Here is a 144,179-nt window from a genome sequence, read left to right on the forward strand (position 1 = left end):
AACAACCAAAACAGAAAGAATAAAACGACACTTGGTAACTAAAATAGCCAAATTCGGTGTGGGACAAGAGTCGAGAAGATGTCCCTTCATCCCTTGATTGCAGAGTTCGGAGATTTATGTGAGTGTGGCTAGAATGTTGGATATGCTGTCAGACCAGGTAGAGGAGTTGGTTGATTTTGTGGAACAATTTTTTTTCTTTTAAAGTCTTCATTGTAACAGCTTCCTGGCTAAGTGTGGGTGGTGGGAAAGGATGTATTCAGAAATAAATATCATGTAAAAACAAAATACATCAATAAAAGTAATAATAATAAAGAAATCCTGGCAGGTAATTCTCTCATAAATTAAAGAATCAACCAACAAATCAATGTCCTAAATTCTTTTGTAAAGAAAATAAATATTGCTTATCTTTCCCACCGTATACATTCTGGTTTTTGCATTTATGAGTTCTTCATTTTGTAAAATAGACGTGCTGCTGGTAAGTAAGCAGAATTTCTGCAAGTCAATTTTTTAAAAAATTAAATACTCTTTTAAATGCACTAGGGGGTGCTGCTGACTAAAAGAAACCTGAAGTTTTCTAAAATGAATAATCTTGAAAAATCCACAATAACACTGTTATATAAGTGAAAACCTAGATATGTCTCTATCAGTTTTGCAGAAATTGAGGTACACCATAATCAGGTTTGCCTCATTGGGGGGATAGAGAGAATCCACCTGGATACCAGTATGAACTGAGATCAGGAAGTATCCAGAGTGCCCCACAATACCAGAAGTGTTCCCCCACATTGTACCAATGACATTTCAGGGAAGACTACCACAGCCCCATTTAATCACTATATAGCCTGAAAATTACTCAGTTCAAGTGTCTCCTCTTCAGCAAATAATCAGTCCTGCTCCTGGAAGTAACAGAAGCCTCCTCTGACCATGCCTAGCCGTTTCTCTGCACCTCTCAAAGCCATTGGCCATATTCAAATAGGGCACATCAAGAAGAGTCCCTGGTACAACGTGGGGGAACATTTCTGGAATTGCTGGGCACTCTGAGGAAAACAAGGGTAACTAAAGTACTTGGTTGTTGTGGGGCTCAAATGAGAAAATAATTGTAGAACATTTAGCACAGTGCCTGACACGTCGTAGGTGCTTAGTACATAACCTGTTCCTTTCCCCTTCTGAGGTCGGAGCTTAACTAGCTGTCCTGCCGGCCGTGGGTACTATGGACAGGGCTCAGCATTTACAGGCAAAAGACCAGGGCTTCATAAATGTTGATTTGACTTAACATAGCCTAGGTTAAGGTGGGAATCCTCCTTTACTACTTCGTGGCTGTGGGATTTGGGGCAAGTTAGCACCCCTCTTTATACCTGTTTCCTTAATTGTAAAGGTGGTAGGACCAGATGACTTCTAAGGTGCCTTCCAGCTCTAAATCATACGACCTAGGGTTAAGATCTACAGCTTGCCCAAGGCAAAAGGAGAGTTAGGTGGAAAGACTCAAGACCATTGAAATCTTGGGGAACACCCGAAATATCTTCTAGTTCAGTCCCACAGGTGGCCGAGAGAAGGCAGCAAAGGCACATCTGGGTTAGCCACTGGACTAGTGCCTCCCTGGGGCTGGGACTGAAAGAACCCCCTCCACTCAGACCCTGTCCCTACGCTAGCATCCTTTCTCCTCTTGCTACGGGTCTGATTGCTAGGTGGAACTGGTTCTTTCTTCCTGTGTCTTCCCTGTTTTCCAAAACCTGAAATCTCTTCTACCGGCACCAGGAGGGCTGGGTGGGCCGCCTGGTTCTCGAAACCCCATTCCCCGACCTGACCCTTTTCCCAACAGGAGGTGAAGGAAGACACGGCAGCCAGGCTGGGGTAGTAAAAAAAACAAACAAACAACAATAACAAACTGTTTATCGATCGATGGATTGTTTGCTTGGTCTTGGCCATTCGAGTGCCTGAGTTCAAATTCCATGGGACTCTGCCACTAACGTGAGCTTGATCGAGTCACTTACTTCCCCTCCAGGCCTCAGTTTCTTCCTCTGTAAGGAAATGGAAGTAGACCTTCATATTCACTAAGGCTCCCCTGCCAACTCCCCAGGTCTATACCCTTTGATCATCGGTAGCGCCTTCCCTTCGCGGCTTTAGGGGGTCTTCGTCGTCTTTCCGCGGACTCCCACCGCTCCTATTTTTTGTACCTGGGGGACGGGGCCAAGTTTTTCTCTCTCGCCCTGTCCTACCTCTCCCCGCTCTTTTCTGACCTCCTCTAAGCTCTGTAATGCCAAACCCCGAGAGGGCCCGGTCAGAGTTCGGGGAGGCCCTGGGGATCGGGCCCCGGAGTGAGGAGGGGGCGGCGGGCTGGAGCTCGGGAATGGGTTTCACTTCCTTTTTTGCCTCTCCTCCCCTCCGAGTATGGGGCCCCGGGCCCCACCTGCCCCGCCTCTTCCACTCTCCTCCCGGTCCCCGACCCTGGGTCCCGGCCTTCCCCTTTAAGGGCTGACCGCGCGGGCCCCAAAGTTGGGATGACGCGTGGGGCGGGTCACGTGGGGGCCCCAGGCCAGTGCCTGTCGGCCGCCCTGGCCCGGGCTCCGAGTCCAGCTCCCGGCACAGCCCCTGGGTCCCCTCTACCGCCGTCGTCTCCGTCGCAGCCAGGTAGCCAGCCCCTCTCGGCCCCCTCCCGGCCTCTGCCCCACTTCGGAGCTTCCTGCCTCCGCCCCCGCACCTCACCTGGTCGGGACACACCTGGTGCGGTCCCGCGCACCTGCGCCCAGCCTCTGCCCTGCCCTCTGCACCCGCTCTGAGCGCGTACCCTCAGCCCCCTCCTGCTCTGCGCCCACCCCACCCCACTTCCTGTCTCAGCTTCAACTTTCTCCTCCTTCACCTGGCCCCGACAGACCTTGATCTCAACTCCGGCCCTCTCCTCCCCTCCTGCACGTGGATACTCCTCTCCCCTCCCCCCCTCCCAAGACGCAGGCCCATCTGTCCCTCACTCTACCTGTGTTCTCAGTTTCTTCTCTGCCTGCCCTCAGCCCCCTTCTCTTCTAATCCACTTAGCCCCTTCCCTTCCCTTCCCTTCCCTTCCATCTGGCTCTGTACACCTCTCTTCAGCCTCACTTGTACTTAGGACACACTTTGCCCCTCTCTGTGTTCTGCCCCACCACCTTGGGCCAGGCACACCCCCTCCCCCAATTCTTCAGCCTGAGCCCTCTTGTCCCTACCTCCTTTTCTTCCAGGCCCCTTCACACACACCCCAGCCTCACCCCTTCAATTGTCTTTCTTCTCTGCACTTTGTGGTCCTTATCTCACTTCTCAGGCAGTTGGCTATGTTCTCAGCACTGCCCTGACACCTTCTCCCTCTGCTCCTCAGGTGATGAGCCCTGCCACATACCACTGCATCCCCTAGCCTGGGGCTCTTGCTGAATGAGGGGCCTTCCCTGAGAAGCCCTGTTTGTGTTCATTATTTCCCACGGTCACCAGTCCTGCCATGGACCCTAGTGGTGAAGGGGAGGAGCAGATACCTGAAGAAGAAGCCTCAGGCCCTGGCCCTGGGGGAGCCATGGGAACCGGAATCCAAGAGAATGCTAAGAGTGGTCCTCGGAGTCTGGCCTATGGCAAGGTTGAACCCAAGAAATATGCAGTCACTGATGATTATAAGCTGTCCAAACAAGTGCTGGGCCTGGGTGTGAATGGAAAAGTCTTGGAATGCTTCCACAGGGTGACAGGCCAGAAGTGTGCACTGAAGGTGAGTGTGGCCACATTCCCCCAACATCTACACTGTCTGCCAGCGGATGATATGTTACTTTTGTAGCACACTTTGTATGCCGTCTGAGGATTAGTTTAAGAAACTAGGGCTGTTTAGGCTGAAGATGAGAGGATTTGGAGAGGATGTGACTGCCTGCCCTCATGTACTGGAGGGCTGTCTTGTGGAAGAACTTAGTTCCTGTTGGCCCCAGAAGGAAGTACTAGGAACATGGGTGAAAGTTGCAAAGAGACAGACCCCAATTCTATATAAGGGCAAACTTTCTAACAACTAGTGATGTCTAAAATCGGGATGGGTTGCCATAGTGGGGTTCCTATCACCGAGCATCTTCAAACAGGCTGGGTAGCCATTTGCCAAGAATACTATAGCTGGGATTTCTTGTTGAAATATGGGTGGATTACATGCCCTGAGAGGCTCTTTCCAACCCCGACATTCTCTGATTTGTTTTTCTTTCCATAATACCTGTCAGGTTCTCTCTTGATAGAGTATGGAGGGGGATGGTGGAGAGAGGGGATCCTAGATTGTCTGAGAAAAGTAAAAACTTAAGCCATTTCTGTGGTGCTTTATCAACCTTAGTTCTTGACATCCATCGCCTGATTGGATTGCCCTAATCCCTGTGAGGTAGGCAGTAGAATTACTACCATTCTCCATTTTATAGATGAGAAAAGTGATTTCCAAACGGTTTGTCCAAGATCATAGAGTCATTCAGTGGCAGAGCCTGGGACTGAAGCCCGTGTCTTCTAGACTCCCGATCCAATATCCTTTCAACCAGAATAGCTGGCATAGGGAATAGAGCATTCCACCTGGAGTCAGGAAGACATGAATTCAAATCCTGTTTTAGACCCTTGCTAGCCGTATGACCCTGTGCAACTCACTTAACCTCTATCTGCCTCAGTTGCCATCTCTGTAAAATGGGAAAATAATAGCACCTTCCTTCCAGAGTTGTCCTGAGGATAAAATGAGACAATATTTGTAAAGTGCTTTGCAAACACTACATAAATGCCAGCTATTATTGTAATGACAATGATGATGCCATTCTGTTTTTCCTAAGCATCTTTAGAGGGCTTCTGCCAGTGTCTGATGTTATCACCCTAGGGATTATCCCTTATCTACAGGAGGATTGCCTATTCCTGGACTTGGATGATGTTAGAGGGATCCTGATTTGGCTCATTTGTGTGATCAACAGGCCCCCACTATGTCATAGATCTACAGAGTGTCTGTGCTAGATGGGACACTAGAGGTCATTCAGTCCAACCTTCTCATTTTACAGAGAAGGACATGGCCCCAGACAAAGGCAATGGCTTCTACAAGGTCACCTGGCAAGTCAGTGATAGAATTGGAACTAGAACCCAGGCCCTCAGACTCCTGGTTGAGTGTTCTTTACAAGACATCAGGCTGGTTCCTTTTTTTAAATACTTCAATCTCCCCGTTGCCTGGGTTACCCTGCTACTGCATTGTAAACTCCCAGAGGGCGGGGACCACATCTTCTCTACCTCCTCCACATCCTGTCTGCCCACAGCATACTGTATAGGGACTGCTTATATATAGATACTTTCTTTATATGGTGGTAGCAGAATTGATTCCATCCCCCTTGAGGACATGCATTCTTTTAGGGCTACAGGCCCCATCAGCCAGGCTAGAGGCTGAGCACTCTGGGGGCCCCTGAGGACAATGAAGAACCATCTCTGTTAAGGCCTGTGGTAGCAGTGACCTGGAAGTTACAGGTGAGGGATGAGCAGGCCAGTGATGGGCAGACTTCTCACGGCACCTGGATAGTACACATTTTATGTCATGTGTATTATAGTTATCTGTATCTGTCATTCCCCTGACTGAGCTCTTTGAGGGCAAAGGCTTCCCTAAACTTTCTATCTTCCTCAGCACTCAGCGCAGAGTTCTGCTTACAGTAGGTGCTTAATAATTGTTTATTGACTTGAACAGTGAGAACCTGGCATGAGGCAGCTGATTCTGTGTGGAGCGTGAGTGCCCAAATCCTGAGGCTCTGGGGTCACTTGTGTGGGAGGGAGGAAGGATTCATTCTTTCTCCTAAGCTGGTACACTCACTGCTAGTCCTTCCTGAAAAGAGTGGAGCCAAACATTGGAGTGAGAGAGCTCTATTGCCCTCATTTTTAGTTAAGGAGACCCAGTAAGCCGGGACTAGCCAGAATTCCGTCTCCCTGCCTTCCAGGCAAGGGTTGTGTAGACACCATCCTGTCTCCATAAATGGTTCCCTGGCATCTTTTAACTTTCCAAAGCTTTTTCACCCCCTATTAAATTATTTGATTGTCACCATTACCAGGACCTTGTGAAACAGGAGACAGATGTAGAGCTTCCCAATTTATGGTGGAGGACACTCAGGTCACGAGAGGAGGAACTACTTCTGCCTTCTGCTTCCTGGACTGGAACCCAGGGTTCTTGACATATAAACTCTGTGGCCCCTGGCACAGCCTTGCAAGATTTAATGGATAGAATGCTGAATGTGGAGTCAGGAGCTTTGAATACTAGCTCTGACTTTTAACCAGCTATGTAACCTTGAGCAGGCACTTAGTTTCTCTACCTGTATAATCAGGCAGTTGGATCAAATGATTTTTTCTGGTCTCTTCCAACTCTCACATTTTGTGATTCTTTTCATTGAAGGGGCTCCAGTTTGTGGTTGTTGTTGGGGATCCTGAAAAGGTGGACATGGAAAGGGGGTGTGGATGCCCTGTGCCATCCTGAGTTTGCTGTGCTCTTGAGATACCATTCTTCTACCACCAAGCTGACAATGCCATAGTTTGGTGGCCATGGTGAAGGGCTGTTTTGGAGCCAGCTCCCGAAGGGGAGAGAGAGCTAATTGTTCAGTTTTCAGTGTGAGCATGTACATCTCTGCAATCAGCAAACATTACAAATCAGGGCTTGATTTATTGTTTTGTTGATGGTCTAGTCTTAAGAAAGTGTTGGGGAAATGTTAATAATGCCAATTACACTTAAAAGTGTATCATGCATAATTTTTTTTTAAATTAAAGAAAGCCAGTTGTTAAGCACTTACCAAACAAAACACTACTTTGTGGTGGGACCAAAGTTGAAGGGGTAGATATAAGAGGCTCACTGATACAAAGACCTGTGCAGTCTTTACAAAAGTTGTGTAGGGAGCCCTCCCTGTAGAGGAACTTCTTTTTCCCTTCGGTAGCAGTTTCCAAAGAGTATATCTTTCTGTCCCGGAAACCAGAGCTGATCTGATTCTCTCTTAAGCGTTTGGGTTTTTGGATTTTTTTTTTTTTTGGATCAAAGAAAAAAGGGTAAAGTACTCTGGGAGAACTTTAAAAATGAGTGAGTGTGTCCTCTTCAACCTTTCTCTCCCCTCACCTCCCCTTTTTTCATATCACCCATCCTAGCAGGAAGAGCCATCAATATAGGCAGGAATAGGGAAGTTGGTTGCCAGTATCAGAATCCTTGGTGAGTGTGAAGTCCTGTGCTAGGTACTGTTAGCACCTAGATTTAAAAAGCAAAATGGCCAAGCACCTTAGTGGTTGAGGTGGGCCAATCCATCAGAAAAACCATGGGGCTGGGAGACAGAAGATCTGAGTTTGAATCCTGGCTCCTGCCTTTGACCCAGTTGTGTGCCTTTGGCCAAGTTTGTCATTTAATTTTTCTGTGCTTCATCTGAAGATGATAGGAATGGTAATAAATGCTCTCTTTGCCTTTTAAGATCCAATGAAATGACGTATCTAGAAGCTTTGAGAACCTTAAAGCATTCTGTAATGTAGACCAGGGCTGTCCAAAATATGTCCCATGGGCCGTAGTGCAATTTTATGTGGCCCACCTGTGGGTTTTAATTTTCATGAGCGAAAAAATAAAATAATAATTTGCATGGAATGCGTATTAGATTTTTTAAATCCTTCACTAATAAATAATCTTGTTGATGTTAGTTTTCTTTGGTGTTTTTAAGCACTATTACGGACAGAACATATTGCGTGGAATTTTCAATCGATCTGTGGAATGTGTTCTATCTGTACAATGCAGACTAGTCAATATGCACCTACCTTTATACTGTTGTGTTGTTGCTTTGCTGTTTTGTGTTTGCTTTCGTGCTTCACGCCTTCACCTGTCATATTGATGATGCACGCTCCCCCGCTTTTTATTAATGTACTGTATTTTTTATTCTGGGTGTGGCCCTTGAATAATTATTTTATTTAATGGGGCCCTAAGATAACCTAAGGTTGGACAGCCCTGATGTAGACCATTCTTACTTGCTTCCACCAAAATCCTCCTCTGTTGCCTTTCTCTGGCTTCTCACAATTATATCGTTTGAGTACAAGTGTTGGCAGGTCCTACTCTAGCACAGTGTATAGGACACTGGACTGGCAATCTTGAATTCAAATCCCACGTCAGATGCTTACTAGCTGTGTGATTCTAAAGTTAAGTCATTTAACCTTCCTCAGTCTCAGTTTCCTTGTCTTTCAAATGAAGGGATTGAACTCAGTGACCTCTGAGGTCCTGTTTAGCTTTAAAAATCTATGATTCTGTGAGTTCTTACCCAAAAATGGGTTGTTGTCTTAGGGCCAGCCTAGCTAGGCTTAGACAACTCAGCCCCTTAGCAATGAATTTTTTTTTTGGCCACAACTCATAAAACCATCTTCTTGAGGCAAAAAGGCCTGTGGTCTGCAGTGATGGAGAAAGGATCCAAATGGATGAGATCATGAATCTTTCCAAGATACTGAAGGGCAAGTATAGGATGACATCGTGGAAAGAGCCCTGGATCTGGATTCAAGAGTCTCTCGTCCCTGGGCCAGTCTCTGTCTGTCTCTCTGTCTCCTCCGCTTTGTCTCTGTCTCTCTTTTTCTTTTCTCTAAACTGGACTTAGGAATGGAATAGTGGGGAGAAGATCAGCCTTGTAACCAGGAAGACAGTTCAAGGCCTGCCTCTGACATAGAACAGCTGCACGACCATGACAAGTTACTCATTCTTGTTGCGTCCACGGGCTGCTCTCTTAAGACAAAAAGAGTTGTAGATCTGTATTAGCAGAGGGATCTACAGTGTAGAGCTATGTTAGTGGAAGGAGATCTCCTCCACAGATCCTAACTCTTCCTCTATTCCTCCCAAAGTACACTACCTGTGTAACAGAATTGTTGTATGAAAACCCTTTGTAAGCTCCAAGGGGCTGTTTCAATGTAAGTACTTTTTACTGTTAATTCTTTAGCAGTAGTGGGACTTACTTTTTGACCCAGAAAGTTCACCCATTTTGCCATAAGGGTGTCAATATCTGGCAGTGCCAACCTTCTGAAAAATCCATTCTGGGAGCTGACCTGCCACAGGGCCTTTTCTGCTGTTGGGGCCTTACCCATAAAGTACCCTGGGGGAGACTTGGGAGTGTTTTGATAGGCTCTTGGGGGGGGGGTGGTAAAGCTCAGCATCTTCCAGAGCTCCCCAGGAGGATACCTCCTAGTGACTGGAAGAAGCTGGTCCCAGTGACAGCACTCTTTATCCTTTGTGCCCAGCCTTGGGACTGCAATGGCCGGAAGTGTTCATTGGGTCACAGCCTCTTTTCAGACAGAATTAGTATTTCCTTTTACCATCAGGCTACTGTGTCTGTAGCTATCGCCAGAAACCAGAAGGAAAGAGGTACCAGTTGCTTCCCTTTCCCTCTCCTTTCGTTCTTTCCTCTTCTTTTGCCCAGTCGCTAAGTCATTATTCATTAAGCCCCTACCATATACAAGCTCTGTTCTAAGTCCTTTGGGGTAGTGAGTGAGGGGAGAAGGTGGAGAATTGTTTGCCATGTGGTTGTAGCATTCAGGGAGCTCACTGTGTATGGGGAAGACAAGAATTAAACACAGAAAAAATGTACTAAACAGTACCAGGCTGTGGGTGCCCAGGGCTGGTTGGGCAAGGCAGATAGTTGAAGAGCTTAGAGGAAGGAAGGATTTCTGTGAGCCGATGTGGACAGAGAGGGCTCCCTGAAGGATGGGGTAAGAGAACTTGGGCTAGGCTTTGAAGGAGATTTAGAAATAAACTTCTCAATGAGGAAGTACTTAGGATATGAATTTTGTTGTTGTTTTTGTTCAGTCATTTTCCAGTAATGTCCAACTCTTTGTGACCTTATTTGGGGTTTTCTTGACAGAGATCCTGGAGTGTTTTGCTGTTTCCTTCTCCAGCTCATTTTATAGATGAGGAAACAGAGGCAAACAGGGTTAAGTGACTTGGCCAGGGTCACACAGCTGAGGTGGGATTTGAACTAAGATCTTCCTGACTCAAGGCTGGGTGCTGGGCCCCTAGCTACCCTGAAAGGATATGAATGTAAAGAATGAAATATGTCCCTGCTCTTAAAATTATAAGGCCTGAATTCTAGTCCTGGCTCTTCCACTTACTAACAATGTGACCTTGGGCAAGTCATTTAACTTCAGTGATCCTCAGTTTTCTCCTCTGTAAAATGGGAGAGGTATAGACTAGATATCCTTCCAGCTTTAAAATCCTATGATTGTTAGGGAGAAGGGGCTGAGAAGTGAAGAGAACTGGAATCGTATCCTTGTATGGCCCAACCCATGGGAAACCTGCCTCAAAGCTGAGTCCCAAGAGCTCTTTCGGTTTAAAAACATCTGATATTTAGTTGCCTGGGCTGAGGTAGGAGGAAGGGAGAAGGTGGGTGGGTGAATCATAAAATATCAGAGCTAAAAGGAATCCTAGAGATCAGCTTGTCCAACCCCCACATTTTAGAGATGAGGAAACCGAGAGTAGGTGAGGTCAAGTGATTTGCCCAAGGCAAGTAAGTAAAGCTGAGACCCGAGACCTGCCTTTCCCATTCCTGCCTCAGTTCTCTTTCCATGATTCCAGACCAGAGAGATTCCAAATGGCTCATCTGAGACCTCAGGTACTCTCAGTAACCTTGACCAGAGCTGCTCCCAAGGAGAAGACCTGCAGAGTCTGGTCATGCCTTACTTTGTGCCAGCCTGCTGGTGAGCCCCGGGGCTGGATGACCCATTACTTGAATAATCAACCTGGATCTTGAGGTTTGCCTGGAAAAGACTCTGGAGATCGAAGCTCGATCAGTCTCAATTAGTGTAAACAATGAATCCCATGAAGTGATCTCGAGTATTTCAATTCTCACTATTCAAAGTTATAATGATGTAAAATATGGCACTTGGTTCCAGCCCAATAGAAATAAGCAGCGCAAATTCGAATAATGTGAATTGGATGATTTCATAGGGTTCATTACTTATACTAATCAGGACTTAGATTATGAAACTGAGGCCCAAGGGAATGGTGACTTGCCCAAAATTATATAGATAGGAAATCTTGGAGCTGGAATTGAAACCAAAGTTCTTTGATTCCAAATCCAAATCTTCTAAGAGTTGCCTAGAAGCTCAATTGTGTTGTGATTCCAGATCATCTCAGAAAAGAAATTTCTTCTTTATTTAATTCCCTCTCCCCAACTTGACAGCCTTCAGTTTTAGTTAGAGATGGTTTAGGGCAGTGGTATCAGTCTCAAATAAAAATGGATCCCTGCAGACTGCATCCTGACTTAAAAATGACAAATTAACATTATCTGTGTTGTATTTTTATTTATTTTATTAAATATTTCTCAATTACATTTTAATCTGATTTGGGCCACACTAGAGTGTTTTGCAGAAGATTCTTAAGAAAATGACTATTTGTATTTCTTGTGGTTCTTGGAGATTCCCTATCTTCCCAAGTTGACCCTACAATTCTACAGGCTCAGGGAAGGAAAAAACATGTCTTCTTTCTCTTAGTATATAGAATATAGAGGGTTTGGTTTATTCAGACACATGGTAGACCTACTAGACTATAAAGTTGTATCGGTAAGACAAGATTCATGACCTCGAGGATAACTATGAACATGCCTGTATGGTTCGGAATCACAAAGTATGAAAAACTCTCTAGGTAGAAGGTACAGGAAGTATAGAATTTATTTAGACATCAGAGGATCAAATCCCAAGACCAACAACTCCAATTTGGTATAGCAGTAATTATATTCCAAAACCAGTAAGCCCACCTCAATGTAGCAACAAGAAAATTATAACACAGTATTATAGCAAGGAACCAAGTCATCCTGTAACCTTCCCCCCCCACCCCTGCTGGGGCCTCCCCTTAAACATTCACAAATCCTAACTGTCTGCCTGTATCCTCCCCCCCCCCCCCCCCCCCCCCCCCGTTCTCTACAGCTCCCTGGTTTCCACTCTCCACTCTTTCTGCAGCTCTGTTATCTCGGAGTTCTTACTTCTCCTCCTTGGGCTGGATTCAGAACTATCATTTCTCATTTCTGAATTCTCACTCCTCAGTGGCTATCTTCTGGGTATATATGCTCTTTTTAGGAACTGAGGGCTTCACACATCTTGTGACCTAATTAGCAAAAGGATGTGGGCCTGGGGCCTCAGCCTAGTTAGTGAAGGGTGTAGGCTTGCCTACAATCAAGCCTCTCCTAATCAAGCTTCCCTTAACTGGCTCCACCTGAGTAGCTTCCCTTAGCTAGCTCCACCTGAGGCCTCTTGAATGGGGAGGAAAGATCTTTAATCACATTATCACCACAAAAGTCTACTGTGGTGAGGACCTTTTCTTACCTAACCTTTCTGTCTCTCCTAATGCCTAGCCTGGCTCTGCCCAGAGTAGGTGCTTACAAAATGTTTGTTCAGTTAAATGCTCAGCTGTAGCTTAAAAGAAGAATCACGAGATTTCCTTCTTCTTCTTAAAAAGATACTAGGTAAAATGAGCTTGTTTATTTGTAGAAATTCTCCAACTTAGAAATGGATTGCCCCTGTAGATTGATTGTCTAAATTTCAAACATGTTTTCCTGAAATAATGTTATAATGTTTGGCTTTACAGGCCAGCCCACAAAAACCTATATGGCCCACTATATAATTGAACAGTTATATAAAATTGCCCTGAAAAAATATAGAAAATCATACAGGTGTAAAACTATCCAGTACACAAAATAGACACTCTTATTGTTCATTTATCCTTAATCCTAGTTCAGGTGAACAAAGGCAGTTTTGATCAGAACAGGATAAGGAGGCAGAGAGAGACTTTGTGGATATTCTGAAGGGAAGCACCAGAGGATAAAGAGCCTTAGATATTGCCTATTCTATCCCTTTTATTTTAGATGTCACCTATTGCAACCCCTTTATTTTACAAATTAGGAAATTAAGTCCCGGTTATTTAAAAAAAACTCACCAAGAAGAAAAGCCTGAAACAAAACGTAGGCCACTGTATTTCTCCTTTGTTGCTTCAGATCGGGTGGCCTAGGCGGGGGTCACTTTGGGAGAGACAAAGGCTACCTGATGGCTTCTTCACTAAATTTCAGCTCTGGTGTAATTAGTGTTATCTTGGGGAGGGAGGATCTGGAATGAGTGTTCCTTCTAACTGTTGTTAGGGAGGCCCTCATCACTAGAAGAAAAGGAGCAAGCATTTATTAAGCCCTTACTATATGCCAGGCACTATGCTAAACATTGTGGATACAAATACAAACAAAAAGAGTTCCCTGCCCTCCAAGAGCATATATTCTAATGAGAGATAAGAACACATAGAAAGGGGCTGAAAGGAAGGGGTCACAGTGACAAGGTCCCCAGAGTTAGAAGTGCAACAGAAAGGGGATGAAACATGGTCAGTCTGGGCCCATGCCCAAAATAGAGGCCCTAGAAGGAATTCATCAATGGAAGAAGGGGGTCAACACAGCAGAGAGATATTCTAGAGTGAGAAGGCCCCAGGCATTTAAGGAAGTTCCAAGGTAAGATAGAACAAGCACTCGAACGCACCAACCCAGCAGCCCCCACCCAGTATTCAGTGTCCTTGCTACTCTTTCAGCCCCACCCCTGTGGCAGAGCTAACTCCCCGTGCCCTTGAAGAGCTCATAGCTTAGTTGGGGAGATGAGGGCCCTTTAATACTTAAAAAATGCTTAAATTAAAGGACAGGTAAAGTGAGGACAACCAGTGTGCTAGTAGTTCAGAGAAAGGAGAGAGAGCTGTGGGTATTGTGGCCAGGGAAGGCTTCCTGTGCCTTGAGTTGGGTATTAGAAGGTGGGTAGGATTGTATTGGCATGACCATTGTGAAGTAGCTGTCTGATTATGTTAGCTTTTTACCTTTGCCAGTGAAATCTAAATGGCATTACTGTTCTTGAGTCATAGAGAATTCCAGAATATTTGAGCTCCTGAGGGGGGCTTTTGGAAATCATGGAAACCAATTGCCCCTTTTTACATGTGAGGGAGCCAAGGAAGCCCAGAGAGGGGGAAAAAAAGAATTGTCACAGCTCACACAGTGAATTAGTGGCAGACCTGGGGTAGAACCCCCTAATTCCAAACCCTTTGCTCTTTTCCCCTGTATCTCTCCTGAAGACAGTGGAAGAGTTTGGGTTGATTCAAGCATTCAGTCATACAGGAAGTACAGAGAGCAGGGCTGATGAGGATTGCCCATGGTGGGCAGTTAATAACTGTTTGCTTGAGTGGAATTAACAAACCCTGAGCCTTGCTGAGATATAATCCCTATTCCTAATTGCAGTCTTGGGGCCTGGTCTCCATTTCGTGATGGCAGACTTGCTGCAGACACAGGGTTTCTTGGCTATACAACTTCAAATGGTTCTTGCAAATGAAAGCTAATTAAAAGAACCTTACAATTGCATGCTACAGCTTAATGAGATTTTTTTTTTAAAAACTTGGACAAGATCCACAAAACCACCTGCCACAGGATTGGGTGTTAGGGGGAGGAAGGTGACCAAAATGAGTTCTCTTGGCTCCAGTTGTCAGCCTGGCAATTCCAAAGTATCACCCTGAAATAATCATAATAACAGCAACATCTCAGATGTATTTACTGCTTTTAAGTTTATAAAGTATTTCCTTCACAGCAACTCTGTGAGGTAGGTAGTGTACAAATATTAGCATTCCCATTTTTACAGAGTAGGAAACTGAGGTTTGGAGAAGATAAGCCTTTTCCAATGATCCATAGCCAAGCCTCAGGCTCAGGTTATTACCACTACACCCCGCTTTCTCTTTTTTGTTGATCTGACCTTGTCGGTCCTTTGGCAAGGGTTAGAATACCAGGTATGGCTTCCCTTCTGTTGTTGTTTCTTTCCCTGAGTGTGAACCAGAGGCCCCATCCCGTTTTCTGTTTCTACTTTTCTGCCCTCATGTTTGTCACTTCCAGGTAGAGAAGAATGCCTCATCTCTCCCAGATAGATTGCAAGGAAGGTAAGGGAAGCCAGATAGCTAGAAAAGAAAAGTCAGAGGCTGAGTAACCTTTCATTAGTGATGTGTAATAAAGAGGATGGCCCTAGAAATGAGACCTGCTGCTCAGTGGCTATTTAAAACTCTAAGTCCTAAATAGAACCCTGTCGTTGGAGTTATCCATCATCACCATACCGTCTCCTTGCCATGTACTATAGGGATACCAGGAGGAGCTGTAACCTGGCTCTCTCCTTTCTTCCCACACAGATCTCCCATTGCCTGAGCCCCCAGCATGGTAGGGATTATCTGGGCTCTAGTCCAGCCTATGTCTTTTCAGCTCCTCTCTATACTTGTCACTTTCTCCATCTTTCTCTTCCACCCCTCCTTTTAGCCTAAGGGAAACCTCCATTCTCAGAATTAGCTCCAGTCTGAGAGTCAGGTAGAGTATGCCAGTGGGTCCTGCTTCCCCATCTCTCCCCAACAGGAGTCAGGGTCCAGGAAATGATACAAGGGTACATGGCAGCCTACCGCGTCAGAGGTAGAAGTCGTCATGTCAATATCCAAAGCATGGCTGTCAATTGCTTTTTAAATGCTTGATAGGATCTCTTGTAAATAAATGGTCTGGATCAGGGAGCTTTCTCTTTGACAGTTTGTTATGGCTCTTTTGCCACAAGGACAGAAATAGGGGACCTGGTACAGTGGAAACAGAGCTGAAATTGGAATCAGAGGAACTAGATTCAAATTCTGCCCATGCTACTTATTAGCTCCCTGTCCTTGGGCAAGTTACTCCCTCGGGTCCAGGTGGACCAGATGGCCTTTCACCTCTAAATCTGTGTTCCCATGAAACAGCATAGTGGTGGAATTTCACTTGTGGCAGATCTGGGATTAGAAGCCAGGACTCCTGACTCCCAGTGCTATGTTCTTTTTAAATCACAGCTTTGCTACTTATCAGCAATATGACCTTGAGCAGATCACCTAATAATAGCTTACATTTCTATAGCAACTTTAGACTTTATTAAGGGCTTTCTTCATAACACCCCTTTGTAGTAGGTAGTGCAAGGTAATATCTCCATTTTGCAGATGAGGAAATCTCAGAGAGGATCATGTAACTTGCCTAATCTTACTTGCTTCCTGTCTCTTTTCTCTGCTTTCTTAAGAGCTTCTCTGGGTTCTCCTCCCGCACCCCCCATGCACACCTTTGAAGCAAATGGAGTCCTGCTTCACTGTGGAGGGAGAGTGAGACCATCTGATGGACACTTCACTTCCTTTCCTCAGTTTCTCAGAGTTGTTCAGGGGTTGAGAAGAAGCCTCCCTATTCTTCACTAAGGTTGAGTGAAATGACTTGCTTACAGAGTCACACAGTCCCCTACCTGAACTCCTGGACCTGTTGCCCTCCCTTCCTCCTTCTGGACCTCATTCCAATAGTCATCCTCTTCCTTGTGCACCTGCAATTTAGACTTCTTCTCTGCTTCCTCTACATTTGTCTGTAAGCATTTTTAAGACTTCCCCTATCCTAAGAAAAGCCTTCTCTTGATCCCTCTACCCCGTCCAGCTATGACCTCGTCTCTCTCTATCTATTAAGGGTCAAATTTCTTTAGAGATTCTGTACCTGATGCCTTTGTTTTTTCACCACCCTCTCCTCAACCACTTGTATTATTGGCTTTGTCCTTATTGCTCTATGGAAGCTGCTTTCTCAGAGGTCACCAGTAGACTTATTCATCACCAGATCCAGTGACCTGTTGTCATAGTCCTCATCCTCCAAGACCTCTCTGAGAAGCTGCCCATCCTTCCAAATACACTGCACTCACTCAGTTTCAGGGACACCACACTCTCCTCCCTCTTCTATCTGCCAAATGGATTTCATTGTTTCTTTCACTGCCTTTTCTTTCTAAGCCCTCAAGGTAACTGTTCCCCAGTATTCTGTCCTTGGCCCTCATCTCATTCTTTTGGCAGGGGCACTGATTGCACAGGTTCAGCAGTCACTTCTCTACATATGACTCTTGAATCTGTACCTCCATCCCTAACAGACTTTCTTAGCTTCCTATTCACATGGAGAGCCATAATGTTACAGCGGACAAGGCTCTGACTCCAGAATCAGAGGATCTTTGTTCAAATTCCACCTTTGACTCTTACAGCCTATGTGACTTCACCTCTCTGGGCCTCAGTTTCCACATCAGTCAGATGAGGAAATTGGATTAGATGACCTCTAAGATCTATTGTACGTCCCGACCTGTGAGCCCATGATTTCTAAGACCTCCATTCTAGGCCTTTATGTCCCTCCAGTGCCTTAAAGTTTACATGACCCAAGCAGTCTCTCCCCTACAACCTTCTCCTCCCTCTGACTTCATTACTTTTGTTAATGACATTGCCAAGTTAGAAATGCAAGGGTTTGCTGGTTCGCTTTGGTTAGCGATGTTCCCTGTTCCTGAAATACCTTTCTCCCCCTCTTTTTTCCTCTTGAATCTCATCTTATTTTTCTAAAGACCCACTCAAATGCCATCTCCTCCAGGAAGCCTTACCAATCCCTGCCTTTCTCTCCTTCACCCATAGTCAGTAATGACCACTTCCCTTCTTAGCTATCTCCTAACACTTTGTACCCCCTTTCTATACTTCTGTATTAGATAGTAAACAAACACCTTTGTGCTCAGCACAGAGCTCCCTGCACACAGTGTGCTTAATGCAGGCTTTACTATTGTTGTTGTTGCAGTTAAATATTCTGAACAAGTTGTTCTTTCTATTAAGACAAAAATCTGCCTTCTGGAAACTTCTGCCCATTTGTTTCTAGTTCTCTCCTCCAAGCAGGACAAATCTAATCCCTTCACCCCATGATTGTCTTGCAGATATTTGAAGGCAAACAGTCTACTAATAATAACTGGCATTTATATTGGGCTTTCGGTTCTACAAAGTACTTTGCATACATTCTCATTTCATCTTTGCAATAATCCTGTGACAGTGGTATTATCAGTTTTATTACCCTCATCTTACCAGTGAGGAACCTCAGAATCAGGGAAGTTGTGATTGCCCTGGTTGCTGAGCTAATAAGTGTCAGAGTTGGGATTTGAACTCAGGTCATTCCCGAGTGCTCTTTCTACTGCACTGGCTTGTCGATGTCCAGTCCCATTGTAGAAATGCAAATTTATCTAGAAGGTGAGTAATGTGACAGACAGCAGAAAGGCAGATGGCACTAGGCTTGGAACACCTGACTTTGAATCCTGCCAGCTTGGTGACCTCAGGCTAGTCACTTACCCTCTCTGCAGCACTCACTTTCTCTTTCAAAGGAGGGGAATTATACCTTCCCATCTCTCAGGACATTGTGGGAAAAGTTCTTTGTGAACCTTAGAGAAATATTGAAATGGGAGTGTTAGACTTGGTCCTTGCCTTGGAGTGAGAATGGGATGAGTTCCCTTGGAGCCTGATCGGACAATTAGCTCTTGGTCTAGTGAGTTAGAATAGTCTGGGAAGGTTTCCCAGAAAAGAAGAGATTGGAACTGGAATTTGAATCACAGGCATATTTTGAATGAAGGGAAGAGAAAGCAGAGGACATTCCAGGGGAGAGGTAACTTCCTAACAATTAGAACTGTTCCAAGGTGGAAAGGCCACTTCAGGAGGTGCTGGGTTTCCCTTTCTTGGAGGTCTTCAAGTAGGGGGCTGGATGGTCTCTTGTTGGCACTTGGTAGTGGTATATAGGTTGGACTAGATGGCCAGCTGTGGAGGTCCCTTGAAACTCTCAAATTCTGTGTTTAGATGCAACTTTGAGCAAAAACTTGGAGGTGGGAATGGGTATAGTGTGTGTGAGACAGTGAGGAAGTTGGCTGGAGGGGGAAGATGAATTGTGTGGGGTACAGATTTTGGAAAATTGGCCATATGGAGGGCTAGGGGATATAAGACTTGGCTGCTTGAAGACTTCCAGCCCAAGGCATCTCAGATGCTACTGGCGAGAACCAGCAGCATATGGGGCAGCAGAAAGAACAATGGCCTCCCCTCATTCCTCTGTGCCAATAGATGCTTCTGTGCCCTATTGGCAGGGCAGAGATCAGGTCAGATAGACCAGTGAGAATGGAAGGAGGGGAGGAATGGAGATCAAGTTCTGTTATCTTCATCCATGTGTATCCCATGCTGCCAGTGCCCTGGGACCTTTCAGGTTTCATTCAGGCGGCTGCCGCTGAATAATGATGACTTGCTCCACTGGCCTAAATTGATTGTGCTTGGGGTATGTACTTAAAAGCCCAGTTTACATTCTGTGTGCTGTTTGAGCCTTCCTGGGTCTAGACCTTAAGGGCCCTACTGGGCTCCATTAGTTAAGGAAAGTGGACTCATTTGGAGGCAAATGGCCCCAGACCCACTTAGCTTTGCAAGGAGCTTATAGACTTTCTTCCTCTCTTGATTTTTCTCTCCATAAGGAAGAATGTCTCTGACATTAGTAGCGACTGCTGAGAAGCTAGCCAGATGGGGACTGCTCAGTTGTTTGTTTTTACAGGGCTTTACAGCTTCCAAAATGCTTTCAAATGCATTCTCATATCTAATCCTCATGGCAGCCACCTAGTGAGGCAGGTAAGACAAGATCAACCCAATTTACAGATGGAGAAATAGAGATAAGAGAGACTGTCACTTAGTTGGTAATTGGTGGAGCTAGCACCGGAACCCATGTCTTCTGACTCCAAGTCTGAGGCTCTTTTTACTGTTACTCTTTCTTTTTAGAAGCCAAAATCCATCTTCATTCAAGGGCTGTGCTGGTGGAATCAGCTGCAGCAAGACAGACTAGTATTCCTCTACCTAGCATTCCTGGTTGTTGGACTCGGTTTTCACATCTGAGATATGAGGAGAATATGGATGATATTAAGAAGTATCAAGAAGCTTTATTAACATGCAGTATATACAAGTGAGACAAAGGGGAGGCAACACGGATAGAAATCTTTGTATTGGGCACTTTTGTTATGGTATCATAATATTATAGATTTACAGGTAGAAGGGACCTTTGTTGTTGTGTGGTTGTGTCTGACTTCATAACCTTATTTGGGATTTTCTTGGGAAAGATACTGGAGTAGTTTGGCATTTCCTTCTCCAGCTCATTTTACAGATGAGGAAACTGAGGCAAAGAGGGTGAAGTGACTTGTCCACAGTCATACAGCTAGTATGGGTCTGAGGCGAGATTTGAACTCAAGTCTTCTGGACTCCAGGTCCGGTGCTCTATCTGCTGCACCGCCCAGCTGCCCCTAGAAGGGGCCTTTGAGATCATCTAGCCCAGTCCCTTCCTTACAGAGTAGGAAACTGAGAGCAGAAGGGACTTACTCGGGGTCTCATAGGTAGTGAATGGCCGAGCCAGTTTTGAAACCCAGGTCCCCCAGTGATGAAGCCAGCTCTCTTGCCACCACCCCATTGTCAAACTCAACATCACTTTGAAGTGAGTCATTAAAGGCCATTAAAGAAACAGGGATATTCCCTGTGCTGGTAGAAGTCATGAGTGGGTCCATGCCGGGAGTCAAACAAGCATTTAATTTCCCTTGCTTTGGGAGCCACCCAGCCTTCCTTAGTGCCTCAGGGGCTGGGCGTGGTGGCTACTGGCAAGTTATGGCTGGTCTACACTGCCAGCTAGATGAGAATATCTGAGTGCTTCTAGGGTGGGGTGTTACATCTGGGACTTTCTGGTTTTACAATATCCTCTTTTTCCTCCTCCCCCACTTTCCCCTCCCTACCCACACCCCCATTCACAAACCTCTTGATTCTAGCCTGCTACAAAAGCAAGTTGATTATTAAATCAACAAAAGCAGATGGGCCTGGAGATGGTAGTACCCTTGACAAGGGATTCTCCGGAGTTTCCATGCTCAGTGGCTGTGGTTCCCCACCCCCTAGATCTTCTGATAGACTCAATAATACAATGTAGATTGCTTTGTGATTTGAGTGTTTCATTTTTAAAGAGGAGCTTTGACTGGGCATTACTTAATGAGGAAGAATAGACTTCTGATGGGAGACTTTGGACAGTAGGTGAACATGATTCTTTGAGGACGAGGCAGAGAGTCCATGACTGAACACTCACTCCCCTTTTGGAGGAGGCAGCCCTGTCAGATGCTTCACACCGTATGGTTTCTCCCAATTGGTGGCATTTCCAAGTCAGCCACTCTTTTGGGTCTTCCACCCTCCCTTTGGCCCAGAAGCTTTGCTCCTCCCCTAGTGCTTAGCACCCAGTAAAGGGAACTATTGGCTTTTCCAGCTTACCTTTTGGGCGCTTCCCACCCAGGTGCCTTGATAGCATTGAAAAGATCTATTTGCTAACAGGTTCCTTGTCAGGTTCTTATCTCCGCTTCTAACTTGCTATAAGACCTTCACTAGGTCACTTTCCCCTTCTGAGCTTCCACTTCCTCATTGGCAAAACAGGGATAATAATATCTGCTTTGTTCTGTTGGTCAGACAGAGCCAGTGCACAGATTATAGGACAGTGCAGTGTTAGAGCTACAAGAAACCTGAGGGATTGTCATACTCCTCTCATTTTACAAGTAGGCAAACAGAGGCCCAGGAAAGAGTAGTAACTTCGTTAAGGCCAAGGATGGATTATTATTGGCCAAACTGGGACTGGAACCCAGGCTTTTTGGCTCCCTGGACAGTTTTCTTTCCACTACAGCCTTCTACCTCCTAGAAGAGATAATAGATGTGAGGGCATTTTAAACAGTAAAATGCCATATAGACATAAGAAATTATCTTTAAGGTGACTTAAGCCTCACCAAACCATGTCAGATACACCAAAGGACCTGAAAAGCTCAGGGTTCTGGGGAGGCTGGACCCAGAACTGTGATAAATGAAACTCCTTCTTGTGTGCATGTGTGTGTGTGTGTGTGTGTGTGTGTAGATAGGTAGATAGATAGATATTGATGCATGTGTATATATAGATACATTGATACATGTATGTACAGATTACATGTACATCTGTATCTCTTAACTTCTCTTTTGTTCCTTATAACCTTAGGAGTTACTAACTCTTGCAAGATGAATTAACTGGGCCTCAGAGAGCTTCAAGTGGTGTGCCTTTTGGGCAAAGGGCCAGGTTAGTGATCCAGCTAACAAACTTGCTAACTTCCTCAATACCAATACCTTATGGATCCTAGAATTTCAGAGGAGAGAAAGACTGTTTAACTGTTTTTCCAGATGGGGAAGTTGGGGCCTAGAAAGGGAATTTAAGGTTCAGTATTCTTTCTGCTCCGGCAAAGCTGTTTTCTAGAGTACCCCTTCCTGATTCCTGGGAAAAAAACATTCATTTATTTGTTCAATCAGTGTTTATTGAGTGTGTACCATGTATGTAGCTCTTTGTAGGATACAGAGAATATGCCATGGGACTTTACTGATAGGGAGCAAAGTCTGGGTTAGGAGACATGGCTCACACACATGGCCTCTGAAGTCCTTTTCAGCATTAAGATCCTATGGACTTGGTGTCCTTTTGAAAAAGTAAACAGCTCAAAAGCTCAGTCAAAGCAGTATGTATTAAGTGAGGAATATAGGCAGGGCTCTTTGAATTGATAGTAGGGAGGTGTTTCTGTGGTCTGGGGTGGTCAATGAAGTTATTTCCTTCTGGGAATCATTGACTGCCCCTGAAAAAAGGTGGAGGAAACAGTTGCCTTTATTGAGACCCACCGGTCCTGGACTGTACAGGCTTCTCTTCTTCTGTTTGTTTGTTTTATTTTGTTTTTTGAGGGGGAACTGTTCTTTTGTTTTTCCTAGGTTTTCATAGAACATAGAATGCCAGAGCCTAGAAGGACCATTAGATATAGTCAGAGCTAAAAGATAGGTCATAGCACGAAATGTAGAACAGGAAAGTTAGGACAGTGCTTAGAACACAGAATATTCTATGTGAGAGCTGGAGGAGACTTTGGAGACAATCTAGTCCAGCCCCCTCATCCAAGGAATGCTCAGCCATGATGCAGCAGCTAACGTGATTAGGAAGATCATGGCAGAAGACTTGGTAAAATCACAGGCTCTGTCCCGTCAGCTGGCCATGGCAATTGGGCCATGTTAACACATTATTTATAAGGTATACCATTCTCCAGGGTTTTATGATCTTGCAGAATTTAGGAGAGTTGACAAAAAAAGAGGAGTGTAGGAGTAGAAGGAAGAGGTAAAGCACTGATGTCATTGATTGCTATACCGATGAGTCTTTAGTGATTTCCATGTGAGTATTCACTCCAGTAGAGTGATGAATATTCCATGAACATTATGGAGGTGCCAAGGATGTACCAACAGATGGAGAGATTCTGTAACTTCATCTCTGTACATTCTCTCCTTCCCTGATCCCACCTTAGTTTCCCCATCTGTAAAATAAATGCCTAGCTGATTTTTAATATTACTTCCAGATGAAATACTTTGACTCAGTACCTTCTTCCTAATTTTTCCATGTGTAATCAAGTTAGAGAGCCACCAAGACCCCAGTTTTATCCTTCTTTCAAGGCTTAGTCTCAAGCCTTATCTGCTTCTCCCCACTCCCTACCTAGGTAAAGATGATCTCTACTTCTTCTGAACCTTACCTTCTCTCCCTGCTTAACTCATACAGAATTACAGACTCTGAGACTTAGAAGGAACCTTAGGGACCATCTAGTTAGTCATCAGCGACCATTTATTAAGTACCTACTATGTGCCAGGTGCTGTGATCTGAGGATACAAAGAAAGACAAAAGTCAGTCCCTGTTCTCAAGGAGCCCACAGTCTTATGGGGGAGACAACCCAATGAGATCTAGACAGGGTAAAGTAGGATGGGCTCAGAGGGAAAACACGGGGACTTAGGACTGGGAAAAGCTTCCTGAAGAAGGTTGGGTTTAACCTGATTTATGAAGGAAGCCAGGAGGCAGAGATGGAGTCAGAGAGAGTATCAGGCACAGGAGACTACTAGTGAAATACTCAGTCAGGAGATGGATGGTCATGTATGAGGAACATCCAGGAGGCCAGTATCATTAGACCTCAGAGTACACGGAGGAGAAAAAGGTGTAAGAAGACTGGAAAAGTAGGAAGAGGCCTGGTTAAAAAGGGCTTTAGTTCATCTGGGTCAACATATAACTGAATTAGAATCCTCTTTGCAATATACTAGCATAACCAACAATGTGTTCATTCTCTAGCCTTTTCTAGGAGACCTCCACTATGGGAGACCCACTGATATCAAAAGATCATGAAAAACAGGAGAGACAGAGAGAGAGAGACAGGGAAGGAGGGAGGGAGGGAGAGAGAGAGAGAGAGAGAGAGAGACAGAGAGAAATTGAAGGACAAATGTCCCAGTTTTCAAAGAAAGAAAGAGTTCAGAATCTGCAAACTATAGGCCAGTGTGAGCTTAACTTTGTCTTTTTTGCTAAATCTTCATCCTTGTCATGCCCGTTGACTGTGGGTGTCCCTCAAGGTTTTGTCCCATCCCCTTTTCTCTCTGTAGCAGTAGTTCTTAATCTTTTTTTGTTTTTTTCTGTTTCATGGATCCCTTTGGCAGTCAGGGAAAAAAGTCAGTTAGAAGTTACTGAAAATAAAGGTGTAATTTTTTTCCCCATCCCAGTTCATGGACTCCCTAAAATCTTACCCATGGATCTCAGGTTAAGAATCCTGCTCTGTGCCCTCTCACTTGAAGATCTCATTGGCTCCTTTGAAGATGATTCCCAGATCAATATATCCAGCCCAGCCTCTCTCCTGGGGCTCCAATACCATATCATCACTACCTGTTGGACATTCAGATTGGATGTCCTTCTAGCCATTTCAAACTCAACACATCCAAAACAACTCATTTTCTTTCCCCTCCAAATCTACCCTACTTCTGAACTTCCATATTACTGTCAAGGATATCACCATCCCTCCAGTTACTCACAGTTTCTCTCTAACTCAACGTGTCTATCTAATTAGTTGCCAAATCTTGGAATTTCTTTATAACATCTCTCCCATGTGTTCCCCTCTCTCCACTCAGAGCCACCAAACTCATTCATACCCTCATCACTTCTTGCCTGGACAATTGGAATAATTTCCTAATTGACCTCCCTGCCTCAAGTCTCTCCCCACTTCGATCTTTCCTGCACAGAGCTGTCAGCAGCCATGTCACCCAATAAACTCCAGTAGTTCGCTGTTATCCTCAGGACCATATATAAAGTCCTTTGGCATTTAAACTCTTAATAATCTGTTTGCTTCTATCTCTCCAGTCTTCTTACACTGCTGTCCTCCACACACTCTGCAATCCAGCCACACTCATGTATTTGCTATTCTTCACACACGATGTTCCATCTCCTGTCATCTTTGAACTGAATGTTTCCCATGCTTTCCTTTCCAACCACCAACTCTAGAATCCTTGGCTTTCTTTAAGACCCAGCTGAAGGGCCCCCTCCTCCAGGATGATTTTCCCCAGCTGCCAGTACCATAACTTCTCAGATTATTTTCCATCTACTCTGTATTTATCTTGTATCTTCTGATTCATATGTTTTATTTTCTCCATTAAAATGCAAACTCCTTAAGACCTAGAGGTAAAGGAATTGAAACATTAAAAAAAAAACTGTTTTCTTTGTGCTTTTCACAATGCCTAGTACATACAGCTTAATAAATGCTTGTTGATTGATTGATTCTTGGGAAAATTCTAGAATTGGTCATTACAAAGAGGGTTGGTAAGCATCTCAAAAAGGAAGGGGTGGTTACCAGGAGCCAGCAAAGCTTTTTCAAGAGTGAGTCATACCAGATTAACCTTATTTTTATTAGAGTCACTAAGCTGGCAGATCAGGGAAATACTATAGCTGTAGTTCATTTAGATTTTAGCAAACCTTTTAATAGATCATCTTGTGCTATTCTTATGGAGGAGATGCAGAGGGATATGGATGAGATGATTATACAATCAGATGGATTCAGAACTGGTGGCATGGCATAGAACTCAAAGAGTAATTGTAAATGGTTCAATGTCAGCATGGCAGGAGATCCCCAGTCTAGTATCCCTGGGATCTGCAGTTGGCCCTGTGACTTGAATAAAGGAATACATTGCATGCTAATGGAATTTGCAGATGACAAAGTTGGGAGGGATCTGCTTGACAGGACTCCAAAAGATCTTAACAGATTGAATCTAAATGATAAGGTGAAATTCAGTAGGGGTAAATGTAACATCTTACATGGTTACAAAAAAATCAACTTTTCAAGTATGGGTTAGGAGGTGGCATGGTTAGGCAGTGGCTTATGGAAAAAGATCTGGAGGTTTAAGTGGACTACATGCCCAAGTCATCTGTGTGATATGGCAGCCAAAAAAAAAAAAAAAAGAAAACCCTAATTCAACCTTGGGCCCATTAAAAGGGGCGTAGCTTCCTCAAATAAGAAAGTGATGGTCCCACTGTATTCTGACTTCATTAAACCTCATCTGGAATATTGTGTTTAATTCTGTGCACCACAATTTCAGGATAATAAGCTGTACAGCCCAGAATAGATCAACCAGGATTGTGTTAATAGCTGGCATGTACATAGAGTTTTTTTTTAATTAGATTTTTTATTTTTAGTTTACAACACTTAGTTTTTCATGTTCTTGAGTTTCAGATTTTCTTCCCTTCCCTCCCTTCCCCCCGTCCCCCAAGATGACATGCAGTCCGATATAGATTCTACATAAACCTTCGCATTAAACTTATTTACACAGTAGTCAAGTTGCAAAGAAGATTTATGACCAATGGAATGCATCATGAGAGAGAAGAAACAAAACCAAAAAATAAAAATAAAAATGAGGAAAAAAAAGAGAGAACAAATAGTTTGCATCAATCTGCATTCAGATTCTACAGTTCATTCTCTGGATGTAGCTTTTTCCATTATGAGTCCTTTGGAGCTGTCTTTGAGCCTTGTATTGCTGAGGAGAGCCAAGTCTATCAAAGTTAGTTATTACAGAATCAATATGTCTGTGGTTGTGTACAATGTTCTCTTGGTTCTGCTCCTCTCACTCAGCATCATATCACGTAGGTCTTTCCAGGTTATCATGAAGTCCATATCTTCCCCATTTCTTATAGCACAATAGTATTCCGTTACATTCATATACCACAACTTGTTCAGTGATTCCCTAACTGATGGGCATCCCCTTGATTTCCAATTCTTTGCCACCACAAAAAGAGCAGCTATAAATATTTTTGTACATACAGGTCCCTTTCCCACTTGCATGATCTCTTTGGGATATAGCCCTAGGAGTGGTATTGCTGGGTCAAAGGGTATGCACATTTTTATAGCCCTTTGGGCATAGTTCCAAATTGTTCTCCAAAATGGCTGGATCTGTTCACAACTCTACCAACAATGTAGTAATGTTCCAGTTTTCCAGCATTTATCATTTTCCTGTTTCGTCATGTTAGCCTGACAGGAGAGATGTGGTACCTAAGAGTTGTTTTGATTTGCATTTCTCTAATCAATATTGATTTAGAGCATTTTTTCATATGCCTATAAAGATCTTTAATTTCTTCCTCTGAAAACTGCCTGTTTATATCCTTTGACCATTTCTCAATTGGGGAATGGCTTGTATTCCTATAAAGCTGGCTCAGTTCCCTGCATATTTTAGAGATGAGGCCTTTAGCAGAGACACTGGTTGTTAAGATTTTCTCCCAGTTTTCTGTTTCCCTCTTAACCTTTGTTGCATTGGCTTTGTTTATACAAAAACTTTTAAGTTTTGCATAATCAGAATTATCCATTTTGCCTTTTGTAATGCTCTCTATCTCTTGTTGGGTCATGAATTCTTCCCTTTCCCATAAATCTGGCAGGTAAACTATTCCTTCCTCTTCCAAATTGCTTATACTATCAGCCTTTATTCCTAAATCATGAACCCATTTTGAATTTATTTTGGTTTATAAGATATGGGTCTATGCCCGGTCTCTGTACATAGAGTTTCAAGGTTTGCAAAGTGCTTTACGAATATTATCTCATTTTATCCTCACAACAACCCTGAGAGGTAGGTGCTCTCGTTATCCCCATTTTATAGATGAGGAAACTGAGGCTGACAGGTTGTGACTCCCCCAACTAGTAAGTCAGAGGTCGGATTTGAACTTGGGTCTTCCCATCTCCAGGTCCTGTGCTTTGTGCGCCTCTAAGACAGTGCCACTGGGCTAGTGAAGGGCCTGGAGTCCATGCCCTATGAGGATTGGCTGGATGAACCAAAGAAGTTTGGCTTGAAGAAGAGAAGACCCAGAGGGGTCATGGTCACTGTGATTTGAGGGACTGTCCTGCCGAGCTTAGCGTCAACTTGTTCTGTTTGGTCCCAAAGGGCAGGACTAGGTGTAAGGGGTGGAATTTGAAAAGGGATTGACTTAGCTTTGACATCCAGCCAGACTTTCTAACCATCAGAACTGTCTGTAAATCGAGATGGGCTGCTTTGCTCAGCCATCATACTTCGGGCTTCCCCTCCTTCGAGGTCTTTCAGTGGAGGCTCCATGACCGCTTGTTGGATATGTTGTGATGGTGATACCTTTCAGGCATGGGTGAACAAGATAGCTGCTGAGGGCCCTTCCCACTATCACACTCAGTGGTACCCATTCTTCTGAAGGCCTGCTCTCCAGAAATGTGGGTACCTATAGGCTGGAGCAAGATGCCTATTTGGCAGCTACAGAAGATGGGATATCTCTTCAGTTATAGGTTGGACTTCTGAGGTCCTCCCAAGCTCAGAGGGCAGGGACTGTGTTTTTGCATTTCTTTGTATCTCTAGCACTTAACACATAGCTTGGTTAGTCTGTATTTGCTGACTGAAATTCTGTGATTCTAAGTTTCTTGCTGTTGGTCCAATTTCTTTTCCTTTTTAGTGCCTTGGAGACTGTTCTTAGAATTTACTGCCTCCTGATAGCAAAAAAAAAAAAAAAATGCTTGTGCTAGAAATCAGAGACCTGGCTTCTGGTCTCAGATCTTCCATTGACTCTGTGTGACTTTGGGAAAATCCCCTCTTTAGGACAGTTTCCCTGTTGTGATACCTGTCTTGCCCACCACATAAGGTGGTTATGAGGCTCAAACAAGATAATAAATGTAAAAAATGCTCTATAAAAAACAAAGTGTTCTGTGAGTAGGTTGGACTTGTGGGGTCCATTCTAACTCAAGTTGTCTATAAATTTAAGATGGCATCTATTAATAGTAATATTTTACCAACTGCCTCTCTAGAGCAAGTATCATTTAATGTTGCATATTGTATGCATTTGTGTCTTATCTCCTTAGCAGGATATAAGGTCCACGAGGGTGATGATTTAGCTGGCACCTAGCACAATGTTCTGCACAGAGAGAACACACTTAATAAATATTTGTTAAATTGAATTAAATTACATTAACTCCCTTAATTGGGCCAGCCTTCTGCCACACATCACAGTTCTTAATCTTTGGAAGCCTCAGTTCTGGACTTTGTTTCCAGGCCATACACTCCTGTATATCATGAGATTACTTGGTGCCCATTTGGACCCTGGCAAGTTGGTTGCAAGAAGGTGTTTGGCCGTGATTGGATGGCAAGTGTATTGCTATATTTCCAATTGTGGAAGCACCTGCTTAGAGGGTACGGGCCTCTGTCCCAATACTGGGGTAATTCTTGTAGAGCCATTCTTCTAGAATGGTGGCCTATCTCAAGAGCTCCTTCCTGGCTACAGGGTCCTGGGATAATTCAGTTGAGATCCTTATTTTGTTTTTGAGGAAAAGAGTTCAGAAGCATTGTGAACACCCAAACAAATCGTTCCCTGTGGGGTAGAGGTTTTCACTCCCTAGAAGCAGTAGTAGCTCATGTGAAAGATCTGCTTCCTGATGCTTCAGCTTTGTGGGCTCCAGAATTGTTGCTCCCCAATCTGTCAAGTCCTAACTTACCTACGAGATTATTAGTCATGTGGATAGACATGTGTATGCTGACCATATTTTCCAAACAAAAAATTGAAATGACCAATCTGACCAAAAATACTGATTTCCGAAGTGCATATTATTTTTTGAAATCAAGGCCATCTGAGTAAATGAAGGCTAGAAGGTTACCATACATATTTCTGTAGGATGAAACTGAACAGGGATGCAGGCAGCAGCAGAATAGAGACAACAGCTGGCTTTGACATGTCCTTGCTTTGTCACCTTGGACAAGGTTCATCATTTTTCTTGAGTATCATTTGGTTTATCTTCATTACAAGATAATTAAGAGGAAGCTGCTATAAAAATAGGGGATTGCCATTGGCATAGAACAGGCATCTTAACCTGGGGTCTTGGGTTTTGGGGAAAAAAATGATAACTGTATTTCAATATAATTGATTTCCTTTGTAATCCTATTTTATTTTATGAATAAAAGGGTTTGTAACAACAATGTTGCTTGTAGCTGCTGTGGAGGTTTAAGACCAATAACACCAGTGCACAGGAGGGCTGCTAGCACAGATTTCTTTGATCTACTTTTCTAAAGGAAAGCAACTTTAAGGGTTAACAATCTTACTTTAATTAAACATGCATATACCATTCACTTAGCTCAGAGGAAAATGTCAGCACCCTAAACTTCAGAGCAAATACAAACAGAAATTACAAACGGAAAAAATAACACAAGTCAATAGACAGGCTTCTGTCTGACTATAGCAATACATACAGTTACCAGAAAGAGAAGCACCAACATCTGGGTTTTCAAAACAGGTTTGGAGGGTGCTCCTTAATGGCTACCCAGAGTTTCATCTGGCCAAATCACAGGAACACTCTTCCAATGAGTGAGCCCCAAAGCAAAGTGCTAACCTCAGAGTATGTATACTGTTTCTAATTAAGGATCCTTGATTTAATCAAAGACTCCTGATTTAAACAAAGGCAAGACTCAATCAAAGGCACCTGATTGCCTTAGTGCTGAGAAGCACTCCAAAAGAAAAAAACAACAAAAAGTCCCCCTTTGCTTGCCGTTACAGAGATCTATTTTGGCTTCGCCTGACTGTCAAAGGGGATTGTGCCACAAAAATCCCTATTATTAAACATTGGAGCTGGAAGGGAACCTGAGAGGTCATCTAGGGTAACATCCCTCCATTTCACAGGTGGGGAAACTGAGGCCCAGAGAAGGGAAAGGACTGGCACAAGTTCACTAGTGGCCTGCTCAAGAAGTCAGGTCTCCTGAATCCTAGGCCAGACTGAAAAGTTCATGTTTACCTGGTTTCCCTGTTTTAGGAGGTATATGTATCTACTAGGTTTGTTGGAGTGGGGGCAGTGAATGAGGGAGGCAGGTTTTCTTCTTTTCTGTTCCCAAACCAATCCTACTCCAGGAACTTTCCCAGGAGACTGTCTGAGCTTTTGGTGGCTTCCTGTGCCTGCCTAATTACATCTCTGAAGTAATTTATATTAACACTTAGAATGTGCTATATGATGTATGATAGTTTCTCAGCACATTGTCCCTCCATAATTGTATTTTTCTCAGGACAGAATTTAAATGAGTTTGCATTCCCCAAACACCTGTCGGGGAAGAGCATGATCAGGATTGTAGGAGGCAGAAATGGCAACTAGGGGCAGAGTGGACTAGGAGCCCAGCAGGGAACAGATTGAAGATATTGAAGATTTTGACAGCATGGGGTATCTGTCCTCAGAAAGGACTAAACCCTTTGGAAAGCCCCATTTCTTCACCGTTTCTGAGAGCCATTCCCAAGAAGCCTCCAAGGAGGTTTATTCATCCAGGCCTCAGTCACTGCTGTGATTGTTTCGACATGGGAAAGACAGCTAGCTCCCTTGCTGGAACGAGAGTGAATGGTATGAAAGGAGCCAGTTGTTACAATGGACTCATTTACTCCCTCCTCCAACCTCCCCAGATCAGATGCCGCGGGTGCCTGGAGGTGCGGTACTGTTTTCTCACTCTTAAGTAGATTAAACTTGGTCTAATTGTAGCAAAGTCCAGGCTGTAAGGGAACTTGCATTTTTTTTTTAACTTTTTAGCTTATAGCTAAAGTATAACAATGCCCTCTAGTCAGGCAAGGCTTCTCTTTTAAGAAGCCAGGAGACTTATCTCTTTAAGCCTCAAGCAGATGATAGAGAACCAGCAAGCAGCAGAGAAGACTTAAGAATAGCCTTACCTTCATCCTCTTATTTACTTATTTGGGCTTGTCACTGCTAACTGTTTTATCTTGGGGTTTTCCTCTTTGCTCTTCTCTGCGTTCCCTCTGCTGTTTGGGTGTGTTGGGAGATTGTCTTAGTGGCATTGCTGTCGTTGGTCCTTAGTTCTCCGAGAGGACCAATGACTTCAGGAGGGTGATGTCTTGACTTGCTAGTGAATTAGATTTAAGTGAGGCAGAGCTGTTCAAAGTTATCAGCCTCCTGCTCTCCCCCAGAGTGATCTGAGTCCACTGGCAAGACATAGGTCAAAACAACTAGAGATGACCCCAGATGCAGTGGGAGACCTCGGCCTTTTTGAGCAAAGGTCTTTCCTAGGTCTCAGTTTGTCTGAGGCAACACCTATTCAATAAGGCTGGGTAAGAAATGAGGCAAAAGATGGCTTAGTTTGCCTACTTGAAAAAAAAAATCAAACTGGCAGGGGAAGATGCTCAGGGTTTCTGGCCAGAACAGAAACAGTTGCTATTTACACTCTGAGGCATCAAAACCCCAAACAGTGACCTAGTGAGGCTTGGGTTGGGACTGATTTATTGATCAATCAGTGAGAATTACAGTGATTTGGGTTTAAGGCGTGATCTAGTAGCTCCATTTGAATTTCAATGAGCTTCATCGAAGTCTGATCTTCCAGAGCTCTATTTCCAGAAATTTTAAATGAAACTACATGGGACAAAAGAGTTAGTTGTCTTTTTTAAAAAATGATAGAATAATTAGATAAGAGAAAAAAATCTAGCCCCCAACCTCAAGATTCTTGTGAGGTTTCATGGATCAAAATTTATATTCCTTTGGGCAGAGTGCCCACATGTAAGTGTATGATTCCACACGTGGACAGAGGGAGAGGAGGGAGGGAGGAAGGAAGGAAGGGAAGGAGGGAGGGAGGAGCCAATCCAGTCCCCTGTGGAGGTATCAGGGAGGGAGAGCTTGCAATCTGCCTCTTCCTTCCCACTATTCAACTGAAGTTGCCCTCTCTGAGACTGCCTATGAGTTTTCTTGGTGCTCATCTTTCTTTCCCTCTCTGCACTGTTTGACGTGGGTAATTTCTTCTCCCTGGATTTTCTCATCCCTGCTCCATCTGTGGTTCTTTTCCTGTCTTACTGATTCTTCTCTGACTCCTTTGTAAGATCACCATTTTTGTCTCTTCCTTGGTGAGCCAGTGTACCCCAAGACCTTATCCTAGCTCTTCCTTCTTTGCTTTCCTTACAATTTCTTCCAGTGATCTCATCAGCTCCTTTGGGTTCACCTGTTATCTCAGTGCAGATGACTATAAAATCAACTTACCCAACTCTCATGTCTCACCTATTATCTCAATGCAGATGACTTCAAGCCCTACATATCTAGCTCATAGTTCTCTGTTGAACATCAGTACCCTCATCACCAAGTTCCTATTGAACAGCTCAACTCAAATGTTATCTTTCGCCCTAGACTCATTCTATCCTTCTAACCTCCATTTCTATTGAGGGCACCATGATTTTTTGAGTCAGCCCATTTTGAAACCTTGGAGTCAACCATGACTCCTCACTCTCACCTCAGTGTCAACTCTACTGCAACATCTCTGGCATCTCCCTTCTTCTCCTTGACCCTACCACACCCATCCTAGGAGACAGCTTCTATCTTCTCCTTCTTGGACTATTGGAACATCTTCTGTTTGGTTCTCCTACATCCCACCTCCCCTCCTCAATCTGTCTTCCACAAGGTGGACAGAATAATATTCTTAAAGCCCAGGTCTGACTGTGTCAGTAAACTCCACTGGCTCTCAGTTGTTACCTCTAGGGTCAAACATAAACTCTTCTTGGCATTTAAATCTCTTCACCATCTGGCTTTACTCTAACTTTCCAGGCTGATTACACATTAATCTCCTCTCCTCCCCCTCCATGAACTCTGCCCTTAAGCTCAGCTGGTCTACTTGCTGTTCCTCCTCAACAACATTCTGTATACTGTCCCTGTGTCTTTGTATAAGCTGTCTTCTTTACCAGGTATGCTCCCTCTCCTGGTGACCCTTGACCTAGGTATAGAGCACTAGCTCTATACCTAGATTTCTGGAAAGGCCAACCCCATCATCCTCAGATGGGAAGTCTGAGTCTAAGAGAGGTTGAGGTATTTTGCCCAGTGTCACATTTGAACTTGGGTCTTCCTGACCCCAAATCCAGCACTCTGGCTCAACTCAAGAAGCACTTCCTTCTAGAATTCTGTCTTGATTTTTCCACTTGATACACTCCCTCACCCTCCATATAACTTTGAATTTATTTTGTATTCATCTTGAATTTGCTTATCTGGGAACAGATATTCCTTCTAGGGGAATGAACGCTCCTTGAGGGCAGGGACTGTCTCTCTTCTCGTTTTGTATCCTCCATATCTAGTACCTTTCCTGGCCCCCTTAATTAATGTTGAAAACTAAGGTATTTGTCCTGACTTCTGACTCAATATATGACCTTGGGCACCACTGTTTCCCTCTTTGGGCTTCAGTTTCCCCATTTGAACAATAAGGAGTTTAGACTAAGATGATACAGTACCATAGATTTAAACCTGTAAGGGTCCTTGGAGGTCATGTAGTCTAAATCCCTGATTTGACCAGGGTGACACAGATCGTAAGTGGAAGAGCCTGAACCCTGACAGTTGGGCATAGAATAGGTTTCAGCTTTCCCCATCTCTCTCTAAGCTCTATTTACTGTCCACCCAAATGGGGAGAGTTTTATCTCTGAAAAGATCATATACATATGACTAATATGGAAATATTTTCATAACATATTGCATAATCATATGACTTGCCTTCTCAATGGGTGGGGGAGAGGTGAGAGAGAAAGAGAGAGAGAAAATTTAGAACTAAAAAAAAAAAGAATATTGAAAAAAAAGCCTATGTATTTTCTCTCTATGGTTTCCCCTACCAGCATAGAAAAATTCCTACATACCCAGGACACCAAAATGGATTCTAGGCTTCTTTTTGATCCTTGGCAGCAAATATTCTTCCTTCTTTCTAACAGTCTAGTAGAATAGAAAAAGCCCTGGACTGGGAATCTGAATCAAAGTTTGTCTCTCACTAGCTATGTAACCTTGAGGAGGTTGCTTCTCCTCTCTGGCCCTCAGTTTTCTCATCCGTAAAATGAGGGATCAAATTAGACAGTCTCTAAGGTTCTTCATAGCTCTGCTGGCCCCTGAATCTTTGTTCCCTAAGCTGCTTTCAAGGGCCTACTTTGTTAATACAGATTGTGTGTGTGTGTGTGTGTGTGTGTGTGTATGTGTGTGTGTATGTATGTTTACTATTACAGAATTAAATAGGTGAGGCTCAAACCTCTAGGGTTTTGCCTTTGTTGTGAAGCAAGATGTTGTCTTTCTAGACAAACCTGTTATGGAAGAATTAGATAGACTGGATCTACTATATTTGGAACCCAACCAAACAGCATCCTACTAGATTGCTCACAGCAGAGTGCAAGGGACATAAGAGAATGCCCTTTAGAGGAAAGTTTGTTGAGCAGTTTTCTAGGACATGATCAATAGCAATGAAAAGGAATCAATGGTGGTTGCCTAGTCCAGCGATGGGTGCCTAGTGCTAACAGAACAGTGGAGTCATAGAATTTATTTTCTTAAAAAAAGGTTTTTATTTTGAACTTAAACACTTAAAGAAAAACATCATTTGCAAATATACAACAAAACAACAAAGAGGATTGTATAAGAAATGAAACCATGAATCTGCATTTGATACCACTTGGTTTAAAAAATATGTATGCTAAATTTCATGTTATTTTCAAACCTGTCCTACTTTTCTGTACTCTGTGCTTCCTCCTGAACACTCTTCTGTTCCTTAATGTGCATTTAAAAAATGTTTCTCTCTCTCATTCACTCATATTGCTTTGCTAGCCCCCTCTTCCCCCTTTCCCACCCCTCCAATGAAAAACTGAGAAAGAAAGAAAACCTTCTGTAACAAATAAGCATAATCAAGCAAAAGAAATGCAAACACTGGCCATATCCAGAAATGTATATCTTTTTGTACCTTGACTTCATCATCCCTTTGACAGGAAGTGGGTAACATGCTTCATCATAGGTCCTCTGGAGGCATAGTGAGGTGTTACATAGATCAGAATTCATAAGTCTTTCAAAGTTGTTTTTCTTTATAATATTTTGTTTTTATATAAATTGTTCTCCTGGTTCTGCTCACTTCATTCTGAATCAGTTCATACTACCCAGAACTCTCCAATATCTCTTTGGTCATTTCTTACAGTGCAACAACATTTCATTGTATTTATCACAATTCGTTCAGCCATTCCAGAAGTGAAAGGCACCTCCTTCAAGTCTAGTTTTTTGCTTTGTTTTTTCCCCCTTTAATTTCCTCTGTGAGATCAGGAAGTTTGAGTTACTTAGGATTATTCCCTTCCTCTTAGCCCTTCCCCTTCCCTATTCCTTTCCTTGTTGAGTTTGAAGTATTTCTACAGCAAACTCTGTGTGGGTTCAACTTTCCTTTGTCTGTATCAGATGAGAGTGATGCCCACTCCCTCCATCTCTTTCTTCATGTTGGTATGTTCTTCTCATGTATCCCATTTGTGAGAAATAACAAGTACTACCTTCTTCCTTCTTTCTACACTAGTATATTCCTCTTTCTCTCCCTTCTCTTTCACTTCATAAAACCCTCAGAACAGAACCAACACACCCCAATGCCCTCTGCTTTTCTTATTTAACTCTGTCAATACTCTTTAAAGACATTAAAAACATGTTTCTTTTCCTCTTTCAGAATGTTAGCTCTACATGATCATATAGCTCCTTCCAGTTATATATAATAATCCTTCTCTTAATTGTTGTGTTTGCATTTCAAAGTTCCTACTCAACTCTAATCTTTTTATCACAAGTATTTGAAAATCCTCTATTCCATATAGGATGTGCCCAGCTTTGCAAGGGAAGTTATTCTTAGCTGTAAGCCTATATCTTTTGCCTTTTGGAATATTGTATTCCAAGATCTTTTCTTGTTTATAGAGGAAGCTGCCAAGTTTTGTGTGATCCTGATTCTGGTTCCCTGGTACCGGAACTCTCTGTATACTAGCATTATTTTTCCTTTGGCACAGGAGCTCTGGATTTTGGCTATGGCATTCCTGAGACTTTTTCCTTTTGGAGTGTTTTTCAGCATGTGGTCAGTGGACTATTTCTACTTTTACTTGCTGTCTGATTCTAATGGATGTGAGCTAGGGGTGGGGAACCTGTGGCCTTGAGGCCAAAAGCGGCCCTCTAGGTCCTCAAGTGTGGCTCCCTGAATCCAAATTTCCCAGAATAAATACTTTAAGAGGATTATTTATTATTATTAGGGGATTATATATTATTATATTACATATAATATATAATCATATCATCATCATTATTACTACATGGGGATTATATATATATATATGTTAAGGATTCAGTCAAAGGGCCATACTTGAGTACCTAGAAGGCCACATGCGACCTCGAGGGCACAGGTTCCCCACCCCTGAATTTCTGGGCAGTGTTTTTATGATTTCTTGAAATATAGCATGCTTTTAAAAAGCAATGGTTTTCAGGGTATTCAGTGATTCATGAGTCATGTCTCCTCTGTTTTCCAAGTTGGTAGGTTCTGATTGAAGAAATCTTACATTTTGTCAATCTTCTGATGTCGTTCTAATATTTCCTGTTATCTCATGGAGTCATTGATTTCTGTTTAGTTTACATAGTTTTCAGGAAGCTTGCTCCTATCACTTCGTTTTATATAACTATTAGTCTTCCAACTCTTTCTTCCAGAGATTTTATTGAATTTTTTATTTCTTGCTTAATTTCTCTTAGGTATTCATGAAGTCCTTTTGGACAATCCATTTTAACTTTGTATCTCTGCTTGAACTCTTTACAGAGTTACTGTTTTCTTCAAGGCTAGATTTTGGAGCATCTCTAGATCTACAGGAGTTACTGGTCAGACTCCTCTTTGGTTTACCTATCTCTTCAGCTTTAGTTCCTGAATTGGGGCATTATGCCAGGACCAGGCTCTACCCCTTGCTTCACTTTTCAGTGAGGTAGCCAACCTTGTGTCATTTGGGTTCCTTCATTGACCTCCCCCTCTTTGGGTTAGGCCTTTGTGGATCTTTGAGGTTCAGAGCGATGGGTCTTTAGGGCCCGCTGTGGTATCTCTCAGGAGAGAGTGTTAGGAACCTGGGTACCTGGGCTGTCCCTTTCTGAGCACTGCTGTACAACAACCTGCCATTCCCTGTGGATTCCTGGCTACACTGAGGCTTTCTTGGGGGAGCCCTCTACTCTTGCTGCCTCCAGATATAGATCGGTGCTTGTGCTGGGAAGCTGTGGGCTTGTTTACCTGAACTGGCACTGACTTTGTTGGTGGCTGCCTTTACTATTGCCTATAAGCCTCTGGCTGATTTTTTTGCATTTCTGGGGTCAAAGTAGTCCATTTACCATTTGTCATTGAGTTTCTTGATCATCATTTGTTCCGGTGTGAATTTCAGGTTTTTACCACAATAGGTATGTAGGAGCTGGGTGGTCTCTCTCTGTTCATCCAACCACTTTGGCTAGAAGTCTCTGATCGTAGAATTTAGAACTAGCAGAGAACATAGGTATTCATGCAACTGCTATGAACAGGAGTCTGTCTACCTTGCTTCACTTTACAGAGGAAAAAATTGAATCCCAGAAAGGTCAAATAACTTGTCCATATTATAAAGGAAGTTCCCTAAGTACTATACAAATGTCAGTGGTTCTTATTGTTGTGCCAAGTTATATGGCTTTTAAGTAGGAGGTACAGGACTGTAATCTAGGTCTCCCAACTCCATATTTTTCACTGTACCACACCCTCTCTCTGATGAAATGGAGGTCATGAATTTGATCCCCATTTGGACCAATTAGCTTGACTCTGTTCAGGCTCACCCCAAACCTTGATTATCCCTCTCACAGATACAGGCTGTTGGCCTCAAGAGGAGTAGGAAAAAAGAGAGTCTGTCTCTCAGCCTCTTTCATATCTCTCGGATCTGTCTCCACAGCCACCACCCTGGTATAGAACTGCGTTGCTATCTGGCTGAGCTTTTAGCACAGTCTCCTAACTGGTGTTCTTCGCCCCTCTTTCTCCTTTCCATTCTTCTATCACAATCTCATATATCACTTGAGTGAGCTTCCCTATGCATAGCTCTGATAACCTCACCCCTCTGCCCAAAGCTGTTCATTTTGTAAACCGAAAAATGTTCTAGAAATGTCAGTGGTTCTTCACTTGAGTTTCCTACCCATCCTTAAAAGTCCAACACAAAAGCCGCCTCCTCCAGGAAGCTTTCCGTGTTTCCTTGGTCAGTAACGGCCTTTTATCCCCCAGATTGCATTTTGTTGGCATTTCTTGGATACCCTGATCATGTACTATTGCTGTTGGTGTGTACGTCCTTCTCTCTATTCCCTGCCCTCTCCCACCAGACTATGAGTGATGTGATTTAAAAAAAAAAAAGTCTTACCTTCCCTCAGTGGTCTTCACACATTAGGAGTGCTGCAGAGATAGAGTAGAAAGAACACTGGACTTGAATCCAAAAGTTCTGGGTTTGAATCCTTGTTCTTCTGCTTACTATTTGTCTGACCTTAGATAAATAGCTTCCCTTATCTGGGCCCCAGTTTGATAGAATCTAGATTTAAAGCTTGAAAGGGGGCAGCTAAGTGGCGAGGTAGATAGACTACCAGCCCTGGAGTCAGGAGGACCTGAATGCAAATCTGGCCTTAGACACTTGATACTTAATGGGCAAGTCACTTAACCCCAATTGCCTTGCAAAAAAAAAAGTGAAAGGGACTATAGAGGTCATTGAACCCAACCCTCTCATTTTATAGGTGAAGAAACTGAGACCTGGAGGTGGAGTGACTTGGCCAAGATCATACAGGTAGAAGTCACAGAACCATTTATCTCTAAAATGAGGAGGTTGGACAGATTTTTTCTAATTTTTCAATTATTTATTGTTAATATTCTTTTTTTTAAAAATTGAGTTCCACATTCTTTTCCTTCTGCTGACCTATTGAGAAGGCAAACAGTATATCAATTATACATGTGAAATCATGCAAAACATTTCCATACTAGCCATTTTGCAAAAAAAAAAAAAACCCAAAAAAGCAACAAAAATAAAATTAAAAAAAAAAGCATGCTTCAATCTGCACTCAAAGTTCATCAGTTTTCTTTATGGGTCCTTCGGAATTTTCTTGGATCATTATATTAATTAGAATGAAGTCTTTCACTGTTGATCATTATTACAGTATTGCTGTTACTGTGTACAATAGTTTCCTGTTTCTGTTCCTTTCACTTTGTATCAGTTCATATGTCTTCCAGGTTTTTCTGAATCCATCTGGCTCATCATTGCTTATGCAGCATTTTAGTATTCCATTGCGATCATAGACTACAACTTGTTCAGCCATCCCTCAATTGAAGGGCATCCCCTCAATTTCCAATTCTGTGCTACCACAAAAAGAGTTGCTATAATTTTTTTGTACAAATAGGTCATTTTCCCTTTTCTTTGATCACTTTGAGATACAGACTTTGTAGTGGCATTACTAAGGCAAAGGGTATGCACAGTTTTATAATCCTTTGGGTATAGTGGTTGGACAGATTTCTAAAGATGTGCTAGCTGTAAATCTCCTTTCCTAGGAGTTGATTACCTTCTGGTGGTAAGTCTAGGAGCATTATATCTGAAGGTGAAGGATGGCACACCGGGGGCACATTTCCCCTCTAATTTCCCATCTGTGCCAGTTTTTCCTTGGTCATAACATTGTGAGCAAAGTCTTTAAGGAGAAAGAGAAATTCACAGCCTTGGGAAGGGGGTGAGTGGTTTAGACACTGATTGTCAGGCCTTCTGACTCCATTAATCATCCCTGCCTAGGGGAAGAGGATGGAGCTCTGAACTTGATGTGAATGGGTTACAAGCTTGCTCTACCAAGGCTTACGGGGGTCCAGCTGGCCCTTCTTTCTGGCAATAAGGATGTTAACTTGGGCCCCTGGACATAATTCTTCTGCGTTACTCATCTAGGACACTGTTCACCTATATAGAGATTGAAAGTACTGGGGAGAGGTGCTTATGGCCATTTGCAGACTCTTCTATGGAGACTCTTGCTATGTTGGAGAGAAAAGGGTGTGGGTGTGGGTGGCTGTGGGGGGATGGGTACTGAAACCTGCTGGGATGACAGAGTAGCAGGAGTCTACAAATTGTGTGTTCAGTGAGACTTCCTCATCAACAGCTGTTGTGCAATGGAAACACTGTATCTTATTCAAGCCAACAGCTGGAGGTTTGGCTCCCACCCTCACACTCAGAGAAGGATGATTGCCCAGCCGCACGTTAGAATAGGGGCTTGACTTAAGGAAGTGAAGGGGAAGGTGGTGAGGGAGGACAGGATAGGGTGTGAGGACAACTCTCTGGGGCAGCACTTGGACTCGCTAATAACCCAGCCAGCCCTACCCTGCCTGTCTTGTACAGGAAACCTTGGGCAAGAAGGGTGAAAGGATTGTCTTGGGATCCCTATTTCCTTTCATCTTTAAAAAATATCTATTTATAAATATTCTTGTACATATGGGTCCTTTTCCCGCTTGCATGATTTCTTTGGGATACAACCCTAGAAGTGGTATTACTGGGTCAAAGGGTATGAACATTTCTATAGCCCTTTGGGCATAGTTCCACACCGCCCTCCAAAATGGCTGGATCAGCTCACAACTCCACCAGCAATGCAACAATGTTCCAATTTCCCCACATCCTTTCCAGCATTTATCATTCTCCTGATTTGTTATTTTAGCCAATCTGACAGGAGAGATGTGGTATCTAAGAGTTGTTTTAATTTGCATTTCTCTAATCAGCAGCGATCCAGAGCATTTTTTCATATGCCTGTAGATAGCTTTAATTTCTTCCTTTGAAAACTGCCTGTTCATATCCTTTGACCATTTCTCAATTGGGGAATGGCTTGTATTCCTATATATTTGGCTTAGCTCCCTGTATATTTTAGAGATGAGGCCTTTATCAGAGATACTAGTTGCAAAGATTTTCTCCCAATTTTCTGCTTCCCTCCTAATTCTTGTTGCATTGGCTTTTTCTGTACAAAAACATTTCAATTTGACATAATCAAAATTATCCATTTTGCATTTTGTAATGCTCTCTATCTCTTGTTGGGTCATGAATTCTTTACTTTTCCACAAATCTGATAAGTAAACTATTCCTTGCTTTCCCAAATTATTTAGAGTATCAACTTTTACTCCTAAATCATGAACCCATTTTGACTTTATTTTGGTATATGGTGTAAGATATTGGTCTATGCCCAGTTTTTTCCCTACCATTTTCCAATTTTCCCAACAGTTTTTGTGAAATAGTGAATTATTAGCCCAGAAACTGGCTTCTTTGGGTTTATCAAAGAGTAGATTGCTAAACTTGTAGCCAAGAATTGGAAAGCAAAGGGATGCCCATCAATTGGGGAATGGCTGAACAAGCTGTGGTATATGAAGGTGATAGAATACTATTGTGCCATAAGAAATGGGGATGATGCAGACTTCATAACAACCTGGAAAAACCTACACGACATAATGCTGAGTGAGCGGAGCAGAGCCAGGAGAACGTTGTGCACAGCCACAGATATGTGGATTCCGTGAGGACCAACCCTGACATACTGCGCTTCTTTCAGCAACCTAAAGGGGCAAGGACAACTCCAGGGGACTCACGATGGAGAATGCTATCTTCATTCAGAGAAAGAACTGCGAAGTTTGAATACAGACTGAGGCACACTACATGCTCGCCTTTTCTGCTTCTCTTTTGTTTTTGTTTTTGGGGTTTTTTTTTTGTTTGTTTTGTTTTTTTTTTTTTTTGGTTCTGTTTCTTCTTTCTCATGATTCATTCCATTGGTCAAAATTCTTCTCCACGACTTGACTAGAGCATAAATTAATTCAATGCGAAGTTATACATGACAGTTATATGAGACTTCATGCCGTCTTGGGGAGGGAGGGGGGAGGGAGGGGAGAAAAACTGGAACTCAAAACTATGTAGAACCGTGTGTGGTAAACTAAAAATAAATAAAACACCTTTAAAAAATATCTATTTAGGTAAATAGTATTTTATTTTTCCAATTACATGTAAAGATAGTTTTCAATATTCATTTTGAATAAAATTTTGAGTTCCAAATTTTTTTCTCCCTCCCTCCCATGCCCCTTGCCCAAGATGGTGAACAATCCTATATAGGTTATACACATACAATTATGGCAAACATATTCCCACATTAGTCATGTTGTGAAAGAAGAAACAAAACCAAAGGGAAAAGCCACAAAGAAAGCAAAAATAGCATGGTCCAATCTACGTTCAGACTCCATAGTTCTTTTTCTGGATGTGGGTAGTATTTTTCATCATGAGTCATTTGGAATTGTCTTGTATCATTGTATTGCTGAAAAGAGCTAAGTGTATCAAAGTTGATCATCAAACAATGTTGCTGTTATTGTGAACAGTGTTCTCCTGGTTCTGCTCACTTCTCGTAGCATCAGTTCACATAAGTCTTTCCAGGTTTGTCTGAAATGCACCTGCTCATCATTTCTTATAGCACCACAGTATTCCATCACATTCGTATGCCACAGCTTGTTCAGCCATTCCCCAGTTGGTGGGCATCCCCTCAATTTCCAATTCTCTGCCACCACAAAAAAAGCTGCTATAAATATTTTGTGTGTGTGGGTCCTTTCCCCTTTTTTATCTTTTTTTTTCTTTTTGGCCCACTAGGAGGATGAGTTTCGATGTGAGAAGGGGTCATTAGAATTTAGAGGCAGAAGGGACCTTAGAGGTAATCTAATCTAGGCCCTAAGCTGAGGCCCAGAGAGCCCAGACTGGCACAGGGTTATTGTTGCTGGCATGAATTCGTCTTCCTTCCTTTGACATCAAGGTCCACCTCCCCTCTCTCTCCTCCTCACCAAGGCTTTCCCCTTCCCTCTCGTTAATAATGATAATGATAACTAATATTTATGTAGTGCTTACAATGTGCCAGGCGTTGTGGTCAGCACTTTTACAGTTATGTGTGTTCCTCACAACAACTCCGGGAGTTAGGTGCTATCCTTACTGCCATTTTACAGGTGAGCAAACTGAGGCAAAACAGGTAAAGCAACTTGCCTAGGGTCACAGCTAATTGAGTATCAGAAGCTGGATTGGAATTCAGCTCCTCCTGACTCCAGGCTTGGTGCTCTGTCCACAAATAATCTTAATAATAGTAGTAATGATAAGAATAGTTAACATTTCTATAACACTATATGATAGGCACTGTGCTAAATGCTTTACAAATATTATCTGATGTGATCTTCACAACAACCCTGGGAATTAGGTGCTAATATTCTTCCCACTTTACAGACGAGGAAATTGAGGCAAACAGAAGTTTACCCAGGGACGGACTTGGACTCCAGATCCTGAGCTCCACTCTCCCTACTTTATGGCTCCTATTGGCTAAATGTCCCTCAGACATTTGAGGACCGGGCTTCATCATGGGTCAGGAGGCTGGCGTTCCTGGACCACAGGCTCAGCTTGTGCCATTCCCACACAACCAGGCCCGGGCTGGGGAGGAGCAGAGCACGGCGTCCTAGGGCCGGCCATCTTCTGGGGTGACTTGCTGGGCAGGCAGGGTTCTGTCAGGCTGGATGGTGGTTCTGTTTGGGGGTGGTTCTCCCCTCACTTTCACTGCCCTCTTAGGTGTCTGAGAGCCTAGGGGACTGGAGTCAAGCAGCAGAGAATCTGGGTTCTTGCTCCCTCACTGCCCACTTCCTTGCCCCCATTTGCTTTCCCATACAGAGATACAGAGAATTTGCTGTGTGACATTTAGAAGGTTCCTTCTCCTCTCAGTTCCTAATAAATTTAAATTTTCCTTTGGCTCCTAGTTTCTATCTATGAAATAATAAATTGGACTAAATTCTCTGAAAAGGCCTTTCCAGCTCTAAAATTCTTCCATTCCACTTTGCCTAGTAGGTGCTTAATCAATTTCATTGAATTGAGTGTTACAGTTTGATATAATTATTAGATTATTAGAATCAGTAGTCCAGATCAGAAGGACCTTTCTTGCTTTATTACTCTTTACTGCCCTCAGGAAGAGTGGAACAGAGTATGTGAGCTCAGATCATAGGACCCTCTCTCTTGTTCTGAGGACTTCCCCTGCCTATCCTTCCCCCATGTTTGAAGAGCAGCCTGGTCTGAGGCATCTCTCTCTACTGGCCCAGCTCCAGCACCAGAGAGGTAGAGGACGCTGCTTGAAGCCTTTTCTGGGGAAATCTGCCTGGGGATTCCCCCAGCTGCTAATGAGCTGCTGAAGTGGCCTTGCCAGAAGACTAGCCTCCCTGGGAGAGCTGCCGACTGTTCAAACAGGAGGCTTGAACTATGCCAGAAAGCTGTCCACACTGTAGACTCCATCAGACCATTAGCAAAGCCTTCCTGGATCATTCCAGGGGCCCTTCCAGGTCCAAATCCTCAATCTGATGGCTTTGCAGGAGGCCTAGCTCTCTCTTCTTGCCACAGAAAAATAGGAACTGATTCTAAAGACCCCCAGCTGCTAATCAGGGAAATTATCTTCCATTTCTTTCCCTCCATCCTTTTGAATGAGTCTAAACCCATATCTGTTTCCAACCTGTGCTATCTCTTTGAAGGATGAGTTCAATTCAGCTGAACACTTACTAAGTACCTACAATATTCGAGGCATTATATATACTGCTCCTGAGCTCAAGGAGTTAGTTCCCAGTTTAGTAGGAGACATACACATACATATGCATGTATGTAAGTATATACAATTATTTGTACATGTTTGCATCTATGTATATGTCCCTCACTAGACTGAGAACTCCTTGAGCTCAGGAGCTGTATCTTCACACACACACACACACACACACACACACACACAATTGTGATTCCAAGGAGAGATTGGGCATGAGAGATTTCGATAGAGGAGAAATCAAAACAAGAACAGAGAATGGAGAGTAGCGCACTCCAGCTGGAATCTTGTTTATTCATTTGTTAAGTTTTAGTTCTCAAGTTGGTCCTCTCTGCTCTATTTCCATTGCCACCCCCCTCATTTGATAGGAGCCCAACAGGTCTTTCAAATTCTACTCTCTCCCAAACATTCACACCACTGCTAGATTAATCTTCCTTATAGGGATATCTGGTCACATCATTTTTCTGCTCAAAAATTGCCAATAGTTCCATGTTTCCTTCAATGTTAAGTTTAGACTTCTTTCTTGGCATTCGAGACCCTCCATAACTAAGTGCCACCTTTCTTCTTTATATCATACTAATCCTTTCATGTACTCTATACTCTGACAGATTTAAACCACTCTCTGTCTTTTGAAAATGTACTGCATTTTCCAGCCTCTGTGCTTTTGTGTCCCCATTCCCTGCTTCACCTGCCGAATTGACTTCAACCCAATTTAAATGTCATCTCCTCTAGGAAGCCTTAACAGAGGATTTATAGTTAATCCTGATGGAAGTAGGGAGCTACTAGAGTTTATGGAATAGGGAAATGACATGTTCAGATTTGTACTTCAGGAAAATCACCTTGACCTTCACTTTGTGAAGGATGGACTGGAATGGGGGAGACCCTGGAAGCAGGGAGATCACTTAGAAGTGTTTGAGATAAATCTAGGCAAGAGGTGCTGAGGGCTTGCATTAGTGGGGTGGCTGTGTGAGTAGTAAAAAGTAGATGAACATGAGATTTTGTAGAGATAGAAACAGTAAGATTTGAAAACCAATTGGATCTATTGGAAGAGAGAGGAGTGAAGGTTGATGGAGAGGTTGCAAATGTGGGTGGATGGTGGTACAGAGAGAGCCAGGGAAGTTTGGAAGGGGTGGGTTTGGGGGGAAATAGAATGAGTTCTGTTTTAAGCATGTTGACTTTGAGATATCTATGGGGTAGTTTGGAACATCTAATAAGCAGTTGGTAATATGGGACTGGAGCTCAGGGCAAAGGAGGACTGAGTGTATAGATCTTGGAGTCATCAGCAGAGAGATGATAAGCCTATGGGAGCTGATGAGGTGTTCAGTGACAGTGCACATAAAAAAGAGAGAATCAGAGGGCGAAAGGTATAATAGAGTGTTTTGTTCAGTCATTTCAGTCGTGTCTGACTCTTCATGACCCCATTTGGGGTTTTCCTGGCAGAGATACAGGAGTGGTTTGCCATTTCCTTCTTCATCTGTTGTACAGATAAGGAAACTGAGGCAAACAGGGCTAAGTGACTTGCCCAGGATCACACAGCTATTAGGTGTCTGAGGCCAGATTTGAACTCAGGAAGATAAATCTTCCTGACTTCAGGAAAGATGCTCTATCCACTGCACCTAGCTATCCCTATAGAGTGTTAGGGTATGATAAATATGGTGAACCAGCAAAGGTGACTGAGGAGTGGTCAGAGAGGTAGGAAGAAAACTAAGAGGGAGTAGTATAACAAAAATTCATAGAAAAAATAATATTTAGGAGTCAGCAATATCTAGGAAGGTCAAGAATATCAAATGCTGTGAAGAGATCAAGAAGGATGAGGATTGAAAAATGACCATCAGTTTTTGGCAATTAAGAGACTTGAGAAAGACCATTAAATTTGTTAATTTTGGAGAGAGGATAATTTCTGTTGAATGGTTAGGCTGTAAGCCTTGCAAAGGGTTGAGCTGTGAGTGAGAGGAGAGTAAATGGAGGAAGAAGCCCACAATGAGCTTTTTCTAGGAGTTTGGCTGTGTAAAGGAGGAGATAAAAAGATGACTTGAGGTAGACTGTAGTGAAGGGTTTTTGGTTTGTTTTGTTTTTTAGGCTAGGGAGACTTGGGCATGTTTGAAGATAACAAGGAAGGAAACAGTAGACAGAGATAGATGGAAAATTAGAAAGAAAAGAGGAGATTGAGGGATGCATTCCATTGGAGAAAACAAGAAGGGATGGATCAAGGGCACATGTTGAAGGATCGGCCTTACTAAGAAGAGCCAGAGTCTGGAGTAAAGGAAGAAAGATCATGATATTAAAGAGTTTGGGGAAATAAAGATGGGAAGAAGAAGGAGCTCATGGTAAATAAGTAGGAGGTGGGGTCTTCTGCTGAGGAGGTTTTTAGCAAAGAGGCTAATAGTATCCTCTTTGCAAAGTGGGAAAGAGCATCAGTTAAGAGAGGAGTAGAAGGACTTCTTTGCTGAGGGTACAGTTGAAGTTAGATAAAAAAAAAATTGTAGTGGATCAGATTGGCTCAATTATGTGACTTCCTCCATTCCAGTAGGGTGAGGCAGCTAGAAGGAGTAATCTAGGGTTGGATTAGTTATTATAGTTCCCTGTTTTTGTGTCTTGCCTCAGTCTCCTCCTGCTGCCCCCTAGTTCCATGAGGGCAGGGTCCATATTTTCACTAAACTTTGTATCTCTTCTAACAAAAATCAAAGGGCTCTGCATGTGCTTAATGAATGTTTGTTGAATGAATGAACAAACATGGAAGTCTGAGAAGGGGAAAGTTCCCTAGGAAACAGGGGGTTTATCCATTCCCACTGACTTCTAGACCTCTCAGATTTCTCTGCATGGTGTCGCTCATTTCAATTGCCAACTCCTAATCTCACTTCAATGGAAATTCCCCATAGAGTAGAGTTTTAACTTGGGGTCTGTGTACTTTTGTTTTTTAATTTTTTGATAACCACATTTCAATATAATTGATTTCTCTTGTAATCCAATGTATTTTATTTTATACATTTAACACCATGATTCTGAGGAGTTCATGGGCTTCACCAGACACTGCTGAAGGGGTCCAGGACACAAAAATATGTTGAGAACCTCTGACCTATAGAGGAAGGAAAAGGGAGAAGGAAGGAAAGCAGAGAAGAGTAAAGGAGAGAGGGAGAGAAGATGGAAAGAAGGAAAAGAAAGAAGAGGGAAGAAGCTCTGGGGAATCAGGCCCAGCCCCAGCCTTTCCAACCGCAAACAGCTGGCCCCACGCTAAAGTCAGAGCAGCCCCCTCAGCATTCTGAGGTGAAGTTCACTGTGGGAGACTAAAGAAGCCTTCACCAGAGCATAGAGAATCAGTATCTCTTTAGAGCAGACAGGTCCGCAGTACTCTTTCTCCTCCTACTTGCCTTCCATCTCCTTCCATCTTTTGCTTCCCTTCTTCCCTTCATCTTTATTTCTTCCTCCTTTTTTCTCTTCCTGTTGTTTCTTCTTTCCCTTTCTCATCTTCTCTCTTTTTTCTTTTCCTCCCTCTCTTCCTGATTCTTTTCTCATTTCCCTCCTTGCCTTGCTCCTTCCCACTTCTCTTCTCACTCTTTCTCCTTCTTCCTTTTAATCTGCTCAGATATGCTCAAGACCTTTCCTGTCCTTTCCAAGGAGGGACATAACCAGAGGAAGCATATGGGGTCCTGCCTTTGTTTTCAGCAGAGTGAGTAGCGGAGATTTATCCAGATTGTGGGGATCACAATTTAAGCAAACTTTGAATATTTTTAGCAAAATTTGAAAATTCACAAGTATATGTGTGTGTTGCTTTTTTCTGTAAATAGAGTTTTATATAAAGATCTTTTTGGAGACTCACTCCCCCCACCCCTTTCAGAGTGACACCAGGGAAGTTTTAGAAAGTCTACTGAAGACAGATAACATTTCATGCCTATAGGCTGACTCCAGGGTTTCTCTGACACTCCCTCCTGCTTGTGTATGAGCCATCTGCAGAGCTGGTAATACCAGCAGAGAATATCTCCCTGCAGAGCTTCCTGGCAAGCAGGCAAAAGCAATGATCTCATCCTGTGATTGGGGAGGAGAGGGTAGTCAAGGAGAGGCAGAAATTGCTCTCTCCTTGTGTTTGGTTCCCATTTTTAAGTCATTTGACCACTCCATACTTCCTTGGAGCCTGAGACCTTTGGCTCTGAGTAGGAATGGGATTCTTTAGAGAATGAGCCTTGGAATCTGTCACTGTGTGAAGAATAAGGCCCAATGGCTGCATTAAGATGTCCCAGATCTCTTTCCTCTTCAGTGCCTTGTGGTCATGGGAATGCCCCTTTTCCTCTCTGGGCCTCAATTTCCCCCCTTGTAAAATGAGGTGGTTGAATTAGGTGATCTCCAAGCCCCTTTCTGGCTCTGACATTTTCTTTTCCCACCTTGAGCTGGGCTATCGACTTTAGAATTTGGCCTGTTTACCAGACCAAGGCAGAAGAGAGGGGGAGCTTGAGGAGATATGTAACCAAACAGAAAGAGAAGCTTGTTGGCTAAATGGAGAATTAGTAGATCATCTACCAATCTTTTATCTTGCTTTGTGATACCTTGTCTGACTTCCTTTTTTGAAGCTGATTCCTTAGTTCCCTTTTTCCACATTTATATAAATATACTACGTTCCTAGACTACCTCCTATCTGGTAATGGAAGAAGGAGCCTAGAATGTCTCTCTGGTAGAGAAAAGCACTAGATTTGAAGTAAGAAGAGCTACTTATTACTTGTGTGGCTTCTGGCAAACAATTCTCTCTGGGCTTTGTTTCCTTATGTGTAAAATAATATGGAGGCAGCTAGGTGGTGCTGAATCTGGACATAGGAAGACCTGAGTTCAAATTTAGCCTCAGCTATTGACTAGCTGTGTGATCCTGGGCGAGTCACTGTCACTCTGCCTCAGTTTCCTCATCTGTAAAATGAGCATAACAAAAGCAGCCACCTTCTAAGGTTGTTGTGAAGATAAATGGTTCGATATTTGTCAAAGGATTCGCAAACCTTAAAAGCACTAGATCTATGCTAGCCATTATTAAAATGAGGAGATTGGACTTGGATGGTTTCCAATGATCCTGCCTAGCTTTAAAACCTGTGACAAGCTTGAAGATCTAAGGTGGTTTGGAGTCTTATCCCACTTCTAAAATAGGAGCTTCACAAGGGAAGATAGTGTCTTAAACTTTGTATCTCTCTTCATTCAGGGAAAGCTAGCCTGGACTTCTAAAGTTGCCACTATTCAATAATAGGTAACATACATAAGCCAATGTTGGAAAACTGGAAATTGACCGACACTCTTGCCATTTACCAATCCAGGACTAGTGTGTTACTAAGGAGGAGAGACAAGTAGATTTGGAGAGACTGGGACGTGGTCAGAACTTAATGAAATGAGATTTGGCCTGGAAAGAGGCCAGCTCATCCGTATTTGCAAAATTGCTTCAATTATCTCCCCCTGAACAAGGATGGAAACTAAGAAAAATGAGTGTATGAGTGGATAACAGGGCAGAGCTGAGCCTGTAATTTGAGATGTGGCTGAAAAGCTAGATTTGATACCATCATACTATTTAACTCATCAGAGCTCTGGCTGGCTCTGGGGGAAGGATCAGTAGTGTCCAGTTTAATAAGCAGGAATGCTTCAAAAGAAAACAGTGGCTTCAAGGCCTTGGAATTCTGGTCAGTAATAGTATCATGACCATCTATGGCTTCTAAATGAGTGTCCACACTCCCTCCCGCTTCTGCTGTTCCTTGGACACCAGGTGTAGGAAAAATCTGACTGCAAATTAGTTCAGGGACTAGAGTGTCCAGAGAACTGTTAAATATGGTGTGGGGGTGGGAGGGGTTATGAAATTTAGAAAAAAGCATGATTCTTGGGGGGTGGGGTTTGAGCTTACAAACTAGTATAATACGTAAAGAAATCAGAAAAGTGAAAAATGTTGGGGATGGGGTAGGGTGGGGAGGGGAGGGAGGCAGTGATGTGAAGGATGGTTTGTGGAAGGAAATGTTGGAGGTAGGAAGGTCTGCTAAGAGGGTTATTGCAGTAGTCCAAGTGGGTGATTAAGGTGGGCTAGGCTGGTGGTAGTCAGACCTAAGAGGAAGGGAGTAGAATCTTGTTTCTAGTGGAAGTCAAATCAGTAGAACTTGGCAACCAATTGGGCATGAGAAGTGAAGTAGATGGAAGAATCAAAGGTCATACCGAAGATATTCAACCCAAGAGACCAGGAGAGATGACTGATGGAAATCATGAAGGTGGAAAGAGGATAAATAATAAGTTTGATTTTGGACATGTTGAGTTGGAGATCTTGGGACATCCAGAAGTTGGGGTGGGGCGGGGTACTGTGGGCAGTTAGAAATACAGCTGTGCTTTGTACAGTTAAGGATTTTCCCATAAAATGAACTATATCTACTTTACCATTGCTTCACCTTGTAAAACTAGACATGGGTTCCCTGATAAAAGAAGTCTCTCAAAGGTTGGAAAACTTTTCTCAAGGAAGAGGGTAAAGTGGTTACAGGCTTGTGGCTTTTGGAAGTTGTAGTACTGAGATGGTTTTTCAAGGACTTTCAGAATCTTGCAGCCCTTTCTAGCACAATGGGGCCTTTTCTTCTCAGCTATCCCTCCCTCTTCACTTTCACAGACCATCAGACTCTAGCTCCTGTTTGGAAATCCCATGACTCCACACCGAGTTTAAAACATAGCTTGCCCTCCTTTTCCTCTTGTGAGGGTTTTGGGTTTAGCTCCGTTCCATGAATATACTTCATCCTGAAGTGATTTTTAAGTTATTTCTTGGAAGCCATTTCCAGAAACCTGTATGCATGTAGGCCAGCTATGTCTTATTCCTCTTCGTGCTGAACTCCAGACTTTCTCTGCCTGGTCAGAAATCTCTTCACTCTGGAGGGTCACTTCAGCTCTGGAATTCACACATTGAAAGTACCTTCTGCTGGCATGTGTATCTCCAGTACTTAGTACAGTGCCTGGCACATAGTAAGTGCCTTAATAAATGCTTGTTGACTGACTGACATTTCCCTGTCCTGAAAATTCCTTAGCATCAAGGCAAAGTTCTGCATTGCTCTGGTTGTTTGGTTTCCGCTTGTAGCCAGAGTGGACTTTGTTTTCTTTGAATGACTCAGCTTGCCTCGTTGAGCTTCCCTGGACGCTGGGGCTTGCTCTTCCGGGGCAGGAGGCCCAGCGACCATGGCAGGGATCGGAGAGCTTCCTGTGTGATGAGTCGTGGGGCTGGCTGAGGGGAGGTGTGTTGACGTGGTCTACGCTAGGGGGAGGGGCCAAGTCAAGAACCAATCGGCCCTGGTCGTTCAGGCGGCGCTTGATGATGTCAAAAACTCTATAACAGGGGAGAGGACAGCTTGAAGATCCTCCTTTCCTTTTCCGGTTGGAGCCAGAGACGCCTACAGCCGAAGCTGAGCTGCCGGTAGCAGAGCTGACTAGAGGCTAGTGGGTAATCTTCTTACTGTAGAGGGGAAGCATGTATACGATTTTGCCTTATACCATGTCGCTTCTCTGTGGCCTCCTGGTTACCCTTGTAAGGCGGACTTATTGGGCCTGGAAGCTTTTGATGAAAATATCAAAATGGGGATGCTGGTTTGTGGGCTTGTTATTGTGGAGTATAAATACATGCTTTAGTTCTCCTGCCTTCTGCCTAGAGAATTCCTTATATCCTGCGGTTCCGGACCTTTTAGGCACATATGAGATTCTCTTTGAAATCATAAATTCTGCCTTCCTAATATACCACTTTAGATTGTAAGCTCCTTGAGGGCAGGGACTATCTATTGCTTCTTTTTGTATCTCCAGTGCTTAGCACAGTGCCTGGCACATAGTAGGTGCTTAATAAATGCTTATTGGGGCAGCTAGGTGGCGCAGTGAGTAGAGCACCAGCCCTGGAGTCAGGAGGACTTGAGTTCAAATCCAGCCTCAGACACTTGACACATTTACTAGCTGTGTGACCTTGGGCAAGTCACTTAACCCCAATTGCCCTGCCTTCCCGCCTCTAAAAAAAAAAAAAAAGGCAAAAATAAATAAATAAATGCTTATTGATTCAGTGACTGACAGCATAGGGTTGTTTCCTGGACATGATCCGTGGATTTTTTGCATTGACATTTTGTTTCCTATAATCAGAAGCTCTGGGCAGTTTTTCTTATATTAATTCTTTTATTACAGTGTTCAGGGTTTTTGGTTTGTCCTGTTCTGGGAGATGTATAATCCTTTAAATTGTCTTTACAAATCCTATGTTGGAGATCAATATCTTTTGCTTGCATAGTGATCATGTTTAACATTGCTTTTGAATTCTCAATCATTTGATTTCTCTTTGGATTCTTTGGTGAGGCTTGCTACTGTGGACCCAAGTTTTTCTATTCTGCCAATTATTTCTGCTTTGGAGGCCATAAATTCTGATGTCACAATTCTTATTTCTCTTTTAAACCATCCAGGAACTTCCTCTTGTGAATCCACAGGTTCCTTTGCCTCATCAGGTGTTGTTTCATTTTCCTTTGTCTTGCAATATTTGTTCATGGATGTCTGGACTCATTTAGCTGATCTACAGGCCATATCCCCTTCTGTTATTAATATCTTCCTAGTTGGGAAGCATTTTATGCTCATGTTCCAAGGTCTTTAACTGAGTTTTGTTGCTCTGGGATCTTTGGCAATTTTAGTCTTTTTTCTTTATATTCCTCTACTGCTAACTTTCTGACTTCTTTGATGGTGGTTACCTGGTGGCTGGACTTCAAAGCTGTCTCAGCTTCTTCCCTCGCTGGGGAATTCACATTTCACTGGCTTTGGTTTGTACTTCAGGGGGTTTCTGGCCACACCTTGGGCTTAGTGGAGCACCTCACATGTAGACATCCTTTCCAGTTCCCTCTGTGCCTCAGTTTCCTGGCTGAGCTCTGTTACAGCGCAGAGCGCTTGCTACATTGCCATCCCAATCAGAGTAAATTTCTGCCATTTAGTTTTCCAGGGCACTGCCCAGAAGGGAAGTGGCTGAGGCAGAGTTAAATTTTGTGGTGAGCGTTTGGGCCAGCATGTGCAGCCTTGTAAATCCGTGGTAGCTGGTGGAGGAGAGGTGCAGAGTGAGCATGTTAGGGGTGAGGGATTAGCCTTCTTCTTAGTTCTTTAGGTTTTTACTTCATTAGTGTTCTTGGTGTCTATGTGGGCAGGTAAAATTGCTTTATCTCATGCATAATTCCTATTTTGGAGAAGTTTGAGAGGTTCTGAGGATCAGAGAAAATGTCTCCTCCTCTGTCTTGTTCATCATGGATCCTAGTTCAGTGCTCTGTAAATTCCTATTTCTGATGTGCTTTGTAGACCTTAATGTGCTATATTATGAGTATTGCTAAAATAAGAGTTACTTCAAATGAAAGGTCCTTCTTGATGGATCTAATCCAGCCCCTTTACTGTATGGAGGACTGCCTACGGAGGGAAGAAGATGACCTGTCCAAGCCCCACAGGTAGTAAGCAAAAACTGGACTTGACCACAGGCCTTCTGGCTCCATATAGTAGAATGCCTTTCCTTCTCAGGGAGTTTATATTACTGTCTTCAATCCTCATTTATTTTCACAGCACCCTGAAAAGAAAAAAACTCAGGATGGGTTGAGGGAAAGTGAGTTTGCAGGCCATCGCCTGAGTGGGGTTGGTATAGAATTCAGGCGCTTCCTAGAGTTATGCCTTCCAGGCAGCGAGGCGACTGAATAGAACTCTGGGCCTGGAGTCAGGAAGATCTGAGTTCAAATCCAGCCTCAGTTTCCCCATCTGTAAAATGCAGATAACAATAGCACCTACTCCCAGGGTTGTTATGGGGTTTAAATGATAAAATATTTGTAGAGGCTTTAGTACGATGCCTAGCACATAATAGGCGCTTACTAAACATTTCTTCCTTTCCTTTTCTTACTTCCTCCTTTTCCATCCTGCAACAGCAGACACACAGAAAGTTAATTCCTCTTGGGTGATCTTGAGCCCTGAGATTTGAAGAATCACCAAGGTTAAAGGAGGGCCCATCCTTGGTTGCTTTGCCAAGAAAGCCCTCCAGTGGGAAGGAAGCCAGAACAAATGCAATTAACAAATGCTTGTGTAGAAAATAAGTAATGGCAGCCAAGTGGGGTGAAGAGAGAGAGAGCTATGGGTCTGGGAGAGGCTAAGAGGGTTGATCTCTTTGTAAGAAAGGCCGAGACCCCCTGCTCCCCAGTCCTTCTGCCATGACTTCCTCTGTGGGTTCAGCTGGTCTTCATGGAGCAGTCCTTGCGTGCCCAGGTGGGTGCTGGCTGCCACGAGGGAGGGAGACTAGGGAGAAGATCCAGGCCCAGCCCTCTGGGAGTTTAGGAGCTGGTTTTATTCCAGGTTTTTGCAAAAACCAGAGTCCCCAATTCTTTAATGTGACATCACCTCTCCATTTGGAGAGGGAATTTCAGAACAGCCCACTTTCCCCGGAAGAAGTAGGTGTTTCTTCTAAAACCCAAATGAAACTTGGCCAGAGGCTCTGATTTAATTGAGGGAGAGGTGAGCTTAGCTGAGAAGATATGAAAGGATAGAAGGAGTGGGGGTGGTGGAGGAAGACTGCTAGTCTGGCCAGCAGATGAGGATCTTGTGGACACTTTTAATTAAAAGGCAACCAAGCAACCTTGGGGAGAGGGAGGCAGAGGGGAAGTCCTTGAAAACCTGGGTGCCAGGGGCTAGAGGGGGATGGGATGACCACAAGCTCTATCTGAGAGCTGTGAGGGTGCCTTTGGGAGTCTCGGAGGTGTGTTGTTTTTAGACATGGAATCATAAGGTGTTTAGAACTGGGAGCAACATTAGAGATCAAATCCCAGCCTACACAGACAGAACTTAGGACTAGGACACAGATCTCCTAATTCTATTTATTCATTCAGCAGACATGAATTAAGGGCCTCCTGTCTTCAAAATGCTATATAAGGTGCTGGAGGGGGATAGAAAGTTTAGATAAAGTTACTCCCCTCGGAGCATATAATCTTAGAGGCAGTAAAACCCAATAGACAATTGTACACGATCAGGGCATTAGAAAGGAGCAAATAAATGTGAAATCTAAAGGTAACCTTTCTTACATAACCAGGGAGATCAATGAATGCTTCATGGAGGAGGTGGCATTTGAGTTGGACTTTAAAGGATGGGTAAGAATTCAACAGGTCAATTGGAAGGGGAAGAATGTCCTCTGCCTAGGAGTGAGGGCAGGGAGGTAGGAGAGCTCCTTCAGGGAACAGATAGTGGTTCAGTCTGAGGGGAGCACAGAGGAGAACAATGTGAGATGAAGACTGGAGAGGGGGGTTCTGTCAGGCTTAGGAGGGGCTTGAATGCACTGCCTTCTCCTTCACAGTGTCATGGAATTCTGAAATAAGAAGCAACCACAGAGGTTGTCTAATCCAGCCTCCTCCACTCTGCTGAGGAGGGAATTGAGGCCTGGGGTGGGAGGGGGGCAGTGATGGCCCAAGGTCAGAAAAGGAGGGGAAGGCAGAGTCGAGACTGGTGCTCAGGTCTTCCGCATCCTGACCATTATCCCTTCTGCTATTCCCATACCACTTTTTATTCAATTTTTAGGATCGACTAATAATGCTGATTACAAATGCCAATTTCCAAAGAAAGTAAGAGTGATTTGCATATGCATCCTTGTCTGATTCTTGGGAAGACATGGCAGTCACCTATGAGAAGAGGCAGGGGACACAGTCTTAGAACCAGAAGACCTTTCAGACCATTTAGTCCAATGCTCTCATTTTGTATATGGGAAAGCCAAGATCCAAACAGGGGAAGGGATTCGCCCACATCAATCACTTTTCTGATTGGACTTGGCTTTGATCTAAGTTTAATTTTAAATTTCAAGTTTCTTAGCTGGGATGGCATCCTACAGGACCAAGGTAATTGCTGTATGAAGCTTTATGGGATAGAGGGGTCTTTGTTCTACTTATTTCTGGAAGACTGAACCTAGAGATGGCCTCTATGAGTGAAGAGGAAGGAAGTCCCAAGAAAGAGCTCTCTGGTCATGTGGGTCAGGGGAAAAGAAGATACAGAGCCTGCGGTAGGAGAACATAAAGCTAGAGGAAAGAGAGTGACCAGAAGAGCAGAGAATGAATGAATGAAGTCATTTAGCTATCATTGATTAAGCCCCTACTATACTATGTACACACAGAGCTTGGTGCTGGGCATACCAAGACAGAAATGAAAGCCTTCCTTTAAGGAACTTATATTAGATAGGAGATGTTCAGGGAGGACTAGCACCTCAAATGTGAGGGCAGGGCTCCTCATCCACCTTTGGCATCTACCTGCCACCCAGCTCTCACCTGTGACTCCAAGAGGCTGTAGCATGGGCAGCCGCCATGCCCTGGTAAAACTATTTCAGCAGATAGGCTAAACCAGGTTGAGGATAACTGGCAGGCTTCAAACCCATCGGTGAGTTAGGGGGTGTCTACCCCAACCATGTGAAGACTCCCCCCAGGGGAATGGGCAGATGAGAACCGTGAAACGGTGGCTGAAGCAGGTGCTATGGAACACTTAGAGTTTGGTCAGACATAGAAAAGGCCGAGGTCATCCTCGGTGGCCACTGTTGGTCATCCTGACTCATCTTGCCAGTGGACTGTGATGACTCTGAAAGGGGGAGTGTGGCTGATGACTGTGCAACTGCCTCACTTTAAGTACAGTTCACTCACAAGCGAAGACATCGCCCTTGATGTCATTGTTCCTCTTCAGAAATGAAGAATGAACAACAAACAATCAGATCGGAGAATATGATGCGTCCCAATAGACAGAGATCTGGGACTAGAGTTAGGAAGGTCTGAGTTCCAATCTGGCCTCAGACACTCACTAGCTGTGTGAACCTAGGAAAGTCACTTAACCTCTATTTACCTTAATCCACTATAGAAGGATATGGCAAACCACTCTACTATCTTTGCCAAGAAAACCCCATGGACAGTATTGGCATCTTATGGTCCACGGGGTCACAAAGAGTCAGACATAACTGAACAGCAGCAACACCCATACACAAACATATGGATAAATATATACATAAATTAGTTTTAAACTAGAGCTGTTATTTCATTGGAGTAGTGAGTCCAAGTGAGAAAAATTTCCCCCTCTCAATGCATGTTGATGTTTGCTCTTTGTGTCTCAGGTGAGATTTGAAATAAGACTTCTTCTGCTTCTTCACATACATATTGTGTGTGTGTGTGTGTGTGTGTGTGTGTGTGTGTGAGAGAGAGTTCAGGGTTCAAGCTGGACCCAGGTTCAAAATCCACCTCAGACACTTATTAGCTCTGTAACCTGGGGCAGGTCTTAGCCTTTTCTGGCCTTAGTTTCTTCATCTGTAATTTGGAGAGAGTAGTACCACCTATCTCATAGAGATCGATATTGAAGATCAAATGCAGCAACATGTAAAGCACTTTACAATCTGTGAAATGCTGTATAAATGCCTCATTGTTGCTATTACTTATTATTATTTCACTATGATGTTTTCATTGTCCCACACTAGACATAACTAGACATAGTGGTTGGAGGGGAGGGGATACACATAGGAGAAAAGAGCAGTGTCACAAACTCATGTGGCAGAAGGTTGATCAAGAGTAAAGCTCTCTGCTCTAGGGCCCTGGGAGGCAGCCGGAGAAAACTGGGGCGGGGAGGGGCAGGAATAAAGAGATAGTGAAGGGAGTAGGGGAATAGGGAGTGGCTGCTCAGAAGCGTCCTCTCAAAATAATTCTTTCTGCCAAACCTTGGAAAAGAGTGGGGCGCATAAAGAAATGCCATCTCAAATTAGACTTCTCGCTACTCTGCTGATGCACAAACTCAGCTTTGCCTAGAATCCCTCACCCATCCTCTGAGGGGGGCTGCCACCTGACCTCAAGGGGATGGGAACTTGTGTGTCTCCAGGAGGCTAACGTGACCCTCCTGGAAGTCCACTGACCTCTTCAGGAACACCCAGGCTGAGCACACCAAGGATGGCTGGAGCAGATCATTGAAGGCTTTTTGTTCAGTCATTTTTCAGTCATGTCCAACTCTCTGTGACTCCATTTGTGATTTTCTTGGCAGAGATACTTGTAGTGCTTTGCCATTTCCTTCTCCAGCTCATTTTACAGATGAGGAAACCAAGGCAAACAGGGTTAAGTGACTAGCCCAGGGTCGCACAGCTAGTAAGTGTAACTCGGGCCTCCCTGATTCCAGGGTTGGCACTCTATCCACTGCACTGCCTAGGTGTCCCTCATTGAAGCCTAGGGCTGGCCTTTTTTAGCCAACCTGATTGTTGAGGACTTCCCTCCCTCTTTTCTTCTACTCCCTATAATTTGATCAGAATGACAGTGGCAGCTTCCCTATTTCCAGTTTCTGGTTGAAAGGAACGACCGAAGATACCTGACATTTATAGCTTTAAATTACAAAGTACTCTATAGACGTTATCTCATACCCCAGGAGGTCATAAGTGCAAGTAAACTCTTCTTACTCTTCAGCAGAGGAGGAGACCAAGGCCCAGGGAGATGGAAAGAGTCGGCCAAGGTAAATAAGAGGAGCCAGAGCAGCTAGATGGAGCCGTAGTGCACAGAGCTCCAGGCCTGTAGTCATCTTCCTGAGTTCAAAGGCCGCTGAAGACATTTACTAGCTGCATGACCCTGGGCAAGTCACTTAACCCCGTTTGCCTCAGTTTCCTCATCTGTAAAATGAGCTGGAGAAGGAAATGGCAAATCATTCCAATATCTTTGCCAAGGAAACCCCAAAAAAGGGGTTCTGAAGAGTCAGGCACAACTGAAAATGACCAAACACTTGAACAGGTTGGGGAGCCAGGTTAAGTCTTCTGACTTTAGAATGTAGTGCTCCTTCCATGACATCAAACATGACATCAAACTGTCTCACTAATGCACTGATAATCAAAATTCGCTGGGTATAGTTTTCTACCAGAGATGTAGTTTCAATATCCAGGCCCTCCAAAGTAAAACTTGGTATAAACAGTTTTCCCCTCTTCCAGTCTGTTTCACTTCACTTCACTCCACCTTTCTGGGCTTCTTCACACTTAAGGTTTGGGGTAGTGATGTACATCTGAGACCTTTAATTAGCCTCCTGTACACCTAGCTGACTTGTGGAGGTCAAGACCCACACACATAAAACAAGTGGAGAATAATTCAAGACCAGAGAGATGTTGTAGTGATTATAGGGCAAAGAGGAGTAGGAGTTTAGATAAGGGGGCTTCCCAGTTGTGTGCTAGGTAGTCCTGAAAGATTTCTTAAAGAAAGCGGGACTTGAAGGAAATAGAATTTGGACGGACAGAGAAAAATACAGAAGTCATTTTAGTTGGAGACAGCAGCATGTTCCTGGCATGGATCCTAGAGTGGAGCATGTTGGGGGGGGTGGCAGAGAGAGATAAGGATAGATTGATTAGATTGGGGCCAGATTTTTAGAGGGTCTTGAAGTCTAGGTTGAGGAGTAAGGATCTGATATGATCAATATTATGGAGTGATTACATTTTCTTGAGTTGAGGAGTGGCATCATTAAAAGTTATGTGGGGTTTTTTTTGGTGGCAGTCGGGGTTAAGTGACTTGCCCAGGGTCATATAGCTAGTAAGTATCTGAGGCCAGATTTGAACTTAGGTCCTCCTGACTCCAGGCCCCAGTGCTTTAACCACTGTATCACCTAGCTGCCCCTAAAATGATGTTTTGAAAAGATGAATCTGCTCTGGTGGGTTGGAGAAGAGAGAGTTTTAACTCCATCCCACCAATAAGGGACCACTTGCCTTTGGTGACATTGGTGCTGGAGAAACTGTGGAGCTGCTGAAAGGGAGCTGCCAGCCACCTGGAGTGTTGACAGCCCGAGGGCTTGACGGTAGGGAGAGAACCAGTTCTGTTCAGTTTGGCAATCAGGTCCTGCAAATGGCTCCCCCTGCAATGTGTTTGAACATGCAGAGGTTTGTGGCTGGGCTACAGTTTTGTAAGCATTTGGGCTCTCTGGTTTTCCAAGCAAAGAACTTAATCACTGTTATTTAATGTGGTGGGTTTTTTTTTTTTTGAGGCAGGGGGAACCAAAAATCCATAGTGACATTGTGAGCTGAAAGCCCTTTCCCCACCCCCTGCTCCTCTTATCCAGGCACTGGTAGCAAGGAGAAATGCCTATTTTAATCTGTGTGGGGAAATAGCTTTTCCTAAATATAGCCCTCTCTAGATGAGCGGCAGTGGGGAGGTAGCCTGGGAAGGAGATTCAGGAATTGGAATAATTCTGTTCTCACGGATGCAACACAGGACTTAGGCAAGACCCTTAATCAGGACGGGCATGTGGTCATCAATAGCATTTGTCTGTCTGTCCTGCATGGCCTCCTCTCATTCTTCCCCTATATCTCCCCCACCTCCCATCATGGTTTATCTTCCCACTGAAACGCCCAGAGCTCAGTCTTGGCTGTGCCGTTCTGACAAGTGCCCACTTCCAACAGTTTCCCCTTTCCTTTGCCATAGTACAGTCAGCCCCAAGAAAAGAGAAAGCTCTTCTCTTCTGGGTGACTGATTTTTTTTTTTCACAAAACCATTTGCTGAGGCTTCCAACAATTCCTCCAAAATTAAGCTTGTCTGGAAATAGTAGTATAGCTTTGGTGAGAGAGATGGGGTGGGGAGTGCTGACCTTAACCACTTTGTTACCTGTACCATCCTTGGTCAGCTGGCAGAATCTGTCTGACGTTGATAGAGGAAGTGGGGGGGGCTGCAGACAAGAGAGTATATGTGTGAAGGGAGGGAGGAGAGACAGAGAGAGAGAGAGAGAGAGAGAGAGAGAGAGAGAGAGAGAGAGAGCAGCAGTTTTTAAAGTGTTTATTATTTGCATGTGAATAAGAGGGGGTAGTTAGCTTTTCATAGTTGATACTGAAAGTCACTGTCCCAGCTCTATCTTTCTCACTTTAAGACAGGGGTCCTTTTCTTTCTCATCTCTGGTGTGGAAGGATCAGTGCTCCAGGAATAGCTCATGGGAGCCTGGGGCTTTGTGGAGTGTAAGGGAATCTCGTTAGGGACACTAAGAAGCCTTTCTCTCTGACTGCCAGACCCCCATCCTCCTTCACCTCATCCTGTCTCTCAATCTGGCCACATCCCTCTTATCTTACAGGGAGCAAGCCCGAAGCCAATGGATCAAGCCATTAGTGTCTCAATAATTGGATCAGGAACCTCGGTAACGGATAGAAAACAACTTTCTCCTTGCCTCCCTCCCCTGCATTTCCTGGCCACAGCTGAGAAGAAGCTTAGAGTAGCTATTTCTGGAGTGGGTTACCCAGCCTGAAGCTGGGAGTCACTGGAGGGGCAGCAACATTGGCTTCCTTCCATGCTTGACTGAAGCTCTTTGGAGGTGTGGGCAAGAGGGTACATGGATGAGGAGGGATAGGGTCAGTTTCTGACTGTATGATGAGTTACCCCCTATAGCCCTTAAGGATGCAGCATCAAATGGCCTGCTAAGTTAAATGTGGCTCTATATTGTTGCAGAAACTTCACTTAGGAAAGAATAAAGCAAGCATTTATTAAGAGTGTCCTATGTGCCAGGCACTCTTAAGTGCCTTACACATACCTCACAACAACCCTGAGAGGTAGGTGCTATTATTAACTCCATGTTATTATTTTTTAAAAATTATTTATTTGTTTTTAGTTTTCAACATTCACTTCCATAAAATTTTGAGTTTAAAATTTTCTCCCCCTTCATCTCCTCCCCCTGCCCCCAAGACAGTATGCAATCTGATATAGGCTCTACTTAACATATTCATATTAAACATATTTTCACATTAGTCATTTTGTAAAGAAGAGTTAGAACCAATGGGAGAAACCATGAGAAAGAAGAAACAAAACAACAAAAGAAAAGGAGAGCAAATAGTCTGCTTCCATCTGCATTCAGACTCCAAAGCTCTTTCTCTGGATGTGGACAGCATTTTCCATCGTGAATCTTTTGGGGTTGCCTTAATTCCTTGCATTGCTAAGAGCCGAGTCTATCAAAGACAATCATTGCACAATGTGGCTGTTGCTGTGTACAGTGTTCTGGTTCTGCTCACTTCACTCAGCATCAGTTCATGTAAATCTTTCCAGGTTTTTCTGAGGTCTACCTGCTCATTATTTCTTAGAGCACAATGGTATTCCATTACGTTCACATACCACAGCTTGTTCAGCCATTCCCCAGTTGATGAGCATCCCCTCAATTTCCAATTCTTGTCCTCTACAAAAAGAACTGCTATAAATATTTTTGTACATGTGGGTCCTTTTCCCATATTAACCCCATTTTAAAGCTGAGAAAACTGAGGCAAATGACTTGCCCAGGGTCACACAGCTGGTCCAGACCCAGTGTTCTGTCCATTGTACCAACTAGCTGCATCTAGACCAACAGCTTCCTTGAATGGGCAGGAGCTAGCACCAGGGACCACAACTTAATGTCTTGCCCTCTATGCACTGGGGTGAATAGAAGTGAAGCTAGAGTGAAATTGAGTCTGGATGATTTGGGTTCAAATCCCACCAAAGACACTCATTAGCTTTGTGACCCTGAGCAACTCACCTAACCTCTCTGGTTCTCAGTTTCCTTATCTGTAACATGGGGATGATAATAGCTACAGTACCCACCTCCAAGGGTACCGTATTGAAACTCCAATACAGTGATATATTCCAGGTGCTTTACAAACTGTCAGTCAGTCAACTAGCATTTATTAAATGTGTAATGCAGGTAGCTAGGACTGGAATCAGGAAGACCCAAGTTCAAATCTGGCCTCAGACACTTACTTGCAGTGTGACCCTGGGTAAGTCATTTAAGCCTATTTGCCTTAGTTTCCTGATCTATAAAATGAACTAGAGAAGAAATGGCAAACCACTGCAGGATCTTTGCCAAGAAAATCCCAAATGGGGGCACAGAGAGTAGGAACACGACTGTAAAACAACTAAAGAACAACAGGCATTGTGCTAAGCTTTGAGAATAAAATGAAAGTGAAAAAAACTCAACAGTCCCTCCCCTCCAGGAGCTCCCACTCTGATGGGGAAGTCCAGGAGCAAACAACTATGTACTGAGGAGATATGATATCCTTGGGAGATAGTCTCATGAAAGAGGACCAGGAAAGTCTTCTTGCATTAGGTGGGGCTTGAGCTGAGCCTTGAAGGAAGCTGGGGAATCCTGGAGGGAAGACCATCCCAGGCCTGGGGGGACAGACATCTCTCTTTCCCAGCATGCTTCAGATCAGGTCCTGATGGGAGAATGTCTATCCAAATATAGACCTGCTTGTGCAGAGTGAGGACGGCTTGATAGGGAGGGCTGGGCTGGGCCAGCCTGGGAGTCTGCAGTCCTAGGTCTGTGACCGGCTTCCTCCATGACCTTACGTAAGTCATTACCCATCTCAAACATGAGAATTATATGGAATATCTTGTCTCAATGGGGATGGGGTGAGGACAAAGAAGGAATGCTTCTTAATGATTCTGTAGGAAATGCATCCCTAAATCCCTGGGCCCTCTTCAGAGTTTTTAAAAAATGTTTATTGATAGATTTTGTTTTTACATTGTTTAAACTTCCAAATGACTCAGAAAGTCATTTCTTGTAACAAAGAATTTTTTTTTTAAAGAGTGGAGGGAAGGAAGGAGAATTAATTCAACAAAACTCACTGCCACATGAACTAAGTCTCACAATATGTGCAGTATTTCGTAACCATGCCCACCTCCCATCTCTGTCATGATAATTACACATCATTCACTGTCACTTTTTTGGTTGTTCTTTACGCTGTTGTCATTGTTTGTGTTGTTTTCCTGGTTCTGCGTACTTTGTTTTGCATCAGTTCCATAGTCTGACTGTGATTCTCTGTATTTTTCATGTTCATTGTTTAATGTGATATCTTAGTAGTCACATTCACATATTGAAATTAGTTTCTCCATTCCTTGATCAATGAGCATCTTTTTTGTTTTCAGTTCTTGCTACTACCAAAAAAATGCTGCTATAATATTTTGATGTATCTAAGACCTTTTTTTCCTTTCTTTGACCTCCCCTCCACTGTTCTGCACCATCACTCCCAACCAGGGAGAAGTTGTTTAGCTTGAAGGACACAAGGGCCAGAGTCTCTACCTGATGGCATGCCTATGGTTCTATACCTCTTTTAGCTAAAATAAGTAAGTGTTTATTTCATAACCTACAGACTCTCTTATAATGAAAATAACCACTCCATTCTTTCCACTGTCCAAAGCATGGAGTACCCCAATTGATGGGGTAGGGTGGAAGGGGAGGAAGAGGAGGACCCGGCTGCTTACTTGGGCCTTCTCTGTCGTTGAACTCACTCACAGCCTGTCTGCCACACACCTATTACTGCTACCCTGCCACCCTCCTCCTCCTCCTAACCCTTCTTGTCCTAATCCAGTCCAATATTTATTAAGCTCCTACTATGTGTAAGGCACTCCAGCTTAGCTGCCAGTATGCATTTCTGCACTGAGTTTGCTGCACTGATGAAACTCCAGTACAGACTGTCCCCCCTGTGCCTCCAGTCTCCTCTTCACCCGTTTCAAGGCGTTGTGCTAAGTTGAGGGCACAAAGACAAAGGGAACAGTTCGTGCTCTTGAATATGTTCTACCATATCGCATCTTCCTTCCACCACGTTCTACATGACTTCCTGGGTGGCAGTGTGCTCGTTTAATTAACTTGGTGTCCTGATGTACTAAAGGAAGTCTTATAGGACTTGTCAGGGCCCTCCCTCCAGTTAGTAGGCCACACACAGGCATTATAGCAAGTGCTTTTTGAAGACCCATGAATATTTATTATTCTATCTTTCTGTTGTATGCTATTAATTTGCATAAAAATAATAAAAATGTGCAAACTACCACACATAAAAATATGGACTAACATCAAAGGAAATTATATCTGTGTGTATAAGATACAATGTTGCTCTTCCTTTTTGTATTCTATCAATTATAACCTCGAAAAGCTTCCCTTTCCATCCATGTGGGCTAGCACTTGATCCTATGGGCAGAGGCAAAGGCAGTTTAGATCCTAAGCCCCCTCCCCACTTCCACTGCCTTAGGATGAGAAAGCTGCCACTTTAAGCTATGGGAGGTGGGGAAGGAGAGAGGAGCTGCAGAGAACTTGGGCACTAAGAGCTCTGTTCTGCTCCCAGACTCTCTTGTTCCTCCCTTGCCCCTTCCTTCAAGGGAGAGAGGAATGGTTCTCGGCTCCATCGGCCCTCGTTCCATCATTTCAGAAGGGCAGTTCTTTCCCTCAGATGAATGAGATTAAAAGTCCCCAGTCTCCCTGGTGTATCTGTGTTAACTCTCTGTAGGGAGACTTAATTCAATTCAACAAACATTTACATGAATCCTTTTAAGCTCTTGGCACTGAGAATCCAACCCCAAGCTGACAGCTGGCCCCTGCCAGTAGCTTTGCTGTATGACCTTCAGCAAGTCACTTTTTTGCCTCTGACTCTCAGTGTCCATCCCTCTACAAAGGGGGGATGGAGGGGAGAATTGCACTAAATGAACATAAAGGCTTCTTCTGGCTCATGGTACTATGATGCTAAGTAACACAGTTCATATTCTTCACTTCTTCTTTTAGGGGACATTATCTAACCGTGGGCATGGTGAGCTGGAGGAAGGAAAATAGATCTCGTGTGACCTTGGTTTAATCATTTAACATCTTTAGGTGTCTACTTAACCCAGCCATGAATTACGGCCAAGACCCAGAGGGATCATAGGATCCTAGAAAAGAATCTAGACCTGGAAGAGAACTCAGAGGCCATTTGGTCATTAGGATCAAAGGTCTAGAGCTGGTAGGGATTTCAGAAGCTAACTAGTCTGACATCCTCATTTTACAGATGAGGAAACTGTGGCTCAGGTTGGTTAGGTGACTTGCCCAAGGTCACACAGGTAGCATCAGAGGTAAAATTGTAATCCAGGTCCCCTGACTCCAGTCAATGCTTTTTTATTTAACTGAACTATATCTTTTGACAGATGAGGAAATTGAGATTCAGAATAGGGAAAGAGCTCTTTCTTTTATATTGTGATCTCTCTGTCGTCTCTCTGTTGCTCTGTGTCTCTCTCTCTGTCTCTGTCTCTCTCTCTGTCTCTCTCTTTCTGTGTCTCTCTCTCTTTCTCCCTCTCCCTCTCTCCCTCCCTCTCTCTCCCTGTCTCCTTCTCTCTCACCCCCCACCCCCACCTCGTCCCCTCTCATTTTCTCTCTTTTATATTGTGATCTCTCTTCTCTCCCTTTCTCTCTCTTTCTCTGTCTCTGTTTCTCATATAGCTGGCAAGATCATGTGTCTGAAGCATCTCTGGAAGCAAGGGGGCTATATCTTATTAGCAGTCATGACTAAGCAATTAATTTCATAAATACCTTTCCCAGCAAAGACAGTTTCATTTATAGCTTCTCCTCTCTGAGAGTTGGAAGGCTTCCTCTCCTTCCCCCCTCCCCCCCCACTCATGTGGTAGATCGAAAGCTTCCTTTCATTTGAGAAACCTGGCTGTCCACTCCTGCCAATAGTTCTTGCTGGCAGGACTGGAAAGTGATGACTAAAGCTGTGTTCCCAACCATGCCAAGACGAGAGGGGGAGGATGAAGAACCCAGCAGATGTGGGGTGGACAAAGCAAGGAGTCCATCCTGGCAGCCAGACTGCTGTCAGCAGGTCTGTGGGACAGATTTCTGTGATCATGCCACTCTGGCCAGAAGCCATTAAGAGCACAGTGATCTCCCCACGTATGTACCCTGTATGGATTCATTCTCTGGATGTGAGACCATGACAACTCTTTCATGGAATCCTAAAATCATAGACTCTTAGAGTGAGAAGGCATCTTAAAGTCAGTGAAGTCCCACTTTGATTGCCATTTCGTCAGTCAACAAGCATTTATTAAGCACCTGCTGTATGACAGGCACTGTATTAAGAGCTGAGTTTACAAGGACAGGCAATAAAACCAGTCCCTCACCTCAAGAAGCGTACATTCTAACGGATGAGATAACATGTAAATGACCAGTTACATACAAGACATATATATACAAAGTAGGCGTGAAGCAGACTGAAAGGAGAAGGCCAGAGAAAGAGGAAGGAGTGAGGGCCAGAACATTTCAGGACTTGAAGGGGGGAGGGGGCATCAGTACAAAGGCATGGGGTGTTATGTGCAGAGAACAAGTGGTCCAGTGTAGGTGGTATAGGGTGTATGGTATTATTGTTCAGTTGTGTTCAACTCTGTGACCCCATTTGGGGTTTCCTTGGCAAAGATACTAGAGCAATTTGCCATTTCCTTCTCCAGCTCATTTTACAGATGAGGAAACTGAGGCAAACAGGTTTAAGTGATTTGCCCAGGGTCACACAGCTAGTAAGTGTCTGAGGCCAAATTTTCACTCGGGAAGATGAGTCTTCCTGACTCCAAGCCCTGGGTTCTATCCACTGTACCACCCAGCTGTTTTTATAGGGTGTTTGGAGCATAGTAAAGTGTAAAAAGAATGAAAAATAAGAAGAGAGCTTTAAATATTAGAGAATTTTGTATTTGATCTTGAAGGTAAGAGGAAACCACTGAAGTTTATTGAGTATGAGGAATGGGGGAGGGAGGACAATGATACAGTCAGACCTAATAATTATTAATAAATGAATCCTGATCTCTAAAGTCCTTTACAGTTCCAAATCCTTTGATTCTGCGAACTAGAATGAATTGTTAATAGTGGAATTGCAGGCATTAGGACAAGTGGGAAGGGGTGGGGGTGGGGTAGGGATGGGAAGTCATTTTTTTTTTTTTCAGTGAAGATGGGAGGGATTCCTGAGGCACTTCAAATGGCACCACATAAACCAGTATATAAAGTAGTATGCCTACCTTTAAAAATGCGTGGATGAATTGTACTTCTGAGTCTTTAGATTAGCCCTCTTAGAACAGGTAGCATGCAGCCAGAGGAGGCACAGGAAGAAGTTTCTGAGTATTGGCCTGTATCACACATACAGCTCTTAATCGGTCCAGTTTGTCAGTACCAGCTGAAGTTCACCTGCTCTTCGTGGGCTGGGGGTGCTGGTGGCTCTAAGTAATCCTTTATAGCAAACAAATGTTTTCACCCCTGAAGCCACCCCTTGGGCGCTCCTCTGACTGTGTGTTTCTCACCTTTCCTTGACCCTCTGCTTGCAGTTTGATTGATGAACCTTATTTAATCTTCTTGGTAAGGTACTGCCCCCCAGGTTACTCCTCTCCTGTTGTTGTGATAGCCTAAGGCTCAGCAGAAGACTTCGGATGGCCTTGAGAATGCTCTGTGATACCTACTTGTTATTTCTCACTGTAATGAGGGATTCTTGTGCTTCAGGCAAATTCAAGGCTGTAGAGAAAGGGTTTGGAGAGCAGTGGCCTAGGATAGTCCAAACGTGTGTTTTGTTTGTGGGGAGAGGGCTGCCTATTTCCCAGAGCCTAGACTGTACCCACGTCGGGGCCCAGGTGTGAGGGGTGGGGGATGATTGTCCCTCCAAGAAGGAAATGTTCTTTCAGGATTGGATGAGGGCAATGGGGAGGGCCTGCCCGTCCCATGCCGTCTGCCTAAGACAAAGCCCTGGTCTCCTGTGCTAGTTACTGATCTGCCCCTACAATTTAAAGGAGTCTTCGGGCATGACTTATGTTGGCTGGTCTTTTGTTATGGTCTTCCTAGGGACTAGGGAAACCCATAGCTCACTCTTCCTCTCCTTTCTTTCTTATACCACCTAAGTCTTATCCCACACTGCACTTAGGGCTCCTCACCCCACCCCAAACTGATTGCTTTATTGTTCTGTGAACTCCCCAAGGGTATCTAAACTGTGGCTTTCCCTGGAGACCTACTACAATCATCTGGACACAGCATATTTGATAATTTAATTTAACATTTAAATATGGTATTTAATAAGTATTTCTGGAAAGGGTTTAACTGTCTGTGCCACACAATCACATACTGTTTACATGGTTCTGTAACTGTCTGCACTACATAGTTGTTAGCATTTGACTCTAGCAAATGCCAGAAGTCACCCCAGTCCATCCAATATGTGTGCAATGAATGAGCATGGTGAGCATCAGTTGTTTTTCTCCTAGGGCATCAGTGACTATCCCTCTCACTTCTCTGTTCAAGATGAGTGGCAGCCTTCCCTCTCCTCCACCTCTCCCAACTTGAGGAAATAAATAGAGGAAGATTTGGCAAGCCTCTTGAGAGATTCCAACCTATGGCAGACACTGGACTAGGAATTTCTTTGGTGTAGGAACTGCTGGTGAAGAACTTTCTCTGCCAGTATAGGAAGAGTTGCCAGGAACTTTGAGAGTTTAAACGACTTGCTCAGAGTCACACAGCCAATGTCCTTTTCTGATATTTTGTGTGTGGTTCTTGTCTCCCCAATTTGATTATGAGTTCCTTGAGAGCAAAGGTTATTTTTCTTGCTACCTCTGTATCCTCAGCAATGCCTGGCACAGGGCTGGGCACATAGTAAGGACTCAGGAAAGACTGATTGATTGATGAAATTTCACTTCTAGCGTAACCATTGGGGATAGATTGAGGCTCAGGTCATGGCAGGTAGTTAGCAGCATAGGTGAGAATAGAAAGGTCTCTTATTCTAATGGTGATAATCTCAGATTTTAAAGCCACTTGATGGGGCAGTGGTCTTCTGGTATTTGGAGTCACCCTGTCATGGTGGCTAAATTGCTAACCAGAGAATCTACAGATTATGGTGTCCCCATTCCACATACTCTCCCCCACCCTCGTGTCCCTTCTTTGTACCCTTCACTGCCACATTCCTTCTATTCTAGCATATCTGCCCAAATCACTCTGGCTCTCATTGATTGGCCAACAGTAGGTCCCAGCCCAAACCCCACTTAGTGGTCGTTGTTTGGGCTTTGATTGGCTCAGAGTGCATGTAAATAGCAATGGTTTCCATTTTGGCCAGAAACCCTGAGGGTCTTCCCTTCACAGATTGATTTTGGGGGTGGAGGGAGGAACTAAGTAAAGAAGGCATTCTCTGCCTCGTTTCTTACCCAGTCTTAATCACTGAACGGTTGTTGTCTCAGTCAAACTGAGACCTGTTAAAGACCTTAGTTTTAAAAGGCCAAGGTGTCTCATTGCATCTAGGGCCACCTCCAGTCATCCCAATATATATCTGGGCACTGGATCCACTTGGCTCCATAGGAGAAAGTGAGGCTGATGACTTTGCATAGCCCTCCCTCAATTAAATGCAATTCACTTACACATCATGGCCTCACCTCCCTGGCGTGGTGATCCTCTTTGAGAACAAAGGACAAACAGTATCTTCCAGATGGCTGTCCCCAGCTCCTTCTTCTCTACACTGATGACATCTTCCCACCATCTTTATTCTCTTGTGAACTGAAAGGCTTCTATTCAGAGTCTTTGCCTTTTGCAATGAGAATGGATCCAAGATCTCAGTTATGTGAACACTCCCTCTGCCAGTTACAATTGAAACTTCTCTATGACTTCTTAGATTTTTGCGGCTACCAGTCCAGCACTCAGACAGTACGTTCATTGCTTTTCACCCTTCCTGTATGACTCGAGGACCTTCTTTTCCATTCATAAATAACCCTGATGGTATATTTTATGTTGCTTCTCCATGCAAGACATTGTTGTAGCCTGCTTACTCTTCATCATGTGTCTTTATACTGGCATTGGGTCATTCACAAGGGTGAGTCTTCAGAAACCATAGTGTCCTGCGATTTGCAGCCAAATAGAATCTCCAGGGGAACGTTGGCATTAAAAAGATGTGCTTTTGTGTCAGCTCATATTTAGGGTAACTGAAAGTACTGGACAGTTTCTTAAATGCAGTCTGGTCCTTTTGCCACTTCCTGTGCCCTTTTGGGTTGAGTTCATGATTTATCTGTGGTACCAATCCAAGATACACATGTATGTATATTTATGCATAGGCGTCCGTGTATGTTTGCAGCATAATGTGTATCACCAGAAGACAGCATGGACAAAGGGCCAGCTCCAGAGTTAGGAGGACATGAATTCGAGTTTGGCTTCTGACACATACTGACTGTGTAATGCTGGGCAAGCCATTCCCAGTATCCCCAGGCAAATCTTCAAGAGTCCAAGATTCAGGACAGTAACTGATCTGCACTGATAGAAGAAATTTCCTCTCTTGGAGTTCCCTACACTGAAGAATTACAGATCAGTATGTATGTGAATATGTGTGTGTGTATGTATGTATATATACACACGTATATCTACGTGTGTGTAGTATATCCACGTGTGTGTAGTATATCCTATATGTATCTACCCTATGAGTTAATAAAATATGCTTCATCTGCTTTGTTGTTCCAATGTAGATTATTAGGCCACTCTCTTCAGCAACCATGGATCTCATTGAAGAAGTTCTACAGTGTTCTGGAGGCTTAGTATAATCAGCACATTATGCTCTACAAACAGGTGCATCTATAAATAGCTTTCTATCACCAGGAAATCCTCTTATTTGGATTTGGCACAAGATATCCTGCATGACCTGGGGACTGTGGGGAAGCTTATGTCTCCTTCTTATGCTTCACTTCATACTCAGCAGATAGAGGTATCTCCAACAGAGCTAGTCTCATGGCATCATATAACTTTAATGTATGTGTGGGAGAGACACTTTGTCTAAGAAAAGCCTTTAAGGGTATGTTTTGTTCTAAGGACAATTGTTTTTTGTGATTGACAAATGTTAGAACCAATATGATTTTGTATTTTCCTTACCTTTCAATCACTTATGTTACTCTGAAGATGGGATCTGCTATAGAAAATCATCTTCATGAGCCTTGCTGTTTCCTTCTCATGTTTTCATCAAGGATGCCCCTTGAACATGTGTAGACCATTCTTAGAAAGACTTTCTAGAGATGAGAAAATGGGCATCTACTTTTGAATTTTGTCTTGAATACCTTTTTTGGGGGGGGGGTAATAATACCACCATTCATTTGGAATTGTCCCTTTCCCCTCTTTCTCATTCTCTTGGAATCTTCCTCTTTTTGAGACAAAAAAAACCCAACAATATCCAAGGGCCTTTAAATTGTGCTACCTTCAGCATGGGAAAGCAGTAGGTTTCTCCTACTTGTATCTGGCCAGTCTAAACCACACAGCCTGATTTCATTTCCTTAAGTGCCATTGCCTCAGTAAATCCAGGACTGGGTGAGGCAGTCCAAATGTGGCAGTTTCACTCTTGTCACTGCTGAGAGCAGAGCACCATAATTATTTAGAAGCTGAAGTGGGAGACTTTTGGAAAGGAACTCAGCCACTTTCAGTAGGCTATAAATAATGAACCAATGAATCATTGCCCAGATATTTAACTATCTAAGCAGGCATTTTACTGGTGCTTTCCTGGAATTGCCTCTTCATCATCACAAAAACCACAGTCACTGACACCAGGAGAGTGTTCTTGAAATTCCACCACACAAAAAATGGCAGCCACCTACAGACCATTCTCCAAAACTCTTCAGTGGCAAAGCTATAGCCCAAATTCTTTGTGGAAAAAGGACTTGATTTTAAAAAAGTACTTTATGAAGAGAGAATTGTTGTTGATTGATTATAAATCTGGAAAGCTTTATAGAACTTTCTGTAAAAAGACATCCCTTTGTTTCTCAGTACTCTGACAATGCTAATTGTGGTAGAGCTTTGACCCCCTTTAGTTGGATATACACCCCCTCCTCTTTTGTGGGTCTGTATTCAGATCTTTAAATAAATTGGAGGTTTAGCCTAAGAACCACTCATCAGACTAGGTGCTCCATCCAGCTACAGAATGATAGACTTTTTCTGAAAATACTATTGACAACTTTAACTCTCCCACGGGGCAAATCCAGGTCACTTCTCAAAAGCAGCCATTGATTAAAAGGCTAATGATGGGGTTTTTAGTTAAAATGCTTTGTTTAAAAGGTACTTATCTAGGCTACAGGTTTTTTTTTAGATATAATAGGATAATTAAAAACAATCCTTTTGTTCTCTCTCTGTGGCCAGTCATTCTTACATTCCTCAAACTCAGATTAGTAAGTCATTATGGTAATCCATTTCAAAATCATGCTCACCCCCATCAATCACCAGACATTTATTAAGCATCTACTCTGTGCCAAGCACAAGACATTGGGCACGCAAAAATAACAACGAAAGAATCCTTGTCTTCAAAGGAGCTAACATTCTATTGGAGGAGACATGCAGAAAGATGAATATACAAAATATGACAGATAACCACTGTCCTCCTCCAGTCTAACTAACCTGAACCTGTGAAACCTCTGAGCCTGAAGACTTTCACATTGCCTTTTATTCTTCCCTGTTTATCTGAATCACACCAGAAATTTCTTAGGTAATTATAATTAGCATTTGTCCTGCCAAAGTTTCTCCATTAAAGTCTTCCTTGGGTGCCTTAACGTAGTAGGGAGGTGAGCCTGGACTCTTTAAGGATCTCCTGGTGGAATGAAAAGTTTAGGTAGGTCCCACATGCTAGAAAGACTTCAAAGATGGGCTTGCAGTGGATCAAGGGACTGCCAGCCATGGCCCATTGCTATAGGGTTAGCCATCAGGTGACACATTTATTTGACCGCAGCAATTCATGGAAGCTACTCAGGGATAGTGGGGCTATAATATGTGTTGGTGAAGAGAACTTTACACTCACGAAAGCAAGGGTCTTCACCATAATGAAATATTTACTCTATAGTGCTGGACAACGTGAAGGTACATAAGTTATTTACTACCTTCTGACATGAAGATTTATGTAACTTTTAGAACCTCTCTTTAGCATGGACCACTTTTCCAATTAGAGTGGGAATTATTTATGTAGTTAAAATGCTGTGGTGATGTCTCAGTTTGATTGCTCCTTGTCTGGAATTAACTTGGAAGTGTTACTGATTGTCACATTTTGTTTTGCTCTTTGTAACTTATTTCCAAGATCACATTATATTTCCTCTTTCCTTTTTCTAAGTATTGCCATGTACATTGACCAAAAGCAGTTAAATTGTCATACGACCTGCCACCTTGGGTATGGTAGTGCCACATGCCTCTTTGCAGCATGGCTTCAATGCCTGGAGGACGGGGGCTGACAGGGGGCAGTGATTTCACTATCCAGAGGAGAAATGGAGAAGGTTCCTTTGCCTCTCTTTGCAATAGAGTAATGTTGTTGTTCAGCCATTTCAGTGATGTTTGACTGTGACCCCATTTGGGATTTTCTTGGCAAAGATTCTAGAGTGGCTTGCCATTTTCTTCTCCACTTCATTTCACCGATGAGGAAACTGAGGCAAACAGGGTTAAGTGACTTGCTCAGGGTCACACAGCCAGTAAGTGTCTGAGGCCAGATTTAAACTCAGGAAGATGAATCTTCCTGACTTCAGGCCTGGTACTTTATCCACTGTGCCACCTTGTTACTTAGACAAAGGGGAAATTGTCATACCATGTGACACACCTGTCACAGGAAACGAAATTCCAGTGAAACTAATGGATCTTCTCTCTCAGGATTCCTGATGCTATGGAGATGAAGTGGGGGACAAAAGCCTGAGAGTCTAAGGCAATGATTCTCAGCCTAGGGATGGGGCTCCCATCATTTTAGGTAGGGATGAGAGAGATGTGAAATCCCCAAACCACTCTCAGAACAAAAATAACCTAAATTCTTTTTGTAATAGAAAACTATATGTCATAGAACACTGGTGGTGTAGGCGTAAGGAATTGGGTATTAAAATCAGAGGCAGATGCCACCATCATGATTTCCCAGTGGTTGTCAGTTGTGGTCTATAAGCAAGCACAGTTGGGGTGCTGATCAAGTCGCTGGTGCAAAGACTGGTGGTGGACACTTCTAGAAAAGAAACTTTGGGGAACTTGGCCTCATTCCTGCTTGGAACCAGTCGGTCCAGCACCATTTATTGAGAAACTGTAATATATTCAAGGACTATCCAAGACGGTATGGAGGATACAAAGATATCTACTGATAACAGCTGGCATTTCTATAGTGTTTCAAAATTCACCAAGCACTTTCATCACAATAACCCTCTTAGATAGGTCATGTAAATATTTTCACCTCTATTTTACAGATGAGAAAACAGGCTCGGAGATTTGGAGTGACTTGCTGACAGTCAGAACTAGGGAATGTCTCAGTCAGGTCTCCGTCTTAGGTCTTGTGCCTGGGAATCTGGAGATCTTTTCATTATGCCAGGCTGCCAATCCCTTGCCCTCAAGGAACACCTTTACAATCTAGTTAGAGAGGACTCTAGTTAAAATATAAATTCCTTGAGGGCAGGAACTATCTTTCTGCTTGTATTTGCATTCTCAATGCATAGCCCAGTGCATGGCACATAACAAGTGATTAATAAATGCATGTTGACATATGAAGCAGAGAATAAGGAAACATGGTATTGGGAATACAGCATGGAACTCCCAAAGTCAGATGACTTAGTCATAAAATATGACCTTGGGGAAATCCCTTCCCCTCTCTAGGTTTCTGCTCCCCATTCATAAAACGAAGGGACCCAATCCAGACCTAGTTTAGTCCTGACATCCTGTGTACAATGATTCAGGGTTCTTCCCAGTTCTAACAGCCCATGACGTAAGTACTAAACTTTATGGGAGAGACTAGAAATACTGGGAGGGGTTCAGAGAAGGGAGAGATTGCAAGTTAGGGGAAGACTTCATGGAAGAGCTGGGACTTCTTCAGGCAATACGGGATGTATCAAAGGGACAGGAAGGAGCAAAGTAATCCATGGTGGGGGAGGAGTCTGAGCAAGACACAAAGGTGGGATTCACCTGGCCTGTTTGAGGTAGGTAGAGGAAAGGACATCTGGATTAGAGTGTCATCATGGCATCATATAAAGAATGCCACTAGATCAAGTCAGGAGATCTAAGATCTTGTCCTAGCTCCACCACTCCTAGGCATGTAACTTTGGGTAAGCCACTTCTCCTTTTTGTGCCTCATTTTCTCCTTATGTAAGGGAGATAGTATCATCTCTATCAAACTCATGGAGACATTGTGATGGAAACCCTTTGCAAGTTATAAAGCCTATAGAAATATAAGTTTTTCTTCTTTCCCTAGTGCTGTGGTGTGGAGATCCTCCCTCCCCCAACCAGCCCTGGAATGGAGAAACAAAGTCCGTCCCAGGCCTGCTCTCTCTCAGTAATCAGTAACCAACCGCAGGAGGTTTCTTGGGGCTAGGCATTGCCCTCTCATGTGGTGGGAGAAATGAGTCACCAGGGAAGGAAAGGGCCAGTAGGACAGAGATAAACATTCACTCTTTGTTAAGTGACTTTACCACTCAGGGTCCCATAGCTGCCTTTTTGCTGGTCAATGCTTTGGTAAAGAAGAGTCCAAGATGCCTCAGTATCTCTTGTCTGGCACAATACAGTGGGTAATGGTGCTCACTGAGCAGAATTCTCTCTGAGGTTCAGAAGATAAGCTAGTAATTTTAAAAAAGAGCCCATTAAAGCCATTGTCCTTGAGAGAGATCCTGAGCCCACAGTATTGGTCAGTGCTTTGGAGATGGCAGGAACCTCTGTTGATGCTAATTATTTCTACTTCTACCCAGAAGCTCTACCCCCATAAATCAGGTCTCTCTCCACACCTTCAGTTCCCTCTGAGGTAAAGAATTAGATCTGAACATTGACCGTGATGGTGAGGTCATTCTAGCTTGAGATCATAACTGTTAGGCAAATAAGATCGTGAAATAATCTGAACTGAAAAGAACCTTCCAATCTTTTTTACCAACTCCATGTGGCTTTGGCCAAATCACCCTCTTCACAGGGTGTGAAAATGAGGGGGTAAGACTAAGTGGTCTTTCAGGTCCCTTCCCCTCTAGATGTCTATGTCCCTAAGCACCTATGACTGGCACCTCTGTGGGAGGGTGAGAAACCCAAGCTGTAAATAGCATTTTTGGCTGCCTTTGACCACTGTTGATTCACATTGAGTTTGCAGCCCAACAAAACCCCCAGATTTTTTTTTTTCCACGTGAGTTGTTTGCTAATCATTCCTTCCCATTTTGTACTTTTTTGCCTTATTTTTTTAAAATCCAGGCAAGGACTTTTTAATCCCCATTAAATTCATCTTATTAGATTCAGCCTCTCAAGATGATCATACAGAGTAACATCTGGGGCCTAGAAGGGAGTCAGTCACTGTCCAAGTGTCTCTGGGTCCGCTCGGCTCATTTGGTCGCAGCAGGAGGCCAGGCTTTTGGATGTGCTCTCAGTATGATCCACTTAGCTCTGCTTTGTGTCCCCAAACCTCACGAATACATTCCCTCGGTCACAAGGCGAACCAGATCAAAACAAGCAGTTGGCAGCAACACAGTGTGGTAGAAAGAGCCCTGGCCTTGATGTCAGGAGGCCTGTATTACTCACTGTGTGACCCGTGGCAAGTGGCTTTATCTTCTGTAGCCTTGGTTTCTCCATCTGTAGAATGGGAGGAATAGTGCCTGCCCTGCTTCCTTTACAGAATAAAGTAAGGTGAAGGATTTAAAGACACTTTGGGAAGTCAAAAGCATCCGACAGAGCTCTGCTTTTAGAGCCAGTGCAGATTCCTGGTTCTCATACTTAGACTCTGTATACCTTTGGGCAAATCACTTAACCTCTCTCTGCTCTGGCTTCTTTATAAAATGGGGAGATCATAATACCCATACTAATTACTGCACAGGCTTGCTATAAGGCCCCCAAATAATAGAGAAAATGTAAGGTGTTGTAGCAATGTTTATATGTCATGCATGTGTATATGTACATGCATATGTATACACACATATATGTGCATGTGCAATACATATGTAAAACAATAGAGACCATTATAAAATTCATAAAAGTGCCCGTCTCACAAAACCCAGGGCAGCAAGATGGCATAATGGATAGCATGCCAGGCCTGGAGTCAGGAAGACTCATCCTCCTGAGTTCAAATCTGGCCTTGGACACTTGCTAGCAGCATGACCCTGGACAAGTCACTTAAGCTTTTTTGCCTCCGTTTTCTTGTTTGTAAAGTGAGCTGCTGAAGGAAATGGCAAACCACTCTAGTATCTTTGCCAAGAAAACCCCAAATGGGTCACGAAGAAATGACTGAACAACAATACCACCACAACCCAGTGAGGCAGGTCACACGTGTATTATTATTTATGTTTTGCCGATAAAGAGACTGAGTCCCACAGGTGTGTAGTGAATCGCCCAAGGTCACTAGTAAGTTCTGAAGCTAGGATGGAAGCCCAGCTCATTTGACTCCAAGACCAGGGCCCTTTCTGCCATAGCTTGTTGTATTCTGATGCCTGTAGATGTGTGTGTCATACTCCCACCTCCCAAACCTGTTCCCACCCATTCAGGCACAGAAAGTAGTATCAAGGCATTAGCCAAGAAATAACAAAACATGTGTTGTTGGCTTTGGTTCCAGAATGATAATAATGATCAAAGTTCACATGAGTGTATGTATATGTGTACAGTACGTTCACATCATTTCACACTTGCAGTAATTAAAGCCAATAGAGATGAAATGCCTTGGTCGAGGTCACACTGCCAGTATGTGTCAGAGCAAGGATTCACACCCGCATCTTCCAGCCCCAAGTTTGGTTCCTGTAGATGCAGGGAGTTGTGATTATTCAGTGGGAATTCTCCCTATTCATGGAAGAACAGTCCAAACCAATTCAGCATTTATTAAGTGCTGGATACCATGTCCCAGGCACTATGCTAAGCCCCGAGATTTCAAAAACAAGCCGAATTGGAGAGGAATGAAGTTACGGCTGGACTGGGTGTCCTTCTTAAAAATGGAGGTTCTCGGAAAAACCAGCCAATCAGATAGAGAGGCCTCAGGGGTGGAGGGGGGGGTACTTCCAGTGTGTGAAGTGAGGGATAAAATGTGCTTCTAGGTGGCCAAGGATTGGAAGTTGAGGGATGCCTATCACTTGGGGAATGGCTAAACAAGTTGTGGTATGTGAATATGATGGAATACTATTGTTCCTTGAGAAATGATAAGGAGGCAGACTTCAGAAAAGCCTGGAAAGACTTATATGAACTGATGCTGAGTGAAGTGAGCAGAACCAGGAGAACATTGTGCACAAGTAATAACAACATTGTGTGATGACTGACTGACAGACTTAGCTCTTCTCAGCAATGCAAGGATCTAAGACGACTCCTAAAGACTCATGATGGAAAATGCTTCCCACATCCAGACAAAGAAGTATGGAGTCTAAATGCAGGTCGAGGCATATTATTTGCTCTCTCTGTTGTTTTTGTTGTTTCTTCTTTCTCATGGTTTCTCCCGTTGGTTCTAAAACATGACTAATGTGAAAATATGTTTAATATGAATGGATATGTAGAGCCTATATCAGATTGCATGCTGGCTTGGGGCAGGGGTAGAGGAGGGAGGGGGAGAAAATTTGGAACTCAAAAGCTTATGGAAGTGAATGTTGAAAACTAAAAATTAATTAATTAATTTTTAAATTGAGCTTCTAGAGTGAAGAGGTTTCTGGGACATTGTAGAGAAAGTAGGGGAAAATCAGGAGTGAAGCCTGGAAAGGAATGAAGAAATTCATTTCAACACGTGTTTATTGTGTACAGAGCACTGGAGATTATGTGAAGTTTAGCTAAGATACCAACATAGATAAAATATAATGTGTAACACCACATGCTGAGTGTCTCAGCAAAGGCTGTTTGAGGTCCAGGATGAGATTTGTTGTGGTCTGGGAGGACCACAAGAGGTGGTTGCCATGGGAAGCCCGTGGTTTTAGAGATTGGCAGAGAGCTGGCAGAAGCATTGGGGGAAGGGAGGGAGCAGGGGAAACATGAAGACTTCAGTATGAACCTTGCTATGCTCTTCCTCTCATTTCTAGCTCCTGTATGACAGTCCCAAAGCCCGACAGGAAGTGGAGCATCACTGGCAGGCCTCGGGTGGACCCCACATTGTGCGCATTGTGGACGTGTATGAAAACATGCACCATAATAAGAGGTGTCTCCTTATTGTCATGGAATGGTGAGATCCCAATGGCCTGGCCCCGAAGCTCATTCCAACTCCTGCCCAGTTGGGTTCTCTGGGGTGGGAAGAGAGCAGGCCAACTAGGAAGGGAAGGGTGGGTAAGTGTCCTGGTTACCGCTCTGTCTTTACACTTAACTCTCTAGCCTCGGGAACCCGGTCATGTCAGATACTAAAAAGGTACATCTGGAATGTCCTTGCAATAGAGAGGCTTCTCTTGATCTCCCCATTCATTATTATTCTCCCCAAGCACCCCAACATCATTTTGCATTTACTCTGTATTCATTTTGTCTACGTGTAGCTGTGTACTTGTTTTTTCTCATTAGAATATAAATTCCTTGAGGACAAGGACTGTTTTGTTTTTGTATCCACAGTAACTGGCACATAGTAGGCATTTAATAAATGCTTATGGAATTGAATTAAGTAGAGTATCACAGAATTCTACAATTGGAAGGTATATCTAGTCAAATCTATACCCAAAAGTAATCTCAGTGCTAACATAGCTGACAAATGCTTATCTCATCCAGATTCTGCTGCAGACCTCAAAGGAGAGGGGATCCATTACCTCCTAAGGCATCCCAATTTACTTTCAGACACCTCTTGATCATTAGAAAGTGTTTCCTGGCATCAAGCCTAAATGTGACTCTTTGGAACTCCCATTATCTTCTCCTGGTTCTGCTCTCTGGGGCAAAAGAGAATAAGTCTAATCTTTCTCTTTTGTATGACAGCCCTTAATACCACCCCATCACTTGTGTTTATTCCAGGCTAAACATCCCCAATTCCTTCAACCAATCCTCATATGACATGGACTCAGGGCGCTTCACTATCCTGGTTGCCCTTCTCTGGACGTAGAAACTGAACTCCAAATGTGGTCCATCCAGGGCGTAGTACAGAGTTGACAATCAGCTGGAAGCTGTACCTGTCTTCATGCAGCCCAAGATTTCATTAGTTTTATTGGCTGCTGTGTCGCACTATTGAACCTGCAGTCCTCTGGGGGAAAAAAAACAACAACAAAAAACAAAACACAGATCTTTTCCAAATTACTGTCTTAACTATGCCTCCCCTATATTGTAGTTTGTAAAGTTGATTTTTTTGGACGTGCATATAAGACTTTACATTCATACCTTTGGAATTTTTAAAAAAGCAGATTTCCAAGTGTTCAGAGGCAGGATAAACAGGATCCCATGGCCTAAAATTCTCTAAGGGAAGTCAGCCCAGGAGAGATGGGAAACCCTCAAGAATAAAATTCTGAAGATAACAAAGCAAAACAATTCCAATGAAGAGAAAAAAAGAGGAAATTGAAGAGCTGCCTAAAAAGACCAATTTGGTAGTGCTAGGAACTAATAAAGCAAGTAGAGTAGGTAATGGAAACAGGATGAATGTAAACATGTGGGATGCCCCTGTAAGAATAGTATTGGGGTGCTTAAGATCAGAATGAAGCAAGTCTGGCAAAGAATTAGAAAGAAAGAAAAAATTACCTACCAGTTGAAACCTAGGTGAAGAAGGGAGATGAGCTCAGGAAGATCTGGAAGCACTTAGCCGTTTTTGAGGAGTCTCCCGGCAATGAGTCCCGACCAACAGCACCCTCTGATCTGGCAGATGCAATCGATGAACTACTCTCACCGATCTTTGAAAGGCCATGTAGAATGGGAGAGACACTACAGATTAGAAAGGGCAAATGTCATGATTTAAAAAAGAAAGGAACTAGAATGAATATGAAAACTTTTAGGCTTGTGGGTTTGACTTCAATTCCTCATAAAATTCTAGAGCATATTATTAAAGGAGTGGTTAAGGGACATCCAGAAAAGGAAAAGATTGTCACAAAGAGCCAGCATGCCCTCATTAAGAACAGGTCATACCACAGTGGTCTCTTCCCCTTTTTCAGAGAGAGTCACTGGACTAGGAGCCTGGAAGAATGCCATAGATGTTAGCAGAACCTTTCATGAGACTTTGCATGCTGTTCCTGTTGAGAGGGAAGGGGCAGGGAATGGAGATGTTTGACAGAGACAGATTTGAAACTGATTGAAGAGTAGTCATTGGTGTTTCAAAGCCATATTGAGAGAAGGTCTCTGGTGAAGTGCCACAAGGATCTTTACTTGATCCTCTGCTATTCAACCTTTTTCTCAATGACTTGGATAAAGACATAATGAAATGTTTATCAGATCTGCAGATGATTCAAAGCTGGACCAGACACTTAATGTATGACATAGGATCCAAAAATGTTGGACTCAGTCAAAGAAGATCAAATTTAATAGGGATAAATGTAAACTATTAAACTTGGGTTTAAAAATCAAGATAGGGGAGGCTTGGTTAGATGTCAGTTTTCCTGGAACGGTTGCCATATAATTCAACAGTGTAATCTGGAGATCAAAACAGTGGTTCAGAATGAGCCACCAAGCACCCATCCCACATCCTACTGACTGTCAACCCAACCAACCCATCCCCACCCTGGCCACAGCTCCACCATCATTGCTATGAAGGAGGGTGTCGGGCAGCTCTAGCTAGAGGTTGGGCTCAGCCAGATGAAGGTTTTTCAAACTGTAACAGATTTGAAATAGTTTTACCTGTAGAATGGGCTATGTAATCTCCTGATAACCGGAGATCTTCAAGTACAAATCCTTTTAGGTTCCCCAGGAGTCTCTTCGTTCCTGTAGTTGGATGTTACTTAAGTTACTTCAGGAGATCTCCTAAACCAGTTTTCCTGTGTGGATCTGGCCAGTGCTATGATGTGATGGGAGTTGTCACTATTCAAAGGAGACAGAATCACAAAGCCCCCACAAGAATTTAGCCTACAACAACATGCCAAGCCAATCTTACACATTTCTGCTTCTGTCAAACATTCACATCTTCCCTTCTAAATTTTCATCAATTTCTGTTTCATACACAGAATGCAACAATAAAGAATTTGGTTTAAAATGTGAAAAAGATAAACATTTTTAAAAAGGAGAGAGGCATAGTATCCAGTCCTGCTGTACTCTGTCAATCTCTGGAATATTCTATTCTATTCCAGGCACTCCGATTTAGGAAGGACATCCCTTAAGCCGGTTAAACAAAGATGACCAGGATAGCAGAGGGCCTCCAGTTCATGGCATTTGAGGATCAGTTGAAGAACTGACAGTGTTTACCCAGGAGAAAAAAAGACTTCTCTCAGAGGAGACATGAGGACTGTCTTCAGGTGTTGGAAGGGCTGCTGTATGAAGGAGGGATTGATTAGACTTGTTCTATTTTGTTTTAGAGGGCAGGAACTGAGTTATGGGTGGAAGGTGCAAAAGGACAGATGTAGGCTTAGCGTAAGGAAAAACTTCCCAAGGATTGCCCCTATTCCAGACTGAAATGAGGCACCTCCATGGCTAGTGGGTCTCCGTTCTCTGGAAGTCTTCAGGTAGAAGCTGTTGAGTATGTTTTGGAGGGAGCTTTGGTTCAGTTATGGGTTGAACTATCTGTACCTGACATTTTATCCCCAAGTCTGTGATCTGCTCATGACTTGGAGGACCTGCTTCTTCCTCACTTCTTGCTTGACTCTCAACTGCCTCAGTCTACCCCACTCCCCCTACCCACCTACCACCCCAGCAGACCAGCCTCACTGTCATCTTTCCTCATTCCTCTTCTGCTTTCCTCATGTCCTTCACCCTTCTGTTTCTTACTTATTGCCTGTCTTATCTCCTCTCCTTCTTCTCTCCTCTCTCCCTTACCTCCCTTTTCTTCCTCCCTCCCATTCTCTCACTGAGATCTTAATCCAGTCTCAAACCACCTCTGCCCCTCCAGCCCCCTAGCAAGTGTTGGTGAGTTGTATTTACAGGCTGAAAGGCTTTTAGAGGAAGAGAGATGAAAACTAATCTATCAACAAGCATTTATTAAGTGCTCACTACACTAAGCTAAGTGCTAGCAAAGAAGCTGATCTCAGCCTTTGCCTTCGGGGAGCTTATGTCTAAAGATACTCATACATGGAAACACTCAAGATACATACAGAGTAAATACAGGGTAACCTGCAAGGGAAATGTGCCCACCTTTGGGGGCACTAGGGAACCAGAAAAGGCTTTGATGTAACTCTTGAAGGAGAAACTAGGGATTCTAAGAAACTGAAGTGAGGAGGGAGAACATTCTAATCATGGAGGATAGACAGATAGGAGATGGAACCTTGTACATAAGAACACCAAGTATGCCAATATGGCTGTATTGTAGAGAGCGTAGAGGGTCCTAATATGTAAGGATGCTGGAAAGATAGGAAGGACTCATCTTATGAAGAGCCTTCAATGCCAAAAAAGCCTTCATTTAGGTGATAGGGAACCACTGGAGGTTTATTGAAGAGGGTAGTGGTGTGGTGAGACTTGGGCTTTAAGAAAATCACTGGTTTTGTGGGGGATGGATTGGCATGGGAAGAGACTCCAGGGGAAAGGGAATGAGAGTCCGGATTAGAATGGTGGCTATGTGAGCAGAGATAAGGAAGTGTACTGTGGAGGCAGGAATGATGACATTTGGCAAACGATTGGATATGTAGGATGAGTGAAAGTCACAAGTCAAAGACGTACTTTGACACTGTCAGCCTGGCTGCCTGAAAGGATGGTGGTGCCCTCCATAGTCATAGGGACATTGGGTTTCAGCTGTTCTCAGACACATTGAGTTTGAGATGTCAGGCAGTTTGTGATGCAGGATGTTGTAATCAAAGGAAATGTGCACCCCAGGTATTTGAGGACAGATGATGCTAATGGAAAAGAAACCAGACTGCTTGTCACAGAAGACTAAAGATGTTCTCAGTCTTCTGTCTAAAAAGTTTCTTCATCCCAGAGAGAGAAAGACAGACAGAGAGAAACAGACACACAAAACAAAGGGTATAGGGTACTCCTACCCTCAACTTAGTTGGCATTCGATGATGCATCCCCCTCTCTTGCAGCATGGAAGGTGGTGAGCTTTTTAGCAGAATCCAGGAGCGAGGCGACCAGGCTTTCACCGAGAGAGGTATGGGACATCTGACAAGCCACTCAGTAGAGCCTGGGGAGGGTGCCAGTTCCTGACTGCCCTTCAAAGTTCTGACTTTCAGGCCAGAGTGAACCACCTTTCCCCTTATCATTTCTTTTACTCTAAAGCCCAGGATGGAGGAATAAGTCAACAACATTTATCCAACATCCCTTCCAGACCTAAATTCTCTTATCCTATTATTTCAGCCCATGCTATCCTTCAGACCCCTTTGGTCTGAAAACGTGCAGGCTTGGGAGAAGTTCAGCTATATCCCTGGAGGACAAACCCCTAATATGGGGAAAGATTGGATGTTTGCTCATTCCTTTCTTATGGAAGCATCCTTGGCCTCCCTCAAACTTCCATTTGGGGGTCCCCATCAGAATGGGGATCCTGGGTCAAAGGGGCTGTGGGATTGATACCCCACCAAGGGCCAATCTAAGGATTTATCCCCAAGGTGGATGTCATCTCATTTCTACTTTCTAGCGCATGTCTATTGCTATGGAATCCTCACATATGTTCCGGCAGGCATCTGAGCCATGCCTGTGAAAGGGGCTTATCTGGCCTTTGTGCTCACAGACCTAAATACAGCAGCTGGAGCTTAGTTTAATTTAGCTAATTTGGACAGTCTCTGTGTTGGCCTGGGTAGGTTGGGTTTCCCTACCATGATATTGGGAGTTTGGAGGGTAGGGGGAGGCAGGGAACTGAGCTTAACCTTGACCTTTCATAAATGGAATTAAGCCAACACACTTATACCTCCAGAGGCCTCGGAGATCATGAGGGACATTGGTACAGCCATCCAGTACCTGCATGCCATGAACATTGCCCACAGGGATGTCAAGGTGAGAGCACCTTTCCTGCAGAATGTTGTCAGGCTCAGAGAACCCTGATGGTTGGCACAATGTGCTAACTGCCAGAGGAGCCCTGGAACAGTCTCAACCCTTTCAAGGTCTAAGGTTGCTATAGGTATCATCTTTAGACTCACCACCCTCCTGAGAAGTTTAGGGAATTATTTACTGACAGAGATAGAAGCAAGAGATGATAGATTTTTTGTCACCTTGAGAATGGCGCCGGGATGTATCACCAGACCCCTTGCTCACAAATCTTTTGTGGCTCCCTGTGACCCATAGGATTAAATTCAAACTCCTGGGGGCAGCTAGGTGGCACAGTGAGTAGAGCACTGGCCCTGGAGTCTACTCTCTTCCCATCCAGTCCTAGGCCCATCTAGGTGCACTATTTGACTCTCAAGTGCATAAGAGGTTAACAACTAGTGTGATGCAGCATCTACTACTAAGAGCAGACTTTGTAAAGGGCTGGCCATTATTATTACTAGTGGCTTTAGGGAAATGGAGAGAAGTGAATATTGATGGATGATGTCCAGAAGGGGCTTAAGCTCATTCTCATGGGTCTAAGTGAATTTCCATCTATTTCCTTTCCATCCCTGCTATGTGATGGGAGGGTCTATGGTGAGGCTTTGAAGCCCCGCCTTGCTCCCTTGAAATGTCCTCCTACTTCTGTTACATTATTGTTTTTTCCTTTCCTATTACAGCCAGAAAACCTGCTCTATACCTCCAAAGGGCAAGACTCGGTGCTTAAGCTCACAGACTTTGGGTTTGCCAAGGAGACCACTCAGAATGCCCTCCAGACGCCCTGCTACACACCCTATTATGTGGGTGAGTCCCAAGCAGCCAGCCCCCCACCACACCCTCCTGCCAAAGAGAAGAATGGTCTTAGAATAGTCACAAGATCACAGGTTTTAAGGTTGGAAGACAACTTGGAGCCCATGGAATCTAGCACCCTTAGTTTATAGATGAGAAGACTCAGGCGAGACCCAGATTCACATGCTTTGCCTGTTGTCATAGTGGTGTTATACAGCTGAATCAGAATATGAACCAGTCTTCTGAATCTAAATCCATTACTCTTTTCTATTATTTATTTATTTAATATTTTTATTTTTCAGCATTAATTTTCACAAGAGTTAGAATTACAAATTTTCTCCCCATCTCTACCCTCCCCCACACTCCAAGATGATTCTGATTGCCCCTTTCCCTAGTCAACCCTTCCTTCTGTCACCCCACTCCCCACCCCCAACCCCTTTTCCCTTTCTTTCTTGTAGGGCAAGATAGATTTTTATGCCCCATTGCATGTTTATCTTATTTCCTAGTTGCATGCAAAAACTTTTTTTTTGAACATCTGCTTTTAAAACTTTGAGTTCCAAATTCTCTCCCCTCTTCCCTCCCCACCCACCCTCCCTAAGAAGGCAAGCAATTCAACATAGGCCACATGCGTATCATTATGTAAAACCCTTCCACAATACTCATGTTGTGAAAGATTAACTATGTTTTGCTCCTTCCTAACCTATCCCCCTTTATCGAATTTTCTCCCTTGACCCTGTCCCTTTTTGAAAGTGTTTGTTTTTGATTACTTCCTCCCCCTGTCTGCCCTCCCTTCTATCATCCCCCCTTTTTTATCTTCTTCCTCCTTCTTTCCTGTAGGGTAAGATACCCAATTGAGTGTGTATGGTATTCCCTCCTCAGGCCAAATCCAATGAGAGCACGATTCACTCATTCCCCCTCACCTGCCCCCTCTTCCCTTCCTACAGAACCACTTTTTCTTGCCACTTTTATGTGACATAATTTACCCCATTCTATCTCTCCCTTTCTCCCTCTCTCAATATATTCCTCTCTTATCCCTTAATTTGATTTTATTTTTTTAGATATCGTCCCTTCATATTCAACTCACCCTGTGCCCTCTGTCTATATCTATCTATCTATCTATATCTATATCTATATATATATATATAGATATAGATATCTATATATATATATATGTATATTCCCTTCAGCTACCCTAATACTGAGGTCTCATGAATTATACACATCATCTTTCCATGTAGGAATATAAACAAAACAGTTCAACTTTAGTAAGTCCCTTATGATTTCTCTTTCTTGATTACCTTTTCATGCTTCTCTTGATTCTTGTGTTTGAAAGGCAAATTTTCTGTTCAGCCCTGGTCTTTTCACTTAGAAAACTTGAAAATCCTCTATTTTATTGAAAGTCCATATTTTGCCTTGGAGCATGATACTCAGTTTTGCTGGATAGGTGATTCTTGGTTTTAATCCTAGCTCCATTGACCTCTGGAATATCATATTCCAAGCCCTTCAATCCCTTATAGAAGCTGCTAGATCTTGTGTTGTTCTGATTGTGTTTCCACAATACTCAAAGTGTTTCTTTCTGGCTGTTTGCAGTATTTTCTCCTTGATCTGGGAGCTCTGGAATTTGGCGACAATATTCCTAGGAGTTTTCTTTTGGGGATTTTTTTCAGGAGGCGATTTGTGGATTCTTTCAATTTCTATTTTACCCTCTGGATCTAGAATATCAGGGCAGTTCTCCTTGATAATTTCTTGAAAGATGATATCTAGGCTCTTTTTTTGATCATGGCTTTCAGGTAGTCCAATAATTTTTAAATTGTCTCTCCTGGATCTATTTTCCAGGTCAGTGGCTTTTCCAATGAGATATTTCACATTGACTTCCATTTTTTCATTCCTTTGGTTCTGTTTTATAATATCTTGATTTCTCATAAAGTCACTAGCTTCCACTTGCTCCAATCTAATTTTTAAGGTAGTATTTTCTTCAGTGGACTTTTGGACCTCCTTTTCCATTTGGCTAATTCTGCCTTTCAAGGCATTCTTCTCCTCATTGGCTTTTTGGAGTTCTTTTGCCATTTGAGTTAGTCTATTTTTTAAGGTGTTATTTTCTTCAGTATTTTTTTCGGTCTCCTTTAGCCAGTCATTGACTTGTTTTTCATGGTTTTCTCACATCACTCTCATTTCTCTTCCCAATTTTTCTTCTACTTCTCTAACTTGCTTTTCCAAATCCTTTTTGAGCTCTTCCATGGCCCGGGACCAGTTTATGTTTTTCTTGGAGGCTTTTGATGTAGTCTCTTTAACTTTGTTGACTTCTTCTGGCCATATGTTTTGTTCTTCTTTGTCACCAAAGAAAGATTCCAAAGCCTGAGTTTGAATCTGAGTCCATTTTCGCTGCCTGGCCATGTTCCCAGCCAACTACTTGACCCTTGAGTTTTTCACTGGGGTATGACTGCTTGTAGAGTAGAGAGTACTTTGTCCCAAGCTTGAGGGTCTGCACTGTTGTTTTCAGAGCTATTTCTACACACCAAACCCTGCCACACCAGCTCTCCTCCTCCCCCAAGAACCACTAGACCTCAACTCAGATCGCAAGCAGGCTGTGCACTCCTGCTCTGATCTGCCACTTAATTCCTCCCACCAGGTGGGCCTGGGCTGTTAGCAACTGCAGCTGTAGGCCTGTCCTCAGAGCTGCACCACCTCCACGAACTCCTTTCACTTTGTCCCCCGCAGCTTTTCCCACTAAGCTTCTCTGTTGTCTTTGGTGTTTGTGGATTGAGAAGTCTGGTAACTGCCACAGCTCACTGATTCAGGGTGCTAGACCCTGTTCTGCCCAGCTCCCAGTCTGGTTGGTCCTAGTGTGGCCCACGCTGGGCTCTGCTCCACTCCACTCCAAGCTCTGTGCCGTAGACCTTACCCAGCGACCATCCAGGCTGTCCTGTGCTGGAGCCCTGCTTCCATCTGCTGTTCCCTGGGTTCTGCAGTTCTAGAATTTGTTCAGAGCCATTTTTATAGGTTTTTGGAGGGACCTGGGGGGGAGCTCACGCAAATCCCTGCTTTCCAGCCGCCATCTTGGCCCTTTCAGGAGGATCTTGATCTAAATCCACTACTCTTTTCTGCATCTAGGAATGTTTCTTCCCTTCCCCCACAACTAAGGCAGAGGGGACCAGGCTCTGATCGGGATACTTTTTGGTGGAGTGAAGCATCAGCTACTTGACCTATCTCTCTGCCTGCCTCCCACCACCCCACCCCATTGCTGCTTGGTGCTAAGCACATGCTAAAGTAGCCAACATCTAGGGCAGATATGACTCATCATGGAGTGGTCAAATGGTTAAATTCCAAGGCTCTATCTTCAAGAAGAGTTTTAGAAAACTTTTCCCATACTTAGACTTCTGCGATTGAAAACACTTCAGTGAATTGATGTTTTCACTCATTTAGGTTGTCGCTCCATCATGGCGGATCTAAAGCCATCCATACCTTTTCATCTTAAGTAATCTTTGACCATGTCTTACCATAAACCTTCATGTCAATACCAATGTCTTATCTGCTACTCCCACACCATTCCTGAATGACTAGCCTGCCTTTTTCCCAGTCATACATTTCTTGGGTGAGATCTTTTATACCACTTCTGGTGGACAATTCTTTGTTGGGAATATACTGCAGCCTGTCTGTGTCTGACTTGTGACCTCTCTTTGGGTAATCTGCAACTAATTCTTTGGAGACTCTAGGATTCCATGATTTTAAGTCATGTAGCATTGCCTAAAGAATAATGATAAAAACATGGACCTTCATTTGAGAGAGAAGCTTGGGGTCTGCAGCTTCCTAATTTAACAGCTCCTTTTATCTGACTGAGATTTAAATTCTGCTGAACCAGCTCTAAAAGCTATCCATCCAAGCTTCATGGCCTAGGTGGAAGAATAGGCAGGCTTCATCCATATGGCCCCGCCATGATCACCTCTGTATACTTGGTCTAAGACACTGACACTCCTCTCTCTCTTTGTTTCTTTTTTTTGTGATCTTTTTACTTCATGCATTATAGTGGGGACTGTGGTGCCAGAGATGACCTGAGTATCCCATGAAATGATATTTCTTGCTTTGTTACTTTTGTGCATGTGGCAAAACCAACTCCACCCACCTCTTTATGTTCTCCAAGCAGAAGTCGTCCTTTCCTTTTTCAACAACTTGCTTTTTTATCTCCTGGTTATGTTGAGAGTGAGAATGTCAAGGTTGATACAATCTCCTTCAGTTTGTTCATTGGACACATCTTACATTTAGCATGCCAGCTGTTGAATTAGTGTTTTTATAGATAGTCCAAAGCTATAGCATTCTTAGCACCTTCTGTCCCCTCCTCCTTTTTTGCCGCCATTACTTTCAGAGCAGCAGAGGGCCACGCCAGCCTAAAAGCTATTGGGAACTTTCTTGGGTTCATGGGTTACGATAGCAAAGCTATAGCTAAATGGCCAGCTTTCTGGTGTTGAGCTTCTCCTCACTTAGCGGGGCTGGACCTCAGAAAACAGACACAGTCTGTCACTAGAACTGTAATTGGAAAACAAATAGGAAAATTCCTGGCTCTGAGTCACGCTTTTGAAATGTGGTAAAAGAATCCCATCAGCCAAAAGGGTTAACACCAGACTTGGGCTGTGTTTTTCATACTTTTAAATTTTTGTCTGAAATTTATATTCTGGAAAAACCCACAGGATTCTACCTAAAATAAGACCTGGGCAGGAAACTCATTTTGGTGATGAGACGAGGAGGGAGAAATGACAGAAAGGGAGAAGATGCTTGCTTAAGGTTACTCAGCTATTTAGTGGGAGAATCACGACTTGAACCCAGATCTCCTGTTTTCTTCCTCAGTATTCTTTTCACAAGAGCAGACTCATCTTTTCCTTCTCTTCTAAACCACTGGGCAGTTTTCGTGGGCTGTGGGGTGACTTGGTCTGCAGTCATTGTGCAGAGAAAAGTCTAAGCAGAAAACTGGTCCTGCCTCTGCATTTGTATTAAAAGCTTGGGCAGTCTTTGTAATGCTGAGGCCTTAGTGGTTCTTTCTCTTGAGCCACAGTTTCGGGGGGGGGGGTGTCTCGGGGGCCTCAGTCTCAACTCTGACTTTCTGAGCAACAGGCTCTTCCCACCCCCTCGACACCTACTCATTCCGTGCCAGTCCATTGGTATTTGGGAAGATCATGATTCGATGTTCCCAAGGCATTTCTGTCTGTGCTCATGTGTCTTAAGAAAAGGTGCCTCCTTTTCTATGTCTTAGCTTTCCCCAGCGTTCACTTGGCCTGTTGAAGGCAATAGTCTCTAATGTTTAGAGGGTAAAGCATAAGTTAGAAGTCAGGAATTTTGTTTTTGTGCAGTGGTGCGACCCTTTTGAACTGAATTGGGGTTTTCTTGGCAAAGATACTGGAGTGGTTTGCCATTTCCTTCTCCAGCTCATTTTACAGATGAGGAAGCTGAGGCAAATAGAGTTAGGGGACTTGCCCAAGGTAACATAGCTAGTAAGTGTCTGAGGCTGGATTTGAACTCAGGAAGATGAGTCTTCCTGACTCCAGGCCTGGCACTGCGCCACCTAGCTGCTGGGTTCAAATCTCTACTCTGATGGTTATTTGCTATGTGACTGAGTAAATCTCTTCCCCTTTTCTGAATCAGTTTCCTTAATGGTTAAATGGATGTAATGGTCTTAACCATGTCAACATTATTGTGAAGTTCACTTTGGGTACCAGCTGTGAAAACCCTGTGTAAGCTCATATGTTATATGAGTACAGGGGGAGTGCCGGGGCAGGGAGAATCTATAAGTGGTCAGTCACGCAAGCCTGCCTGATGAAGGCATGATATATTTGCTTAGAGAAACCCAGCTAGAAAAGAAAAATGAGCAAGTCTCCCTGGAGTAAAACCTTCAAAGAAGACCCACTTTACGGAACAGATTCAGACTAGGGGCCGCTGCTGTGTGTTACAGATTTCTTCTCCTTGCAAAAGAATTCCCTAAAGGTACTCCAGGCTTTGTCTTTTAAGGAGTGTGTTCCTCCAAAACATCTCCTCTAGGACCAGCTCGAGTGACGAAGACACGTTTGCTTCATTGAGAAGCAAAGTGCAGACAAGAAGAGATTTGAGTCAGAAAGCTTGGGTTTGAGGATGGCCTCTGTCCCTCAGCTGGATGGACTTGGGCATAGCCCCTCATTCCTTCAAGCCTCGGTTTATTTTTCCGCCCTTAGGCCATACCTCTGATTTCATCCATGTAGGAGGCTCATGGTATGGGAACCTCACAGATGCAGACTGACAGCTCACTTAAAATTTATGGTCTCGGGGAGTTACCTGGTCACACAGAAGCAGCTGCGGGATTTGAACCCAAGTCTTCTAGACTCCAAGACGGCCCCTCACTCTGCCACATCACCTTTTTATTAAATAGAGACTTGCTTGTCCGCTAAAGAGGGATAATAATATTTGCAGTACTTACCGGAAAAGGGTAAAGAAAAGCGCTTTATTTAGAAGTGCCCTAGAAATGGGAGTTATTTCTTATTTTATTTGGTTCTCAAAAGTTTACATTAGTGACACAGCCAGGACTCACGTTCTCTGACTTAGAATCTAAATTTACTAAATTAGATTTATAGGCACCTTTTTGGGGGACTGGGTCTATAAAATCAGGATCGCTTGTATTCAGTCCCCTCCGCCCTTCCCCGCTCTGCCCCATCCCCATCCCCCCTTCCCCCACAGAGCCTGTGAGCATGTTGGCCAGCACCTTCCTGTCTAGTTAGGACTCCCCGCCTTCCTGCAGGCCACCTCTGCCTTCTCCCTTCCCCCTCAGCTGCTTGGCACATCAGCTGGAATCCCTCTTACACCGGAGAAAAGCTTGCTTCTTGTCAGCCAGCCCCAACAGACGGTTCTTGGCAGCGCCTTCTGACTGAGCCACTTATCTGAGCAGAGGAGACTGGGTCTATATTTAAACCTATTTTTCCCCCTTCCCTATTTTCGCATAAATTTGGTGATGGTGAGAGACGCTGCATGGGCCTAAGTCAAAAACAGGTTTCCCAGTTGGGCCCGGTTCAGTGTCTTTCTCAATTCCTCTGGATGCTTTCATTCATTAATTCAGTAAATATTTATTAAGCATTCCCTCTGCACAGTGCACTGAATCCCTGTTGGGAAGCGGGGGAAAATTAAATTAGACCCAGTCCTTGTCTTCAACAAGCTTACAGTCTGATGGAGAAGGTGAGAGATGAACCAGAAAAATAGAATACACATTAGAACAGAGGAATAACACCGATATTCGTTTGACATTATGTGGCATTTGATGGTTACATGTATTACCTCCTTTGGGTCTTATAGCAGCCCTGTAAGGTGGAAAGAACAGGTAATTCTAATGCTATTTCATAGGTGAAGAAATTAAGGCCTGGAAAGGAGAGTGACTTGTCCAAAGTTATATAGATAATAAGAGAGCCTGGTTTTCTGATGAGGTAGCACAGTGGATAGAGTGTTGGAGTTGGAGTTGGGGAGACCTGAGTTCAAATCGTGCCTCAGACACTTAGCAACTGCATGACCGTGGCCTGGTCACTTATCCTCTGTTTGCTTCAGTTTCCTCATCCGTAGGATGGAGATAGATAATAGCACCGGCCTCACCAGGTTGTTGTGAGAATCACATGAGATAACAACTAGAAAGCTTTTTGCTTTTTAACGTGCCGTAGGAACGCTAGCTATCATTCTGATTCCAAATGCAGTCTTCTTTTCCCTAAACCACAACTGCTTCTAAATACAGGAGAAAAATATAAGTAGTTATTAAGAGGTGTAGGATATGTTACACAGCCAGACGAGGGAGGTCAGAACCAGACTGTACTGTCAGGCCTGGGGTCTGTTTGTCTCCTCAAGGACAGCTTCTCCCATTGCCCGAGTGATTGTCTGGCATGTGTGGGGTGGAGGCTCACAGGACATCCTTTCCGTTTTGTTTCCTTCTAGCCCCTGAAGTTCTGGGTCCTGAGAAGTATGACAAGTCATGTGACATGTGGTCGCTCGGGGTTATCATGTACATCCTGTGAGTACGGAAGCCAGCCCTTTGGGTTTCTGCTTAGAATGCACTTCCCACGTCCAACAGTTTCCCTTCCCTTCTCTTTCTCTCCTCCGTTTTCTTGCCTCTCCTTTCGTCTTCCTTCTCCTCCCTTGCATTTCCCTCCTTCCTCCTTCCTCCTTCTCCTTTGCTGTTCCTTTCCTCCTTACTCATCCCATTCTTCTTCCTCCCCTCTTCTCTTCTCTTTCCTCTCCTCTTCTTTTCTTTCCCTTCAACTCCCTTCCTTCTCTCCTCCTCCTTCTCCTCACTTTTCTTTCCTCTCCTTTTCTCCCTTCCCCCCTTTTCCCTTCTTATCTCCCTCTTTCTTCTTTTCCCATTCCTTCCCCACCTCCCTCTCCCTTCTTTTTTCTCTTCCCAACTCTGTATGGCTTTGAACTAGGTAATGGTTTGCTGTAGCCCAAGGCATCGTGGACCTGGAGTCAGAAAGACTTAGGTTCTCATTCTCTCTGTATTCCTAATGAGCAGGGTGATCTTGGTGTCCTCTCCTTCTGGGTCTCATTTCTCCTATTAGCCAAATGAGAGAGTAAGATTAGATGGTAGTTGAGGGCCATTCCTCTTATGTTTCCTGGTGCCTCGATGCCATATGCACCCTCCCCAAGTTAATGAGTCTCTTTGATGCTTCCCTGCTCCAAGAAATGGACTGGATATGAGCTCATGTCCTGGGATTCTTTTTACCATCTCTAATAACAGTACTATACTGGGAGTCACAGGACTTGGGTTCAGATCCCAGTTTCGCTGTTTAACACCACCTGTGTGACCCAATAATGCCAGTTGCTTTGCCTCACTGGGCCCAGTTTCCTCAGCGGGGCTTGGATTAAACCATCTCTCAGCTCCCTTCCAGCCCGAGGTCCTATAAATTCTTGTATGAGTTGTGAAGCTCTCAGCTCCTCCATGACCGAATTTGAAGAATGCAGAGCTGGAAGGGGCCTCGGAGGGCACCCAACCCAACCCGTCCCTCTACAGAATCCCTTCTACAGCATTCCCAGAGAATGGACCTCCAGTGCTGGGGAGCCTTCTGCCTCCATTTTCAGACAGCTCTGATTGATTGGACATTTTTTCTTAGATATAAAGCCACTTTGCAGGCTCCTAGTTTGCTACTCCTAGTTCAGCTCTCTGGGGCCGAAGAAAACAAGTCTAATCCCCAAATGTTTATATTACTATTAAGGGATCCTCTTTCTGGCCCTATCCAGCTAGCCCATTCCTGGAGTGCTTAAATACTCTTCCTTGGGTGGCCTGTCATGGAAGGGGCTACAGATCAGCTGTTTGGGTATTACTTACCAATATTCCAACCCCTCCCCGCAAATATAAAGCTTAACAATTTATGACCCTTTTCCCACAGTCTCTGTGGCTTCCCTCCATTCTACTCCAATACTGGCCAGGCCATTTCTCCTGGAATGAAGAGAAGAATTCGAATGGGACAGTATGGATTTCCCAATCCTGAGTGGTCTGATGTCTCAGAAGAAGGTATGCCCCTCTGCTGTGTTTCATCTTTCTGTAAAGTATATTCACCTTCTCTCTTCTTGGTACCTCCTACCAATCATTATAGTTATAATAATCATAGTCGTTTATATAGATTTATAGATTAGATATATATATTAGACATTCTAACATTTGTATAACAGTTTGTGCCAGGTACTGTGCTAAAATGCTTTATAATTATTATCTCTTGTAATGCTTACAACAACCCAAGGGAGGTGCTATCATTATCCCTTTTTACAGATGAGGAAACTGAGGCAGAGAGGTTCTGTGACTTACCCAGGGTCATACAGTAAGTACCTGAGGCCAGATTTGAACTTAGGTCTTCCTGGCTCCAGACTTGGCACTCTATCCACTGGACTCCCTTGCTGCCATAATGATTACTGTGTCCTTGGAACTGTAAGATCATTCAACAAGCATTTATTAAGCATCTCCTATGTGCAGGGCACTGTGTTAGGCTCTGGAGATACGATAATAATGAAAAGTCCCTGCCTTCAAGGAGTTTACTTTGTACTGGGAGGTATGATGAGGACTGGAACTAGAAAGGTGGCCGTGCAAGCGGAGAGAAGGGGATGAATGCCAGAGATGCCACTGAGGTAGAATACACAACTGATCGGCTGTGGGGTCGGGAAGGAGGGAGAGGGAGAATGGAAGGGGAGACAGAAGGGAGGAGAGCCGAAGTCTCAGACCTGAGTGCCTGGAGGGATGGCGGGGATCCCAGAGTGGGATTACTGGGAAGACAGAGAGGCCGTGGTGCGGTTCAGACACTGACTGTGACCAGAGACAAATCACTTAGCCTTAGTTTTTTCATTTGTAAACTGGAGATTAGGTTTGCCCCTCATATCTTGTAGGGGATTTGTGAGCAGAGCTCACTGCACACCTCAAAGCATCATACAGGTGTGAATGATATTATCACCATCCAGTTCAGTCCCTTCATTTTTTAGAGGAGAGCCGAGGCACAGAGACAGAAAGGGATTTTACCTGAGGTAACAGCAAGTTAGTGACAAAGCCAGGATACAGATACAAGAGTCCTAGCTCCTTAGGGGACCAGGTTCCACTGGTTTCCTTTTTCTGATTTAATCAGCTTTCACAACTCATCCTCATACTAAATCAGTTATCTGGCAATAAACTGATGACTTTTTTCTTGAGATAAGTTTCTCTCCTCCGAGACTGTTGGATTGGGGCAGAAGGGATGTTTAATGCCCTGGAGAAAAAGACGCTTTTTAAACAGTCAGACATCTTTTTCATCCCTTAGAACATAAGGAATGGTCTAGTTTAATGGAAGTGCTCTGCTGAAATAGCCCACAGGCCACCCTCTTATCTCCATTTGAGCTACTCCTGGAGCCAAATAAAAAGCTGGGCCCAAAAGCTCAGCCTCTTCCTTCCCCAACACCCAGGCTGGTGATTGGAGCAGCAGCTGTAATATTCTGAACCTCGGGGGCAGGGAATGTGGTCTAGTGGGCTTTCCCCAGGGGCCATGGGGACCAGTAATTTCCACTTAAAACCAGAACAGCCACCAAGGATCTGGACTGAAAACAGAAGCAGCAGGGTAGGGTGGAAATGCTATGAGGCAGGCAAAGCACCTGTTTCTCAATTCCAGCTCATTGGGTGGCTGGGCATGTAGCTTCTGGGCCTCAGTTTCCTCATCTGATAAATGCAGTTATAGATTATAGAACATTACAGCTACAGGGGCCGTAGAAATAATGTTGTCCAACTCTCTTGTTTTACAAAGGCAGATGACTGGCCAAACTCACAGAGCTATTTCATGGCAGAGCTGGGATTTGAACTTCAGTTTCCTTTGTTAAGTACCTGCTGTGTATAAGGCACTGGGAAAACAGATAAAACCGTAAGGGGCTTACATTCGACTAGGGGATACAATGTGAAAGCAGATAAAGTAATACAAAGTGACTTGAGGAGAGAGAAAGCATTAACAGTTGGGCAGCCTTGTAGTCTTTCCACTAGAACACCTGCCTCTGTCCTACCTGGCAGCTTGGGTGACACAGCAGATAGAGAGTTGGACCTGGAGTCAGGAAGACCCAAATTCAAATACAGCCTCAGCCACTTACTAGCTGGGCAAATCATTTAACCCTGTTTGCCTCAGTTTTCTCATATATAAAATGAGCTGGAGAAGGAAATGACAAACCATTCCAGTATCTTTGCCAAGAAAATCCCAAATGGGGTCATGAAGAGTCAGACACAGCTGAAATGACTGAACAACATCTGTCCTACCTAACCCTACGGGGTGTTGGGAGAGTCAAAACAGGCAGTGGATGGGAAAGCACTTTGTTTGGAAAGTCTAAAGCATTATAGAAATGCAGGGTATTGTTTCTCCCTTGTTTGTTGGGAATAGAACTGGCACAGGCTTAATCCTGCACATGGCTCAGTGGGGCAGCAGGGCCTCTTTAATAATACATTGGGCTGGGGAGCTTTGGGGGGGGGGGATCTCATTTCGTATCAGCTTTTTAGACTGACTGACTTTATAAAATTTATTTTCCAGGAGAATCACTCAACATGAGGCTAAGCCAGAACTGAGTTATGAGGGCATTTATTTGGCCATATAGAAAATATGCATTAGTGAATAGCCCTGGCACCCCATGTAAGAGTCATCAAAGGCTGAGACAATGGTAGCCACTATTGGTATAGTGTGAAAGAGCCCTGGGTTCTAGTCCCAGCTCAGCCACTGACTTGGCTGTCTTCCCATCTCTGGTCTCACTGTCCTACTCCATTAAATGGAGTTGGAATAGATGGTCTGTAAGGTCCTTCCCAGCTCTGACATTCTTGGATAGACTTTAGCATCCTGTACTTGGAGCCCAAGCCTTTTGTCTAATCCCCCTTCCCTCCCGCAGAGACAGGGCATTGGAGTTGCTAGGGGAAACCCTGGCCACTGCTATCCTTAGTCTAACACTGGGTTACCCTGTGGGGTGAGGGGGGAGAAGGCAGCTGCCACTTAAGTCTGCCCAGCTGGCCTCATGATCCTTATTTAGCAAATCCAGTCTCTCCAGATCCAATCTCCTACTATATTCTGTGTGTGTGTGTGTGTGTGTGTCTTTCTTGTGGGAAGCCCCTGTGTACACCACCTGAATAGATAGCAGTTCTCAAATTACCTTTACTTTCAAGCTTTCCAGAGAAGTGGGGATCAGGGAGGAAGATATGAAGGTGATCCAGAGTATGGGAGTCATACCAAGATCATAGATTTTTCCTCTGAGACTGGATTATAGGATTATTGGCTAAAAGAGGATTGGCTTTTTTGATGCAATAGAATTTGAAAGTATTCAGTGATGGCAGATTCTTCCAATAGGCTGGGAAGAGAAGACCAGAGACTAGGGGTTAAAGATTTTCTGCAAATAATTCCCACATGAAAGTTGATTATATTTGGCCTGATCACCAGTGTTATGGGTTGTACACTGTTCTCCCTCCTTCCAAGAGGTTTCCTGTAGCTGCCCAGCAAGGAGGGCTCTGGAGGAGTAAAAGGAGAACTTGGTTTGCACAATATTGAAATGCTGATCAACAGGTCCTCGTTCCTTTCCTTCCTTCCTTTCTTTCATTCTCTTCTCACTATTTTCCTCTTTCTCTGCATTCTTTTTCTCTCTGGCCTCTTCTTTCCTTCTCTCTTCTCCATTTTTTGCTCTCTCTTTTACATTCATTTTCTTCCTTTCATCCCTCCCCTCCTCTCTCTTTTTACTTCCTCAGTTATCACCTTTTTCTCTCTTATGCTTTCTCCTAGCCAAGCAGCTGATCCGACTTTTGCTAAAGACAGAACCTACAGAAAGAATGACCATTGCTCAGTTCATGAACCATCCTTGGATTAATGTGAGTTTATTCTCCTTTCAGCAAGCAAAATACCCTTGAGTCCTCACATCCCTAGGCTGAGAGATCCATACTCATTTCATAGCAAGAAAGAGAAATGCTCAAGACAGCAATTAACACTCTCCTCTGTTCTGAGGTTGAGGGTACAGGCCCCACACTTTGTGCCCTTATCCTTGGCCAAGGTAGGGAAATGTGGGTCTTGGTCTCAAGAAGAGGGAAAAATGAGTGCAGTCATGCTCAGTCTTTTGGGTGTTGTTAATAAGCTCTAAGCATCCCTGCACATTGTCCTGTGTGAGAGGGAGGAGTTAATGGGGGAGCTTAAGAGTAGCAACCCCAAGGCCTGGTATTTTTTTTCCACTGGGACAAACACCAAAGACCAAAGCTGAGAAATAGAAGGTGTTGGCCTGAGCTTCCCTGGCCTATGCTTAGAAGAGGGAGTGGGAATAATAAACATATGGAGCTGAGGGGTGGGGGTTGGGGTGGGAGAGGGTTATAGTAGAAAGAATTCCATCCCAAGAATTTAGAAAGTCTGAGTTTCAGACTTGGTTCTACTATCAGCCAGCTATGGGACCTTGGGAAAATCACTTCCAGGCCTCCATTGACCTACCATTAATGAAGGGGGTGAACAGATCTCTTCAGAGTTCCCTTCCAGCTTAGACAATCCATGTGCTCTGATTTTTCCAGCAATCAATGGTGGTTCCGCAGACCCCTCTTCATACTGCTCGAGTACTGCAGGAAGACAAAGATCACTGGGATGAAGTGAAGGTCTGTCTGTGCCCCCCACTCCCAGAGAAATGGGGCTTTGAGGGGGAAAGGCTGGGCCTTCCATACTCTAAGCTGACAAAAGGACCTTAGTCTGTGGGCTTGTCCCAGGCTTTTGGGGGAGTGGGGTGGGTGGTTGACTTTTCCCTGGCAGCAGACCCAGACTTCCAGCTCTAGGTAAGTGTCTGCTGAAGGCCTTGAGACAGGCCTGGAGATTAATCAAGATCCAGCCCGGAATAGCCAATCAGTCATTCAGTCAGTAAGCATTTGTTAAGAGTTTACTATGTCAGTCACTAAGCTAAGTGTCAACATACAAAAACAAAAAGGAAATGCTCCCTCCCTCAGAGGAGCTGGCAGGGAACAAGTGATGTCATTCCCGAAATCATAAAACATTGGCAAACCATTGGCCAGAGATCGGCAGTGTCATGCAACATCCAGGTGAAGGGACGGGGAACGTCTAACCTAGAGAAGAAGCGATTTCAGAGAACAGTAGCTATTTTCAAATATTCATCCGCTGAGGACAGATTTGGACCATGTGTCTCCTTGGGCCCCTTTCTAGCTAGGTTCATATGAATCCACAATTCAAGGCCTTGGCTTAACAGGTCCATGCTGCCTACCTCCTGACAGAGAAGTGATGGGCTCCGGGTGCAGATTGAGACTTTTTTGGGTATGTGGCCAATTTAGGATTTTGTTTTGCTTGACTACGTGTGTTTGTTAAAAAGATTTTGCTTTTCTTTTTCAACAAGAGGGGAAAAGATGGATTTTCATTAATTTTTTAAAAATTTCTTACTAATTTTTTAATATGGTATCAAGCGCACCCATTTCCCCCTGTTGATCTCTATCTCCTGACTGCAGGAAGAGATGACCAGTGCCCTGGCCACCATGCGGGTAGATTATGATCAGGTGAAAATCAAAGACTTGAAAACTTCTAACAACCGACTCCTTAACAAACGGCGAAAGAAGCAGGCTGGTGGTTCCACATCCTCTACAGGCTGCAACAACCAGTAGAAGAAGAGAGAGACCTGAGGACTTAGGGGCCAGTGGGCAGTGAGTGGGGCTTGGCAGCCCAGCTCCCAGCTTCATACTCCCCCATCACTTGGGGCATGACTCAGGCTGGGCCTGCCAGGCAGGAGCAGAGCAAGGACAGATTCAGGTTTTTGCCAAGACTCAGGACTATTAGGGTTGAGGTCATTTGGCCTTTTACATGAAAAGGGGTTGTTTTGTTTTAACAAAGTGAGACATTGGACCTGAAAACCGTGACCATGGCAACGGCGATGATACATGCCATATACCAAGGCAAGAGAGAGGGTTTGCCAAAGTTTTTAGTTGATCTTTTCTGTGCACAGCAGAAGGAGTTAGCTCTTTGGGGGGGGGGGGGGGCTGAATATTCTCACGTTAGTGCCTCCATTACTCCCCAGGTATCCCCTCAAGGAGAGTGGTACCTACTTGTCTATTTGAAATAACTTTGCAAAGCAAAATGCCCTGAGGAGCTGGAGCTAATCAAGAGGTGGCTTTGTTTTTCTTTTCTCTTTCTCTCTCACTTTACTTTTCTAAGTTTTCCTAACTATACTGACTTTTCAGGACTGTTCCCATATGGATTCTCCACTTTGGAAGCTAGAGTTCCAAATCCATAGTTGTTCAATCCCTTTCCCTGTGTGCTCACTTCTTCCACCTGCCATGAAGATGAGGAGTTGACAGATGGAACAGGGACCTAGGCTGCATGATGGCCCCAGACCAGAGTTGACAACCTTCTGCAGTGACTGAGAGGCAGCACACATGCAGCCTTCCGAGACCCCTGAATTCTGAATGGGTGATCACTTTCCTGTCCCTCTCTGTTTCCTTTCTTTTTCTGTCCCTTCTTCCCCCTTTTCTCTATTTTCTCTTTCTCTCTTAAAAAAAAAAAAAACTTTGCAGAATTTCCCTTCGGGCCATGCTCATTCTCTTCAAATTGTTCACACTGCTGGGTGGGGAGTGAAGAAGGTGGTGGGTGTTGTGTGGGGAAGGAAGGCTGCTTGCTTTTCCTGTTGTGTCTCTGAGGCCTAGCCAGCCCAACCTGTCCCAAAGGACACTTTCAGCTAGAAGAGACTCTAAGAGAGGAGGCCACCATTGTAGCCCTCTTGCCTTACTCTAGTCCCATCTTGAGTGTTGTGGGTTTACCAGGCTAAACTAAACCTGTGTTCTGGGGCTTTCCTGATCTTTGTCTCTGTATCTGAAAGGTGGGGCTGGGATGAAGGGGATTCTTAGGTGGGCTTGGAGATCAGCCTGGGTGTGAAGGATGCTTTTAATTCATTCCAACTTTGCCAAATGTCACTGTGACAAAATACCAGCTAAATTCCTATGTCTTAACCAAACCCAGGGAGAAAACTGACTATCTGTTTTCTATGCATATGTATGTAAATTTGGTTTTTATCCTGTCCTTACTCAGGCCCTTGTTTAGACTGGAAGATGACATTATCTTCTTGTGCACTGATGTGTGTGTGTGTGTGTGTGTGTGTGTGTGTGTGTGTGTGTGTGCATGTATATGGGGGGGGGGAGGTGGTGTGGGTTGGGACATCCTGCTCTGTTTTAATCAGGTGGTGCCTTTTCTGAATTAAAAGTTTGGCTTATGGCCAAAGGGCCTGTTAATTAAATTTTCAGGAAAGTTTGAAGGGCTCAGCCTGGGCTTCCAGGGGATAGGGGTGTGGTTTGGCTCCCTGGGCCAGAGGACCTCTGAGTGAGGACACAGGAAGTCTGCCCTGGACTTGTTGCTGGGAAGTTTCAGGTAGATGGGTGTGATCTGGAGCCCTTTTCCTGGCCTCAGGCCCCCTCAGGTTAGAAAACACCTACCAGCTCCTTGTCAAAAAGCCATTGGGAGTTCTGCCTACTGATTTCTATTAAATTGTGTTTTAGCATTTTCTACCCTGAGTCCTGTGTATTCCTTTGACCTTTCAGCCATGAGCTTAGCTGCTATCCATTTCCCAGAGTGGGCAGCAGCATGCTGGGGAAATGGGACTGGGGACGGCTGCCCTTTCTGCATTATGACTGTCCCCACTAGTCATCCCACCACAGGCATTTTGGGGAGTCACCACCTCAGTGCATAAGCCAGGTGTTCCTGCTGAACATAGCAGAAGCAGGAGCAGCCCCAGCAGCAGCTTGGCATACCAAGGTCAGTGAAATTAAGAAGTGTGTATGTATCTCACACCCACACCTCTCCCCCCCCCCAGGATATATAAATATCTCCCCCCTCCCCCTGCTGAATGCAGTACTGCTGACTCTTCAGGGGCTTCCTGCTGTAGCTCAGAGCTATTTTCAGCAGCTGCCAGATTGCATTTGGCAGTAGGGATATTGGGGAGGCAGGGACAGGTTGGAATACACACACACACACACACACACACACACACACACACACACACACACACACGTGTGCACGGGCACACACGCATTTTATTTTAAAAACCATGGAAGAGGCCAAACAACCAGCTAACAATTTGATATCAGTGCCTTAAGTCATCTCCAGCCCTCATGGGAAAAATCTTCCAAGGAGAGGCTAGATACACATTTCCAAGAAGAGAGGGCAGTTGTTTCTCGGATGGTTGAAAGCGGATCTGTCTGGAGGCTTGATAATGCCTCCAGGTTAGATCAAGGTTATTCTAAGGATCAAACATTTACCACAAGGTGGTGCTATCCAAGGTGCTGCACCAAGATTCAGTAGTTTACCTGGGTTTAAGGCATTGCTCTGATATTTCCTAGCTTTGTGATGATCCTGACCTCTCCTCTCTCTGCTTGTTTTGTTTTCTTATCTATAAAATCAGGACAGTAATCCTTGTCCCACTCACACTGTTACAAGGAAAGTGCTTCGTTAACCTTAAAGTGTTACAGAAATGGGAGAAGTTATTAAGCGTGTCAGATCACTCAGTTCCACATCTATGCTGTGATGTGCACCAAAGATAAAGAGACAAGCCAAGAAAGAGTTCTTCTTCCGCAAGGAGCTTACTTCCTACTGAGGCAGTACAACATGCTCAAATAAAGATTCTAAAAGCGGAAGTGAAGATGTGTATTCAAGTACGGAGGACATAGCCTTGGACCTCATGAAACTTATGGTCTAGAAGATTAAGCTGTTTCTTTGCTTTCTTCATAACAGTCCTGTGAGATATAGGTGGCATTATCCCTGTTTTACAGATGAGGAAATTAAGGCTGAGAAAATAAGGTGATGTATTCCATCCCAAAGCAAGCCTTCCCTTCCTCTTCACCTCCATTTCCATACATTTGATTTGAGTTTAAAGTGGAAGAAAGCTTTAAAGCTATAAACTAAACCCCCTTAGAAGCCCAGCCACATTCCTTAGGAGACTTTTCTCCTAACTTGGTCCCAAACATACTGACAAGCCTTGAGCCTGATTTTAGAGCAGCAGGCACTGTGGGCCAGAGCCTGGGAGCCAAAACTGCTCCTAGTTCTCTATATAAACAACATGGACCCCACACAAACTTCCCACTGGGGTCAACTCTCTTTAACCTTCCAAATCCCCATCATCCTTGATGACTCACTCATATGAGCTTGGGAATCTGAGAACCTAAGTTCAAATTCTGACTGCCACTCATTACTTCTACGGCCTCAGGTAAGTCACTTAACTTCTCTGGTCCGTTTCCTCACCCACAAAAGGATTGAATGAGTTGATTTCTTTTTTTCCCCTTCTTTTTTATTTATTTACAACACTCTTTTAAATAAAATTTTGATTTCCAAATCCTCTCTCCCCCATCCATTGAGAAGGCAAGCAGTGCGATATCAATTATACACATGAGGTCGTACAAAACAGTTCCATATTAGCCATGTTATTTTTAAAAAGCAAGAAAGATAAAGTGAAAAAAGTATGCTTCAGTCTGCACTCAGTTCATCAGATTGATGAGATGATTTCAGAGGTCTTATTCAGCTCTAAAACTATGAAATTGAGTGCAACCCATCAGAACTTAACACAGATTGGGGAAGCCCACAAATGCTATGTCAGATATTGAAATTTGTGTAATTCAGAAAAGAAGTAGATGAACAGGTTGTGTGTTGTAGCTAATGGTCCCAAGATCTGCCCCCTATTTTTTTCATGGGGAATAAAGAGAAGCCAACTAATGGCTGAAGCCCATAGGGATGTATGTCATGCCCATCAATTGGCAGTGACAGGAGAAAGAATATACATAAAACTGGCACCAAAGGGCCTGTGATTGGTTCCTGACTCTGTTGCTTGCTAGCCACACATATGTTTCCCTCTGAGCCTCAATTTTCTCATCTAAAATGAAGAGGTTAGTCTAGATGATCTCTCCAACTATCATTTCTAGGAGATATTAACTCAAGACATAGAGGAAGTGTTTCTTGTGAGTGTGGCACCACCTGCTGGCCATGTATCTTCAAATGGCCATTATTTCTACTTTGAAATTCTGCTTCTCTCATGGTCCCAAGTCTCAAGGTTCTTCTGGGCTTCTGATAGCTAATGATCATTTCCCACTTTTAATTCCTTCTGGGGAGGGATTGGGGGAGCACTAGCCAGAGAAGGGAGTTTTGGTCTAGGAAGTCTCAGGGATGGGGAGTAGTCTTCACCAGCTTGCTTGCTATCTGTTAGAATTGTCATCAACGGGTCACTTCTTCCTGTGGGTAGGGGTAGGAGGAGTGTTAACACCCTTTTGGGAGACTGCCCCAATCTGACAGAGCTCTGGGACTAATCAATACGTTTTCAGCTCTTTCCTTGACCCCACTCAAGTGGTTCGGGCTGTTATCAATACCTTGCCCTCTCCTCCACCATGAGAAGTCGTCAGCATTTGCTCACAGCTGGATCAGGGTGAATAAATGCTTTTAGCATCTTCCCCACCTCAGAGTGCAGGCTGTGTGTCTCTCCTCAAAGTCCAGTTTCCAGTAAGTCTTTCTGAGGCTGGTAATAAATAAGTAGCACATGCTTTCCATTTGTCCTTTCAACTCTCCTAACATCCCCGGCAGCTAGCTCCGGAGCCCTGTGAGTGGTCCTGAAGCTTTGGTAAAGGCTCAAGGAGGTATTTTGTTACAGTGGAGCACAGCCAACAGCCTTTTATTCAATGCCTGCCATAAAACAACTCCTATCTCCACTCAGTATTACAATAGAATGTCCTGGGGAATCCACTGCTGAAAATCAAATTCTTACCAGAAAGAGCAACAGACCACATCAGAAAAGCCGAACTTGAGCCCCCTTCAACTAGACTTTAGGCAAGTAATTTTTACCTGTAGGATTCAGTGTCCTAAGCTGTAAGACAAGGGACTTGCCAAGATGGTCCATGATAGAAGCATTTCATACACACTGAAATATTCAAAATAGCACTTTGTGGGAGCAAGAAACTGGGAACAAAATGGGTGCCTGAGTCAACACAGTGGCAGATGAATACAATATTATTGCACTGTAAGGAATGTTGAATTTGAGGGATTGAGAGAGATGATGGAAAAATCTGTATGAACTGAAGGGGTGAAAAAAAAACCAGAACCAAGCACAATAATATACATGAAAATAACCCTAAAAGACCTCAGGATTCAGGTGAGCAGTAGTGACCAGTCTTGGGCCCAGAAGAATGATGATGAAATCTACTTCCCTTCTCTCAGGAAAGAAATGGAAGGCCACCCATGCAAAATGCTGCATACATTGTCAGATGCAGGCAATGGCACCATTTTTTTTTTTTTTTTGCTTCACTTCTCCACTGTTACAAAGACAAGCTCTATTGGGGGTGGGGGGTAGGGAGACAGTGTTGGGAAAAATGGTGTTGATTTTTTTTAAAGTGTCAGTAAAACATTTTTAAAAATAAAATGAGGGAGCTCCAACTTTCCTTCTAGCTCTAAATCCTGAGTCACTTTGATTCTATGACTTCTGGTGTGAAGGAGCAGGAGAGCCCAGCTCTTTGTAGTGAATCAGCAAATAAAAAGGGTTTTTGGCCACAGTCACACACTAGCCAACCTCTGCCTAGAACATAGGTCTCTCAACTCCTGGTCCAAAGTTATTTCTACTGTGGTATGTTTTCTGCGATTTTGAATAGTTGCCCCCTCCCCCAACAAATGGTCCCAACTTCCTCCGAGACACTGTATGCCAACCTTGCCCAGGGTAGATGGCCCTAAAACTCCAGGGCAACTTCCAATCACCATAGACTGGTCTGAGGGTCACCTCTAGAGGTTGTATAATAGCTAATGATATTAATTCATCCATCCCTTGGAGATGAAACTCCCACTGTGTAGCTGGGTGTTCAGTTAATGATGCAGATGATTTAAAACCAATAGGAGCTGTTAATTTATACCAACATGAATGAGAAAACAATTAAACCCAGAAAGCTATATTTCTCAGCACTATTATTGCTTTTTCTCAGCACCAGAAGACCTTCGCCAGAGCCTGAGGGCTAGTGTTGAGAGAAATTTCCCTCCCCTCAGGAGGCACTGAGCCCTGCTCACCCATAGGACCTACTTTCTCTTGGCCTATTTTCTGATCAGACTGCCTGAGAGGAGAGTTTCAGTTCCTCTTACTTTCCTATGAGTACTTACTGCTTGGGAACCATCTACCCCATCAAGTGGTTTGTTCTGCTAGGAAATGGCAGAGCTAGGACTCAACTTCCCATGAACCTGCCCCTTCCTTGGGATTCTCCAAAGACTCTCCAGCATACAAGTGCTCTCAATTGTCATTGGCCAACCCCCCTCAAACCTATTTCATTGTTTAAGTGAATTTGGCAGCACTGCTTCGAAGGGGTGAGTTTAGCAAACTTAGATGTACTCCAGTTTTTGAAGTTCTCAGAATTTTTCTCCAAAGCCTTTTTTTCCCATATACTCAACACTTTTCTGCCCCTCTTTCCTTCTTTCAAAGTTCCCGCTCTTGGATGGTTTCAGAAAAATCTGGCAAGACTTATATGAACTGATGCAAAGTGAAGAGAGCAGAACCAGGAAAGCAATGTCCACAGTAACAGCGATATTGTAAGGATGATCAACTGTGAAAGAATTAGTAACTGATCCACCAGAATTCCAGAGGACTTGTGATGAAAAATGCTATCCACCACCAGATCAAGAACTGATGGACTCAGAATGCAGATTGAAGCATATTTTTTTCCTTTCTTTATTTTTCTTGCCTTTTTTTTGAAGCATGGCTAATGCAGAAATATGTTTTGCATGACTTTGTATATATATACTAGGTATGATATTTCTTGCCTTGTTATTGAGTGGCAGAGGGGTAGACAAAAGGAAAGAATTTGTAACTGAAAATAAAAATTAGTGCCCCCCCCAATTTTTACCCCTTTTAATTTAATCCAATTCAATTTAATTTAATTCAACATGTATTACATACTGCCTATAGATAGGTCACCCTTCCCAGATGGCCAAAGTCCTCAATCTTTGGATTCCTCTCTGGCCTTACCAATCTTACTTCTCCCCTTCATGTATCCCATTCCCAAACTGAATACTTATTGTTCCCCAAATACATTCAGCTCTTTTGTACCTTCAAACTTTTGATCAGGTCATCTCCCAATGCCTGCCATCTTTCCCTTTGTGCCCCCAGTCTCTACCGGTTGTCATGTCTCATCCTTCAAGGCTCTAAAGGTTCAGATGCAATCTTATCTAGAAAGCCTTTTCTAATAACCAAGCCAGAAATAAGCTCTTCCTCCTTTGAATTATCATGACATTTATTGCTGTTCCTATATACTTTTCACACTCTATTTTGTATTATGGTTATTTATACATTTGTTTTGTGCATATCTCTAGTAAGGCTAGCAGTTCCTTGAAGCAGAGACCATGTCTTACTCATCTTTTGGACTTCTTTCTGCAAATCAAATGATCCAGCAGCATATGTCTATCCAAATGCTTGTCACAAACTGGACAATGGAAATTTTTCATCCATTAGGTTTTTTCTGTGTGGATAGTTAGGCCAGATTCTTTTGAATAGTTAAGGATCTCACTTGAGAAGCTCATCAATATATTCAGGCTGGGTACAATCTGCGCTTCATCTGTGAATGAGAGCATCATAGAGGACTTTGCCATCTATAGGGAATCCTTCTTCCAACCAAACTCTATATGAGATGATATCCGTGATAGTGGCAAACACTTTTGGTGAACATAAATCTTCCTCGCTAATGTTTCTTGATACTAATAATCAAAGAATCATCAAATGAAGTTACCCTATTGTTGTATTGATTAAGGAATCTTGATTAGTAGGAGAAATGTGGAGTGAATTTAATTTTGCAGCATTGAAATTTTGAAAATTATATTGCTCTTTCAGTGACCCTAAGCTTCTCCCTGTAACAAAAACCAAAACAAACACATTTCTTTAACATCAATATTTTTTGAGTAATGTTTGACTGCAAGTCATCACACACTACAATCTCTGAGGAATCAAATGGCAGGTCACCCAAAAGGGAATAGAGAGACACATGATGTTTGTAAATAGGTTGTCCCTCAGTATGCATTACCAACTGCCAGCCATATTACCAAGTGAGAACTGAATGCCAAAATTGGTCCAATTAAAGATATCAAAGAGATGTGACTAAATTAGGAAGTGTGCTAGACACATTAAGTGCACAGAGTACAGGTGGTCTCTCTTCTTGGTTCACTGTGACCCATGTGAGGCCAAGAGATTTAGAGGAAGGCCAGCACAATTCACAAAGACCATGGACCATCAACAAAGGCATGGAACAGTTAATGTTGTGTTCCAGGAGGGAGACCCCCTGCTGCGGAAATCCTGGCTAAGTATATGACCTGTTCTAAATTTACTAAATAGTGACAATTTCAACCTTTTTAAAAAATCTGTTTAAGGCTTACAAAAAAAGAACAACCTTGTGATAAAAGTAAAGCAAATACTATTGTCGTTTTACAGAAGAGGATCCTGAGACGCAGTGAGGGAGTGAATTACCCCAGGTCACACAGAAGGACTCAAGGGCAAGCAGTTACTGGGCATCAACTTAGAGTTAGGAAGCCCTGGGCTGACTACATGAAAGAAGCAGCAAGGTACAGTGGATCGAGAGGTGACCTGGGAACCAGGACTACCAGGGTTCCGATCATTCCCTCTGAAGCATACTTGTGCAACTCTGGGCAAATTGTGCCACCTCTCAATGCTACGTTCCCAGACTCTAAATGAAGTTGGAAAGGACACACAGACTGGCCCCAGCAGAGAAAGGTTTTCACCAGGAACTCCTCATGCCTATGAAATCACAGGTCCAGTCCCTATCTCTGCCCCCAACTAGCTATACGACTCTGGTCGAATCACTAAAGCTCTCCTCAGCCTCTGTAAAATGGGAATAAAATAGAAGCGAACTCTTTTGAGGTCATTGCGAGGATCAAACAACACAATATATGTCAAGCTGGAATATTCTTTACAAACCTTATCTCATTGGAGACAACAACCCTGGGAGGGGTGTGCTGTTATTATCCATATTTTACAGATGAGGAAACTGAGGCAGATGGGTTCACTGACTTGTTCAGGGTCACAAATAAGTATTGAGGTAGGATTTGAACTCAGCTCTTTTTTGACTCTAAGTCTAGCGCTCCGTCCACTGGCACACTGAGCTTCATTCCACTACTCCCTGCCCTTCTAAATAGATGTCAGAGACTTTTTTTTTTCCCTAGAAGATGAATCTTTTTTTTTTTTGGGCACCAAGAAGTCAGACCATGTCAGGATGACACATCACCTAAGAAAGGTTAGGGATGCAGGCCTTTGTTTTCACTTTTCCAGTTCTATCTATAATCTGATGCTGGAGGCTCAGGATGCTATAAAATGCTTCCCGGTTATTTCCAGTCCCAGCTCTTAGAACGGGGGGGGGGGGGGGGGAGGCCTTGGCACTAGGGCCTGCGTTTAGACTTAGTTAATACCTGTCCTTTAGTACCTCCCCCCCCCTCCACAATAACTGACCCTCCCTCTGTTCCTCAGTAGCCAGTTTAATGAGTTGCTGTGGCCAAAAAGATGTTTCCTCTGATGGCCAGTGTTTTGGTGAGGGGTGATTGGTTAATGCCTACACTGCCTGTAAAACCTTGCTGTTCATCACTCTCCCTCCTCTCCTCCAGGCAGAGTTTCTCCCCTGCTGGCTTCCTCATTGTCTCCCTCAGCCCCCAACAATTTTTTCTCACAGGCGTCTCCCCCCCCCCATCCCCAGCACTGACTGCTAATCTCCATGGGGACACACATTGAGCAGCAGGCAGCCCTGGGGGGATGTGTGGGCGGGCAGGGTGGGGGATGGGGGAGGGAAAGGGAGACCCTTCTTCCCTGGAGAGCAATTAACCGAGGGCCAGGGGCCTCTCTCACACTGTCGCCCGAAGGAGCAGAATTTTAAAGTGACATCACTAATCTGCAGTCATCACCTTCCAGACTTCAGCTACTGGCAGAACACCCCTGAGCTCTGTGTGTGTGTGTGTGTGTGTGTGAGAGAGAGAGAGGGAGAGAGAGACAGAGAGAGAGAGAGAGAGAGAGAGAGAGAGAGAGAGAGAGAGAGAGAGAGAGAAAGAGAGAGAGAGAGAAGAGGAAGGGGGAGGAAAGAAGAAGAGGAAGAGGAGGAGAGGAGAGAGAAGATAGAAAGGGAGAGAGACAGAAACAGAGAGAAAGAAGAGGAGAGTGAGAAAGGAAGGGGGAAAGAGAGAGGAGGAGAGAAAAGAGGAGAAGGGGAGACAGAGAGAGAGGGAGAAAGAGAGAGGGAGGAAAGGGGGAAGAGAGAGAAGAAGAAGAGAGGAGAAAAGAAGAGACAGAAGAGAGAGAAAGGAAGAAGGCAGCGAGAAAGAGAGCGAGAGAGAGAACACAGAGAAAGAATGGAAAGAGAAGGGGGGGGGGGAGAGACTGAGACAGAGACAAAAACAGAAACAGATGAAGTGCAATGAAGTGAGAAAACAGCTAGATTAGGACTCACTCATATGATTTTTGGAGATGGAAGGGACCTTAGAGTTCACCTAATTCAACCCCCTTGTTTTAAAGAAGAGGAAAGTGAGGTCCAGCTCCGACAGGGTTTTTGCCCCTGTGATAGCTGGGTGATCTGTCAAGGATGTCATCTCAGGCACCTAAATACAAATCCAGGGTTTCTTTTACTGCATGATGCAAACAAGCTCAGGGTTCTATCACTTTCCCAGTTGCTTAATGCTATGTGAGCGCATCACTTCATTCCATTCGTTCATACATTGAAACAGCTCATGTCAATAGAGCATTTATTTCCATTTTGCAAAATGCTTTCCCCACAACAACTCAGTGAGGTGGGAGGGCACATATTGTCATCTCCATTTTACAGCTGAGGAAACTGAGGCTCCTTATGCTCCTATAGTCAGTAAAAAACAAAACAAAACAAAAAAAACCTCGTTAAGTGCTTACTATGTGCCAGGCATTGTGCTAAGCATTCAGGATACAAAAAAGGTAAAAGACAGTTCCTGCCCCAGAGGAGCCCACAATGTAACAGGGGAGACCATATGCAAATAACCCTGTATGAACAAGTTATGTAGGATAAATTTGACATGATCAACAGAGGAAAGGCATTAGAATTAAGGGTTGGGAAATGCTTCCTATAGATAGAAGGTGGAATTTTAGCTGAGTCTGGTAGGAAGCCAAGGAAGGAGAACATTCCAGGCATGGGGGATAATCTGTGAAATTTCTCCAAATCAGGAGTTGGGGGTTTTGTTTGAGTAACAGCAAGGAGGACAGAATCACTGGGTTATTGAGTAATTCCAGGAACTGTGTGGGGTGGTAGAAGGTGTAAGAAAACTAGAAAGATGGGATGGGCAGGTTTTTTTTTTTGGAGGGGGGAAGGCAGGGCAATAGGGGTTAAGTGACTTGCCCAAGGTCACACAGCTAGTAATATGTGTCAAGTGTCTGATGCTGGATTTGAACTCACTGCGCCATCTGGCTGCCCCAAGATGGGTGGTTTTTGAAGGGCTTTGAACTTCAAACAGGATTTTCTATCTGAACCAGGCAATAAGTGTCAGACTCCAAATCTGCAACTCTTTCCTAGAAGACCTTCTTCTGATGCAGTAGAAATAGTGCTGGATTTGTCATCAGAGGACATGGGTTCAAATCCTGACTGCCACTTATTACCCATGTGGCCTTAGGCAAATCCTTTCATCTTATTGCTCTTCAGTTCCCCAAATCTAAAATGAGAGGGTTTGCTCATGTGACCTCAAAGGTTCCTTTCCAGTGTGATATGCCTCTCACTAAGCAGATGCTGTTAATTTAATTTTTTTGAAACTGAGTATCCTTAATTTGCCTAGCCTAGAAGTACAGCAACCAGGGCAGCCAGGTGGCACAATGAGTAGAACACTGGCCCTGGAGTCAGGGGGACCTGAGTTCAAATCCAGCCTCAGATACTTGACACCCTTACTAGCTGTGTGACCTTGGGCAAGTCATTTAACCGCAATTGCCCTGCCTTCCCCCCGCCAAATAAAAATAGTACAGCAACCACTCATGGGCCTACTTTACTCTTGATCAGCACAGAAACTTTAACGTGCTCCATTGTTTTAACCCCGGGGCAGTTCTCCCCTTTTAGGCAGCCTCAGGGCCCTCTGCTCCCAGGGCCTCACCATATCTGTGTCCATCTTAGTTCAGACACCTGATGCTTTAGTCTTGCTGATGCTCAGAACTCCCAAACATACACAAGTGATCTACCAGCCTCACCCTACTCCACCATGAGTGCAGCAAAACAGCCACTTTAAATATTTTGTGCTAGGTTTTCTTGGACTGTTTTCTCATTTTCAAATGGGAGAAAACAACCCCAAGCCTGCCCCTCTTTTGGGACTGTTGTGAAAATCAAATGAGCCAATGTGTGTGAAAGCCCTTTGTAAACTGTCAAGTGTGGTATCTATTAGGGGCTGTTATTATAGATAGGATGAATAATGTCAGTGTATAGAGATTGGTGCCTATGTTCCCTTTCCACATTGGGGAGGGGTTAACCCCTCCAAAGCTGGTTGAGTCTGCTGAGCAGAAAGGCCAAAGACCTCTAGCTACATTCACTGTACCACAACTGCCTCAGGAAAGGACCCACTTAACAAAATTCAATTTGTACCTATAACATGGGTTCCATGTGACTCTGGAAACTGTCATGGCCATAGGTTCGGAGTGTGAGGTTTTAGCTGGTAATACTTGTTGGAAATATAACCCAAGCACCCAGCCAGAAGTATTCTCTACCAACAGAGTAGGCAGCAAACATACATGAAATAATAGAGCATTTAATTAGGACAAAATAGTAAAGGAAATTTTGTTTGTTTTTCAATGGGTCTGTGTTTCATCAGCAAGCTTCTGGTGAGGAACTTCCTCTTCCGATGCAGAGTGGCTCCTTCTTTGCAATTAATAGTCTTGAGAATTGTCTGGGAGCGCTAGTAAAGGAAATAGCAAGGGAATACCAAATAGGAAGTAAAATAATCTTCAATCTCCCCTACAAAATAAAGAATATAATCTCCTACAGGTTTCTTCACCACTGGGGGCGGGTATACTTCCTAGGAAACTCTGATCCTTTGATGAAGAAGTGTTGGGTTGGGTCCTTGGGTCAAGATCCCATATAGGGTTTAAGAAACACAGTTTAAGAATCGCTGAAAGTGTCCAGTGGAAAAAGTTTAGAACTTTTGGTCTAGAATACCTCTCATGACTGTCTCCTAGCAACTGGTTGTACTTCCCTACTTCGTGGCTCCATCTTTCTCAGGTCCCTTGGTGTGGTCCCTGAACTTCCTTTTCTGCTACATTTGGCACCTCACCCCATCTGTAAAGACAGCGAAGTATCCCTACAGGAAAAAACAATGAATTTAGAGCCAAAGGACCTGGCTTCAAATCCTGGTTCTACTACTTACTACCTGTGTGTGACCTTCAGGAATTTGCTTCATTTCTCTGTAATTCACTTTCCTCATCTGTAGCATAAGGGACTTTGGCTCAGTATTCTCTAGGGTCCCTTATAGTTCTAAATCTATTATTTTATGATAGGAAACTGCTGCTTTATCTCCTTAGTTGCTATTCACTAAATTTGCAGACTTTCTCTGAATCTGCTAGTCACATTATTTCTCCACAGAGTTTCTGCCGCCATCTGCTAGAGCTATCATATGCTGCTTTGGCTTCTGGGAGTTAGGGAGAAGAATTAGAGTGTTACCTTTTGAGTCAGACTCTAGACCAACATATATATAAGGGCTGATCAACATTATCAGTTACTTTATTGGGAAGGTCTACACCACATCCAGCTGACACACATATAACGGATTATCCTGAAAGCATCACTTTTCGGCTCAGTCACTGCCCGATAGTCTTGACCTTTTGAAACAACAACGTTGCTAGCAGCTACTGTGGGGGTGAAAGACCCAACAAAACCAGCACACAGAAGGCTGCTAGCACTGGTTCTTTGATCTGCTTTTCTAGGGAAAGCAACTTCAAGGAGTTAACAATCTCAGTTTAATTAAACATACATATATCATTCATTTAGTTCAGGGGGAAAAGATCACCCCCCTGAACTTTAGGGCAAATACAAACAGATATTATGAGCATACATTATAAACAGAGCAAATAACACAAACCAGTCTATCCATAGCAATGCATAGTTCCCAGGGAAGCACCAACATGTGGGTTACAAAGCCAGGGGTGCTGTTTCAATGGCTTGCCCAGGGTCTAGTCACTCTTTCAATGAATGTACCCCCAAAAGTCAAATGCTAACCTTCCAGCACATATACCCTGTTCAGGACCCTGGGGGCTCAAGGCTCACCATCCAGAGTATGGGAAACCAAGGTGTGGGAAAGCACTAAGTTGTATATATTGTTTCCAATCAATGATTCCTCATTGTCTTAGTGCTGAGAAACACTCCAAGACAAAAGATCCCACTTTCCCTGCCCCATTCAAACCAAGGCCAGACTCATTAAAGGCAATTGATAGCAGAAAATTCTGCCCTGATTACCATTACACCCTTCCAGGGCAATCAGTCCACTGTCAGGCCCAGTGGGTTGCAGTTCCAATCCTGAGTTCCAGAATTGCTGCCTATCCATATCTAGGGCGACCAATGAGTTGGGCTTTGTGGGTGACTTCCATTTGCTTCGAATCTCCTACTGGTTTCCAGGCCAGTGGGGAAGGGAACAAATTCTCTCCAAAAAACAAAACAACCCCACCTCACACTCAGGTTTGGTTACATTATGGAGAACACCGCTATCATGGTTTTTTCCCAGCAGCTTGACTCTGTCTCATTCTCTTTCCTTCAGCTCCATATCCCACTGCTTGCCCCCTTAACATTGGCCAGTGCTCTCTCTGGTGCTGCTGTTGCTCTGCTCCATAGAGTAAAACCTCATAGCTGTTATTCCTCTCTAAGGACAAAGCTGATGTCTGCTTCTTCATCATGTTGCGGCTGCTGTCTGTTAAAGTTGCCTTCTACTTCTTCAGCTGCTTCTTTGAGAATGGAGGTGGAGAATGGTTTCCTCTTCTGTTGGCAGGACCAACATGCCTCAGGAGGGCTTTTTTTAAGGGGGGAGGTATCTTTCACATCTGGCAGACTTAAAAGGGTCTCACAGTTCAAACCTTGTATGCTTGTCCCTCCTTCACACCCCCACCCTCTACCCCAATCTCCCTGCTCCTTGTTCCTAGCTGGGCAAAGATAAGTAATTTCATTTCACTTCTTCCCCAACCCAGGATCCTGGCTGAGTGTCTCCAACATGTTTTACAAATCTAGCTGTCTTTCCAGGACTGGGGATAAACACATACACTTGCTCTTTCAACTCCTGTTATGTCCCCGGAAGCTTACATCTGGGCCATGCAAATTGCCTCAAAGCTTGGATAAGCCTCAAGGAGGCACTTAGTGACACTAAAGGGGGGAGGGGTAGAGCTAGCAACATTTTCCCTGCGTTCTTGCAATCATGCCCAGAAGAAAAAAAATCTACCACAACCACTCCTCAAAACTCCCTTCTTCCCCTTACATGAAACTTTTCAGCTTTCTATTTATTATTTAATACTATGTTGGACTCGACTATTTCCTTTGAAAATACCTGTTCTCTCTTAAACTTTGTCAGAGACTCAGGTTTCAGGTCACTAGTACAAAGGATAATGCCTGGAGAAACTGATGTCATGTAAACCCCTAATTAGATCCTCTTCCCAAGGTATGTTCTTTTCTTATACCTGTTTGGAGCTGCATGTGATAGATACACAACTCCAGGGGGAAAGGTGCTGGTTAGAGACTTTATGTGTTTGGGCTGCATGGGACCGGGGAGCAGGGGACCTGGATACCTTTTTATAATAAATCCCTTTCCACTTAGATTTCTAGAGTGATCTCCCTACGGCTAATGCTTTATCATTTGGGATCATGGTAGGGGGTGAGGAGAAGGATAAAAACGTGAATGGTCTCCTAGGGCTTTCGAAGCCTTAAATCCTGTCAACTATAAATTCTCAATCTCCTTGACCTCATTGCCTCATTTGACACCAATAACCATTCTCTTGAACAGATAGCTGCTGTAATGAGGAGAGTGCACTCGAATCAGAGATGTTGGCTCATAGGATTTGGAGCTGGAAAGGAGGGAGCTTACACACAGAGGAAGTAGCAGATCTAAAATTTGAACCCAAGTCCTCTGTCTCCAGACCAGAGCCTTTTCCATTACACTCTCAAGTTGGCCCCAATTTCCTTATCTGTTAAATAAAAAAAGTCTGGACTAGATCTGAGTTTCTTAACCATTAGTAGATTTCAGGCCTGTGGGAGTAGGGTGGGGTGGGGAGGATTAGGGGTGATCTGTGAGCCTGGATGGGAAAACAATATTATGCCTCTAGAGTTAGAACCTCTTTGGTTAGAGGTTCACTGACCTCTAACTGAAATGGACCATTTCCTTCCATTATGAATGTAGGCAACAAGCCATTATTCTGAAAAGCAGTCCATAGGCTTCACCAGACTGACAAAGGGGTCCATGACATAGAAAAAGGTTAAGAACCTGTGGACAAGATGGTCTTTGAGGTCCTTTGCAGCTTCCAAAACCTGTGCTACTATGAAGAATACCAACTTCCTCTCCAGGCAAACCTTTTCCTTGGAGTAGCCACTTGGACTAAGTCCACCCTCCCTCAATGTCCCCTCTGCTGGAGGGATGACTAAGGAAAAATAAAGAAGCAAGAAAGACAGAGGTGAGAGACAGAGGGGGAGAGGGAGAAAGAGAAAGAGAGAGAGAGAGAGAGAGAGAGAGAGAGAGAGAGAGAGAGAGAGAGAGAGAGAGAGAGAGAGAGAGGCCAAGCACCTGGATAATCCACTCCCAAACTCAGCAGCCCCTGCATAATTGAGAGTTGTCTGTAATTACCCATGGCTATCATTGGAGAGCACTACTGCTCCCTGTAGCCCTTCTCTAATAAGGACCAAATAGTATTTAATTAGGGAAGCATGATTATTTTAAAAATATTTGTCTGGAATATAGCTTCTCACTCTTCAGCACCTAGATAGCCTGTGCATGTGGAGAGAAAGAAGAAGAGGCATTCCACATGTTCTGAAAGTCATGTAAGGTGAGATCCTTCCTACATAGGCTTAAGTATCCTCTGACTCAAATTATGTCCTTGAAAGATGACTTACTGGCTGGGGAACCTTAGACACATCTCTTATCTTCTAAGTACCTCATTTTCCTCACTTATAAAATGAGGGGATTAGGCTAGATGACTCCTTAGGTCCCTTTTAGCTCAAATAGTTTATGAGTCTATAGTCTAAGACTCGTCTTACTCCAGCTTCCTTGAGGAGAATCCCATAGAGTTTCCTCAGTCTCCCTTCCCACTGATATTCCTACACTCTTTTCAGAACCTGTAATCAAGTCAAAAATTTTGGATTTTAGAAGTCCCAGGAATATTTTCAGCAATATCCTCAACAGGTGGTCATCCCGCTTCAGCTTGAAGACCTCTAGAGGTGGGCAACTCGCTATCTTGCAAAGCACAGGTAGTCTGGTGATTTAGAAAGAACATTAGACTTAATGCCCAAAGACTTGGATTCAAATTCTAGCTCTGTTATTTATTACAGATTGTTGGAACCTGATTAAGGCATTTAATTTCCCTGGATCTCTATTTTCTCTTCTGAAAAATGGTATCAAAGGACATCTTGAAGACCCTTCTGAACTCTAATAGTATAAGATTCCTTTCTTCTTGTTGTTGAGTTGATTTTTTTTTGATCATGCCCAACTCTTTGTGACTCTGTTCTTAGCAAAGATATTGGAGGAGTTTGCCATTTCCTTCTCCATCTCTTTTTACAGATGAGGAAACTGAGGCAAACAGGGTTAAGAGACTTGCTAAGGGTCACACAACTAGTAAGTGCCTGAGGCGGGATTTGAACTTGTCCTCTTGATTCTAGGCCCAGCACTCTATCCACTTCAGCACCCAGCTGCCCTGTAAATAACCATGCTTTCTTCAAATAGTCTTCATGAACCTGAGTCCCATCCTGATTGGTTTCCTCTGGACACTCTCCAATCAATCAAAGTCCATTCTGCAATGTGGTTCCTAGGACCAACCATCATATGCTAAATGTGTCTGGACAGGCTTGCCAAGCAAAGTCATCTTTCTCTTACTCTGGGCTGAGTATTTCCATTAAGTTGTGTGGGTCTATTTCATTCTACCTTTTCTAAATCGTCTACTGCAGACTGAACATCAGGCCCTTGGAGACACTTAATATCTAAACTCTGGCAATAAATTAAACTTGCTAAACTGTGGAAGGAAAGCTCATTGGGGCTATTAGCTCCAATGAATCAGGTAATCATAACTCTTTCGACAGCATAAAAATGTAACAAGAAATAACTCTACTCTCAGAGGCAGCTGCTATAGGAAAATCAGCCCCCTGCCCTCACCGTATGGGAGAGAATAGGGGGTCTGTTTGTCACTTAATGAGTTCATGTGATTCTTATTAATGTTAATTGGAGTTTTGTGGTGTGTTTCAGGGGGAGATGAGCCCCAGAAGAGCTGTTGGGAAACAGGAGCTATGCTGAATACTTTGCAGTAATTATGTGCTTGGAACTTCGGCCCGAGTAGCCATCTCAGGTGGCTTCCTGCTCTACCTCACCTTGCCAATGACTTTTTCGTGGAGTTACTAGCACTGAGATGAAAGATGCACTTGGCAGCCCAGGCTTTCCAAACTGAGGGGAGTTGCATTCTAAGTACCATGATCCTTAGTAGGAGTGGTGCTCACAGAGATGCTGTGGTGTGATGGAGGGGTACAGACTTTGCAAGATGAAGACTTGGGTCAAAATCTTGGCTATTTCTTGGTTGCATAAGCTTGGGGCAGTCACTTGACCTGCATAAGCCTGGGAGTAATAGAATCTGCACTAGCTATCTCATGGGATCACTGCAAGGATCAAGTGAGGTAATGTATGTATAATCTATAGCCTAATGCCCCAAGCTCTGAGCTTACATGGACTAGGCTCAGGAATGTAAGTGTTTAACAACTGGCTTTCTAGAAAAAATATATATATGCATGACACCAGACTCAGGAGTGTGCCGGTAAATGTTTAACACCTGTTTAACCAATATATGCATGATGTACTTTTTTTTTTGAGGCAATCAGAGTCAAGTGACTTGCCCAGGGTCATACAGCTAGTAAGTGTCTGAAGCCAGATTTGAACTCAGGTCCTCCTGACTCCAGGCCTGGCAATCTACCTACTGTACCACCTAGCTGCCCTATGCTACAGACACTTAAGTTTAATCTATATCATTAACATTTTCTCCATCACTTTGTTAAGTCTTCAATGGAACAATAAATCAAGCCCTGGTTTACAGCATCTGCGAATTTCCAAGGTGTAAAATCTCATACTGAAAATTTAACAATTAGCTCTCCAGAGCTAGTGCAAGCTGGCTCCAGTACACCACTGACTAGACTCAAAATTTAAAGATGGCCTGTTGAGTCATAACTTTTTTGCTTCCACTAGGCGTTCCCTCTGAGAAATCTTAGAATACAGCTTAACTATGGATCATGATCAGGCTTCTATAGCTCTGAGTTAAAGGTCTCTATTTTCTATACAAGCACTCAAGGTAACAATGCATATGGTGTATGGGACAGCTTTTATTTCATCTCAAAAGATGCAGAAAACAAATAAAGGGCTCACCTAAAAATAAATGTAATTCTCCATTTTAAAGAGTCCTGCCTACTCTTTTACAAATACTTTCCTTTAAGACATGGGGAACCAGTGAGTTTAATGGGCATATTGAAGACTCGCAAGATACTCTGTCATGTTTATTCAGCAGAAAGAACAAATTTTGGAGGTCACAGAATTTCTGAGGGACTTTAAAGTCAGACCTCAAGAAAAACCTGGTCTTCAAATTTTTAAAAATGAATGTTAAAAATTGTTTTTACGTGTAACTGGGGAAAAAAAAAACAAAATCCTAAACAGATTTAAAAACTAATAAAAAAGAAAAACCTGTTCATTACTCTATGCAAAAGGAAATTGAAGACAGACACCTTGGCTTGGATTCCAAGTTTCTACTTAATATCTAGACATTGCTATCAATTAACTTCTCTAGCCTCAGTTAACCATTAGTCAATAAACATTTAGTAAGAGCCTACTATGTTCCAGCCACTAGGGAGACAGAAAAAATAGTTCTTGCTCTCAAAGAATCTCAAGAAAATCTAATAGAAGAGACAAAATGCAACCTATCTACAGGATAAATTGGAAATAATAGACAGAGAGAAAATAGTAGAATTAAACCTCATCTATAAAATGAAGGCATCAGACTGGGTGAGCTCTAAGGTCCCTTCCATCTCTAAAATCTTAGACCTATACTTCTCCCTAGTTTCATGAGTTCCTTGGGTTTGTCATGGAATCAAATAATTTTTTGTGTTTATAAAAAGTGCAGAGCCCTTTGCCACAGCAACAGGAATGAAGGGCAAAGATCATTAGTTCTACCCTTTCCTCTCCAGGGTTATTAAGCGCTTCCCGGAAGCAAGGCAAAGAGTTAAAGAAATTTCAAGACCCAGGCAGGAGTTGAAAAAATATCCACCACTCTAACCCAGCTGGGAGTAAGAACAGGAGATCTCCAATACAGGGGGAAAAGACAAAAAGAAAATATTCTGACAGCTGACTTTTGGTTGCAGGCCTGGGCCTGAATAACAAAAGAACTGAAAATGTATGGATCGATTCTTAAAAGATGTTGTTGCCCTGTAGCAATCTAACAAGAAGGATAATATTTTCTCTCTTCTACTTTCCTCCATGAAATGGAGAAGCTCCAGCTGTAAAAGATGGAAATAGCATTTTGACAGAGAAGCAACGGATAGTAGCTTCAGAGACAGGTGGATGTGGAGGTAGAGTGGTGCTTCAGTAGAGGCTAACTGAGGAAACCAACCAGCAGCTGCACAAGTAGAACTGATAGGCAGTGGCGATGGGAGCTCCAACATCGAGTCAAAGGACTACAAGAAGTCCAGCTGATGAAGAGAAGCAGATGACCACCCAGAGACAGATTCACAAAAGGTGTTCTAGCCATAGTAAAACCTTTCTCATCTAGGTTCATGAGTTTTCTTTTTTAAAGTATTATTTCAAATTGTGATCATAGTTATTGACCAATATCAACATGCAAGGAAGAACAAGAAAAGTGAATTAAATAAGGAACCGAAATTCTGCTATATATAGTTTTTTTCAAGAAAGAAATGCTTATATTATATTATATTATATTATATATAATATATCTATTACATATATTATATATCATATAATATATTCATATAATATAATACTTTAACAAGGTAGATTGTGTCTCCTTTTGTCCTTTTTTGGTAGTTTTGTACTTCTTTCTTGTACTTCTCTATACATTTAAAAATGTTTTATTGATGCTTTTTCATAGTATCTATCATTACCCACCAATTCACTGTCCCCTTCTCTCAAGTAAAAGGCTCTCTCTCCCCACCCTCTCCCCACCACTCCCAACAAACATGAATTTTCCACCAAGTGTTCCATTCCTCACTGGCCCAGGAGTATGGAAGATTGTATCCCTTCACTTATGAGGCAGTAGCACTGAGAATTATTCTACTACTTAATTTTCTCTGGTTTCTTTTGCTAGCCTGTCCTAATGAAATGCTTTGCTGTTTTATTTATGATTTCTGCCTGATCAGTTGGTAGAGCATGGACTAGATGGAGGCTAAAATTCTTCAATTATGACTGAACCTGGAATAGCAAGCAGTTCTAGACTAAAGTGGGATATCCTATCGTGGTTTTTTTCCTCCCTTTTCCTAGGAGACATAGAAGCGAGGAGAAGAAGAAAGGGTAGCTTGGAACTCCTCCTGGGGGTACAGCATGAGATATCTAAGGTGTGTGAAACTTCAAAAGGTCTAGGAAAGGGTAAAAGAAACTGAGTAGGGCAGGATTGCCCTGTTTTGTGGATGTGTGTTTATGTCCATGATGGGAGATGCTCTCTTCTCCCGGCAAAGTTGTATTCCTGCTCCTAGAAATCAATAGCACTTTCTCAAGGTGGAACTTTCTTCTTTTACTGTCCTTGACCCTTGTTCTTAGACTCATGGAATCATAGAAGTGTGGAGCTGGAAATGGTGATTTTTTTATATAAGTGATCAACTTAAAAGGGTATGGAGATGAGTACCACAAGATGCTGGGGAACGAGGAAAGGGGCCAAAAAAGTATGAGTTTCTTTCTTTCCTTCTTTCTTTCTTTCTTTCTTCTTCTTCTTCTTCTTCTTCTTCTTCTTCTTCTTCTTCTTCTTCTTCTTCTTCTTCTCTCTCTCTCTCTCTCTCTCTCTCTCTCTCTCTCTCTCTCTCTCTCTCTCTCTCTCTCTCTCTCTCTCTCTCTCTTTTCTCCTTCCTAGAAAGCTAGGCAGAGTGACAGTCTCCCAAGCCTCTTGACAGTCAGGGGCTGGGGAATGCACAAGCATTGGAACAGAGCCTCTCTGTTCTGATCAGTCAGACTGCTACTCATTTCCCCTTCCATTGTTGCCCTTTGATTCTGCTGCAGAAAAACATCTGTAATACACAATTCCTAATATTCCTTCACCTGACCTTTCCCTCATCCCTTTCCCCTTGTACATATTTCAAAGACTTTCTGAAATTCTGCTTGATCCAAAAGGCTTCTTCCCTTCCCAAGAGAAGGCAATCTCCTTGTTCCCTCTCACCTCTTTGCTCATTAAAACATGACCTGCACTCTCTCCCCTCTTACTCAGCCTGTTCCCTATGACCAGAATATCTTACCTCTTCCTCCTGATATATTAAGCTCACTTAAAGCTCAAGCACCATCTTCTAAGTTCGATTTTTCCTGATCCTCCTCCCACCTACCCTGGTAGGAAATGACCTTTCCACTCAGATTTTACGTGGTATTTTTTTTCCTTAAAAAATGGATAGCCTTCTATACAACCCCGTGTTAGATGGTAGAGTGGAGAGAGCATCCCCTTGAAATCAGGAAGACCTGAGTTCAAATATTGCCTCAGACATTTCCTAGTTGTGTTATTCTGGGCAAGTCACCTGACATCTCAGCCTCAATTTCATCTATTGAAGAGGAATAATAAAAGTGAGCCCCTCATTGGGTTGTTGTGAGGATTAAATGAGTTAACATATATAAAAGTGTTTTGCAACTCTTAAAGCATTATATGAATGTTAACAATTATATTGTTTTTAAATTTTTTATTATCCCTATGGGGAAAAAACAAATGGACAGTGCTGAGATCATGTTACATATATTTTGGAGAGGCATTGTAGGCAGACAAGTGAGCTAGTCCTGGAATTGGACAGGAAGAAGAGGCAGAATGGGCCTCATTTGGGAAGTTACCTGGTACAGGGGACACATGACTTTCTCAAATTCTCAAAATTCTTGAATTTATTCAGAAAACTCACTCAGCCAACCAGATTAGAACCTAGACGGCTTGGTTCCCACTTTAGAGTACTTTATATGCCACCAGCAACTCTTCCTTTTAATGATCTGATCTTAAATGGGTGGTGGGAGTTATTGGATATCCACCATTTTGTGGTAAATGCTCTCTCCCTTGAGTAGTAACCTCGCAGCCAAATCAGGAAGATGAAAGATAACCCCCACACAAAACCTAAGTATTTGAAGTTAAATGGGGGAGAGGGGACTGAAACTTTGGAGTGCAGTCAGTAGCCCAGGGACAGGTCTTTCCGGCCTTTTCTTATGTAACAGAGAAATTCCAGTTTCCTGCATCGATTATGACAGTCCCAACAGTTTTCCTCACTTCTTGATCTTGTTTTGGACTTTATGGCATTTTAATTTGTGTGAAGGCAAGGTGTTATTTGTTTCTCCCATTCCCAAATCCATGATTGGGAATCTTTGAGCCCTCAAATTGATTAAGAACGGCGAAAAGGTGGGAATGGTTGGGGTGGTTTGGAATTCAAAATTCGGGTTTATTTGGAGGAAGAGGTGGAAAGATCTATATCTTGTGATTGTAAAGGATCAAATCATCAGTTGTGACACAGGTGGGGTGGTGGGGGTAGACAGAGTTGTTTACTCCTTTTTGCCCACTCTACTATTCACTCATTGGCTACATGAGAATGCTCCTCCTCTGCAGAGGAAATTGTTATCAAAGGAGCTGTAATTCTATCTTTTGTAGTTCAAAGACATCAGCCAGAGACTGATGCACCACAGCAAAACATGGCAGCATTCATTACTTCAGTGTTTAAGCTACCTCTCCTTCTCTGCGAATGCTCCCCACTCATCTGCTCCCCATATTTCCATTAAGTACACCCAGATTAGCAAAGGCCTGTAGTTAACACTATTTGTGAACACAAAGTAAATGTTTAAATCAAAGAAAAGTAAACAGACTTTCCCATGCTCCCCAAAAGGCTTCCACCAGAGAGAATGGAGATAGGGGTTTATTGCTTTTAGGACTGTATTGGGAAAGTTTCAGCTGCACTGGTTCTGTCTCACTGCCCATCTCCCCCAGCATCCTCACTCCCAGACAGGCTTCTTCCTTTGTGGTGGATGCCTCTGACCTGGTCTCCCCTTCTCTATCCCTGAGTCTTCTTCTGGTGATGTCTGGTTGGGGTTTCTAGTTTCTGCCCCAGAATTACTTAGCCCCATTTTTAAATGCAGGGCCTGTCAACCTTCATCCTCCAGCATCATTTGCTTTGTGATTCACTCAAGGGACTTGTTTGTACCTCATAAAGGAATCACCTAGCTGTGGCCACAATTTATCAGTTAGTTTAACATCTCATTAGTGGCCCCTTTCTGTGATTAAGTCTATGAAAGACAACTCCCTTATAACAGGAAAAAGCCAAGGGGAGATTTTTTTTCCACATACTCCTAAGTATAGCCACATTTGTATCTCACCTTCGGTGCTTAATGCACATATGACTTTGGGCAAGTCACTTAACCTACATGGACCTCAGTTTCCTCATCTGTAAAGGAGTTGGAATAGATTACCCCTAAGGTCTCTTTTTAAAAAATAAAATTTTATTGATATCTGTTATTTTTACATTTGCCTAAATTTCTCCCTATATCTCTCTCCTGCCCTCCAACTCTCTCCCAGGGAGGGACCTCATATATCAGAGAATAGGTTTTAAAAGGAAGAAAAAAAATAATCAGCAAAACCTATTAATGCACCCCCCAAATCTGAAAATATATGCAATTTCTCATATCCATGGATCTGTCACATCCACGAAAGGGGGGGCATTTTATTTTATCATCTTTCTTAGACATTGTCTAAGGGCCCTTCTAATCCTAGATCTATGATATGATCTGTGTGACCTTGAATACAGGCCTCAGTTTGTCTCTCTAGAATTACAAATTTGAAGTCCACTAATACAAGGCTGGAACAGGGATTGGCTTCCAGTGTTGGGGTTTCTTGGGCTTACTAGATGGCTACAAAAATAAATTCCAAGGAGACTAGAAAAGGTTTCCATAATTATGCTAATGAAGCAAGGCAATAGGGTGGAACAAGCCTTGGCTTTGGAATCAGGTTTGAATCTTCACTTCCCTTGGCCTCTCCTGACCCCTCCACTCACATTCCTCTCTCACTGTCCCCACATAGGGCAACAGGCATCCAGTGCTTTACAGATCTTTCCCTTCCGCTTGATCTTCAAAGACATCAGGTTTGGGGATTGTTTTTATCTCACTTTTGATTATTTCAAAGTAGGATTTTGTCGAGTCATTTTCTCTGCGCAAGGCCTCAGATGCTCTTAATTAGGTTGTAGAGTTTCCTTTTCTGGAGGCCTTTAGACCCAGGAGAGATTCTGATCGCCCTGGGATGGCTTAAGTGGGACTCTGCCCAGTGCTTGGAGAAAGAGGGGGGACAAATCACATTTGATGGTCTGTGCATTGTGTCAGTTGAAGAAATAAGGCATTGCGGGTGGGGAGGGGTGTAATTTATTCATGGACGCAGATACATCCTGGATCACGGTATGAAGGAATGGGTTTCAGGCCCATTTAAACAAAACATACGCCACATGCACAATTAATTGTAATAGAAAACAACACACATGTACCATTCGAGAAGTCCAACAAAGTATTATGTGAAGTCTAAGGGGGAAAAGATCATTACCTCATTACCAATTTTGCCTAAGAAAAGGGTAAGAGGGATAAGGTGACCTTCTGAGAGGATTCCTGTCCTGTGATCCTGCCAGTTCTCTGGACAGCTCCTAAGCACGTGACCATCTTTTAATCACCCCTGTCTGCCTTTCATCTGACCCAAGGCAGCTGACCACACTGTCTCACACCCGGAGCTCAATGTCATTTCCCACCATCATCGACTCCCTTTCTGTTCTATTTCTACCTTTTGTTTTGGAAGTAGAAAAGTGGAAATGATTATTTTATGTATACATACACACATGCATATAAAACTAGCGTTCCTCGGGGCATTAAAGTTTACCAAGTGTATTTTCCCTTTTGATTTGCTCCTCAAATGACCCTATTTTTTGTTTTTATTATCCTAATTTTACAGGTGAGGAAACAGGCTTTTATTAGCCCCATTTTACAGATGAGGAACCTGAGGCTGAGTGGGCCAGGTGACTTGCCAAGGGTCACGCAGCCAGCAAGTGTTTGAGGCAGGATTTGAATTCAGATCTTCTGGAACCTAAATCTAGCACACTTCCTACCATGCCCCACAGCTGACCTCAGTGGAGGACTGATGAGGAGACGCGACACGATGGAAAGAAAGAACATTAGGTCTGGAGGCAGAACTGAACAGACCTCTGCCCTAGGTTCTGCCATTTACTCCCTATCTGATTCCTGAGTCTCTGTTCCTCCATATTTAAAAGGAGATCGGACTAGTTATTTTCTAAATTCCCTTCTGACTCTAAAATCCTTTGATCTTAGTCAGTAATAGATACCGGGAACTGTCTTCTCTTTGTCTAGGAGAGAGTGTTTTTATTGTGTTTGCTTTTCTTTAGCATAACAGACGGTCTGATTCTTTTGTTAGCACCCTTAACAACGGCATGAAGAGAATTACTTAAAACCAAGAGGCATCCTTTTGCAATGATGTTCTGTTGTAGAATGGAAATAACCCTGGCCAGGGAGGAAGAAGACCTGTGTATCCCCCCGTTTCTGCCACAGACTGTAGGGACTTCGATGTTGGGCAAGGAAGTAACTTCCTCCTCTGGGCCTCAGTTTCTCTATCTCTAAAATGAGAATGTTGGGCTAGATAATCTATATGGCCCTTTCCAGGCTTAAATTCTATGAGCTTTGGGAAGCCAAAGTGATAAATTCAGTCACTATATATTTCTGTAGCTTTGCCCAGAATAATAACTAGGAATCCTGGAATGAATTTGGTTAAAGATGAGGGGCAGAATGCATAGTTCAATTTGTGCTGGAGAGCCCAGATTTATGGATACAGTTATGCAGGGGAGCCCAAATTCACAGATTCAGGATGTGTGTCCTGAGAGGGTTCCTCCTTTCTCCCCCAACCTCTGTCTAGTGACCTTAGTCTCTCTACCTTATGCCCTAAACTCCCCCAGCATCATCATATGTTCTCAATTCCTTGGTTCATGCCATTCCCCACCCCAACCCCACAACTGCCTGGAATCCCCTCCTCATTCCTTTATCTTTCTGAGTACCATCCTGCCTTCAAAGTCCAACCTAAAGCCTCCCCCTTCCATGAAGCTTTCTGAGATTGCCCCAGCCCTAAGTTCTTACTCCTTCTTCCATTTTCTTCTAGCGCCTACCGATGGTATAGCTCATTGGGACTTAGAATATGCTGCCTGCTGCTAGTTATCTTATGTGTAAATGTTTGATTTAATTCAATTTAACATTTATTCCCTGCAAAAAATCTTCTAAAGCCCAAGTCATCACATCTTATCCTTGAAACCTCCACAGTCAATAACAACCTTCCCACATGGACCTCACTTTGCTTGCCTATCTTTGGACAATATTGTCGGATGATATTCTGTACTATATTTATCTTATTTTCCCAATATATTTGAAACTCTGTGCAGGTAGGGACTGAGTTTTATCTAAACTTTGAGTATCCCACAGCACTGAGCACAGTTATCTACAAATAATTATGTGGGCACATGATAATTTTGTGGAATAATAGCTGAATGAAAACTGTATTATACAGCATTTACTGTCTGGCTCTGAGAAAAATGCCAGGTTTTATAAGACACAAAGAGATTGGTGTCTAGCAGAATATTATGACACACATAATACCTAGCATCTTACAGACTTTTAAAGTTAGAAAAGCATTTTACAAATATAATTTCATTTTATCTACACAACAATCCTGGAAAGTAGGCGCTATCACCACCTCCATTTTACAGATGAGGAAACTGAGGCAGACAGCCATTAAGTGACTTGCCCAGGGTCACATAGCTCGTAAGTGTCTGAGGCTAGATTTGAACTCTAGGTTTTCCTGACTTATGTTTCTATCCACTGTTCTGCCTAGCTGCTTCTTTACAGGCAGCTAGAATAAAATAATAATACTTTTTAAAAGGTACATATATTATAGAATCATAAATGTTGCTCTGGGTTCAATTTTAGAGTGACCTAAAAGATCAATATCTTTGTGACTCATGATTTCCTCCTACATACATTGTATACTTAGGGAAATCTCCAAATATAACTTATGTGAAGCTAGCATCTAGATTTTTACAAATATGTGTGAGAGTCCCTGAATCCTATATAAGAACTTAAGGTAACAGTGCATGTAAGATAGTGGACAACACTTAATTTGCCATATAGAAAATAAAAAACGACAACAACCACCCCACACATACAGAAACTCAGAAATAGCCCACAAATGATAAACATAATTTTCCTTTTCTCTTGGGTCCTACTTTTCCACTATGGTCCTAAAGTCTTTCTGAAAATAGCACTTTGTGGTTTGGATTCTTCTTAGAAAAGAAGTCAAATTGAGTTTGTCATTTAGGTAATATCCCAATATTCTGGTGAATCCCTCTTTCCCATAAAGTCCTATTCAATTTCTCCCAGACCCTATGGTTTGCACACCTCCCAGTAGAGAAATACTTTTGAGCTGTTAGATAGGTATGCCCTTCCCCATTTGGAAATACACTGCCTAACTTTAATAGAGAGTGTAGGATGGTGGTGGTCATTATCTCCTACTTCCTGTCATGTATAAAGTCCCTTAGATCTGTTCTTCTCAGCACCACAGGCCCTGTGTGAAATCTCTTTCTAATTGACAAAAAGCTCAGAGAATTCCCCTTCTCTAGTTAGAAAACAGAATCCCCAAACCCTCAAATTTAGGGTTTCTGAGTTTACCAATCCATCTTGAAGGCAGCCTCAGTTGTTGGGGCTTAATCAGGTCTAGATGATCTTTTGTCCTTTTTGTAAGACACTTATTGACAGGTCTACATCCCCTGTAAGTGTAATGAAAAGTTCAGGAACAAAGACTTCCTTTCTCACTAAGCTCATTAAGTTCCAAATAAAGGCACACCAAGCTTTAAACTCATCAAGTTGATTGGAGAATCTCCTGATCAACCCTCTTTACCCTAATAAGATAATTACTGACTTCCAACATGAAAGAATTCTTCCTGGAGGAGGTGGCATTTAAATTTGGCCAGCTGGCAAAGTGGGTAGAGCTCCTGGCCTGGAGTCAGGAAGACTTATCTTCATGAGTTCAAATCACTTACTAGCTGTGTGTCCCTGGGCAAGTCACTTAACCTTGTTTGCCTCAGTGTCCTCAACTGTAAGATGTGCTGGAGAAGGAAATAGCAAACCACACCAGTATCCTTCCCAAGAAAACTCCATGGACATGATTGGCATTATGTGGTTCACAGGAGTCAAAAAAAGTCCAGCACAACTGAACGATAGTATGCTGTAGGGCCAGCTTGGTGGTGCAGTAGATAGAGTGCCAGTCCTGGAGTCAGTAAGACTCATCTTGCTGAGTTCAAATCTTGCCTAAGACACTCACTAGCTGTGTGACCCTGGGCAAGTTACTAAACCCTGTTTGCTTCGGTTTCCTTATCAGTAAACATGAGCTGGAGATAGAAATGGTAAACTACTCCAGTATCTTTGCCAAAAAAACCCCAAATAGGGTCACAAAGAGTTGTTTATGACTGAAAAACAACAGAATAGCAAATGACGATCTAGCAAAGGAAAGTGAGAAGGGGTAATCAGACAGGCTGGAGGAGAACCAAGAGAGAACAGGGCCATATATACCAGAGAGGAGATAGTACCTGGAAGGAAAGAGCAGTTAACAGTGTTAAATGCTTCAGAGATGTCAAGAAAGATGATGAATGAGGAAAGGCCATTAGATTTTGCAATTAAGAGATCATTAGTAACTTTGGAGAGAGTACTTTCAGTTGAAGGGAGTAAGAAGAATAAAACACCCAATTTTCCTAACTCTGAGTGCAGGGAGCTTTCTTTCCTCTATAGTAGACACATCATTAATGCTTTTCTGAATTTTTTAGGTATTAAGTGGGATATATACATATATATGTTATATATGTAATTTATCCACATTAAACTTGGACTTCCCATTTTTAGCAGCCATATGAATAGAGAGCCTGGCTTTGTCCTCTTTGATAGATCTCATTACAAAAATCCAGGGCATGGTGCAAACAGACTTCATGAAACAAAGGGTTAGAGCTGCCAAGAACCACCAAATGGGTATGCAGGAAAAGACCTTCCCACATCTTGATCAAAAAAGCCTCAGAACAAAATGGTGCCACTTAATTGGATTGGTTATGTGCTTTCTACTCTGACCAATTGATTATGATGGCCCATGAAATTTGCCAAATCAATGTGACTATCCTCATTCCCACCCCCACTGAAAATCCCCATTGTCTGATTGGCTCACTGTAGCCTGATTTAGGGCATACATTTTCCCTATGAGGCTACTTTAAGCTTATGCCTTTGATTATGGGTGAAGGAGTTGAGAGGGGCTAGAATCTGTAGGGTTTCTCTCCATTGAATTTTTCTGATTTGTTCTTGTAGTCTCAGATTCCAAAAGAAGCAAAAAGACATTCATTCCTCTGGGATTCTACCAGTTGGAGCCTATCTACCAGCTGGAGACTACCTGAGCAAACAGTTTTCTATGACGCATGTATTGGTTAGCATCCGGTTATATGTGGGGGCTCACTGTTAGAGATGGAAAAATGTGGTTGATTTTCAAAGAGGACATGTCAGATGACAGAACCAAAGATGGCATCAAACAAAGTCAAGCTATGCTCTTGCTCTGGGTGATCTGTTAGTTTCCCTCTTCACATGATTGATGAGTCAATCAACTTAGACTCCCTCACCTGTGAATCAGGTCTGGTGTACATTCCCTTCATGGAGCGCTGCGAATGCCCAACTCTGATGTTACCTCCTCTGGAAAGCCTTTCCTGATCTCCTGTTGGTAACAGTCTCCTGCCTTCAGATTTCACATGGTATTTGGTTGGTACTGTACCTCCCTAATTCATTTTTATCATATGATATTCATTATGTTTATTGGTGCCTTCCTTCTCTATTGGACTGAGCTCCATAAACTCATACCAAAACCCTATCCAAACTTCAGATCTCTCCTAGAACAACACATTGAACCAATCCTCTCCCATCCTGCCATACAGAACAGTAAGGATTTGGACTAGGGGTGTTGACAGGAAATAAGGAGGGGGAGGTACAAGTGAATTAGGTGGATGTTAGGTTTAAGACCAGATTAGAGGGTAGAGGAGAGGGAGGAAAAGAGAGAGAGGGAGAGAGGGAGTGAGAGAGTGAGAGAGAGAGAGAGAGAGAGAGAGAGAGAGAGAGAGAGAGAGAGAGAGAGAGAGGCAAGGGAGGGAGGGAGAGAGAGGGAGACAGAGACAGAGAAACAGAGACAGAGACAGGGAGGGAGGAAGGGACAGACAGAGAGAGAGAGAGAGAGACAGACAGACAGACAGACAGAGAGACACGGAGAGAGACAGAGAAAGAAACAGAGAGACAGGGACAGACAGAGAGAAATAGAGAGACAAAGACACAGAGAGAGACAGAGACAGAGAAAGATAGAAAGAGACAGTGACAGTGAGAGAGACAGAGACAGACAGACAGACATTAGGACCAATGAGAGCAGCACAGTTACTTGTAGGCACTGCCTAGTGATTCTCCACATCGTGCTTTGTGATGGGTTAGCTATGGTCACTCAAGGTTGGAGGTCTCTGCCAGGACAAGGCAGTCAGGATAGAGAACATCACCTGCCATGGGAACTTTGGGCTTCTCCTGCCTGTGTCCTCCAGGATCCCACATCCATCCACTGTGTTCTAAGTCTCAGAATCAGAGTTCTTTCAGAGTGTCTGCCCCTTTATCTAGTGAGTTGAGCATTGAGCAGGCATTCCACTGAAACTATATTTCCTAGAACTTTCCTAAGAATCCTGTCTGGGGGCCTTCAGGGTCTAGAAGAATGGCAGGTTTACAAAAGCACTTGTTAGATGTTTTATAGGTTTATTATGCATTGTTCATTAATGTATTTTCTTTTAACAGACCTGTAATTTCTTTCTTTAAATACATTTTTATTGATGTCTTTTGTTTCTTATGTCATCACAACTATATCTCATATAACAAATAGTATTTAAAAAAAGAAAAAAATGAACACAGCTGATCTTTGTACTAAAAAAGTCTGAAGACATGCATTGTGTAATGTGTAATATCTTTGAACTTACACAAAGGGGTAGGTTAGATCTGTTCTCTCATATTTCTTCATTCAATTTCTGCTTGATCTCTATAATTCTGTTACATTTGCTTTTGATTTGGGGGAGTTTAGTTATTCATTCCAATGACATTGTTGTAGTTGTTGTATATATTATTTTCTTGGTTCAGCTTACTTCATCAGTCTGGGGGGTCTCATTCTACCTACCAATGCAGTTCATAAGCTAATCTGCAACTCAGAGTCCTAGAGAGTTACCTAGGGGCACTTGGAGGTTAAATGGCTCACCCAGAGTAATACAGCCATTTTATGTTAGAGGCAGGTCTTGAGCCTAGGTAGTTTTGGTTCTGAAGCCAGCTTTCTATCCACTATCCACTGACTCATTTTCCAGTTACTAAGTTCTGTCTGATTCTGTAATGATTCTCTTTGATTCTGTAATGAACCAATTCCATTATTCTTGCTACCACCATCACATGACTAAAAACAACTTGGGGGGGGACCCTCAACAAGGTCAGAAAAGGAGAGGGAGTTTTATTTAGTGGATTGGGGACTCTGAGCAAACTTCTAATTCAATAGATCCACCAATCCACAGAGCCCTTGATAAGAGAATGCTACTAAATGACAACAGAAATGAGGCTTAGAAGGTGGGTGACTCTCTGGAAATCGTACAGAGCATGGCACTTAGCATGACTGTCCAGCGAAACATACACAAGGGTGAGTGTGGGACTCCCCGGAAAGTAGTTATCAGTGTCACCTGATGATTTAAACAGTGCTCTGCTCACAAAAGCTACCTAATACATATTTATTTAATTTAATCAAATTTGTGCAATTTCTTTCTACATTTCTATCAAGAATATTGATAACTCTGAGCCACCTCTCACACAGCCCCTGCTCTCATTGCACTTACAATCTAATAGGGAGGGAATGAAATGTATATAAATAACTGATATAATTGAGAATGAAATAAATATAATGGAGTGGTCCAGGTAAAGTGTTGTGATTAATTTGTGGAGGCAGCAATCATGCCAAGATGGCACCTGTTTGGATCTTAAAGGAAGAGAGGAATTTTAACAGATACAGTTTGGGAGGAGGGGAATCTATTCCAGGCATCCAAGATAGTAAGAGCAAAAATATGGAGACAAGGTAAAGCCAATTGAGAACAGACTATGGGTAGTAGTCTCATTTGGTAGTTCATAGAGTAAATGAAAGAAAATGGGGTGAGATAAGACTGGGAAAGTAGGTTGGAGTCAGATTGTGATGCTTGAAAACCAGAGTCAGGAATTTATACTTCATCTGTAGGCAATGGAGAACCATTAAAGGGTTGTGAGTAGAGAAGGGACATTACCAGAAGGAACATTAGGGAGATAAATCAATTAGCAATATGACTAGTAGGAAAAGCTTTAGGAAGAGTGGGCTGGAATAGACTGGAGGCTCAAAGACCATTTAAAAGGTTATTATAATAATCCAGATGAGTGGTAACAAGGGCCTGGATTAAAGTGGTTGTGGTGGGATCAGAAAAGATGGATATCTTTTTGCCTAGCTAGACCTGACAGGGCTTAATAGATTAGATATGGGAGGGACATAAATAGAAGCATCAAAAATTACTCTGAGGTTTCAGATCCAGGTGATTGGAAGAATGGTAGTGCCATCAGCAGAAATAGGGAAATTGGAATGAGGAATAGGCTTTGGGGAAAACAGGAAATTCTACTAGGACATGTTGAGTTCCAAGTAATTTGTAGGGTATCTAAGTGGAGATACATTGTGTCTCCCCTCCTATAACTTAATCTCCTTGAAGTCAGTAATATTTTCATTTTTGTGTTCACATCACTAATGCCTAGCACACAGTAGACATTTAATAAATGCTTCTTGATTGAGATTCAGCAAAGAGTTACATACATGGAACTGGAGCTTGGGAGAGAGAGCAGGGCTATAGCTAAAGATTTGGTAGTCACTTACATAGTGGCAGCTAGGTGGTGCAGTGGATAGAGTGCAGGTCCTGGAGTCAGAAAGATTCTTCTTCCTGAGTTCAAATCTGCCCTCAGACACTTACTAGCTTGGTGACCCTGGGCAAGTCATTTAACCCTGTTTGCCTCAGTTCCTCAGTTGTGAAACAAGTTGAAGAAGGAAATAGCAAACCACTGCAGTATATTTGCTGAGAAAACCATAAATGGGGTCATGATGAGTCAAACATGATTGAAACAACCAAATAACAACAAAGTCACTTACGTAAAGGTGATAACAAAGCCAGAAAATAGCTAATATTACCATGGAAGACAGATTAGAGAGAAAAAAGAAGAAAATGAAGGACAGTGGGAGGTAGCATTTGAGTTGGGTCTTTAAAGGAAGGAGAGCATAACAAAGGGGGGTGGGGCTTCCAGGGACGATGCCTTGAATATCCACCTAAAGATTATGAATTTTACTCAGTTGTCAACAGGAAGCTGTTCAACTTCTGAAAAAACAAAGAAGTCCTGAAAGTCATCATTGGTGTTCTTGCCTCCTATCACCATCACACAATATCAGAGCCTTTCTGGGGGTTCTATTCCCAGCCCCTCTCTACAACATGTGAAACAGTTTACCAGACAGGCAGTCATCAAATTTCTGTTTTGCACAATCAGTATCAACCAATATCATGAATCATCTACTGCATTTAGGGTATACAGCAATTCTCTGACAGCCTCTATCTTCTGGCTAGCCAGTCATGGATGGTACATTCTCCTGATATTTGTCATCTCCTCTTAGAAGAGTATAGTCATAGAAAGCACCTGCTATTGGACAACCGGTATCCAGACTTTTCCATTACTCTAGACCTCTTGAGCTCATGAGGTGTCCAAGGCTAGGAAAGTCTCTCTCAGGATTACCTGTACTCAGAGAAAGAACACAAAGCAGAAGAGGTAGCTAGGAACTCAAGATCCAGTCTTCAGTTCACCTGGACAAGCATGTGTTCTCACTGCCATTTTTGGGTAGCTGCCATATGGAACAACATTGTGGCTAGCAGCAGCTGTTGAGGTGTAAGACCCAACAAGACCAGAAACAAGAGCTGCCAGCACAGGTTCTTTGATCTGCTTTACTAGGGAAAGTAACTTTAAGGGGTTAAGAATCTCATTTTAATCAAATATACATATATAACTCATTTAGTTCAGTAGGAAAAGCCAGCACCCTGAACATCAGAGCAAATACAAACAAATCACAAACAGAGACAATAGAAACAGACAAAATCACAATTCAGTTACCAGAGAAGAACCAATAGGTCTGGGTTAGCAAAGCTGGGGGAGGGGCAGTTACAATGGCTTGCCCAGAGTCTCAACACTCGTTCCATGAGTGAGCCCCAAAGGAAAAATGCCAACTTCTGAATTTATATCCCCTGTTCAGATTCAAAGAGTGTCACAACATGCGACACACCCACGTGACCTAAAAGCTTCTGGTGTCACAAACATGTGACTCAAACCCATGTAAACTAGGCTTTCCCCTGAGGTAAGGAGGTCATCAAAGACTCCCGATTTAATCAAAGAAACAAAGGCCGGACTCATCAAGGGCACTTGATTAAATAAGTGCTCCAAAAGAGAAAACAGTAAAAAAAAAAGTCCCACCTCAATTACTGATACAGCATAGTGGTTTCTGGGGAAGGGGGAAAGAGACAGAAATTCCCCTCCCACACCTTCTCACTGTAAATCTGGAGGAGAGCTGGAAGAATCCCAGCATACTTGGAAGAGAGGAAGAGAGAGAGAAAGCAGAAGTTGTTTCTTCTTTTAAACTTACTGATTTGGCAGCTTTTCCTGCTCATTTACCAATCATCTTTCACACAGCCCCCAGTAACAGGGACCATAGGGACCAATAAGGGGCTTCTGCAGCATCCCAGAGTGCAAATATCTCAATGCTGAGCCAGAGAACATGTCTCTCCCCACAGAGCCAGCCCCAGGGGAGGTGCCTCATTCCAGATCAGGGGACTCCCCTCATTAGTCCTATTATGCTTGAAATATTTCCTTCAGAAGCTTGAGTTCATGGAGATATCATTAGATGAGCATCCAAGAGCCCAGACCTCCTGGCCTAAAGTCTGACCTACTCTATCAGCCTTGGCTTGCAAACTAGAACACCACTTTGCACACATAGCTCTCCTATTCAAACACTTTCAGTCTGGGGAGGAGGGGAAATACAGGGAGGGATAAGAGGCACTATCCTAAACACAAAATACAAACTTCTTGGCTTGGCATTCAAGACCCTTGACAATATGGCTCCTATCTGCGTTTTCTCCTACACACACCCTACTCAGAGATTCTGTGATTCGCAATATGCCTTTGTTTCCTGCACACAGAATAAAAATACCTGCTTCTGTGAAGTGAGAGTGAAACATGTTCAGCAGTCCCACATATCTCTCAGGAGGGTATGATAGAGGTTATGGATAACATATATCTCTGCATCTATTTATGCATAGAAACATATGGGCTCCTAGAAATGCATTGTCCTGGGCTACTCTTTCATGTTTAAAGTATTTGTCAATGTGTGCTTTATAAGGCTTTTGTATTTTAAGCATTGCTTTTATTACGTCTGCTTTTTACATTGAGCAACTTTTCTAGAAGGTTCTGTCATTCTCTTTTGGGAAGATCCTAGACAAATGTCAAACCCAAGATGTTTTTTTTTAAAAAAGATATTTCTGCCAAAGTTTTACTTTGAGGTTGGGACACAATGGTTGGGGAATATGGGGGGGTGGGGGGAGGAAAGCTGTGCATCTCTGATGTTCAAGCTTCCCCAAGACTGAAACCAGTCTTCTTGAAACCAGAACCTCTAACGAGAGAGCGATGCCCCTGGGATACAAGGGAGGAAAGGAAAGGGAACAAGCATTATTAAGTGCCTTCTATGTGCCAGGCACTGTGCCAAGCGCTTTACAAGTATTATCTCATTTGATATTCACAACAACCCTGTCATGTAGGTGCTTTTATTATCCTCATTTTACAGATGAAGAAACTGAGGCAGACGGAGGTTAAGTGACTTGCCCAAGGTCAAACAGCTAGTAAATTTTTGAGGCTGCATTTGAACTCAGGTCTTCCTGACTCCAGGACCAGCATCCTATCCATTGTGCCACCCAACTGCCTCTAAGGCAAGGCTACAAAGATACGTCCTCTTCATCCTGAAGAGGAATTTGTGCATACATTCACAGCGATGACTTCTCTGCCCTTTATAACCCTACAAATAAGCACAACACTTGACTGAAACTTTTCTCTGTGACGAGCCAGATGAAAAGACCTATGGAGTATGTTGTCCAAAATGACAATAGTTCTATGTGAACCTTGCCACACGTGCACAATGTTTCCCCATTCTGAGGGCTTTTTGTTTTTATTAAATGTTGGTTAATAGCCAATTCTCAAGGAACTCTGCTATGGTCAGAGAATTAACTCCCTTTTTGACACACAGAATAAAAGAAAAATCAACTTTGGGTAGATCACATAGGCTGACAAAAAGGTCACTACAGCATGACATCTCAGGGTGCCAAACCTCTGCCTCTTTATCATCCTACCCCCAGACTAAAAACAAAGTGCCTGAAATTTCACTATTAGAGATTCCTTTCTTTAGTATCAAGCCTCTGCCTCTTAAGGAAGACAGGGCTGACACACAGATCTCATTAGAGACAATTAGCAGGGCCCAAGGGAAGGGATCCTTCTAGGGAAAGAGAGTGGTTCTAAGTCATGATCCAAGAGCATAGAAGGACTGTGGAGTTAAAGCTGGAAGAAATACTAGAGTTCATCCCTCACTGGTCACACACCATTACCTATCAGGTGGGTATTCCCTTTCGGGTATGGTGTAGGCGTCTCAAACTGAATGTGTCCAAAATGGAACGCATTGTCTTTCTCTTCCTCACTTAGATCTAACCCTTCTCCTAACTTCCTCCTTACCTTATTTCTAATGAGGGCACTATTATCCTCTCAAATCCTCAAATTCATAAACTTAGAGACATCTTGACCCTTCCTTACCTTCATCTCCCATATCTGATCAATTACCAAGTCTTGTCAGTTTCACTTCCCCAACGTTTCTCATATCCATCTTATTCTCTCTACCCATACAGCCATTACTCTAGTTCAGGTCCTCATCACCCCATGCCAGGACTACTACAATACTAACTGGCCTTCTTGCTTTCAATCTTTCCTGGCTCCTAACTACCATCCACATAGCCAGGTTCCAAAACAATCTTCCAAATTAAATACCTTGCGTGAAACTCTCTACCCTGATATTATGGCTTTACACAATCTGGCTCCCACTAACATTTGCAGCTGTATTTCCTACTTCTTCCCATTGCAAGTTTTGTGTTTCAGCCAAATTGGATTACTAACTCTCCCCCAAACTGGGCTCTTCATTCCATTCCATTCAAAGAGCACTTTATTAAGCACTTACTATGTGTAAGTTTTTTTTGTTGGGGATACAAAGGCAAAAAAGAAAGAAGGAAAGAAAGAAAGAAAAAAGAGAAATAAGGAAAGAGAGAAAAGAAGGAAGGAAGAAAGGGAGGAAGGAAGGAACAAAGGAAGGAAGAAAGAAAGAAAGAAAGAAAGAAAGAAAGAAAGAAAGAAAGAAAGAAGGAAAGAAAGAAAGGAAGGAAGGAAGGAAGGAAAGAAAGAAAGAAGGAAGGAAAGAAAGAAGGAAAGGAGGAATGAAAGAAGAAAAAAGAAAGAAAGGAAAGAGCCCTTGCCTTCAAGGAGCTTATACTCTACTGGAAGGCTATAATATGCGCAGATGTATAAACAATAAGTATATGCAAAGTAGAAATGAAGTGTAATGAATATTGAAGAGCAGTTGACCACTGGTGAATAGGAAATTCCCAGTGCTCCTCTCTAATTGAGCCAACCCCTGGAGTGTTTAGCCCCTCTCATTCCTAAGGGAGGAGAAGAAAGGTAAGAAATACATTACCTGAGGCCTCCAGATAAAACCAGAAGTTAGACGCAAAGAGAAACTCCACAACTTCATGCCCAATGGTTCATTGTTCAGCATTTGAAATGATTGAACAACAACAACGTATGTATTTATGGAAGAATATCCCTAGGTATAGGGGGGAAATGTTTTATTGTTATTTTTTTATTGTACTATTTCATTAAATGTTGGTTCATTTAACTAATTGGGCTCTCTAGCTGTCTAGTAAACACAGGTGGGGGCTCACAAGCTATGGTTTTCAAAGGATCTCATGTCACAAACTATATTGAACCTGGAATAGCCTTCAATGGGGGAGAGGAGAACCTTGATGTGAGTTGGGGTGTGTTCTCAAGTGCTACAAAGGCACAAAGAGCCCTGAGAACAGTTGAGGCTTTAGTATTTACTGAAAAAAGCTCCATGGAACAATAAATAAGCCACTGGGATCATTAAGCAAACTGAGTTTGTTCCTACACAGCTGTGCTTCTGCACACCACAGAAGAGAGAGCCTGCTGTGCAAAATCATCATGTTGTCTTTCTCACTAATTCTATACTTAGGTCTGTGTTCCAGTGACCCTTTCACCAGGTGAAACCAGGTTCAGTCTGTTAAGCCCCTAAGGGTTTATGGGATTGTAGGATCACAGAATTTTAGAGTTGGGAGGACATCTGGTCCAACCCATCCTTGAGCAGAAAACCTCTCATTGTTCTATAGCATCCCTGACAAATGATCATTCAGCCTCTAGGTGAAGACCTCCCGAGAAGAGGAACTCACTACCCCTTATTCCATTCTGGGCCATAATGAGTAAATTTTTTCCTTACATTGGGCCCAAACCTGCCTAAATGCAACTCCTATTCATTACACTTAGTTTTATCCTCTGCAGAAAATCAAAAGAAGTCTCTTTCCTCCTTCATGTGTCAGTCCTGAAAATAATTGAAGACCCCCATGATATGCTCTTTGAGACCTTTTCTTCTCTAACCTAAATATTCCCATGTGTCTAGGTATTTAGTCCCCTTGCCATCTTGTTGTTCTGGATGTTTCCTAACTTATTAATATCCGTCCTAACCTGTGAGATTGCACCCTGATTGAGCACAATACTTAAATGTGGTCTTATCAAGATACTGTACCGAAGCACTATTGCTTGCCTCGTTTTAGATACTATGCCTCTATTAACATGGCCAAAGGTGGCGTTAAGTTGTTGGATACCATTTCATACTCTGGACTCTTACAGTTGAACTTACATTCCATTAAAAGTCCCAACCTTTTTTTCATATGAACTGTTGTTTTAATTCTCAATGAAGCGAGGTCCACTAGTATCTTCCTATCGAGTGGAGGCCATCTCCAGTCATCCTGATCTATATCTTGCCAGTGGACCCAGGTGGCTCCAGAGGAGAAAGTGAGACTGGTGACCTTGCACAGCCTTCCCTCACTTACATCCAATTCACTTGCAAGTTATGGTATC

At 43.4% G+C, this 144,179-nt stretch overlaps 1 protein-coding gene across 3 annotated transcripts; it reads left to right on the top strand.

Moving 5' to 3' along the window:
- Nucleotides 1–2,509: 2,509 nt before the first annotated feature.
- On the top strand, nucleotides 2,510–104,873 carry MAPKAPK3 (MAPK activated protein kinase 3). 3 transcript variants are annotated; one of them, XM_036739221.1, is made up of 12 exons: nucleotides 2,537–2,625; nucleotides 3,341–3,715; nucleotides 81,147–81,286; nucleotides 86,178–86,242; nucleotides 87,002–87,081; nucleotides 87,789–87,912; nucleotides 95,824–95,899; nucleotides 97,272–97,396; nucleotides 101,133–101,218; nucleotides 101,900–101,980; nucleotides 102,537–102,644; nucleotides 102,833–104,873. In XM_036739221.1, the coding sequence occupies exons 2-12, from the start codon at nucleotides 3,458–3,460 to the stop codon at nucleotides 102,983–102,985; spliced, it is 1,296 nt and encodes a 431-aa protein (XP_036595116.1). In that variant the 5' UTR covers nucleotides 2,537–2,625; nucleotides 3,341–3,457; the 3' UTR covers nucleotides 102,986–104,873. The 3 variants fall into 3 exon arrangements, with proteins under 3 accessions (XP_036595117.1, XP_036595116.1, XP_036595118.1); XM_036739223.1 differs by having other exon boundaries at nucleotides 102,580–102,644; nucleotides 102,833–102,866; XM_036739222.1 differs by lacking the exon at nucleotides 102,537–102,644 and having other exon boundaries at nucleotides 2,510–2,625.
- Nucleotides 104,874–144,179: the final 39,306 nt, after the last annotated feature.

The sequence above is a fragment of the Trichosurus vulpecula genome, chromosome 9, assembly GCF_011100635.1.
Source record: "Trichosurus vulpecula isolate mTriVul1 chromosome 9, mTriVul1.pri, whole genome shotgun sequence".
NCBI lineage: Eukaryota > Metazoa > Chordata > Mammalia > Diprotodontia > Phalangeridae > Trichosurus > Trichosurus vulpecula.

Coding starts and splice junctions, on each gene's coding strand:
- MAPKAPK3 (XM_036739221.1), top strand. CDS start 3,458: ATGGACCCTAGTGGTGAAGGGGAGGAGCAGATACCTGAAGAAGAAGCC. Junction 87,913..95,823: donor CTACACACCCTATTATGTGG/GTGAGTCCCAAG, acceptor GTTTCCTTCTAG/CCCCTGAAGTTCTGGGTCCT. Junction 102,645..102,832: donor GCAGATTGAGACTTTTTTGG/GTATGTGGCCAA, acceptor TCCTGACTGCAG/GAAGAGATGACCAGTGCCCT.